We start from the raw sequence: 118060 nt of genomic DNA on the forward strand, positions 1-118060 counted from the left end.
TCCCTAGTTTTTTCACAATCGCAATATATTTTCTATGCCAGCAGAGGGCGTCAAACACAAGCTTCATGGCGCCCCGGGCGGCTTCCCAGTCGGCCGTGCCTAAAACTGCCAGTGTTTACATTTTATAAGACAGCCAGGCTTTCATAATCTCTGTGTATGCAGGGTTCTAAAGCAGAGGCCTTTTTTTATTTGTTTGCTAAGTACAAACACATTCAGAAATAAGTACTGATGAATCCCAGTGTGTTAAATGTTCATACACGTTTGAAACATAGATTTGTGCATATGCACTGTTTGTGAATTATACTGTTTGTGAATGACTGAGTTTCAGTCAAGTCATTTCAGTCAAGACACTTGGTTATTGATTTAACCCTTTATTGCAATGAAAATGTATTTGGTTTATCTTTGGCGGTATGGTTCTATCCAACATGCTTCCAACATACTGAATTCTAACGGCCATGACCACAGTCCAGTATACCATAGATCAGTGCAAGCGTGGAAATGGATGTCATCCTTGCCTCTTTATTTAAAAAAACTACGCAGTATGAAATAACCATCACTAAGAAACAATCCAACACTTTTACCAAATAGGCACTTCTAACTCTAGTAGGGTCTCGACTCTCGAGATATACCAGGGAGTGACAGGATGGAACATTCAGGATGGAACTAATTAACTAGCTATAAGAAGGAGATACATTTGTTTTTGTCCTTGAAAGTGCAGTGCTACTTTTGTATATTCTCAATAACAGCATTAGGATTTTGAGTTAAACTGTCTTGAGTTAATAACCAACTGTGTCACTCTGATAGGTGCCTGTAAGTTCTGCTAGCTTCTGCTAGGGAGTCACAAGCCAATAACAACTAATTAGTTATGGTGTTGAGAATCCAGGGATTATTAAATCTAAGATACCATTTTGGAAATATATAGATGCTTGAACTAAAGTATTTTTTGAATGACTGTGATAGATTTTTTTATATGACCTTAGTTACAGTTTTTCACAATTGCTAAAACACATTTCTTGAAACAGTCACCCATTTTCTCAAAACTGTAAACACAAAACCTCATCTTCAAGCACTATTTACAAATCCGCTGAATCCTCTTGGAAAATGAAACTTTCGCCTCAAAACAGATTTACCTGTGCTCAAAATCAAATACTGCTCTCAAATCATATACAAAGTGATCAAAATTATATACACTATCAAGCAGTCAGTAAACAATACACCAAAAGATTTAAAACACATTGTTCAAAACATATAGTTCTCAGGGAGAACTATATGTTTTACATTTTTACGTAATATCAAAACAAATTTCATATGTATCGTCATTGTCTTTTGATGAACAAAAACATGTTATATCATAGTAGTTCAAAATTGATCATAAATTACTACTCTGCTTTGCCTTTTGCAATTGTTTAGTTTTTTGTCCTCCTTGTACCCCTATACAGTACTGTACCCTGCATCTCACTACTCACAACTCACTCTTGTTCTTTGTTGATATGAACCTGCAACCAGTCAAAATCTATTGAGCAGTCAGTACTGTTACTGTAACAAATGGAAAGCACAATATTCAGGGCCATACAATTTGTTCATTGTACAGTATACAGCCTACAATGCACTGTACTACAGTATACAATACTGAAAGGGACAAAAATCAAAGGAGTAAATACGTGATCAATGTGCTTCTTCTTGTCTTTGGGCTGGGTTAGGCCAGAGCACTTTGTCAACATCACAAGCAATATTTTCCCACCTTCAACAACCTGTTTGCTCTCTGAACTGGCTTATATTGGTTGTGTCACATAATTTGAAACAAGTGAAATCAATTTTGAGTGGTTGTGTTTACTCAATGACATGTTTTCTCTATTTGTATTTGATTGTTGCCATTTGTGTTTACCAGTATGGATGACATGTGCATTAGAGTGCAGAATGTGTTTTAAAAATCAGAATGTGTTTAGAGTTTTTCTGAACAGTCTAAGTGAGATCTGTAAATTGTGTTTTACCATGTGAAATGGTTTAAGGTATTGACAACAGACAGGCACAATTAGCTACATGAGTTCAGGCAACTGAGAACTTTGTTCAGCCAATGGGTGATAGTGTTTTAGCAATTGAGAAAAACTGTAACTGCACCACGCTTTGGCAATGGCCTTATAGGGCATTTTGAAGCATCTATTGACGATGGCACACAACAGTAGTATAGCTTAATTGGAAAGGTTATTACGAATTTGAAAGGCTAAACCAACAGCAACATGTCATATGTTTAAAGGTTTTGTACTGAATTAAGATGATCATGCGTTAGAGTAACTAAGTTAAATTGGTTCAACTCACTCCTTAATATAAATACCTTCCACCCACACCATTTTAAAGGTGGTCAGTCGTTTGCGCAAGTCAGAGGACCCGAGATTGAACCGCGGAGTGGGGCAATTGAGGGAGGAATCACTACTGACTAGCGCCATGATGAAGGGATAGGATACTCTCCTATGTATCAGATTGATTAGTTACATGACCAAACTGCACCTTTATACTAAAAGCTGTAGGTTTTATTTAAGCTGAGTCTAGTCATATCGACAGTATAACCTTCATGCACCTTTGCCATTTTTCAAATTCAAGATGGGAAAATGAGCCCACCAAATCGACCAAGATGAGTAAGGCAAGTGACTGATGATGGCTTGGTTTGAGCCTGTTAGATAGTCAGGGCAAGGAGAGGGCCTTGGCCAGTCGAACCCAGAACCAGGCCTGAGTGCAGGGCCGGGTGTAGTCACACACAGTCAAGAATCGCAAAATGCTGGGAAACGGTTTCTTCATAGACTTGTATACCACAGGGATAAGTCGTTTGCTCCGAGCACCTATGAAGACATTTATTGGAAGGGTATAAACTACAATTAGAGATGCATAAGATGCATGTGTTTTTGTACTCAAGTGTGCATTCTGTAATCTGGGGTGCAAGTGACAGTGTGATAAAGTCCTTACCAGGACAGAGGCTGAGGGCAAACTTGGTCTGGAAGTCACAGGCATCACTGTCCAGGTAGTTATCTGAGATCACAACCACCATCCTCTTACACCTACATTTCTCCAAAGTGACAAAACAGAAATGTAACCAACCAAGCTCAACCTAATTAGAGACTCCTCCCACCATGGCCTTATCTCACATCCCACCTCTTCTCAATCAGTTCACTGGTGATGGTCCATACACAGCTTCCAGGGAGGACATCTCGGTCGAACACACACAGTTTCAGTTTGTGCTCAGTCTGCTCAAGCTGCTGAATCATCTCATTTACAAATGTGAAGTCGCTTTGACAGTAGCAGATGAAGGCATCAAATAACTCGGGCATTCCTCCTGCAGCAGGGAACAGTGAGCCAGTCAGAAAACTCAAAAAATATTGGGGGAAAACCACACTAACTGGACGATTCTTCAGTTTAATAAACATTTTGTAGTTCATTTTACCTACACATGACATTACAAATACTCAAGTTTATTATTGGTCCTGTTGTAGGAGGACAACAATATCGTCACTGTTTCTCATGATCTCTACCCTTTTGTCTATTGAATTAATTAAATGGCACACACTGACCGTCGGGGTCATCTTCCAGGGTGATTCTTGATCGCTCTGGGGTCCGTGGGACACTAGGGCTATCCACCTCAGGCACTTGAAGTGGGGGCTCCTTCTGCCAGTTATGGTATTTTCTGCAGTCTTCCTCTGCACACAACAGTAGCAGACACATTTAGTCATTTTATCTATACTGATGCATACGTGGGGAGAACATTTGATTTGCGTTTTCAAAGTAAAAAATAAATAATTAAATCAATAAATTTCACACTGCTTTCTGCCGTGGATATGGTTGGGGCAATGCTGGGGGAAAAGGCAAAAAAAAAAAAAAAAAAAAAAAAAAAAAAAACATAAACTGTACAGACAATGCCTTCTTCAAACAACACTGTTTCACAGCGTATCAGTGACACGGCAGAGGACGTTTCAAAACAGCTACTGTGGTGATTATTTTTGGCTGAACTCCGCTACGGCCATGCCCCCCTTTTCAAATTCAACGCACACACTTCTGCACACTGTTTAGTTTAGTCCTGATAGTTAAACATAGTATTTTTCCGGCGTTTGACGCTGAGTATCTAGCTGACTTCTTCATCTGTTTTGCCTTGTTTGTGTTAAATAGTTATTCCCGTTAAACCCCTGAGTGAGTTAGTTCGACCTTCTTATTTGTTTCTCATGTCCCTTTACCTGGTTGTATTGCTAATAAAACTCAGTTTGATCTAAACTTCCATCCGAGTCCTGAAATCCCTGACAATTTCACAGCTTCAAGTGTTATAGTCCGCAAGGGGGTTACAAACATTAAAAAAACGGGGGGGGGGGGGGGTACTTAGATGGAGATTAAATGTCTGAAGGGGTACGGGACTGCACAAAGTTTGGGAACCACTGCTATAGTGCAAGGAATCTGTGTGTGTGTGCATGTTTTATAATGGCTTTTTAGAGGAATGATTAGCTCGAGAACCAACCACTGTGCAAAGTTGTCATTTTGCAATTATCCATCTCAGGGCCCAAGGACATGCAGTGCCGTGGTTGACATTGTTTGGATGAGCGCTTCAAGATGGCTAAAGAATTATTCGCTGCCATGTGTTGCGATGGATCCCTTTCAGCGATGTTATGGATCTCACAAGAAATAACTAGAGAAGGTGTGCTTGCATCGGTTGCAGCTTGGGCAGTTTTTTTTCTTTTTTTCACTATATCAGCTCCAAACTTATTGTTTAAACTAATATCAAACATACAAACATTTTGAGAATTTAATGGGTGTAGCAATTTTTTTTAACTTTTTTTAACTTTAAATAAGTATACATACTATTTATGAAGATTGCATATATTTAAAAGCATACAACATACATTTGTTGCTGCACATTTACTCTTCAAAGTACTAAGAGTGAAAGTGTAGAATGAAACTATATCTTCCCATTTCCATATGCGCAAGCGCAAGAGGTATGCCTAATGATTATATGTGGCAGACACCGACACCTTGTTACGAACGCGCGTGTGACATCATAACGTTTCAGACTGTGGCTAGCTAGTTAGCTACAGTTATCTGCACTTTTCGCCACAAAAACTTAGACTCTGACTAAACAGTGCAACAGAACCTTTGCAGAGATACAAGCAACGCAATCGGGATCAAGACTAATATTTTGACACCGACACCGTCTATGTAGTGCAAAAATTGAGGGAAAATAATCAACAATATTTCAATTATTGCTTTTAATTTTCCAATGCGGTACAGCGCCTTCAACAATGAGTAAGAGCTATTCCATATGTCCAGTATGCCATCAAACATTTGTGGCCAGGGGTCTGTAACTTGATGATTTAGGCCTGCTCCTCTGTCTGACGGGTATAGGTCAAGAAAACTATTCCTACCACTTTAGCCTCTTTGGTCGGTTTCTTGAGGCATGGATATAGAGCCGCAAACCTTGTCGTTTGTCAGTTTCTAATGTATAGAAATGTGGGTAACACTTTAGAATAATGGTCCGTTGTTAACGAGTAGTTATGCAGGAAGTAATAGGTAGTACTACATTAACACCGAATTTAATACTATTAACTAATATGGAACCAAGGTTAACTAAGCAGTAAGTAATAGCTAATTTACTACAAAGGTAGTTCCTTGGTAGGTATTTGGTTATTACTAAATACATATATCCTCATTGAGAACTACGTGTGAACTATGACCAATTAAGAAAGAATAACCAATAAATTACTAATCACAAAAGTAACTTGTCTAAAAAGTGAACAATTCTGTTTTTTTTACTCTGAACATGGTCATAACTTTTCAGAAGCTTGTGCCTCAAATGGGTTCTTTGTGGAAACCAGTTTATGAATATGATATCCCCCCAAACACGTTAGCTACAGGTTGAGATTGTGACTACTCTTACCACAGGATGGACGTATATTCTCTGTTTATTTCAAACTTAAACATGGTATAATACAAATAATGATAATTTGTTTAACATTCTTTATAATTATGAAGTGATGCTGACACGCTCATGATTGGATTAGTTCACTATTATGAGCTCTTGAGTGTCAGTTCAATATGTCTCAGACTCCAAAGACCTACCTTTATGTTACAGTAACCGCCTGAGGAGGACTTATCTTTAGGATATGAATATAAACATTTTTGTTCTCTTGTCAAAATCAATTTGCATCCTGTATTTATGTTGCGATAAGCGCAAAACCACATCTTCCAGATTACAATGCTTGTTAGAATATCACTAGTGCCTCACAGAAATGTATGCCTGTACCGTATGTGTATAAATATAAAATTAGACTTATATTACTTATGAAAACAAGTATTACTCCTCACTAATTACTCAAGTATTACCTTGTCATCCTGCAGGAACTACTTGTGATGTGGACCATTATTTTAAAGTGAAAAACATGTTAACTCCTCACTAATTACTCAAGCGTTACCTTGTCATCCCGCAGTAACTGTAATCTGGACCATTATTTAAAAGTGAAAAACATGTTACCTCGCAAGATCTACAACATAAAACAACTGCAGATTGGGTAACTAATTATATGCACTGGAAGATTTCCATGAAATCGTAAAAGAAAATCCTACATAATGCAAAAATGCACATGGGCATGCAAGAATAAAGCACTTTGTAAAATATGTCTGAAAGAAACATTCTTTGTTTGGCACAATGATGAAACCTAGAATTTAAACAAAAATTCTGTATTTTGGAATGAAACATTCAACACATTCAACAAACTGATGAAAAACTGAGTCAAACATAATGCCTAAATAAGTATTAAGTAAGTAACGCTACATGGCTAACCCTAACCCAAACCAACGTATAGGCCACTACTCACTCTATGAGTCTAGCATTGGCCACTACTACGAAATACAACAGCAACGCAATTCCAAAGGGATGAAAATGATGAAGGAAGAAATAACAAATGGCCCAATTCAGAGAACAGGAACATGGCCCAAAAAGCTAGCTACAGTTGTTGCTAGCTGTAAAGCCAGGCTAGCTGTCGACTAGCTTGTAAAAAGTCCCATTCATACAAACTGTATATTATTGCAATCGAAATTTGCACTAATTCCACAATTACTGGATATTTACCATCCATAAAAATGTGCCAAATGATTTCACGCTCCAAACTCACTAATTGATGTTGCACCAGAGTATAGGTATAGGGAAAACATGACATGGATTTCAGGACAAACAGGTTTCGGTAAACCAAGTCGACTGGTTTTGGAAAATGGACCGGTCGGGATTTGATATTAGAAAGACGTAATAGCAGTCACATCGAAATTGCACGCATAATCATACAGTATGATCAAATATTGGGGAGGACGTGTCCCATAATCATACAGTATGATCAAATATTGGGGGGGACATGTTATAACGTTAATATTCATAAACTGGTTTCCACAAAGAACTCATTTGAGGCACAAGCTTCTGAAATGTTATGACCATGTTGTTAAGAGTAAAAAAAACACAATTGTTCACTTTTTAGACATTACTTTTGTGATTAGTAATTCCTTGGTTATTCTTTGTTAATTGGTCATAGTTCACAAGTAGTTCTCAATGAGGATATATTTAATAACCAAATACCTACCAAGGAACTACCTTTGTAGTAAATTAGCTATTACTTACTGCTTAGTTAATCTTGGTTCCATAATAGTTAATAGTATTAAATTCGGTGTTAATGTAGTACTACCTATTACTTCCTGCATAACTACTCGTTAGCAACGGACCATTATTCTAAAGTGTTACCGAAATGTGATACAGAGAATAAAATACAATTTTACAACTCTGCATGTACCAGAGCATTGGCAATTTGGTCAAAATAATGAGAAATTGCTTTTATGATGTGCATCAGTGACTAGATAATGTGGAGGTTGAACAAATACTTTTAACAATGTCAATTGTGATCTGACAAATGTAGGTAGGTACCAAAGCCACTGAAAAGGACTGTCGTCACCAGCTGCATTACGGGCACTGTGCCCTATCATAAAATTCCAAGAATCTGCATGTGTGTGTCACTGACTTCATCACAGGCACTGTGCACAATCTATAGTTCTGGGAGTCCTGGGGATCCACACCAAGACCCATTCAACATTGTACACAATACCCAAACTCAGATATTATAACTTATGTAATTTTTCAATCTGAATCTCAATGAATCTACAATAGCCTACAGAGAGGAGGTTGATACCCCGACATCATGGTGTCAGGACAATAATCTCTCTCTCAACGTCAGCAAGACCAAGGAGATGATTGTGGACTATAGAAGGCGGCAGGAGGAGGACCATGCACCCCTTCACATCAACGGATCCGAAGTGGAAAAGGTCAGCTGCTTCAGGTTCCTCGGGGTGAACATCAGCAAGGACCTCACCTGGTCTGCTCACACGGACAAGGTGGTCAAAGCGGCCCGGAAACGCCTGGACTCAGTCATCCTCACTAACTTTTACAGATGCACTATAGAGAGCATACTGACTGGTTGCATCACAGTGTGGTATGGGAGCTGCACAGACAGGGACCGCAAGGCCCTATGTAGTGTGGTCCGGTCTGCTGAGTTCATCAATGGCAGGAAGCTCCCAGCCCTACAGGACACCTACCAAACACGATGCCTCAGGAAAGCAGGCAGGATCCTAAGAGACTGTTACCACCCATCCTTCAGTCTCTTTATCCCGTTGCCTTCTGGCAGGCACTACCGTAGCATTCGGTCTCACACTAGCAGACTGGACAATAGTTTCTATCCAAGGGTCATCAGGCTTCTAAATGGACACTGATATGGACATTGATATATTTCTCACTGATCACTTAACATTGATACATTTCTCACTAGCCGCTTTACACACTGTCACTTTCAGTTCATTATTGCACTAACTTACCCCACTTGTCTTAGGTTAGTATAGGTCTTGTCTTAGATTAGTTAGGTCTATAAATTTAGTATAGGTCATTATGTGTATTAGAGGTCTAGTACATTGTATTGTATGTTGCATACTATTTTGTATATTGAGGATGTTTATTATTATTTTATTTCTATTCAACTTTAGCTTATCATAGACAGAGTTGGGTAACGTTACTTTTTAAAGTAACTAATTACAGTTACTAGTTACATTTCTTGTAAAGTAACTAGTTACGTTACTTAGTTACTTGCTGTAGAGAGTAAGGCGTTAAGTTACTTTTGCGTTACATTAAGAAAAGTATTTTATTTCTAACACAATTTCACCTTGGTCACTCTTATGCCCAGAAGGCACATTTAATGGGTTGACCTCAGCAATAGGACATATTGTACTGAATATTCAGTGTCACTCGCATATAACATGATCAATCCTCATTATACAGCAAGACGGATCAAGGTCCACCATAATGAAAAACTACATTTGCATGAAGTTCTTGAATCAAGAAACTCTTTAATCAATAAATAATTTTGTAAAATGCCAGGCAGAAGTCTAGTAGCTAGTTAGCTAGCTCTACAATTTACTGGGTCTAGGTCTGAATCTAGGAGCAAAAGAAAGCTAATTATAGCTAGGTATAAGGTAGCAAAATAGTGTTCACTTCATTTATGTAGCTACTGAACCAGACTATTTCACTTACTGTAATATAATCCTAAACCTAAACTGCTGCAACGATACAGCGACGCATCACACAAGCTTGAGTTCAAATACATTATTTAATGTGACCTTACATAGGCCTACTGTACATGCAAGTCTTAAATAACTATTTACCTGGTCGGCTCCATGACGCCGGGTAAAGGCCGAAATATGCTTCTGCGTCTCCGTTTACGGATGGGCGGGCGCACGGATACACACGGATACGGACGGATAGACTTAGTTTATGGTTCTCCGTAGGCTGTGGGTGCTGAAAACAATTCACCGCCAGAAGAGTAGGTGGCGCATCGTTTTTTTGTAAGTCGTCGTAGAGTGTTTATTTACCTAGGTTATCGAGAAGTCGGAGCAAATTTACAAATTAGCCGTTTCATCAATAAAATACGCACATTTTCAGCAACTACACTGCCCATTTCTCGTCACATTTTAATTCAGATGCTGATTTACATGTACTGTTTAGCTGAAATATGAATTCTAAAAACTTACAGCAATGGCGGTCAAAGGATTCTGTTCGTCCTGTTTATCAGGGCAACCCTGCCCCTGCCCCTGACACAAGCGGTTCTTAATACTGACCAATCACAGCCGAGGGGGTCTCCGTAGCTCTCCGTCGCTCTCAGAAATTACGACGGATAGTTAGAAAATTCAGGAGGTGCACGTCGAGCTCTCCGGGGCTCTCCGAGGGCTGATGGAGAGCTCGTAAAGGGCGTTCCACGGAGACGAGGGCGTTCCCATGTGTCCGTTTTTTGAAAAACGCAGAAGCATATATCGGCCTTAAGTCGGGCTCGTGAGACTGCTCACCAAAAGAACGAAGGGGAACCCGTCTAGCAGATTAACACATTTTCGTAGGTACCTAGCAAAAATTAGCCTCAACTTTCCAAGACTTTTAGCTAACGTTACATGATGAGGGCTCGCGACCAAAAGACTAACTTGAGTAACGCGTTACTTTTTGGAACAGGAACTAGTAACGGATTCATTCTTAAAATATAGTTGAAAGGCTTGGTCAGCCCCAAGCCCCCACCCCTCGGCTTGAAGCAACGGCCCCGGTGGATGTAGGTGGTATTGCATTTCTTGTTAGACTTCCGGCTCTTCCGGTCGTTTTTATTCTATTAACTCCAGTCAACATTTACAAAACTATCTCCCCCAATAATTTTTGTTCGATTCTCGAACCTGGCTCATACTACTAGCTTTTTCATAAAATAATTTTTCCTGATTTGTGCTAAATTTGAAACTAATCCGAAATGGGTAAACTAGCACCCGATTTATTTGCTTACGTCAATAAAAGTTGCCTGCAAATGTGCTCGTGGATACCAACAGGGCACTTTATTTACCTGGAGCTGAATGAGCCATATTGAATGAGCACAGGGAGAAATGGCTTGAGTTGCCTGCCCTGTTGTATCAAGTTTAGCAAATGGTTGTCACACATACATGAAATGTTGTTAATATTGTTTATTCCCGTTATTTTAAAATAGATTTTTCGTTTTCGTAAAAACGTTCATGACATGATGGCAAATATTATATTATGTTAAGCGTGAGCATAGATTGTTGACATGTCTATCTGGAGCAAAGACGAAGATTAATAGTACTTTAACTGATAACCACAATAGGAAATGATATATATATTTAAATAATATTAGTCTTGCCTTCAGAAGATTTTGTTAAACACACTCATTATTCTTTTTTTGATCGTGTCAAAGCCAGACTGCTTTTGTGGGACAATGAAGGTCCTCAGTGACTGTTTCACCCCCACTTATATCTGATGGAAACGTCTTGTATATAGTTCTGTTAATATGCCCCTTTCAAAGGCACCTTCAATAAACACTTCTCAAAACCAATTGGTTTTGTAGGTTGAACATATAAAACACAAGCCACATTTCTACACTGATGTTAAATTGAAGGCAGTGTGATTTTCGTGGCATTTCGTTTGAATATAAAGTTGACAGTAAGCTATGGTAAGTCTGCATTATGGAAGATTTCTGTTACAAAAATAACTATTAAGCTTTCCTTGCCTGGCGAGAACAACGACGGATGTAAGTGTTCATGTTAACAGTTTATTTAATCCGATACAATGCGTTGGAAATCATACTCAAATCACGAAGAAAAAAAACAACATATGTGATGAGTTCCATCTAGAATAGCCCTATAGCCTATTTCTAAAAAACAAGTGAAAGGAATACTATACAGTGACAGCATACATTTCCGTAAAGTTTGCATCATGTCTCTGATTCTTATCGGACTTGTACCCCATTCTGCCACTGCAATGGCTTAGGTCACACGCTCGCAACCATATAAATCTATTCTCGCGACTGGTTGTCGCAAAGTATGACGTGTACAGCTAGTTGCAAGCGTGCACGAGCTCTCGGAGCTAGGGGAAAAAAGAGCCACTGTTTAAAGCTAGACCGGAAGAGTCGGAAGTGGAAGGATGGCGCGGTCCAGTTTCGTACTCTCGCTTGCCTCACTGTGCCACTGAGCACTTTTCATAGAAATGAATGGGGACGCCATCTTGGAAGACAAAAGTTGCTTCCTCTAGTTATATTAACTCTATGGTCAGCCCACACGGTCCGTGTACTTTGCGGCCAATGGATTTTCGTTTTGAAATTAGAAAACCAAAATCGGGAAAAGAGCTGTTTCCCGACTACCATTTAGAAATAGGAAAACAAAAAACGGAAAACTACCCATTTTCCGTTTTTGTTTCGATAATAGAAAACGGAAAACGAAAAAACGACCCGTTATCTGATTTTCTTTGATGTGCTTAAACATGGAAATCGGGAATTAAAATAGTGTGTGGAAATCTCCTTTCTCAATTTTGCATAGATTTTAGTGTTGTGACCCAGAAGTTGCTCCCACGAGCTTGACAGTCACATATTCAGGATGTCAGCAGAGGGCGCGCTGCCATTTGTATGGAAGCAAATCAGTGACATAATGTTTTGAATTTTAAAAGTCAGTTGGCTGAGCGGTGAGGGAATCGGGCTAGTAATCCGAAGGTTGCCAGTTCGATTCCCGGTCATGCCAACTGACGTTGTGTCCTTGGGCAAGGCACTTCACCCTACTTGCCTCGGGGGAATGTCCCTGTACTTACTGTAAGTCGCTCTGGATAAGAGCGTCTGCTAAATGACTAAATGTAAATGTAAATGTAAAAGGCATTGAATACTTTGAATAATTTAAACAACACCGAATTCACATATTTCAATGAAAAAAAAAATCTGACCCAAAAATTCAAGACTCGGCAATTCAGGTTGCTCAAATTTGAGCCCCCCCAAAAATTCGAGGTTAAAAATTTCGAGCCTATCAACTTCGAGCCTAAAAATTTCTATCTTTACAAATTTGAGCCTTATGGAACAATAGGGTCATTGTAATCAATAGGAAATCATTGTTTAAATATGATTGGTATGAAAAGGGCATTGTGTTTGTGAATGATATTATAGATGTGTGGTAACCTTTTGTAATATAGCTTTCTTCGACAAATATAATTTAAACTGTACTTATAGAGAATACGGGGGAGTCAGATGGCTGAGCGGTGAGTGAGTCGGGCTAGTAATCTGAAGGTTGCCAGTTCGATTCCCGGCCGTGCCAAATGATGTTGTGTCCTTGGGCAAGGCACTTCACCCTACTTGCTTCGGGGGGAATGTCCCTGTACTTACTGTAAATCGCTCTGGATAAGAGCGTCTGCTAAATGACTAAATATAAATGTAAATACAACAAGATCTGTAAAGCAATACCGATACCATTATTACAGTTAGTTCAAAGCACATTGTTACATGTAAGAATAAGACCCTTACCAACTTTACCAAATGTTTTTATTAATGATTGTACTTTATTTGACAGTAAATGGGAGTCAGGTGGCTGAGCGGTTAGGGAATCAAGCTAGTAATCTGAAGTTTGCCAGTTCGATTCCCGGCCGTGCCAAATGACGTTGTGTCCTTGGGCAAGGCACTTCACCCTACTTGCTTCCCTGTACTTACTGTAAGTCGCTCTGGATAAGAGCGTCTGCTAAATGACTACATGTAAATGTAATAATACATATATTAGTGATGCTTTGAAATCTAAATATTTTTTTGATAACAGAGGATTGTGTGTACAGGTTCCGAATATGGTTGCATTGTCCATTAAAAAAACTAACATTTTAAATTCATTAAATGGCCCATTTCCCCAAAAGTCAAAGAGACTCACTTTAAAATAATTTATAAAATATATCCGGTCGCTGACTTTCTTAGAAAAATATTCAAATTTGGTGTAGAACCTTCTTTATTTTGTGAGGTGGCTGATGAGACTCTGGAACCATGCTTCAGTCCGATGTAATCCAATTTTGCATTGAGGCTCGATTGCTCTGCGAGCAATTTTATCGTTCATCTGCTCTGCTATGCGCCCTCTGCTGACATCCTGAATGTGACTGTCAAGCTCGTGGGAGCAACTTCGGGGTCACAATACAAAAATCTACGCAAAATTTAGAAAGAAGATTTCCACACACTATTTTAATTCCCAATTTCCATGTTTAAGCACATCAAAGAAAATCAGATAACGGGTCGTTTTTTTGTTTTCCGTTTTCTATTATCAAAACAGAAAATGGAAAATGGGTCGTTTTCCGTTTTCCTATTTCTAAATGGTAATCGGGAAACAGCTCGTTTCCCGATTTTGGTTTTCTTATTTCAAAACGAAAATCCATTGGCCGCAAAGTACACGGACCCCACACTCTCCTGAAATGTTGTGTTTGCGTCTCGCCAAGCTTGCGCGTGTGTCACGGGAAAGGCTGACTGTGTGAGGATGTGGAGCGTGCTCGCTGAGGAGCAAAGGGAGACGTTTCATTGGAAATATCCCTAGCAATTAGCCAAGCATGCATGTTTCAAATATTCACAATAAATCTATTTTTCATCTTACAGTCAACTTTTCTGAGATTTGTGTACTAAACATTCTCAAGAGTCTTCATGAACTTGTGATTGTATCAGAGTATCAGTTTTGCACCGGTGAATGTGTAAAGCATTATTTTAGCGTTAGAAATAAATTAGATTTCCTTTATTTCAATCATTTTTGAAGATATTAATTTGCCTTCTCACATGGGAACATGATGTAGTGTCTTCCACATGACACACCAAGTTTGGTGTTGATATTTCAAAGATTTGCTGAGATTTGATGCAACTTCCTGTTTGGTTGCTTTGTTGACGATTTTGATTGTCTGTACCGGACAAACGGTTTTGAAATTCAAAAATCTGTTGAAGAATTCAGTGAGGGTTGCTCTGATGATGATACCTGCTAATTCTGGGGAAGATTGGACAAAAATTGTAGGACAAGTAGCAAAAAAAACATGTTTCGTAAATATTTATTGTACAAAAACTCCAATATGGCGGCTGTTATAGGTTTTTGAGGCTTTTTTGTTCCTCATGAGAAATAAGGCATATCTAATTAATTTTAGAATTTTGGGACAAATGGGATGCATATGGCATCACTTTGTAAATGGACAATTGGGGCGTGGCCGTAGCGCCACCTATGGATAATGGTGCCTCATTTGTGGTGTGGTAGTTACTCCTGGGGGGTATTCGTCATAGCTTGCTAAGAGGTTTAGCGAGCTAATTTTCAGGCTAAGATAAAAAACGCCCCTCTTTTTGGTTCGTGGAAGCAACTTTCGATAAATCACCATAGTAACATATCAATTAGCACTAACCTGCTCCAGAGCAGGCTAACGTAAGTGTAGTTGGATAAGCTTGCTACACCCCCGGAAAATAACATGGCAGCTCCTTTTTTGAAAGACCCAGTTGACCAAGGAGCTATATTTTAGTTCGATTAGCTTTCCATACCAATAGAGTTTTTCGCGATTGCCAAGATCCTTTATTTCACACGGATGAGTTCTTGTTTGAGCGATATCGATTCAGCCGACAAGGACTCATTTATTTGCAAGACCTTCTCGGGCCGTACATTGCAAATATCACACACCGCAGCAAGCTTTATGCTTTATTATGAGCTTATGCTGCTGTATGTGAATATGTAACGCTATGTTTTACGAAATGTCTTGTCTTATCTGTTGTGCCTGTGCTTTTTATATGTTTCACTGTGGGAGAGTGGGAAACGTCATATCGATTCCTTTTTATGTCTTGACATGTGAAGAAATTGACAATAAAGCTACTTGAAACTTCAACTGTGCTTCAGACTGCATAGCCTTGAGTTTTTTTGCGTCAGGTGGGCTATAGGCTACATTTTTATACATTATAGGCGATGCAGAAAACATTGGCAAAGCCGCAGCATGCGTTGCTGTAAGAAAAGTGTACTTGGCGCTTAACCAGCTGATGAATCAATTCATTATATTCCCTGGCCATGTCCCAGTCAATGAAATCAAAGAGGGATTTACACATAGGCCTACATGCATATACACATATATAGTACATGATATAAGCGCAGTAGCCTACATATATCCTCATAATTGTCTATGAATTCGTATCAATTAGATACTCTTTGGCCTTGTTTTTATCTAGCCTACTTATTCTGAAAGAGTTGAGATCATTATTTTCGCTAGCAAGATCTCATTCGATTATTAATTTCCATTAAGCCTATACCAGCAGGCACATTTAAAGAAATGTGATCTGATTGATTGGGGTAATGAGGCACTTAAGATGAGCCTATACATTTCCCCAAAACTTTCGCATTTAGCTTATCAGCAATTTTTTGCCAAGCTGCTTGTCTTGCTCTGGCAGCGGTGGCGGTGTTTGACTTAGCCATGATAATATGCTTATTGTCTTCTTAGAGACTCATTATAATAGTTTGCTCGGATGGCGAGAATAGCCTATCACCGCTCTCTCTTTCGTATTTTCCGCCATAATACCGTTAGAAAATCACGGTTTTGGTGATCGACCTTTCCTGCCTTTTGAAGTAGGACGTGCACGTGCAATTTCCCTGATAAGTTTAGCCTGATTGAAATTAACCACATGATTTGGATGCGGATCAGCCGTTGACGAACCGATATTTGCTGTTCTCACTCATCTCGCTAATGTTAACGGGCTAAAGGGACAATTGATTAACTTAGCTTAAACCCTTACGACGAACGGGGCCCTGGCCTATACTATCAATGTTTCAGGATTTTGATAACTTTTACTAAAATGTATTACCATCAAGATCCACAAGGGCCTTCACTTCAAGCCAAGGAATGAGTGGGGTCTTGGTCAGCCCACAATTGCCTGAAATGTTTTGTATGCGTCTCGCCAAGCTTGCACGTGTCAAGGGAAAGGCTTAGTGTGTGAGAATGTGGAGCGCGCGCGCTGAGGAGCAGAGGGAGACATTACATTGGAAATTTCCTTAGCATATAGCCAAGCATGCATGTTTCAAATAGTCATCAAAAATCTACTTTTCATCTCACAGTCAACTTTTTCTCAGATTTGTGTACTAAACATTCTCAAGAGTCTTCATATGAACTTGAATCAGAGTATCCGTTTTTGACTGGCGGATGTGTAAAGCATTATTTTAGCGTCAGCGATAAATTTGATTTGCTTTATATCAATCATTTTTGGAGACATGAAGTTGCCTTTGCACATGGTAACATGTTGTAGAGTCTTCCACCGATATACCAAGTTTAGTGTTGATATCTCAAAGATTTGCTGAGATTTGACCCAAATTCCTGTTGGGTTGCTTTTTGCCAATTTTGATTGGCTGTACCGGACAAACGGTTTTGAAAATCAAAAACCTTTTGATAACTTCTGTGAGGGTTGCTCTGACGATGATGGTTGCCAATTCTAAAAGATTGGGGGGGATGATTTGGAAAAGATTGTCGGCGGAGTAGGCTTTCCGTCATAGGGTGCGTTGAACTTGTCTTGATCCAGGGAATCCAATGGTACCTCATTTTTGAAAATCAATCATACGGTTCAAAAGTTGCATGTGTAAACACAAGTCCAACTTTGACCCATTGGTGGCGCTAGAGTGGTCTAATGGGATACATGAAACTTGGTGTAGGTATAGAAGGAACTGTCCTTAATGAGTGTGCCAAATTTCACAAAAGGTTATCGAAGGGTTCTAGGGGCTGCCATTGACTCCCATGGAACTAGAATAATAATAATAATAATAATAATAATAATAAAACTAACAATAACAATAGGTTTCCTCCTTACGGAGGAATCCTAATAAGTAACACGTTAAGTTACTTTTTATGTAACAAAAGTAGTCTGACTACTGTAACGCGTTTGTTCACACTGATCATAGATGTAATCTATGTTCTTGGTACTTATATTTTATGTTATGCCAGGTTGCTTGCATTGTCTTGTCCCAAGAATTTCAGTTCCCAGTCTGACCTTGTATTGTTCTGTGCACCTGACAATAAAAACCTTGAACTTGAATCTTGCCGAATGTGCTCGTATGTTTATCTAGTATTTTGTGGAGGGGGGTGGGAAACATGGTCCATATTTGACAGAATTTTTGCCTGAATTCTGTCTGTAACCACCTCTTCCACAGAGGCAAGCTTAGCACCGACAGACTCAGCATTTTTTATACGTTTGTTTAGTCTCTTATCGTCCTTTGCTTTGATGCCAGTGTTGTGTCCCTACTGGTTCCCGAACTAACTGGTTTCCCAGCTGTGCGTGCACCTATCAGTCTGCCTCTATCACCAGTGCTCACTACATTTGTTCAGAATATAAAATTATGAAATTAATTGATTTCAAAAGATATAGCGCAGAAAAACTCAGCCATAGGCTACACAAAATCGCATAGGAAACGAATGTTCCCATGTTGTGTTACGCGTATTTTGATCGTACTGTCTGGGTTAGCAACGACGTTCTTAGTATGAATTTTTTATATGTGGTGTCAGAAGGAGCTGTGATGTCGTGGAAAATACGGCTATTGCCTCGAAACAACCCCAAATACGTGATTAGTAGACTCAATTCGGGTAGTGTCTATGGGAACCAGTTGATTCAGAAGAAGCCAAATCAAGATGTTACCTGAAGGCCAACGTAGTTAATAAATACGTAGGAAACTTTTCAGAGCTGGTATAGCTCGCAGTGTAAATCAATGGGCAAATGTTTTATTTTGTCTCCATTTATTTTGTCGTGAATGGTAATGTAGCACAGACGTAGCTTGTACTTTCATATTCGCCGCAGCAAATATGACATCCGACTTGAAAATAGCCAGTAATATGTTTGTGAATTTGTGACGAATCTGGTGATAGAGGCAGACTGATAGGTGCACGCACAGCTGGGAAACCAGTTAATTCTGGAACCAGTAGGGACACAACACTGGCACCCAGTGTGCGAATTATACAATGACAATCGGGGGGGGTCAACTCAGTGCACCTCCCCCAACCCCCCCGGGACGAAGTTCACCCTTGCTGCCGCCCCAACCAAGTAAACGGCACGACAACACACTACTAAAACTACAAACACTATTGTTTGTAGTCATTTCTTTCTGAAATAATCTTGATCTTTACTAAATTTGCAGAGTAACATATCTGACTGTTCATCACAAAAAAGGTTGTTGGAAATCTCTCCAGATTCTGACAAGCAATGAGACAGACAAATGAAGCTATCTTGCTTGATATAGAGATAGCGATAGCTATCTTTTAAGTTGGTGTTTAACCATGTTTTATCATTAACATTCTTGTGAATATTCTACAGCTAATTGCCATTACAAATACATTCGTGACAGATTGTTGTGGTATTAGATAGCAAACTTGCCTTTCTTTCACTTTATCACGACGTAGAACGCACCGCTACACTGGTACACAGGTGATTCAACAAGCTTCTGTATTGCACACTGCCTGGTCACTTGCGCGCGGTGTTTCTTGAGTTTTATTGGGCACTGGTCACTCGTGTTTATTGAGTGACTTTTGACTATGGCAGTCAGTGTAATAGTGTGTGATATTCCCTGCCATAAAGTCAACATTTCTGTGTATCGCCAACCTGTTATTGAATGAATATGGTAACTATATTGTGATATTTACGATTACAGGTAAGAACAATATATAAATGTATCGACCCCCTCGACCTGTGGTCTTTACCTCTTTTGGGGGGGTCCAAGCCTTAATCGGGGGGGTCAGACCCCCCAAACCCCCCCGTAATTCGCACACTGCCGGCACCCCAACACCATCCATCCATCATCTTCCGCTTATCCGGGGGTCGGGTCGTGGGGGCAGCAACCTAAGCAGGGAGGCCCAGAATTCCCTCTCCCCGGCCACTTCCACCAGCTCTTCCTGGGGGACCCCGAGGCTTTCCGAGGCCAGCCGAGAGACATAGTCCCTCCAGCGTGTCCTGGGTCTTCCCCGGGGCCTCTTCCCAGTGGGACATGCCCAGAACACCTCACCAGGGAGGCGTCCAGGAGGCATCCTTATCAGATGCCCGAGCCACCTCAACTGGCCCCTCTCGACGCGGAGGAGCAGCGGTTCTACTCTGAGCCCCTCCCGGATGGCCGAGCTTCTCACCCTATCTCTAAGGGAGAGCCCGGACACCCTGCGGAGAAAACTCATTTTGGCCGCTTGTATTCGTGATCTCGTTCTTTTGGTCACTACCCACAGTTCGTGACCATAGGTGAGGGTAGGAACGTAGATCGACTGGTAAATAGAGAGCTTCACCTTTCGACTCAGCTCCTTCTTCACCACGACAGAACGATGCAGAGCCCACATCACTGCGGACGCCGCACCGATCCGCCTGTCGATCTCACGCTGCATCCTTCCCTCACTCGTGAACAAGAACCCGAGATACTTGAACTCCTCCGCTTGGGACAAGATCTCCTCCCCGACCCGGAGATTGCACTCCACCCTTTTCCGGTCGATAACCATGGCCTCAGATTTGGAGGTGCTGATTCCAATCCCAGCCGCTTCGCATTCGGTTTGCGCTCCAGTGAGAGCTGAAGGTCACGGCCCGATGAAGCCAACAGGACCACATCATCCGCAGCGACCCGATCCTGAGGTCACCAAACCGGACTCTGTCAACGCCCTGGCTGTGCCTAGAAATTCTGTCCATATAAGTTATGAACAGAATCGGTGACAAAGGGCAGCCCTGGCGGAGTCCAACCCTCACCGGGAATAAGTTTGACTTACTACCGGCAATGCGGACCAAACTCTGGCACCGGTCATACAGGGACCGAACAGCCCCGATCAGGGAGTCCGGTACCCCGTACTCCCGGAGCACCCCCCACATGAGCCCCTGAGGGACACGGTCGAACGCCTTTTCCAAATCCACGAAACATGTGTAGACTGGTTGGGCGAACTCCCATGCACCCTCCAGATCCCTGCCGAGGGTATAGAGCTGGTCCACAGTTCCACGGACAGGAAGAAAACCACCTCCTGAATCCGAGGTTCGACAATCCGACGGACCCTCCTCTCCAGAACCCCTGAATAGACTTTCCCAGGGAGGCTGAGGAGTGTGATCCCCCTAAAGTTGGAGCACACCCTCCGGTCCCCCTTTTTAAAAAGGGGAACCACCACCCCGGTCTTCCAGTCCAGAAGTACTGTCCCCGATGTCCATGCGGTGTTGCAGAGTCGTGTCAACCAAGACAGCCCTACAACATCCAGAGCCTTAAGGAACTCCGGGCGGAACTCATCCACCCCAGGGGCCCTGCCACCGCGGAGCTTTTCAACCACCTCGGCGACCTCAGCCCCAGAGATAGAAGGGCCCCCCCCAATGTCCCCAGACTCTGCCTCCACGTCGGAACGCGTGTTGGTGGGATTAAGGAGGTCTTCAAAGTATTCCTTCCACCGATCCAGGACGTCCCCCATCGAGGTCAGCAGCGCACCATCCCCACCATATACAGCGTTGACAGTGCACTGCTTCCCCCTCCTGAGTCGCCGGATGGTGGTCCGCTTGGCCTGCCGGTACACATCAGCTGCCTCTGGAGTCCTACCAGCCAACAAAGTCCGATAGGCCTCCTTCTTCAGCTTGACGGCTTCCCTCACCTCCGGCGTCCACACCCTCGACCCTCGGACCCGGCCTCACCCCGGCCTCCCCCGAGACATGATCGTAGCTCTCCCGGAGGTGGGAGTTGAAGCTCCTTCTGACAGGGGATTCTGTCAGCCGTTCCAAGCAAACCCTTACATTACGTTTGGGCCTGCCAGGCCTGACCGGCGTCTTCCCCCACCATCGTAGCCAACTCACCACCAGGTGGTGATCAGTTGACAGCTCCGCCCCTCTCCTCAACCGAGTGTCCAAGACATTCGGCCTCAGATCCGATGACACGACTGCACCCCAACACACCACAGCAAAAAAGACGGTGCTCACAGACTAATAAAACATCTGGAGCATCTTGTTGCAAACATTGAGGGTCTCCTCAAGAAGTAAAGCCGGCTCAGGCCCTTCTTGTAGACAGCAATGTTTGTGGACCACACTTTTTGTGTAGTTGTATGCTAAAATACTATGGTGATCGGTTTAGCGTTTACTTTTGTAAACCCAACCTGCATACTAAAATAGGGACACTGGCTATATGAAAGAAAGATTGCCTGACACATACAAATTCAAATTGACCATCAACGGTAGGCTACTCGGTGGCTGCAGTCGGCCAAATGTGAGGCCTTTGCAAGACCAGAATATTTTGGGCCTCTGCACGAACAAACTCTAGGCTATAAAACCTGTAAATAAACATTTGACAACACTGAAAATATAACTAGAATGTGATACATAAAATAAGAAATAAATACATATCAAACGGCATGATAAGTTGCTTAGAACTATAGAACTATAAACACAGTTTTTAATGGTAATCAAGGCCGTAATCATAATATCCCCTCCATATTCAAATCTGGTCAAAATGTCCCGCCCAATATATTGATATAAAAATATAAATGTGCTACGCTACGACAGGCAACCACGCACGCTGTCCGAAATTTTCATAACAAATTTAATTTGGCCCCCCCAATGTTGACTCCATGGCTACGGCCTTGATGGTAATTATTGAGTCTTCTTCACCTTCTGGTGTCACTGTCATTTACATTACAGTCCTTTTGGTGCAAATGAACGACTGTCTCAGACTACTGTCTGGGTGAAAATTCAGTGACAGAACGTTCAGGTCTCTGCCAATACAGCCCAACACTACCTAGCTGAAATAGCCAATCTGATGATGTCCTTTCATTATTTCCCCCATTGATAACTAGCCAGCCACTTGCAGTTTCCGACTTGAGACCGGTTATAGCTAACATACCACAAGAAGACGTAGCGACGTAGCGGTGGCAGTGATTGTCTGCTTTGCAGCCATAGCGACATACCGGTGGCATTGATTGTCTGCTTTGCAGGGTAGCAACGTAGCAGTGGCAGTGATTGTTTGCTTTACAGGCATAGCGACGTAGCGGTTGCAGTGATTGTCTACTTCGCAGACGGTTCACACGTCACACGAGCTAATGCAATGTTTACCAAGGTAACGTCGCTGCTACCTCGCCGCTATCAAAGTGACCACACGTGCAAAGTCGCCGTCGTCACCCCCATTGCGAACCAATGATAACAAGGCAGCGAAGACACGGACATTGTGTGCAAAGCTTGTCTACATTGTGTGCTTTTTGGACGTGCAAGGGCACCCCCCATGGGCATAGGCTAATACTTCTCAATCAAGTATTGCCAGGCAATACAACTTTTTCTCACACCGAATGGCATTTATTTCATTTCGAAGACCAAAGTAAACTGTAATGAAAACCAAATTTTATGTCGCCGATAAATTAAACTCTCGACATTTGAATGCACTAGATGGCCGCGGCACATATAAGTCCAGGTGTCGGCAAGCAAGTCAGAATTGAGGTAGGCTAAGAAAACATTACGAAACTAAAGAAAGTTTCAAAGTAATAGGCTTACCGAAAATATTTAGACTCAAACATAATAACAACATGAGTCCAAAATATTATATCAGGCCTACAAAACATGAAGCTCAAAAAACTGTATTTGGCTGAATCATTGCAAAAACATTTGTCTCGCATGCTGCCGCGCACTCGCATTAACTATGGATGTACATGCCAAGGTAGCCAAATTTGGGTCCATTAACTGCACGTATAGTGGATTAAGCAAGGGTACTTTTGTATAGGGCATTGTGTTGTACACTTCTTCTCTGCAAGCAAGCTTGGCAGAAAAAAAAGTGATGAGTAATGAGTGGCCAGCTGTGCCCCATTAGAGCTTTATGTTTAGCAACGCCCCTGTTACATTGCATGAATATGATCCAGAATTACAGACAGCATACAATAAACAGTAGTAGTAGTATCCACCACATTGTCTGACGATAAAGTTTGGCAATACTTTTAGAGTGGTGATGGCACCTCTGTGTGTGTGTGTGTGTGTGTGTGTGTGTGTTTGAAATGGATCACGTCCCAATTTAGCCTGTTACTTATTACTTCCTGATTTCCTTATAACACAATTTCTTTCTAAACCGTGATTTTCTAAATTATGACAAATAACAAATGACAATAAGTAGGCCAAATTTAACCTACCGATTAAATCTCGAAGATCTTCAACCACATCTTTTCTGTCGGCTTCCTCAAGAATCGAAAGTAATTTTCCGACTTTTGCATCTGGACACCTTGCTTGCCAATCTTCCAATATTTTTCTTGTCGGGTTCTGGGAGTCCTCATAATTTTTTATCTCTAAATAAGAAAAACCCATGATCTCCGCGATCGACATCCAATCCGCTGCGACAGTGTTTCTCGGATTTAAAAACAACCCTAATTTCTTTCTCACGTTGACATTCAGTGCTATCAACGGAATATTCGACAGGTCCAAACTTAACTCCGTAACAGATGACATATTTGGAGAATTATGTTTGTAATAAAACAAAAAGTAACCACCAAGTGTTCTATCTTCCGTCAAATCAATTAAAAGTAGGCTATAGGCCTATCACGTATTAAGAAGAATGCAACTGGCTGATTGCACTCATAAAATAAGGTCTACGCAGTCAAACCTTGGCAATCAGGAAGTAAGAGTTTTCCGCCAAATTGCGTCACATTGGCTACGTCTCATTTGATGAAATACCTCTCCTTTTCTCGACAACTACAACTCGATGCCTGCATAAAAATGTAGGCTATATGCATGAAGGCCTTTCTGCATTTAATAGTGATTGCGGTCAGAATACCGCAAAACGTGAGTGAAAGAACCTTCAAACCGTTAACAAATATCACAACAAAGAGAGCGAATAGAACGCGAAAGAGAGGAAGTATTTTATTTTCAAAAGCCGCACCTCAAGCATAACTCAAGATCCAGTTAAAAATAATAATGCAAAGATATTTCTCAAGGGAGTAATTAAATGTAGTCTATTGATGCACCCATGTGTATCCTTATAAATATCTTTAAAATATATATAATTCCAAATTAGTCAAATTAAATTAGGCCAGCCTATATTTCTTTTTTGAACATACATCTCAGTCTTTGGTGTCAAGTGTTGCTTCTCTTCTACCAGGGACGTTGTTAGACATAAAGCTCTACTGGGGCACAGTCCTTGCTTAACCCACTATACAACAGTTGAGGGACGCAAGTTTCAGCTTTGGCAGGGACATCAATAGTTAATGCAAGCGCACACATTTTCTTCGCATTCATTTGAGCGCAAATACAGTTTTTTTGATCTTCATGTAATATTGTTTTATGTTTTAGTCAAAATAAGATGATCGGTAGGCCTATCATTTAGAAACTTTCTTTAGTTCTGTAAGGTTTTCTTAGCCTACCTCAATTCTGACTTGTGTGCCGAGTCCAACACCTGGACTTCTGTGTGCGTGCTGCAGTGGCTATTTGGCAAGCTCAGAAAAGCGCGCGTGCATCGGTTTTTGTTTTCGGTTAAACTGCTTAGATTTTACAAGCGTTGATTGGGATACTGCGTTTATTTTTTCCGTGATTATCAATCTAAATGAATACGCTTACTAATAAAGTAAATTGTTAAAACTCAAACTTTAGATATTACTGGGGCACAGCAGATTTTTACTGGGGCACGTGCCCCAGTAAAAAGGGTCTAACGACGCCCCTGTCTTGTACCATGCCAAAGTAGAGAACATCCTGCTGTGTGGAATTTCACCTGGTTTGGTAATCCTCAGACAGGCCCAAAAATTGTTTTGGACCCCAGCCATGCCCTTCCTTGAGGACCAGCTTCTTACCTCATGCTTTTGAGTCCCCGTCCACCAAAGCCCTAAATGGCAAGTCAGCCAGATGCTAATCCCAGTAACGTGGTTGTGTTTACCCCATAACTGTACACATTTTTGATGATTTTATGTTGATGCTGAATTACTCCTGCCGCACATATTATGTACACCAATATGATGAATACAGGTGTGTCATGGGCAGTGTGCAATTGATTGGTTGATGGCAGTCTGTGCATATATTGTAGGTATTTACTTCTCACAGGCAGGTAATGGGTGGGAATATCTAGTTAACTGCAGCAAGGAGAGCCACTCTACTGCGCAAGACCGGACAAACTGGTAGTTTAATGGCGCTGACCATAACTCGGTTTTGCTAGCTGACCATAACTCGGTTTTGTGAGCATGTTGCCTCTGAGCGCTTACAATAAAAATGGGAAGCCATCTTTAACAATCTTTAATGCTTGGTCTAGGCTACTTAATAATAGGTCTATGATACAAACTAACATGTCATAACAAGTCTACTTTACAAATTATGAGTATTAAGTCATCCTAAAAATGTTGTTTATTATATTGAGTAACTTCTTCAACACCGGGTCATCAGGTCACCAGATCCAGCAATGCAGTCACACTGCTCATCTGGCCGTATCAGCAATGTAATAGCGATATGAAAATTAGTTTCAAAGTGACAGAAATTTTTTTTGATTGCAAATTGAAATTTTGTCCAGCAAGTAAGTCCTCAATTGATGTCTTGTAAAGCAATGGGAATCAAATCCCTGTGGTATAGGACTAAACTGAAGGCTACTAAACAAAGGGAGCATGAGTGGTTGTCCCCCTTCATAATATGTCCCCCTTCATAATACTGTGAAGTGATTTGCCAAATGAAAAACTAATTGACAACAGGTTCAGGTGTCATATTGGTAAAAAAAAAGAAGGGCTTTCGGAGGATAATCGAGCCACAGACTCATACAGATGCCTCAAATTCTAGATAGATTGAACAAATTTTGTTCTTGCCAGAAAAGTAAAATACTTGATGCATGGATATGTTGCGATTATCATCAAATTTGGAGACACACATATTATATTCCTAAAGTTAATACATTATTATTAAGGATCTGGATATAATGAAAAAATTACATTCAACAAATTTAGGCACTGAGTAGTCACCAAGCCCCAAAAATACACCATATGCGATCCTCTTGTTTCAAACATAGGCATAGTAAATACCACTAAGCTACCAGTCTGCAGTGGCAAACTGTGAACTATTGGATGTGTCTAATAAAAAAATAAAATAGGCTAATAATAACTAGAATTTGCCCACCCAGATGATACCCTGGTTGAATTTCGGGGTCTTGGCTCATGGACTAATTGTGGTATGGGGGTGACAGCCTGTATACACTGTTTGTATGCTCTGTTATTTGATACTATAGATACTATATGTTCCAAATTTCCTTCAGGATAGAAAAGTCTGGTCTCTTACAACTGGTAGTTCCAACCTCAAAATGTGATTGGCTGACATCCATAGTAAACTGAATGTATCGTAAGTAAAACCTCTTCACACTTCTATTAGGTGTAGGGGGTTAAATATTGGCCAAACAACCAAAACGAATTCCCCCATGGTTTAAAGGAAAATGGGAAACTGAACAGTGTATTAGCATGAACCAAATAATGGCAATACAAATAGAATTAAGCTTATTTGACTATGGGTTAAATCAGAGCAAGAATGGTCAGTACGGTTAAATGAAATACGCATTTAATGACATTGCAAATTAATGAAATCAATTACAAGGCAAACATGTTACAATATGAAAGCTTTAAATCTTACCTACTCTACCATGGTCATTGTAAATCAGAGAGAAAGCAAGAGGTGAGCAAGGAGTAGGACAGTAGGACAAGGGAGAACTGAGGAGAAAGTCTCAGGAGATGAAGAATCCACAGAACAATGCATTACAATTCCCTTTATACACAAGACCAACCAATCAGACAAAATCTTGAATGGGGTGTGAGGGCCATCAAGTTGAGACCGTCCAGAAACTCCAGACTTTAGCATATGAGAGGTGGGGGCAGGTTTGACACCCAGCCTTACATAGGTTATCCCTCTGAAAGGTTGGCAGTTAAAGGCAGGGTATCTAATGTGTTTGAGAAGCACTTTTTGTCATATTTGCTAAATAAACTAGTAGTTTTGTATTGAGTGGCTTTGAAGGGAGGGGGTGGGATATTTTGTTTTGAATCGTGTCAAACAAAAGCTAAATTAGCTAGCTTCGCAAAATTTGCCTAACCCAGCTTTAATCATGAGTGCACTAGATCCGCCTCCCTTACCTGTGGGACGGCCCCGTAGCTTCCGTCTTTTTTGTTACACCTCCCCATGTGTTTTATGTAGGAGTGAATGTTAGCGGCCACTGTCTGAGCTTCACTCAGGTGGTTTTAAATACCAAAGGTATTAAATAAAAGTGATTGTTATTGTATGATAACATATATTTTGTTCACTTTGTGTTGCAGTATAATGGCAAAGACAAGCTTCTGATCAGTATAAGACTTGTTTATTTACTTTTCAACCAACATAGTCAGAAGTGTCACTCATGAACCTAAAGGTCTTCTATAACTGTACGTGCCTCAAACAAAACAAAAGTAAGAATCAGAATCAGAAAGGGATTTATTTGCCATGAAGGTTTGCACAGACAAGGAATTTGCTTTGGCAGGAAGGTGCATACAAGCTGTATTGTTTCAGTGGAACCTTAACTTATTTTCAACCAGTACTATTTGCATTGAGCTCTGTCACAAGGGCTTATTCTTGGGGAAATAGAAATCCATGCCCCTGTTCCGATGTTGTTTAGGAGCTTGAGATGGCCCTCTTTTGCCTCTGGACGAAGGTCCTGCTTCAGTCTAAAAAATACAATATTAAGAAATCAAACAAAAAACAGCCTGAAACCAAAATAAAACCTACATGAAGATAAAAATTTGATTAGGCTGAAAATCAATTAATATTAATTAATTAATTATATTAACTTAATTAACTGGTACCATTACACAGTATAAACGGCATGCTTATCACTTTCTCTTTCTAGAAAACCTTTTAACACCTAGCATTTAATCTCTAAGAAACGTTTAACACCTACCATTTTTTTGCTGATATGCCTGCACCACTCTGGTGCAATGACAATGGGGTGTGGGTAAGTCTCGTTGAGGGACACATGTGCAGCTAACAGGGTGTCACTGCTGAGGACCCAGAGTGTGTGGACGTCTCCATTCTTGATACCTTGAAGCTCTGGAACCCACAGTCTTACATAATCTCCCTAAGGATACAGACACATTATTTTAGCTATTATTTGATGAAAGTATAATTATAAGAAATATATAATAATTTAGTGCTGTACTGTCAATGTGATCTCTATTTAGGATGGAAAAAGGCCAGAATTAAACATAAATTTGTAATATGTTGGTCTGGAGCTATGATGACATTTACAGTTTTTTTTCTCCACTTAAGCTGTGTATCAGATGATTGGGAGGAAGGACTGTTTTCCTCAAGAAAGCCTGCTCTACATTTCCCTTTTATCCTATACCCAGTCCGAGCTGATAAGAAACATCCCCTTGTCATCCCACCACCATACTCTGGAATAGGAATGGTGTTCTTCTTGTCAGTTATACCTTACTGATACTTGCAGTATGACATGCTTAATTTATGTGTCGTATAATATGTGTATTGTATTGGTAGATACATTGCAGAGTAATGTCTGGACACCACCAAACGTACATAAGGGTCATAATCAAGCCCTTGTTTAATCATGTTGAATTTCCTGTTCTCTCGTGGATCATTTCCTATCCCAGCACTGTACAGCCAGTTGCCATAGTTGCTACACACGTCATGGTCCACCTGAAAAACACAATTCAAAAAGTATGTCAGAGAACCTCATCTTGACCACTACATTGTCTCTCCACTGTGGTGGTTGTACAATACACCATACACAGACAAATAATATTTACTACATCTGGATAAAATACACCCCAAGATTCCTTTTAACTGAGGTATTTGACCCTAGTCTGACACTTACCAAGAGGTATTCAAACCACTCAGCTCCCATCCTCCAGTCCAGACCCAGGTCTTTAGTGAGGAAGCTGGCTACATTCTGGCGTCCTCTATTGGACATAAACCCCGTCATGGCAAGCTCCCTCATGTTGGCATCCACAAAAGGCACACCCGTGCAGCCCTCTGTGGTGTCAAAGAACACAATTTCTCATTCATACAGAAACACTAGAGTGGTAACACTACTTTACCATCTATCCACAATAAATGTAAAATGTTTTAACATACTTGGTCATAAAAACATTATTTTCAGTTATTTGTCGAGTCTAAATTTTGACATCATAATGAGCAAATATTTGCGTGAAAGCTACAACCTTTCCATGCATTGAACAACTTCATGTCCTTCTTCCAAGGAACAGACTTCTCTTGAAGGCCTGGACATATAAATTATGATGTTATAAATTACACATTCATATTCATTTGAAGAAAAGAAAGAAAGATTTCTTGCCTTTAACATCAAACAGTCTGCATCCATATTTGGCTCCAACAAACTTGAAATAGTCTCTCCAGAGCAGTTCAAAGATCACCCTGTGTTAAAAAACTGGTAATTTAGATAACATTCCATATAACCATGTGAAAGGTGGCTTGAATGATTTAATTCATTATTGAAAAACACCATTCATTCGTTCATCATTCACAATTCAGAAACACCATTATGGAACCATGTCTGTCATTGATGTCTGTACTGTGCATGCTGTGTTATTTATTATTGAATGTATGGTGATGTATGTTTTAACCATCCTGTGAATTTCCACATTTATGGACAATAAGTTTAATTGAGAAGTGTTGAAATATACTTAATACAATTTAATCAAATTTGTTTGTCTTAAAAAGTTACAATATTATCAAAAGGAGGGTTGATTTTTAGAATGGGCAGCAGGTTTCCAACGATTATCTCGAGAACCAGGCAAAGTTTATATTTTGCAGGTGTCGTTTTTATAATCCAATGGGATGCAGTTCCGTAATTGACGTTGTTTGGATAAGCATTTCGACATTTACTAAAAATAATTCCCTGACAGTTTATCTTGCTTTGCTCTCAACTCTAGGCCATGTTGAGTTCACTGAGTTGACTGCACTAAGCTAGCTTTTGCAAGCCAAAACAATATGGATATAGCGAGCCAAAAACAGGCACAGGAATAATATTATTTGTCAGTGCGATACAGAAAATCCAAGACTATAATACAGATGAAATACTGGCTAGCTAACTAAGATAAACACAATATTTAAAGTGGATGGGTTATTTCAGTAGTTATAGCTGGAAAGTTATAAGCCACAATTAGTTGTGGCTGGCTAGCTAACAGAATGACAATATAAAGTGGACTATAAAGCCTCCTTGGTCAGTTTCTTAAGGCATGGATATAGCAATCCACAAACAAGCATACTACAAGAACAATGTTTGTACAAATTTAGTCTCCTTGGTAGGGCTGGGCGATATATTTTTTTATCGATTTATCGAAGTAATGACTTCCCTCAATAAATATATCGTAACATTAATTAATTTTCAATGATATCGATAATGTCGATAGAGAATAATTAGGAACAACAGTCCATTTAATTTCTGTGATGCAGCAGGAAGTTGCAGAGAAATGGTAGCCTACGCTCACTAAAATATACTGAGCACCTCAAGTGGAGTAGCTAATGTTAACCGCGGAAAATTAGTCTTATTGCCGAAAACCGTGACAGCCATGGCGAGGAAGCAACTCTCAATGAAGAAATTATTGATAAAAAGTGTTCGTCTTCTGCAGTTATTGGATGTGCTACCGTACAAAGGAACGTTAAATCAAATTCAACCAACGCAATCGCTACCAAGACGAACACAGCAGTAGTCTACTGTACTGAAGTAGTACAATTTACCGGGGCAGCTTCTCCACACAGGGCTATATCGCACGTTGCGTTGTTACTAACAATGATCGCTACCAGTGAGCTTTTTATGAAAGCGATTTTCCACTAAATAAATGTCAAGCTTATTACATTTTTGGGGGCATATTTTCAGTTGCAGATGGTACTGTTTGAATCGCGATTCCATCTTCTACTGCCGGTAACGTCGTAGAATAATCTTCAAAGGGGGTTCTTTATTAATAATATTATAATATTGCAATAAATGCAATATGAGTAGGCTAAATGCCTGAAAATATAATAATAATATAAGGGAAAAACTTAAAAGGACGTTTAAATCATAGAGATTAGATCAATTTTTACACCAGTCTGCCAAATGTATTCGTTTTGATTCAGCTATGAGGCTGCCTCTTGCAGGGGAAATGAGAAGACATCTATTTCATTCTACACTTCACTCGTATTTTGAGTTGTAAATGAGCAGCAAAAAAAATATGCTTTTAAATCTATGTAATCTTTATAGATAATAAGTATGCATTTTTATATAAAATATACAGAAATATCAATTGTAAACATTTTTTTTTTAAACTGACCCCCCTGTGCAACCGACGCAAGCAAGCACACCCTACAATTTCCCCAGAAATTGTACCCTCTCTAGTTGGGTGTGCTTTGCCTTCGGCAAGGGCACAACCTTTGTTCTCTCACATATATATTATTATTAGGATTCCTCCGTAAGGAGGAAACCTATTGTTATTGTTAGTTTTATTATTATTTAGGATTCCTCCGTAAGGAGGAAACCTATTGTTATTGTTAGTTTTATTAGGATTACTCCGTAAGGAGGAAACCTATTGTTATTGTTAGTTTTATTAGGGGCCAAGCAGCGAAGCTGCAAGGCACCTATTGTAATTGGTAGTATTATTATTATTATTAGGGGCCAAGCAGCGAAGCTGCAAGGCACCTATTGTAATTGGTAGTATTATTATTAGGATTCCTCCGTAAGGAGGAAACCTATTGTTATTGTTAGTTTTATTAGGGGCCAAGCAGCGAAGCTGCGAGGCACCTATTGTTATTGTTAGTATTATTATTATTATTATTAGGATTCCTCCGTAAGGAGGAAACCTATTGTTATTGTTAGTTTTATTATTATTATTAGGGTTCCTCCGGTAGGAGGAAACCTATTGTTATTGGTGGTATTATTATTATTATTATTTTTTACCCATGGGAGTCAATGGCAGACCCTAGACCAGTACCGTAAAAAGTTGTGAAATTTGGCATGTTGAAACTGCAGACCATTAGTAACTACCATACCAAACATGGGCCATGTGAGACAATAGGTGGCGCTACAGGCCACGCCCCAATATGTCAATTTTCAAATTGATGCCATTTGCAGGCCATAAGTCCCAAAATTCTGAAATTCATTACATATCCCTTATTTCTCATGAGGAACAAAAAAGCCTCTGGAAGCTATAACGGCCGCCATATTGGATCTTTCTGTACAATAAAGATTAAGGAAACACGTTTTTTCCCTAGTCCTCCTACATTTTTGGTCGAATTTTCTTCAAAATTGCCATAGATGATCTCCAGACTGAGCCTCACAAAAGTTATCGTAGGGATTTCTGATTTTCAAAACCGTTTGTCCGGTAGAGCCAATCAAAATCTGCAACAAAGCAACCAAACAGGACGTTTGGTCAAATCTAAGCAAATCTTTGAGATATCAACACCAAACTTGGTATGTCACGTGGAAGACACTACAACATGTTACCATGTGCAAAGGCAACTTCATACCTCTAAAAATGATTGATATAAAGCAAATCGAATTTATCACTAACGCTAAAATAATGCATTACACATCCGCCGGCCAAAAACTTATACTCTGATCCAATCACAAGGTCATATGAAGACTCTTGAGAATGTTTAGTATACAAATCTGAGAAAAAGTTGACTGTAAGATGAAAAGTCGATTTTTAGTGAATATTTGAAACATGCATGCTTGGCTAATTGCTCCCCTCGCCTGCTCCAAATTCTCACACACTCAGCCTTCCCTTGACACACACGCTTTCTTGAAATTGTGTGCTGACCAAGCCCCCACCCTCGTTTTTTAGCCCCTGTTTCATTTCGCTTCCAATCGCAGCTCGCCGTTAAGAATATAAATTCTTTTTCGGCGGCCATTGTTGTTTTCAACTGGAGTCCCGGGATAGCCGTGTTTGAGGCAGCCACTTTCGGTAAGTCCTGTTTTTACACATTTTAAGCTAGAATTAATGATTGGGTTTGTGAAAGTACACTACTCTTGAATTATGGTGAAGGTTTAGCACTTTTATACCTTTTAGATCATGATTCTGAAGTGACGGAAAACCGAACTCGAAAAGTAGCTACTGTAGCTCTAGCTTTTTTCCTCTCTGTTTTTAATTAGTGAGTCATTTTGCATCTCGGCGAATTGTTCATCAAAAAGGTCGAGGAGAGCAGCCTTTAGGAGAAAAAGCAATTCCCCACAGACCTGTCGGCTCATAATTGTGATTTGGGGCGTGAAAGTCTTTGTAATAAGCCTATGCGGCAGGGAGACCGCATAGGCGCTTACATTGTTTTGACGTTAGCCTCAGAGTCAGGCTCGGCTCGCCCACTGGCAGTGTGTAAACAATTTTGTATTTCACTCAATTCTACTCCAAAAACGTCAGGGAGGACTGCTTTTTGTAGACAAGGGCCTGCTAAAGATAGTCAGTATATCTGATTTTTCAAGGCGAGCCTGTTTCATTCGTCATATGCCCTGAGAAAGCGACCTATGTTAGCCAGGCTAGTTTAGCCAATTTCGGTAAGTCCGGCTATTTAAAGGTCTCTGACAGTCAGAATCACTGTTTACAAGCAAAGGTCGAGCTGGTCTTTTGTCAGATGTGTATATATTGACCAGTTTAGAGGTAAATACTCTTGCCAGAGCCTGGAATCGAACCCGTGTGTTGAGTGACTGCATGGGTCTCCATGAGGTCAACCCATTTGGATTCAAGTTCAAGTAATGACACTGCATTTCACAGTCAAAACTGAAGTCTGTATCAAGTGTAGATGGGAAAAGAAATTTTTCACAACTGACATGGACCCTTTCTTCACTTTGACAGGTCTGGAGGGTCATGCAGAGGCCTGCTCAACAGAGTTCAACAGAGGATGCAACAGACTCGAGGATGGTGAGATCCACACAGACCCCTTGCTGGACTACCCCTCTCTAGCTGGACAGCTTCTCTTCAGACCTGACCCCAGGACAGCTTCATCCAGCAGGCCTGCCTGCCTGCAGGCCCTGCTTGCCCCTGCCTGCCAGCACTCCAGAGACAGTCACCCCACAGACACAGTAGCTCTGCAGCCTGCTTTTTTGAGGACATGGATGAAAAAGGACAAGCCAGCATTACTTTGATGAAAGTCTAAATGTTTAATCCTTTCCATGTGCCAGTATGCCAAGCTGCTGACTTTGTGTCTTAAGTGATGAAACTAGTTCAAGTGATAGACTTTTGACCTGAATCCAATGATTATTCATCTGAATAAAAACCACTCAAGAGAAGTACTGCTTCTTGGATCATTTGTGCTCCACATCAGTACATCTCACACATTTGCCTTTGTTTCCATGGGATTCATGGAATTGTTAGTTTCTGCTCCACCATTTCCACCCTAGTGTAATAATAAGTATAATTTAGGAATTTAGGAATTTAGCAATTACATTTTTGTGTTATCCTTTCGCATTACACACATTTAGTCAATGTTCTTAAACTCAACCGATTATTGTCATTTTACCATACTGTTCATATTGAACAGACATCAGTGTTTACTTGGAAAGATGACTGTATATTTCCACTTTTGATTTGTATTTCCATCGTAAGTTTGGTCTTTAATTTCATTTGGAAGTGGTATTAAAAGGTCTTACATTTAACTTGTTATACCTGTAGACACCCTTTGAAGCCCCCACCCCCCACTCCAGAGACAGTTGGTGACAGAGAGGTGCAGACATTAAGTTAAACATGCCTTAAGAGTAGAGTAACAAATAGAGACTAAATGTGTAAATGGCTGTTGAAACTCAGTTCTCTGAGTTGGTGCATGTCAGTTTAGGCAAAGGTAGCCTTTTAAACCTCTAGGTTTAAAACAAATTCAGATTTGATTGGAACTCTCTCTTTTATACATTTATAGTTGGATTTGACATTTAACAGACATTTAATTCATTTAGCGAGTTGTTTAACTCAAACAACCATAACACGGTACATATGGTATACAAAGCTGCAGTCAGATTTGGCGAAATTGTTAGCTTGGATGTTATCTTTACATATAGACAAGTTTATGAGCCGTTTCCGCTCTACTTCCTAAACTCCTCCCTTCGATGCAATTCACTTCCGTTCTGGCGAGCTGGGTTTGTTTTGCTAGCTAGCTCCGTTGTGCCGACAAAGCACTGATATCGCAGTGACAAAGAGGATATACAATTTACAACATGAAGAAAAGTGGTTCGGGAACGACGTGTGCGGTAGTTGGTTGCAAACACTCGAGAAAGCACCTGAACGAGTGGTTAGATAGAGTGCTACGACCACCAGTTTTAAAACCTAGAATCGCCTCTAGCCTGTTACAGTTATACTACAGTAGTATGGTTATTGTTTGTAGGCTATTCACATTTTGTTGGTGTTCCTTTGTAGTGGATTTAATAATTATACATTGATATGTGGATATAATAATTCAAACCTTTCAAAGTGCCAATACACACATCTGTAAAAGCCCGGCATGAGGTGTGTAGCCAACCGGTGCTTGTTTAAAGCAGTCATAACCGGGTTCATAGGAAGAATAGATAGATAAGTAGGCACTTCAGGCAGTGACAAGCCACTTAAATAAGGATAACAGTGTACTGCCTGTCTTGTCCTTCTGAAGTTGTTAATAGGCTGAACATCAACATGTAACATCAATAGCCTAGAAATTCCAAACGAATTAGCTTTCAATGTTATGTATACCTAGGCTACTTGGACCGTGTCCTGGCAATAAATAAAGAACATTATGCTACATGTTTTGCCAGGATAACTGGCAAGACCATTAAATGTTCATGATGTTCCTGTGTGTTTATTCCTTTGACTGGGTACAACAACGTGATCAGTCAACCGACTATAAATGTTTTTAATGCCGGGCTACGAATTTATAGAACAACTTCTGTCTGATACGTGTGGCATCCTTTAGCCAAATAATTAGCCTACATTTTGCTGAGAGATTGAAGAGCTACACAACAAATGTTCTAATGAATCACCGACTAAAGTCATCTTCTGACATTGCCTTTTCTCCACGTTAAAAGCTACAAAATGATGGACTGGCAAAAGCTTTATAACTATAAATCTACTCTAAAATGTACTTAAAAGTATGGCGACGACGTTGGCAACTTATCCCGTAGTAAATGTCAAAGTAGTAGAACCGTGATCCCAAGCTAGCATCAACATCGCTGTGTTTACACCGGCAGACGCTTTGCAAACCACTTCCGGCGGAAATGAAATGCATTTGTGTAGAGTTATGGCGGCCCCCTGGGATTTGGCGCGTAAACTTGTCTATAGATGGGGTCTTGTTGATGCGCACGCAGCTTCAAGGCAGAAAGACGCGTTCCATTTCACTTTTACTGTACCTACACCTTTAATGTTCCCGCCATCCCCCCATTTCTGAATAAAGTTCGACTAATCTGATTTGTTGATTTCTGTTGCTATGAAAACCAGTTTAGCCAAGCTATCTAACATTGTTTTTAGCTAGCTTGCATTACCATTCAATTGCTAACAAAACATTAGTAAAAATAGCTTGCTAATCGGGCAGAACTTGAACTCGGGCAGGAGACTCTGAGACCTCAGCGCGCCACTAGCATCTCGTCATATCACGCAGTTGGAGCACAGCTAGATAATCAGCGTCAGCGCTCTTGGGTACCCAGCATGCAGTGCGGCATTTAAAAAAACAACAGCTACGCAAGGGATTTCAGTTGTTGTGTTCGTTCAGTTAGATGTTTGTAATGTTATTGTTTGTTAGTTAATATAATCTTGTTGGTCACCTTGAGTGTGCATGCTGTGTAGTTTAATGGGAACAGAGAGTCGGCCATTTTACTATCACAGGCTATACTTGCAAGGAGCTGAACGTGGGCTGTGCCCTAGACCAGACCAATTGCCTATGAGGCTAATCTTGATTCTGGATTGACTGAGATTCTGGAAAGAGATCTACTCAAGAAGAGAGTCAATATCTGTGGTTTTCAAGCCATCTTTGAGAAAATTTGAAAACAATGTTGCGGTTAATATGTTTTGATTGTGGGAGGCAACTTTTGGACTACACCTAAACCTCATGCGGCCACCGCACCACCTGCACTGGGAAAGAGGGAAACGGCATGGATGGGGAAAGTGTGTGGGCAGAGCAAGCAGTAGTAGTACATAAACTACACACGTCCTTTACTAAAGTGTATTCTGACTTTCATAAAGTTATTGTTGTAATCAAAGCTTTTAAAGAATGGATCTCTGCATGATGGGCCTGACCAGAGCACAGGTGGCCTGACAGAACACGCTTCAAAGTTGTCACTTTCAATTTCATTTTAACCCTGTCAGTCCAAAATGTCTAAAAGTTGGTAAGCATGCCATATTTACATTTACATTTAGTCATTTAGCAGACGCTCTTATCCAGAGCGACTTACAGTAAGTACAGGGACATTCTCCCCGAGGCAAGTAGGGTGAAGTGCCTTGCCCAAGGACATAACGTCATCTGGCACGGCCGGGAATCGAACTGGCAACCTTCTGATTACAAGCCCGCTTCCCTAACCGCTCAGCCACCTGACTCCCATATTGCCAATGGGGAACAAAGAAGTCTCAAGAAACCATAATGTCGGCAGCATGGATATTTCTCTACAGTGACAATTTGTGAAGAATTTCAAAAAATTACTTCAAATCAGCCATTGATCCAATTGTCTTGAAATGTTGTGTACATGTATGAAATACATGTCTGTGTCATGTCAATTTTGTAATGGTTTGCAATGCTGAGGAGGAACCCGCCATTGCTGCCTGCAGCTATATTTAGGATTCCTCCGTAAGGAGGAAACCTATTGTTATTGTTAGTTTTATTAGGATTCCTCCGTAAGGAGGAAACCTATTGTTATTGTTAGTTTTATTATTATTATTAGGATTCCTCCGTAAGGAGGAAACCTATTGTTATTGTTAGTTTTATTATTAGGATTCCTCCGTAAGGAGGAAACCTATTGTTATTGTTAGTTTTATTATTATTATTATTCTAGTTCCATGGGAGTCAATGGCAGCCCCTAGAACCCTTGGATAACTTTTTGTTAAATTTGGCACACTCATTAAGGACAGTTCCTTCTATACCTACACCAAGTTTCATGTATCCCATCAGACCACTCTAGCGCCACCAATGGGTCAAAGTTGGACTTGTGTTTACACACGCAACTTTTGAACCGTATGACTGATTTTCAAAAATGAGGTACCATTGGATTCCCTGGATAAAGACGAGTTCAACGCACCCTATGACGTCAATTTCTGGTTATATAGATTTTCCGCTATTTCCGGTTGTATCAAAAACCTTTGAAAGCCTACTCCTCCTACAATTTTTGTCATATCTTCTTCAAAATGACCAGAGATGATCTTCAGACCAAGCCTCACAAAAGTTATCCCATGGCGTTTTGATTTTCTAAACCGTTTGTCCGGCACAGCCAATCAAAATCAGCAAAAAAGTAACCAAACAGGAACTTGGGTCAAATCTCAGCAAATCTTTGAGATATCAACACTAAACTTGGTATATCGGTGGACGACACTACATCATGTTACCATGTGCAAAGGCAACTTCATATCTCAAAAAATGATTGATATAAAGCAAATCGAATTTATCGCTAACGCTAAAATAATGCTTTACACATCCGCCGGTCAAAAAACTAATACTTTGATTCAATCACAAGTTCATATGAAGACTCTTGAGAATGTTTAGTACACAAATCTGAGGAAAAGTTGACTGTAACATGAAAAGTCGATTTTATGTGAATATTTGAAACATGCATGCTTGGCTAATTGCTAACGAAATTTTCAATGAAATGTCTCCCCTGCTCTTCAGCGCGCGCGTGCTCCACATTCTCACACACTCAGCCTTTCCCTTGACACACGCGCGGGCTTGGCGAGACGCATACACAACATTTCAGGCAATTGTGGGCTGACCAAGCCCCCACTCATTCCTTGGCTTGAAGTGAAGGCCCTTGTGGATCTTGATGGTAATGCATTTTAGAAAAAGTTCTCAAAATCCTGAAACATTGATAGTATAGGTCAGGAGTAACTACCACACCACAAATGACGCACCATTATCCATAGGTGGCGCTACGGCCAAGCCCCAATTTTCCATTTACAAAGTGATGCCATTCGCATCCCATTAGTCCCAAAATTCTGAAATTCATTAGATATGCCTTATTTCTCATGAGGAACAAAAAAGCCTCAATAACCTATAACGGCCGCCATATTGGATCTTTTTGTACAATAAAGATTTAGGAAACACGTTTTTTTGCTACTTCTCCTACAATTTTTTTTCCAATCTTCCCCAGAATTGGCAGGTATCATCGTCAGAGCAACCCTCACTGAATTCTTCAACAGATTTTTGAATTTCAAAACCGTTTGTCCGGTACAGCCAATCAAAATCGTCAACAAAGCAACCAAACAGGAAGTTGGATCAAATCTCAGCAAATCTTTGAAATATCACCACCAAACTTGGTGTGTCACGTGAAAGACACTACATCATGTTCGCATGTGAGAAGGCAAATTAATATCTTAAAAAATGATTGAAATAAAGGAAATCTAATTTATTTCTATCTAACGCTAAAATAATGCTTTACACATCCGCCAGTCAAAAAACTCTGATTCAATCACATGTTCATAAAGACTCTTGAGAATGTTTAGTACACAAATCTGAGGAAAAGTTGACTGTAACATGAAAAGTCGATTTGTGGTGAATATTTGAAACATGCATGCTTGGCTAATTGATGACGAAATTTCCAATGAAATGTCTCCCATGCTCCTCAGCGCGCGCGCTACACATTCTCACACACTCAGCCTTTCCCTTGACACACGCGCTGGCTTGGCGAGACGCATAAACAACATTTCAGGCAATTGTGGGCTGACCAAGCCCCCACTCATTGCTTGGTCTTTAGCAAAGGCCCATGTGGATCTTGGTGGTATTGCATTTCCGATTTTGTATGCAATGGTAAAAAGTTCTCAAAATCCTGAAACATTGATAGTATAGACCAAGAAATAACTACCACACCACAAATGGCCCAATATCACCCATAAGTGACGCTACAGGCCACGCCCTGATACACAAATATACAAGGCTTTCTGGAATGGGTAGGCTCACCAAGCCCCCTCCCTTCACTCCTTGGCTTGAAATAAAAGCCCTTGTGGATCTTGATGGTATTGCATTTCAGATTTGGTATCCCATTGGTAAGTCTGCAGCATGGAATTTTACAATGACAATTTGTAAAGAATATACATTTTTCAGTGGTTTGCAATGTTTGGAGGAATCCGCCATTGCTGCTTGCAGTTATATTTATTATTATTTTTTACCCATGGGAGTCAATGGCAGCCCCTAGACCAGTACCGTAAAAAGTTGTGAAATTTGGCATGTTGAAACTGCAGACCATTAGTAACTACCATACCAAACATGGGCCATGTGAGACAATAGGTGGCGCTACAGGCCACGCCCCAATATGTCAATTTTCAAATTGATGCCATTTGCAGGCCATAAGTCCCAAAATTCTGAAATTCATTACATATGCCTTATTTCTCATGAGGAACAAAAAAGCCTCTAGAAGCTATAACGGCCGCCATATTGGATTTTTCTGCACAATAAAGATTAAGGAAACGCGTTTTTTCGCTACTTCTCCTACATTTTTGGTCGAATTTTCTTCAAAATTGCCATAGATGATCTCCGGACTGAGCCTCACAAAAATTATCGTAGGGATTTCTGATTTTCAAAACCGTTTGTCCGGTAGAGCCAATCAAAATCTGCAACAAAGCAACCAAACAGGACGTTTGGTCAAATCTCAGCAAATCTTTGAGATATCAACACCAAACTTGTTATGTCACGTGGAAGACACTACAACATGTTACCATGTGCAAAGGCAACTTCATACCTCTAAAAATGATTGATATAAAGCAAATCGAATTTATCGCTAACGCTAAAATAATGCTTTACACATCCGCCGGTCAAAAAACTAATACTTTGATTCAATCACAAGTTCATATGAAGACTCTTGAGAATGTTTAGTACACAAATCTGAGGAAAAGTTGACTGTAACATGAAAAGTCGATTTTATGTGAATATTTGAAACATGCATGCTTGGCTAATTGCTAACGAAATTTTCAATGAAATGTCTCCCCTGCTCTTCAGCGCGCGCGTGCTCCACATTCTCACACACTCAGCCTTTCCCTTGACACACGCGCGGGCTTGGCGAGACGCATACACAACATTTCAGGCAATTGTGGGCTGACCAAGCCCCCACTCATTCCTTGGCTTGAAGTGAAGGCCCTTGTGGATCTTGATGGTAATGCATTTTAGAAAAAGTTCTCAAAATCCTGAAACATTGATAGTATAGGTCAGGAGTAACTACCACACCACAAATGACGCACCATTATCCATAGGTGGCGCTACGGCCAAGCCCCAATTTTCCATTTACAAAGTGATGCCATTCGCATCCCATTAGTCCCAAAATTCTGAAATTCATTAGATATGCCTTATTTCTCATGAGGAACAAAAAAGCCTCAATAACCTATAACGGCCGCCATATTGGATCTTTTTGTACAATAAAGATTTAGGAAACACGTTTTTTTGCTACTTCTCCTACAATTTTTTTTCCAATCTTCCCCAGAATTGGCAGGTATCATCGTCAGAGCAACCCTCACTGAATTCTTCAACAGATTTTTGAATTTCAAAACCGTTTGTCCGGTACAGCCAATCAAAATCGTCAACAAAGCAACCAAACAGGAAGTTGGATCAAATCTCAGCAAATCTTTGAAATATCACCACCAAACTTGGTGTGTCACGTGAAAGACACTACATCATGTTCGCATGTGAGAAGGCAAATTAATATCTTAAAAAATGATTGAAATAAAGGAAATCTAATTTATTTCTATCTAACGCTAAAATAATGCTTTACACATCCGCCAGTCAAAAAACTCTGATTCAATCACATGTTCATAAAGACTCTTGAGAATGTTTAGTACACAAATCTGAGGAAAAGTTGACTGTAACATGAAAAGTCGATTTGTGGTGAATATTTGAAACATGCATGCTTGGCTAATTGATGACGAAATTTCCAATGAAATGTCTCCCATGCTCCTCAGCGCGCGCGCTACACATTCTCACACACTCAGCCTTTCCCTTGACACACGCGCTGGCTTGGCGAGACGCATAAACAACATTTCAGGCAATTGTGGGCTGACCAAGCCCCCACTCATTGCTTGGTCTTTAGCAAAGGCCCATGTGGATCTTGGTGGTATTGCATTTCCGATTTTGTATGCAATGGTAAAAAGTTCTCAAAATCCTGAAACATTGATAGTATAGACCAAGAAATAACTACCACACCACAAATGGCCCAATATCACCCATAAGTGACGCTACAGGCCACGCCCTGATACACAAATATACAAGGCTTTCTGGAATGGGTAGGCTCACCAAGCCCCCTCCCTTCACTCCTTGGCTTGAAATAAAAGCCCTTGTGGATCTTGATGGTATTGCATTTCAGATTTGGTATCCCATTGGTAAGTCTGCAGCATGGAATTTTACAATGACAATTTGTAAAGAATATACATTTTTCAGTGGTTTGCAATGTTTGGAGGAATCCGCCATTGCTGCTTGCAGTTATATTTATTATTATTTTTTACCCATGGGAGTCAATGGCAGCCCCTAGACCAGTACCGTAAAAAGTTGTGAAATTTGGCATGTTGAAACTGCAGACCATTAGTAACTACCATACCAAACATGGGCCATGTGAGACAATAGGTGGCGCTACAGGCCACGCCCCAATATGTCAATTTTCAAATTGATGCCATTTGCAGGCCATAAGTCCCAAAATTCTGAAATTCATTACATATGCCTTATTTCTCATGAGGAACAAAAAAGCCTCTAGAAGCTATAACGGCCGCCATATTGGATTTTTCTGCACAATAAAGATTAAGGAAACGCGTTTTTTCGCTACTTCTCCTACATTTTTGGTCGAATTTTCTTCAAAATTGCCATAGATGATCTCCGGACTGAGCCTCACAAAAATTATCGTAGGGATTTCTGATTTTCAAAACCGTTTGTCCGGTAGAGCCAATCAAAATCTGCAACAAAGCAACCAAACAGGACGTTTGGTCAAATCTCAGCAAATCTTTGAGATATCAACACCAAACTTGTTATGTCACGTGGAAGACACTACAACATGTTACCATGTGCAAAGGCAACTTCATACCTCTAAAAATGATTGATATAAAGCAAATCGAATTTATCGCTAACGCTAAAATAATGCTTTACACATCCGCCGGCAAAAAACTGATAATCTGATCCAATCACAAGTTCATATGAAGACAAATCTGAGAAAAAGTTGACTGTAAGATGAAAAGTCGATTTTTAGTGAATATTTGAAACATGCATGCTTGGCTAATTGCTCCCTGCGTGCTCCAAATTCTCACACACTCAGGCTCAGCCTTCCCTTGACACACACATGCTTTCTTGAAATTGTGTGCTGACCAAGCCCCCACCCTCGTTTTTTAGCCCCCGTTTCATTTCGCTTCTAATCGCAGCTCGCCGTTACGAATATAAATTCTTTTTCGGCGGCCATTGTTGTTTTCAACTGGAATCGGGTGATAGCCGTGTTGGAGTCAGCCACTTTCGGTAAGTCATATTTTTACACATTTTAAGCTAGAATTAATGATTGGGTTTGTGAAAGTACACTACTCATGAATTATGGTGAACGTTTTAGCACTTTTATACCTTTTAGATCGTGATTCTGAAGTGACGGAAAACCGAACTCGAAAAGTAGCTACTGTAGCTCTAGCTTTTTTCCTCTGTTTTTAATTAGTGAGTCATTTTGCATCTCGGCGAATTGTTCATCAAAAAGGTCGAGGAGAGCAGCCTTTAGGAGAAAAAGCAATTCCCCACAGACCTGTCTTCTCATAATTTTTATTTGGGGCGTGAAAGTCTTTGTAATAAGCCTATGCGGCAGGGAGACCGCATAGGCGCTTAGGCGGCAGCCATTCCTTGGGCGCGTCATGTTCATAAGTTCAACCTTTTTACAGTTACGTCTACACGAAAAAGGTCGAGGAGGGAAGCCTTTAGGAGATGTGGGAATTGTGCTTTTAGCCACATGCTCCGATTATTTTTGTGATTTGTGGACTTGCAATTGGAGTTATACTGCGTCCCGGGGGTACATCGTTTTGACGTTAGCCTCAGAGTCAGGATCGGCTTGCCCACTGACAGTGTGTAAACAATTTTGTATTTCACTCAATTCTACTCCAAAAACGTCAGGGAGGACTGCTTTTTGTAGACAAGGGCCTGCTAAAGATAGCCAGTATATCTGATTTTTCAAGGCGAGCCTGTTTCATTCGTCATATGCCCTGAGAAAGCGACCTACGTTAGCCAGGCTAGTTTTGCCAATTTCAGTAAGTCAGGCTATTTAAAGGTCTCTGACAGTCAGAATCACTGTTTACAGGCAAAGGTCGAGCTGGTCTTTTGTCAGATGTGTATATATTGACCAGTTTAGAGGTAAATACTCTTGCCAGAGCCTGGAATCGAACCCGTGTTTTGAGTGACTTTGCATGGGACATTTGACAACCTCAAGAAAAGGCTCTTGTCTTCATTTGCAATGCACCTAGACCATAAGGGGCAATGCTGGGGCCACTTGTAATGTTAGAAAGGCCAGTTACATTAAACATTATTGCTGTCATATACCATGTTCCTTTGATTAAACGCTGCAGCGTTTATTACACAATGATCATTTGTGGTGCAGCGTTTTTTCGAGGGTGGCGTTTATTCAAGGGCAACGTTTAATTAGTAAGAGAGATTCAGTGAATTGTAGCTGCAGTGCGGCCATAGACAAACACAGAATAGACAAGGAGGTCAAACAAAAGCCCAGTGTAAAATGTATGCCGCGCGTGTGTCTACTTTGTGTACACATCTGACGCAGCATGCCGAAACATTCTTACACTAGCTTTTAAACAGAAAGCTGTGCAGAAAGCACTCACCACCAGCAACATATCTGTAGCACGCAAACTTGGTGTTGATGAAATGCACATTCAGGAATGGTTAAGTCAGCTACCTCGCTATATTGTACACAATATGTTTAACTATATCTATAGGCCTGAATGCAATTGTCGCAATTGCATTACAATAATGTATAATTTTTTTTCAAGTAATGTCTTAATTTTTTATTATATAATTGTATTCAGTATTATTACGTGACTTTATTTTGAAGGCCTTTTGGGACGCTCATGAGAGAGAGAGTCGACAACCTAACAGCAAGCGAAGCACAGACAATTTAATGCTCTGATAAAAGTTTCAAGTTCAAGTTTATTATCATATACTCATGAACATCATTTATAAGTAATGAAATTCTTTGTGCTCAATGTCCGTTCAACTTAGAGAATAAAACAAATTAAATACTGGAATGGAGAAAAAGAGTAGAAAAAATAAGAAAATTTGTAGTGCAAAAAGATATTTCAAGGACAGTTCAGCATCCAGATGGCATGTGGGTAAAAACGATCCCTGTATCTGCTGGTACAAGTCCTTATGCTTTTCTATCGCCTTCCAGAAGGCAGGAGGGAGAAAAGACTGTGGCAGGGATGACTAGGGTCAAAAAATGATTCACTTGGCCTTTCTCCTGCAGTGCTGGCTGTTAAGGTCCTGAATATAGTCCTTGTAATACGCTGTGCAGATTTGACCACTCTTGTAGTGTCTTCCTGTCCTGGGCAGTGCTGTTGCCAAACCATGTTGTAATGCCACCAGTCAGTATGCTCTCAATGGTCCAGTGGTAAAAATTGGTCAGTATAGTGCAGTCCGTGCCAAATTTCCGCTGTCACCGCAGAAAAAAGAGCCTCTGTTTCGCTGTCCTTGTAACCACACCAATATGGTGGTCCAGCTCAGATCAGTTGATACCAAAAAATCTGAAACTTTTGACTCTCTCCACAGCTGTGCCCTCGATGTGAATGGGTGAATGTTCTCCCTGCAGCCGCCTGTAGTCCACTATCAACTCCTTGGTTTTTGCTACATTAAGCAACAGGCTGTTATGCTGACACCAGGATGTCATTGTTGCCACCTCTGCTCTGTACGCAGACTCATCACCATTCTTGATGCAGCCGATAATGGTGGTGTCATCAGCAAACTTAATGATGGTGTTGGAGCTGTTAGTGGCTGCACAATCATAGGTGAACAGAGAGTACAACAGTGGGCTTAACACACAACCCTGTGGGGCACCAGTGCTGAGTGTTAGACTTGTTGAGGTGATGTTACCTAGCCGTACTGCCTGTGGCCTGTCTGTCAGGAAGTTCAATATCCAGCTGCACATGGAAGGACTGATGTTCAGGTCCTGTAGTTTCATGATGAGCCTGGATGGTACTATGGTGTTGAAGGCGGAGCTGAAGTCGATGAAGAGCATCCGCACGTATATGTTGTTCTGATCCAGGTGAAAGAGAGCAGTGTTCAAGGCCAAAGCTACAGCATCATCTGTAGATCTGTTCGGCCTATATGCAAACTGGAGTAGGTCTAATGCAGGTGACAGGCAGGATGTAATGTGGTCTTTGACTAACCTCTCAAAGCATTGACAACAGAAGTGACTACAACAGGGCGGTAATCATTGAGACAGCTCACTGATGGTTTCTTAGGGACTGGGATGATGGTGGCCCCCTTGAAGCTATTGGGGACGACATACTGCGACAGGGAGAGGTTAAAGATGTCAGTGAACACCCCTGCCAGATCAGGAGCACAGGCCTTGAGAACACAGCCAGGGATGTTGTCAGGTCCTGGAGCTTTATGCACATTCACTCTAAGTGATAAGTTTAAGGTTGTTATAGAGGTTGTTAGCAATCTAAGGAAACTTCTATTCCCTTGTGTACACTACAGCATCCAGCAAACAAAGTATGTTGTTTTGTGTCTGTATTTTACTTTGGTGAACGTTATTTACATGCTGCACATGTCATTGTATGTTCATATTAAGCTAATGTGGTCTTTATTTTCTCATTACAGCGTGAGTTTAGTTTTAACTTGGATTTGGAGAAGAAGCTTCAAATAAACCTGTAGCAAGTAAGACACTTGTGCCTGCCAGTGCTTCATGGGAATTATAGTACACTACACTTGTGAATTACTTGTGTAATACATTTACATTTAGCAGACGCTCTTATCCAGAGTAATAAATAATGTGTTTTAATTTAAATAAATTAAATAACCGTTTTCTGATTTTTGGGGGGAGGCGTTTAATCGAGGGTGCCATTTATTAGACAATGTTCATTTTTGGTGCAGCGTTTATTCCAGGGCAACGTATAATCAAATAAAAACTGTAGTTTTCTTCCCAGCATTGCAAACACTAACAGGCAAAAGCAGTGGTGCCCAGATATGTTTCATAGGACTGGTGAAAAAGAGAAGCACAAAGGTACAACATCCTCCCACTACCATTATCTCAAATTCACTCTCCTGAGTTTCCTCTATGTACAGTTAGGTCCATAAGTATTTGGACATTGACACAATTTTCATCATTTTGGCTCTGTATACCACAACAATGGATTTGAAATTAAACAATCAAGATGTGCTTTAAGTGCAGACTTTCAGCTTTAATTTCAGGGTATTTACATCCAAATCAGGTGAACGGTGTAGGAATTACAACACATTTTATATGTGGCCCCCCCTTTTTAAGGGACCAAAAATAATTGGACAAACTAACATAATCATAAATCTAATTGTCACTTTTAATACTTGGTTGCAAATTCTTTGCTGTCAATGACAGCCTGAAGTCTGGAACCCATAGACATCACCAGACGCTGGGTTTCGTCCCTGGTGATGCTCTGCCAGGCCTCTACTGCAACTGTCTTCAGTTCCTGCTTGTTCTTGGGGCATTTTCCCTTCAGTTTTGTCTTTAGCAAGTGAAATGCATGCTCAATTGGATTTAGGTCAGGTGATTGACTTGGCCATTGCAGAACATTCCACTTCTTTGCCTTAAAAAACTCTTTGGTTGCTTTCGCAGTATGCTTCGGGTCATTGTCCATCTGCACTGTGAAGCGCCGTCCTATGAGTTCTGAAGCATTTGGCTGAATCTGAGCAGATAATATTGCCCGAAACACTTCAGAATTCATCCTACTGCTTTTGTCAGCAGTCACATCATCGATAAATACAAGGGAACCAGTTCCATTGGCAGCCATACATGCCCACGCCATAACACTACCTCCACCATGCTTCACTGATGAGGTGGTATGCTTTGGATCATGAGCAGTTCCTTCCCTTCTCCATACTCTTCTCTTCCCATCATTCTGGTACAAGTTGATCTTGGTCTCATCTGTCCATAGGATGTTGTTCCAGAACTGTACAGGCTCTTTTAGATGTTTTTTGGCAAACTCTAATCTGGTCTTCCTGTTTTTGAGACTCACCAATGGTTTACATCTTGTGGTGAACCCTCTGTATTTACTCTGGTGAAGTCTTCTCTTAATTGTTGACTTTGACACAGATACGCCTACCTCCTGGAGAGTGTTCTTGATCTGGCCAACTGTTGTGAAGGGGTTTTTCTTCACCAGGGAAAGAATTCTTCTGTCATCCACCACAGTTGTTTTCCGTGGTCTTCCGGGTCTTTTGGTGTTGCTGAGCTCACCAGTGCGTTCTTTCTTTTTAAGAATGTACCAAACAGTTGATTTGGCCACACCTAATGTTTTTGCTATCTCTCTGATAGGTTTGTTTTGATTTTTCAGCCTAACGATGGCTTGCTTCACTGATGGTGACAGCTCTTTGGACTTCATATTGAGAGTTGACAGCAACAGATTCCAAACACAAATACCATACTTGAAATGAACTCTAGACCTTTTATCTGCTCCTTGTCAATGAAATAACGAACTCCCTTTATGAGGGAATAACATACACCTGGCCATGGAACAGCTGAGCAGCCAACACGCACCAGGGTAAGCTACAACAATGACAAACCCTGGTTTACAGCTAAACTCAGAAGGTTGAGGTCAGAGAAAGAGGCCGCGTTTAGGAGTGGGGACAAAGACAGTTTCAAGGAGTCGAAGAACAGGTTTAGCAAGGCGGTGAGGGAGGCTAAACGACTGTACTCAGAGAGGCTAAAACACCAATTCTCTGCAAACGACTCTGCTTCTGTCTGGAGAGGGCTCAGGCAAATTACCAACTACAAGCCCAGAGCCCCCCACTCCACTAACGACTCCCGCCTGGCCAACGACCTGAATGAGTTCTACTGCAGATTTGAAAGACAATTGGACAGTCTTGAACTACCCCTTCCCACCCAGGAGGCCTCCCACCTCCCCCCCTCTACAGTGACGACTCTCTCCATTCAGGAGGGTGAAGTTAACAGTCTTTTCAAGAGGCAGAATCCCCGCAAAGCAGCTGGGCCGGACTCTGTCTCTCCAGCCACCCTCAAGCACTGCGCTGACCAGCTGTCTCCGGTGTTTACCTACATCTTTAACACCTCCCTTGAGACATGCCATGTGCCAGCCTGTCTCAAGTCCTCCACCATCATCCCTGTGCCCAAAAAGCCAAGGCCAACAGGACATAATGACTACAGACCCGTCGCCCTGACCTCTGTGGTAATGAAGTCTTTCGAGCGCCTGGTGCTGGCACACCTTAAATCCATCACTGACCCTCTACTGGACCCCCTGCAGTTTGCCTACAGAGCCAACAGGTCTGTGGACGATGCAGTTAACATGGCCCTCCACTTCACCCTACAGCACCTGGACTCCCCAGCATCCTATGCCAGGATCCTGTTTGTGGACTTCAGCTCTGCCTTCAATACCATCATCCCCGCCCTGCTTCAGAACAAGCTCTCCCAGCTGAACGTGCCTGATTCCACCTGCAGGTGGATCACAGACTTCCTGTCTGACAGGAAGCAGTGCGTTAAGCTGGGAACACAAGTCTCTGACTCCCGGTCCATCAGCACCGGATCACCTCAGGGCTGCGTCCTTTCTCCTCTGCTCTTCTCCCTGTACACCAACAGTTGCACCTCCAGTCATCCGTCCGTCAAACTCCTGAAGTTTGCGGACGACACCACCCTTATTGGGCTCATCTCTGGTGGAGACGAGTCTGATTATAGGTGGGAAGCGGCCAACCTGGTGACCTGGTGCAGCCAGAACAACTTAGAGCTCAATGCTCTTAAGACAGTGGAGATGGTTGTGGACTTCAGGAGGAACACAGCCCTACTCACCCCCATCACCCTGTGTGACTCCCCAGTCAACACTGTGGAGTCCTTCCGCTTCCTGGGCACTATCCTCTCCCAGGACCTCAAGTGGGAACTGAACATCAGCTCCCACATCAAGAAAGCACAACAGAGGATGTACTTCCTTCAGCAGCTGAAGAAGTTCAACCTGCCAAAGACAATGATGGTGCACTTCTACTCAGCCATCATTGAGTCCATCCTCACCTCCATCACCGTCTGGTACGCTGCTGCCACTGCCAAGGACAAGAGCAGACTGCAGCGTATCATCCGTACTGCTGAGAAGGTGATTGGCTGCAATCTGCCTACCCTCGAGGACCTGCACACCTCGAGGACCCTGAGGCGAGCGAGGAAGATTGTGGCCGACTCCTCCCACCCTGGACACTCCCTGTTTCAGTCACTCCCCTCCGGCAGAAGGCTGCGGTCTATCAGGACCAATACCTCACGCCACAAAAACAGTTTCTTCCCTTCCGCTGTTGGCCTCTTCAACAAGGCCAAGGGACCACACTGACTCAAATGACTTCTTGCTTAAAACACTCTGCTTTTTGCACTGCATTACAACATGGTATCTTGTACATTTGTATTTTTTGTAATATTTGTAATATTTGTATTTTTATATTGTAATTTACGGCAACTTATATTTTATTGTATATTTAATTCTATTCTAATCCCACTTAGTACTGCTAGTTTATGTACCCTTATTATAGTTAGTCCACATATTTAAATTTTAGGTATATGTTTATTGTATGCACCTTCCTGCCAAAGCAAATTCCTTGTCTGTGCAAACTTTCATGGCGAATAAATCCCTTTCTGATTCTGATTGTCCAATTACTTTTGGTCCCTTAAAAAGGGGGGGGCCACATATAAAATGTATTGTAATTCCTACACCGTTCACCTGATTTGGATGTAAATACCCTGAAATTAAAGCTGAAAGTCTGCACTTAAAGCACATCTTGATTGTTTCATTTCAAATCCATTGTGGTGGTATACAGAGCCAAAATGATGAAAATTGTGTCAATGTCCAAATACTTATGGACCTAACTGTATATCCGTAACTGCTATAGTATGGGCCTACATGAAAGTTTCAAAGAAAAAGTGTAATAATGCAGAATACAGGAAATGGGAAAAGTGTGCTGGTGTGGAAAGTCCCCACAAACTGCAGAATGGCCAGAAAATATTAGATTTTACATTAGATTTTATCAAGGCCCAATTGCAAAAGAGGTCCAAAGGATATTTACAATTGTAGTAGGCCATTAATATGTTCAGGGGTGTAATTTGTTGGATAAGAAGCCCCCAACTCCAGAGTTGATGTTATCTTTACATATAGATAGACATTAGCTCTACCGTGGTCCAGTTGCCCGCATGACTCTTGTCAGTTGTGTTTAACTGAGATTCTAGAGAGAGGTCAATTCAGGATGAGTTCCAATATCCATGGTTTTCAAACCAGTCCCGGGGAACATTGAAAACAGTATTGCCGCGTGTGGTGTGTTTTTTGTAAAGTGTATCCTCACTTTCATTAAGTTATTGTTGTAGTCAAAGCTTTTAAAGGATGGATCTCTGCATGGTGTGCCTGACCAGAGCACAGAACACACATGGTGGCATTTTGACCCTGTCAGGCCAACATGTCTGAAAGTTGGTACCAGGGATGGAAATTAACACCCGCCACCAGCCAAATGCGGGTGATTTTGTGTTGTGGCGGGTAAACTCGCTTCACCTACCGGCCACCGTGGCGGGTAAATAAAAATAGCATACTGTTTCACCCGGACACTTTAGAGGCGGCGCACCTTCAAAAATGCGTTACATCACAGGCGTTAAGAGGTCCGCTGAGAAAACATCTCAGGAGGAGCCAGTGGACAAAGAGGCGAAAGTAAAAAAAAACGATTTTTTAAAGAACGATGGAGAAAAGCAGACAATGGGGAGTCCCGCGATTCATAGTTTTCACGTGACGTCACGTTCCAAGGGACACGCCCCCCTGGAGGGCAAAAAAGACTTTCCGCTGCCCGCCACCCATTATAAAGTCATACATTTACGTTGAGTCTGCTGTTTTTGTTTAGGCATAATGCCGGATGGTTGTTGTGCTATCGGATGCACTAATTGCAGAGGAGACAAGTCTGGGCTGGGTTTCTACAGAATTCCATCCGATAAAGAAAATATAGAGAGGAGAAGATTGTGGATTTGTGGCATTAAACAACACTACCTCTGTCTCCGGTGAGGGCATACAATGGCAGCCGTCCAAATATACACGTATTTGCAGCGAACACTTCATCAAAGCTAAGCATAAGTAAAGTTAAACGCAAGTATATTACTGATCGTATTTTTAGACATAAAACACATCTTTATGTAATCGGTTTGAGATAGTTTGTTGTGTTTCGAGGCGACCAACTGCATTGGTCGTAGTGAGATAAAGTTAGCTAGTTAGCTAAACGGTTGGGTTGTTGTGTTAGATGCCAACACTTGCAGTTTGTGTCCATATCTTTGCTTTTCTTTAGCTGAGAGGTGATACAAAGACCATGTGCAAAGGCAACTTCATACCTCCAAAAATGATTGATATAAAGCAAATTGAATATATCGCTAACGCTAAAATAATGCTTTACACATCCGCCAGCCAAAAACTGATACTCTGATTCAATTACAAGTTCATATGAAGACTCTTGAGAATGTTGAGTACACAAATCTGAGAAAACGTTGACTGTAACATGAAAAGTAGATTTTTTGTGAATATTTGAAACATGCATGCTTGGCTAATTGCTAACGAAATTTCCAATGAAATGTCTCCCTCTGCTCCTCAGCGCGCGTGCTCCACATTCTCACACACTCAGCCTTTCCCTTGACACACGCGCAAGCTTGGCAAGATGCATACACAACATTTCAGGCAATTGTGGGCTGACCAAGCCCCCACTCATTGCTTGGTCTTTAGCAAAGGCCCATGTGGATCTTGATGGTATTGCATTTCCGATTTTGTATGCAATGGTAAAAAGTTTTCCAAATCCTGAAACATTGATAGTATAGGTTAAGAGTAACTACCACACCACAAATGACGCACCATTATCCATAGGTCGCGCTATGGCCACGCCCCAATTGTCCATTTACAAAGTGATGCCATTTGCATCCAATTTGTCCCAAAATTCTGAAGTTCAATAGATATGTCTTATTTCTCATGAGGAACAAAAAAGCCTCAAGAACCTATAAAGGCCGCCATATTGGATTTTTCTGTACAATAAAACTTCAGGAAACACGTTTTTTCGCTACTCCTCCAATTTTTGTCCAATCTTCCCCAGAATTGGCACACATCATTGTCAGAGCAACCCTCACTCAATTCTTCAACACATTTTTGATTTTCACAGCCGTTTGTCTGGTACAGCCAATCAAATTTGGCATAAAAGCAACCAAACAGGAAGTTGGGTCAAATCTCAGCAAATGTTTGAGATATCAACACCAAACTTGGTGTGTTTCGTCTTGGTAGCGATTGAGTTGCTTGTATTTTTATTTACGTTCCGTTGCATGGTTTAGGCTCAAGTTAAGTTTTAGTGGCGAAAAGTGAAGCTAACGGTGGCTAATTTGCTAGCCACAGTCACTGACGTTACTAACGTCACTGTGTCACGAAAACACGCGTGACTACCTTTGGCAGAACATTCGTTTCGCATCTGTTAACTTGGAGGATAGCTAGGCTAACTATAGCTTTACTGCAAGGCAGCTGCAGAAACGCCACAAGCAAAGAGGCCAGGGTGATAACTATTTACTCATTTTACTTTGTGATCTGAAACACTATTGTGAAATGTAATGTACAATATTAGCTGATATTATTAAGGAAGTAAGCCCACATCTATCGGAAACGGTAGTAGCCTCTGTTGCCCGGGCAACACATACTACAGTGGTCTATGATGCATCTGTTTTCAATCGTTAAAATAAACATTCCTCACAAATACATTTTCGTTGTAGGATTTATTATGACATTACATTACAAGTAAACGATTTATGGGTGAAATTATCATTGCCTGTGGTTTCAAACCAGTGTTGCTCACGGCAACGCTGTAGCCTAGACACTACAAAAACATCTACACAGCTGTAGGAAGTCAAACGGCGACAGAACATGTTCGGCACTCCCCTTACTTAAATAAAAAGTCTATCTAACTACTAACCTGAACTTCATTGCCACAGTCTAAACTTTGTCATTTGTCACTATCTGTTCATGAAAATAATTAATTTCAGGCTAAACCGTACAACGGAACGTTAAATCCAATTCAACCAACGCAATCGCTATCAAGACGAACACAGCAGTAGTCTACTGTACTGTAGTAGTACAATTTACCGGGGCAGCTTCTCCACACAGGGATAGCGCGCTTTGCGTTGTTACTGACAATGATCGCTACCAGTGAGCTTTTTATGAAAGCGATTTTCCACTAAATAAATGTCAAGCTTATTTACAGTTTTTGGGGGCATATTTTCAGTTAGCAGATGGTACTGTTTGAATCGCGATTCCATCTTCTACTGTCGGTAACGTCGTAGAATAATCTTCAAAGGGGGTTCTTTATTAATGAATGAATGCAATATGAGTAGGCTAAATGCCTGAAAATATCACGAGAAGGGAAAAACTTAAAAGGACGTTTAAGTCATAGAGATTAGGTCAATTTTTACACCGGTCTGACAAATTTATTTGTTTTGATTCAACTATGAGGCTGCCTCTTGCAGGGGAAATGAGAAGACATCTATTTCATTCTACACTTCACTCGTATTTTGAGTTGTAAATGAGCAGCAAAAAAAAAAAGAAGCTTTTAAATCTATGTAATCTTTATAAATAATAAGTATGCATTTTTATATAAAATATCAGGGAGTCAGGTGGCTGAGCGGTGAGGGAGTCGGGCTAGTAATCCGAAGGTTGCCAGTTCGATTCCCGGTCATGCCAACTGACGTTGTGTCCTTGGGCAAGGCACTTCACCCTACTTGCCTAGGGGGAATGTCCCTGTACTTACTGTAAGTCGCTCTGGATAAGAGCGTCTACTAAATGACTAAATGTAAATATACAGAAATATCAGTTGTAAAAATGTCATTAAAAAACGGACCCCCCTGTGCAACCGACGCAAGCAAGCACACCCTACAATTTCCCCAGAAATTGTACCCTCTAGTTTGGAAGTGGTTTGGCTTTTTGAAATCCGACAAAGAGTAGAGCAATGTTCGGTGCCATGTCATAAACAAACAGGTAGCTACCAAGTCTGGTAATACGACAAACCTTTTTTACCACCTGAAGCAAAATCACTCGTTGGAACATGCATAAAGTGTGAGTTTGCACCAAGGTATTGATAAAAGCAAGGTTTTAAAAATCTTAAGTCACTTGACCCCAGGTACGTGCTCCCTGGCAGCAAACATTTCTCTCACACCACACTGCCTAAACTTTATGCCGAGTGTAGGGAAAAAGTTGAGGAAGAGACTTATTTTGCTACTACTACAGATCTGTGGTCTATCGTCTTAATTATCGTTATCGAATGGAAATATCTATATCTATATATTTTTTACCCATATCGCCCAGCCCTACTCCTCGGTCAGTTGTCGTGTCCTATTTATGAGAATGTGATACAGAAAATACAAAATACAGGACTAATTTACAGCATTGCATAGCAGAAAGGATAAAATACAGATGTTAATTTAAACACAGCAAATACCCCTTAGGCTACATAATCATTTGCATGAATGTACCAGAGCATTGGTAATTTGTTTAAAATAATGAGAAATTGCTTTTATGATGTGCATAAAATAGATGTGGAGGTTGAACAACTACTTCAGAGATGACAGAGAATTTCAATTGTGATCTGAGAAATATAGGTACCAAAGCCACTGAGAAGAACTGTAATCACCAGCTCCATCACAGCCACTGCACTATCTATAATTAAAGAAATTATTTTTACCTCCAGGCGAGCCCATGGGTCTCCCAAAGTACACCCACCAGTGTACTGAAATCCTCAAATTCTACTCTGCTAGTTTGGAATTTGGGTGAACTCACCAGTAAGTACTCTGATTGTTGGTCCGCTCAATCTCATATTTTTTTATTTGTTCGTAAATGTATCTGGAGGAAATGCAGCCAAGAGCCAGCCTGTAGAAAGAAGCAACACTGTTAGAAACCAATCTGTTCATAGGTAATTCACACAGTTACCAAATTGACTCTTGTCAAATGGTTACTCTGCCTTGTTTTGCAAATGAGTTCTAAATTTACATTTCAATAAATGAAGGTTAAGTATGAATGGAATGCTTAGGTTAATTAATGCTTTCTGTGTCCTATGGCTTTTCTGATAGTATAGGCCCATTTAGGCAGGTAAGGTATATAAGGGCTCTTGGTAATCCAATATTTTCCAATAACCTTTCATGTGTTTTGTAATGTATATCTGTCTAATAATTACAGGAATATCTGTGTGCAGTAGGCTACTGTGATTGAACTAATGCGATGAATAAAGGCATTTGCAATGAAATGAAAGCGTAGTAAATAAAATAAAATTAGTTATTTAGAAGTGAATTTGCTTTTACAACCGATAATAATCCGCTTTCAATGGGGCTGGCAATGAACAGAACGACAATATAAAGTGGATATAATTTTTGTATAGATCAGTGGATTTTGTTACATAAATTAATGTGTTTACTGATGTAAAAACTGCCAGTACATTGCAAATGTACAAGAGCTGTATGGTGAATTATGCATACAATTATGACAACTGGCTCAACCATTGTGCATGTAATGACTTCTGTTATGAACTAAATGTTTAGATATGTGTGGTGGTAAGACAATTTAACAGAAAACCATATAGTACATTTTATCAACATAACATAAGCAATTTATAACGTAGGAAACAGCAGACAAATGAAGGCTACATAATCATTTGCTTGAAGGTAGGCTACCACTGCATTGGCAATTTGACAAAAATAGATGTGGAGGTTGGACAAGTACTTCAGAGATGACAGAGAATTTCAATTGTGATCTGAGAAATATAGGTACCAAAACCAATGAGATTATCAACAGCTGCATCACGGGCACTGCACTATCTATAATTCCAGAAATCTGTGTGTGTCATTGACATCACGGGCACTGTGCCCTATCTATAATTCTAGGAATCTGGGCAGGGGCGGAGCTAGACTCTCAGTACAGTGGGGGCGGAGCTTCATCACGGGGCCCTCTGCTACCAAGTCATTTTAAAATTAAAACCGTAAAAAAAAAACGGTTAAATATCTGATGAATGCACATGTTATAACGTGTCACTTGTTGAGCCAAGTAAGCCTATATGTCAAATAAAACACAAAGAAAAGCCACATTTTGACAAATTTGTATTTACGAACACAGAAAACAGTTTGCCAGTCAAGGAAAAATGTTTCGACACCACAGACAATGACAGCTGATTGACAGCAATGGTGCTGAACAGGCCAAGTGCGCTCAATCAGATCTAACTATTCTCTTAAGTGCTACATCTATGGCGCTGCCACTGTCTAACTGTACTCCCTGGATAAATATTGTCTAATTTCTGGAAAAAATGGTCGTACCTTTGCTATATTCCTCAGGTGAAAGAAAGCTGTTTTGGTCACTTTATTAATGTGAGAGTTGAAATTCAAATCTGAGTCCAGGATTACGCCGAGACTCGTCACCTCTGGTTTAAGACAGGGGGTTAAGCCTCCAAGATTCTTAATAAGCATCTCTCTTTTGTATTTGGGGCCACATAGTAGGACATCGGTTTTGTCTTCATTTAATTTAAGAAAGTTATCATTCATCCATTTGTTTATTGCCAACAGGCAGTTTGTAATGGAATTGATGGCCGTTGCATCGTTGGGTTCAGTGGATATATATTGTTGTGTGTCATCCGCATAGCTATGGAAATCTATGTTATGTTCTCTGATTATGTCGCCGAGTGGTAACATATAAAGAGAAAAAAGTAATGGACCTAAGCAGCTTCCTTGAGCAACCCCGTAGCAGTTCTCATGTTTCTTGGACCTATGGTCACCTAAACTAACATAAAACTTCCTTCCTGTGATATATGATTTCAGCCAGTTCAATACACTATCCGTGAACCCAATAAGCTTTTCCAGTCTATTGATTAGGATGTTGTGATCAATTGTATCAAATGCTGCACTGAGATCTAACAGGATAAGGATAGAGACTTTATTTGCATCAGAGTTTAGTCTGAGGTCGCTAATTATTTTGGTGAGAGCAGTTTCAGTACTGTGATATTTCCTGAAACCTGACTGCGAGACTTCCAGGATGTTATTTTCTTCAAGAAAAGAATTTAATTGGACTAAAACTATCTTTTCCAGTACTTTACTAATAAATGGTCTGTAATTTGCAAGTAGACTGTTATCCAATTTGGGTTTCTTTAATAGGGGCTTTACAACAGCTGTTTTGAAGGCATCTGGGAAGACGCCAGTTCTAAGGGATGTGTTTATAATCTCTAGCACCGGACCTGAGACACTATCAAACACTCGCTTAAAGAATGTTGTGGGTATAGGATCAATATCTGAGGTTGTGGAGTTAGATTCGCTGACAATTTTGGAAAGTTCACTAAGTGTGATACAGGTAAATGTGCTCATGGTTATGTTGCAGAATCTACTGATGTCAGTTTCGACCCCACTATTAATAATACTCGCTCTAATCAAAGTTATTTTGTTCTTGAAGAACAAAGCAAGCTCTTCACATTTAACTGCTGAGGATGGAGGTGGGGCAGGGACAGTGTTTAGCAGCTGGTCAATGGTGGAGAAAAGAACTCTGGAATTTCTGGCATTTTCTGTAATAATGTTGGAGAAATATTCTCTCCTTGCTAGACGGATGGTTTTGTTAAAGGTGGTTAGTGTATCTTTGTAGATATTGTAGTGGATAGTGGATAGTGTTCTTTGTTTTCCTCCATTTTCTCTCTGCTGCACGGCATGTAAGTAAGTGATGCAAGATCAGTGGTGTTTGAGGGGCCCCTTATTGGCACGGGGCCCTGGGGTGGCCGCACCCAAGCACCCACGCTATCTCCGCTACTGAATCTGGGTGTGTGTGCCACCAATTTTATCACGGGCACTATGCACTATCTATAGTTCAGGGAATCTGTGTTTTTCACTGACATCTTAATCACCGACTGCATCACGGGCACAGTGCACTAGTAATCTTAATGCACATAAATTCGCCTACCATTCAGGGTGAAATGTTTTATTTATTCATTTTTTGTGTAACTTATCATGTGGTATTCATTTAGTCATTTAGCAGACGCTCTTATCCAGAGAGACTTACAGTAAGTACAGGGACATTCCCCCGAGGCAAATAGGGTGAAGTGCCTTGCCCAAGGACACAACGTCAGTTGGCATGACCGGGAATCGAACTGGCGACCTTTGGATTACTAGCCCGACTCCCTCACCGCTCAGCCACCTGACTCCTATTCAGTTGTGCTTTGTAATATGTTGGCACTTCACATTCTGCAGGAGAGTGTTCAATTGTCTCATTTCAGAGAGGTCAGTAAATCATTTTTAAAGTTCTCCTATATTGGCCTAAATGAGTAAAGTGTTATTTTGCTTCACGCTGGAAGATTAGTGTCAAACGTGTTTGTATCCCCCCCTTCTTCCCATCTGTGTAGTTTTGCCTCCTGGTATGAAATGCGCTGTATAAATAAAGATGGATTGATTAGTTGGTTACACTCACCAAGGACTAAACTTAGTGGAATAGTCCACACCAATCAATCCATTTCGAGTCTCCTTGTAGGTGGCTACAGCATCCTAAAACAAGAGATCAACATTTATTACCAAAAACTATGCAGACCACCGTGAAGCCAACTACATTTCTCCAAGGAGTATTATGGAATAATCTGGAACTGCTTCTTTGCAGAGAGCATATTACCGTATCCCAGAAATAATGCTTTAGTCTGGCTAAGGCCTTTGTCTCCCCCCCCATGCAGGGAAAGGCAGAACGGGGGTCAGCTACAGGCTCTGAAAACAATAGAAATAGGAAATGTGCAAGCTTCATATACACAGATAAAAATATTTTAATAAACTTTCCTTGAGACATAAATAATACCAAATGATCACTGTTTCATTGTGTGGGGGAGTGTATTTAAAATGATCTGTATAAACAAGTAACATCCTGATACACAATGTGTTAAGCTCTCACCTGTTTGCTCCAGATCCTCAGGACTAGGGATAGGTCCTTCCTCTAGGCCAGATGGGACAGGGTGCAGCTGGTCTGGGGTTGAAATCACTGGTCTCACCCTGACCTGGGTCTCTACTGCCTTCCTGAACTGTGTGTACACATCGGGCAGCCTAAAAGAAAGAGAAGGAAAGATAGCATACAGAATCAAAATTGTAGGGCTGAATTGGAAGAGACCTAGGGCCTCATTTATAAAGCGTGCGTAAGCACAAAAACCATGCATACGCCGATATTTTACATACAAGCAGGGTTCTAAATTAACACCAAATGCGGGTTAAAATTCATTTTGGCGGGTGTTAATAAAAATTCACTAGCCAGTTTGGCTGGTGATACATGAGGCATTAGGTGAATGATACATAAGGCTCTGTTCTCTGCATGGTTCTCGGTCATTTATCCCCCTGGCAGTACTTCCTAAGTTTCCCATGAACACTGTGCCGTAATGCTACGTGATTACGTTTTATACGCCCATTGGCTGCGCGCAGTTGAAGTGAAACCGGCGCGAGAAACCGTGGAAACGAACGGAGCGTCCACCAGAAAACACAAGGAAGAAGTAAAACGAAGCATAGCGGATCATAGGAGGTAATAAGAGGTAGCTAGAGTAGTAAAGTAAAGTAAAAAGTTAACTTAATGCGGCGGTGGTTAGGACAAACTTCTGGGGGCGAGAAGAGGAACGTGGCAGGGGATGAGGATATTGATAGCACTAGAGAAACGAAGAAAATACAATGTAATGCCAAATGGCTGACGGGTCGGGAATGGCTTGTGTTTGACAATGAAAATGTTGTCATGTTTTGTAAGGATTGACGCATGTAGTCTACGCATAAAAAAATGATGTTGCTTACTGACACAGTCTAGTGTAATGTAAATACACTGTTCTTAATAGTGTATTAGGTCAGTTTAATTAATGCCTGCTTAGGATAAAACGTTACTGTAAATGCATGGGCAGGAGTCAATCTCATGACGCGAATGGACGTTTTAGCCATTTACAATAAATCGTGTCCTTACTTAGTCACGTGTTGGTGATTTCACATACCCTTGCATCATACTTCTGTGCTTCATTTTACTTCATTTTCTGTGTTTTTCATGCCAACAATGTTAATAAAATGATCAAATGCTTTCAGTGAAACTCATAATTGTTCTTATTTTCACCGGAAAAAATTTGGCTAGTGGAAATTAGAACCCTGCATACAAGTAATAATTTATGAAAACAGATCATGGTGAGACCAGGCACCGCTCTAGACCATGCCTATGCACATTCTGATTATGTTTGTGAATTAATGGCATTAATTAATGACATCTGGCCAGATAAAAAAAAAAACTAATATTTCTTCAGAGCACACATGCACTTTGTATTACTGCATACATTTTTCTTCAAATTCTGACCACACAATTTAATTAATTTGAAGTTCTCTAAACACTATTATATAGGATGGCCAACTTTGCAGCGGTGACCAAAAACTTGGAGGCAGTGATTCAAGGATTTAGTCATTCCCCGCAGGTTTTATTAATAAAAAGAAGAAAAAAAAGAAAACTCTGGAACCCTAATTTCCCCTACCTACACAACTTCCCAAATAACCAGACACTTTCAAAACATTTCCGCTAACTCAGGTCATTTCGGCATTTTACATACTTGTTCGCCAGAGGTGTGGTCGGCTTTTCCCCTTAGTCCCCACTGCCTCCACCTGCTCTGCTCTGCACTTTTATCCGCGCAGCCTCAACCATTCTGACCATTATCCCCCTTCTAAATCAATTAATCTTACTATACTACCTACTCCACCTAACTAAAAATAAATACATTCCCTAAAATACTACCGACAGGTAAATACACATACCATCCTATGTCTAGCCCGCTAGATAGCTCCCCAGCGCTCACCTTATACAAACACCCCTGTCCTTCCACCAACAAAGTCTTACGTTCCGTGCGCTCACGTCTTAAAAAGACCCTTCCGACTTTCCGTCGGGTCTTTCCTCTGTCCGGACACAGGATATCCCCGTGCCACTGCCCAGCCCCGCACAACGTTCGCCATGCGGTGCATGAACGGCTTCCCCGTGACGGTACGTTGTTTGCTAGCGGTAACGGGCAGCCGCACCGTTACAGCATTGCTTTAGTGTATTTGCACCACACGTATCAATACCTGTTGTGAAGTAGGTACCGTATTTCTTAAAATAAACGCTGCACCAAAAATGAACTTTGTGTAATAAACGCAGCACTCGAATAAACGCTGCACTCGAATAAACGCAGCACCAAAGAAATCTGAAAACGTTTATTTAATTGATTAAATTCAACCCCAGTATTTATCACACAGGCCTATATAACTTTCTGCACAGCTTTCTGTTTGAAAGTTAACGCGTATTAACGCGATTTCTACACAATGTAGAATACTTGTATTTGAGACAGTTGTACTACCAACGCACACCTAATTGATATCCAATGAGAAAGGGTTGCCGCACTCATAGACAAACGAAGAATAAACAAGGAGGTCAGCGGTAGTAAATGAAACCTGCGTTTTTAGCTGCATGATTCATTTGTTACAATGCCAGCAACGAAGCAGGGTTTTTCCTGCATAGAGAAAATGTAGGCGGGCGCCCAAGTCGTTTTCCCGAGCGCCTATGACAAATCCCGAGCGCCTAAAGGCCGATTTATACTTCTGCATTTTTACGGAGACAGGGAACGCCCTCTCCGTCAAGGAACGCCCTCTCCGTGCCCTCTCCGAGCCCCTCGGAGAGCTCTACGTGCACCTCCTGATTTTCCTGACTATCCGTCCGTCCGTCATTTTACGGATACCCCTTGGCTGTGATTGGTCCGTATTAAGAACCGCTTGCGTCAGGGGCGGGTGCCGGGTTGCAGTGACCAACAAGAGAACAAAATCCTTTGACCGCCATTGTTGTAAGTTTTCACAATTCATATTTCAGCTAAACAGTACATGTAAATCAGCATCTGAATTAAAATGTGACGAGAAATGGGCAGTGTAGTTGCTGAAAATGTGCATTTTTTATTGATGAAACGGCTAATTTGTAAATTTGCTCCGACTTCTCGATAACCTAGGTAAATAAACACTCCACGACGATTTACAAAAAAACGTTGCGCCACCTACTCTTCTGGCGGTGAATTGTTTTCAGCACCCACAGCCTACAGAGAATCATAAACGCAGTCTATCCGTCAGTATCCGTGCGTATCCATGCGCCCGCCCATCCGTAAACGGAGACACAAAAGGATATTGCGGCCTTAAGGCAAAAAAACTAAACAAGTCAGAGATAAAAAAAAGAAGAAGCTGTGAAGCTGTGTTCATCACGCGTGCAATGCATGTCAGCGAATATGTTCTCAATAGTAGGCCTATGTTTCAAGTAGGTTACAGCCGAACCCTCGTTCTGTTTTGATGAATCGAGTTGATAAGCCTGTCTTGTCTGATCAATACGCAACTGTGAGGTGCGCGAATGGACAGAGCGGCCAGTAAACTGTCGTTCCGCTGAGAGGGCCAGCCCGACGTGCACGAATACAACTGTACAAATGCTAATGAAACTAGAGAGGGTACAATTTCTGGGGAAATTGTAGGGTGTGCTTGCTTGCAGATGGGTCCGTTTATTAACTGCTATTTTTACAACTGATATTTCTGTATATTTTATATAAAAATGGCTACTTATTATTTATGAAGATCGCATAGATTTAAAAGAATAGCCTATATTTGTTGCTGCTCATGTACAATTCAAAATACAAAAAGTGAAGTGAAGCATGTCCCTGTACTTACTGTAAGTCACACTGGATACGGGCGTCTGCTAAAATGACTAAATGTACTGTAACAGTGCGTTCACAATGCAGCGACGCGATGCGAGCGACAACATGTTTTCCATTTATTTTCAATGGAGCCAGGCGAATCACCTGCGTGGTGCATTGTGGGTAGCGACGCGACCGAGTTGAGATTTTCTCAACTTTATGCAAATGAGTGATTTTCGCTAGCGATGGCCAATCAGAGTGTTTTCTTGTTTGTCGTAACGTAGCAACCATGGTGAACATTTCTAGCTTTCTAGGTTTCAAGGTGGAGGAGAAACTAATCGTTTGTGTGGCTGCTTACCCAGTCCTGTACGATACATAGCTGTATTCGTACAGAGATGTTAATTTAAAAAAACGATGCATGGCGCAAGGTTGCCGAAGTTGTTGGTGCTTTAACTTTCAAATTCAGTCTAGTCACATTAGCGTCACTGTGTCCAATCCCGACCGGTTTTTAGCTAACATTCTGAGAAAATGCCACTTCAAATATCGATAAAAATAATCGTATCACGTTTTCAGCTGATTTACTGATTTCACGTTAAGCTTTAACTTTTTACCTTTCGAGCTAAATATTGTTTAAAAATTTTGAGTTAGCTTAGCCTTTACTAGAGCCGGTCAAAAGACGCTGGCGCCGGTAAATTAGCCGTGCGCTACCCTTGTCCAAACCCGACCGCACTTCTAAACACTGGCCGCTGCTGTTTTTCTGGGGATATTAACTTGATCCAGGGTCACCAAACTGACCATCAATGCTGTCAACATATCCGGGGACGTAGTTATGTCCTCCACAATAAGATATCACGCTTCAACATCTCCAAACCATGCGATAAAATCTCAATTTGACTGTATACCACCACCTGCTGGATGTTTTGTTGAACTCTTCTCAAAGTTTGCTAGCCCCCATCCCTTCCTCCCCTCGACTACAGATCACGTCACACATGATCGTGTATTTTCATTGGCAAGACAAAGTAGTGTTAAGCTAGCATTGAAATACACTCATATGCTAACCCATAGTAGCAGTACGATGACAACAAAGACACACTTGTCAGAGTAAAGATCGTCGCCCAAGCGTCGCCCGAGTGTCGCCGAGTGGTCTTTCGGCAAAAGTAACTGTCCTATATTATTTAGACATGTAAACGTCCATATATGTTCATGAAATTTTACACGTAGATTGTTTGGTATGCCTAAAATAATACTACTTACACTTTGCTGGCGATAGCAAAAGAAAATGCTGACAAAAAGACCGGAAACTGAGTGTCCAAACCCCGTTCGGGTTTGGACAATAGTAGTTTACAGCGGTCGGGATTGGACACAGTGACGTTACGTAACTTCGTTCTGTGGTAACTAGCTAGCTAGCCCGGCTGGAACTCCCTATCGTATCGACAGATTAGCAGAGACTTTGAGTAATATAATAAAACGTTTTTTACACATGTCAACGTGTATGTCTATTAAACAGTTTTGTATACAAGTTGTATTTTGATCAATGTTGCGAGTACGTAAACCCAAGTCTGCACACTTGGCCATGACAACTACAACAGTGACTTTAGAGAACTACATTCTACATTAATCTGTTTGAAACGCCCCCGAGCTTGGTGAACTGTGGGAAGGCGAGCGATGGCAAGCGATTCGCGTCGCTGCAGTGTGAACGCACTGTAAATGTAGAATGTAGTTAACCTATATGACTAAAACGTCACCTTAAGTTTTTCCCTTCTACAGTAGTGATATTTCAAGCATTTAGCCCACTCATATTGCATTCATTCATGAAGAACCACCTTTGAAAGCTGAACCCCCTTGAAACAAGCTTTTCTAAGTAACGTTATCACCGGCAGTATTATTAGCTAAATGGAATAGCAATTGAAACAGTACCATCTGCTAACTGAAAATATGCCTCCAAAAAACGTAAATAAGCTTGACATTTATTTCGGCGCAAATGGATAATTCAAAAGAAGTTTGCTGGAAGCGATCATTGTCAGTAACAATGCCAAATACGACCATTTGATCTTAGACTAGTGCCCTGCACGGTGGAGAAGCTGACCTCAGTAAATTGTGTTACGAGCAAGCTAGCCTAGCTGCTGTTACTAGCCAAACTTAAAGGGGTGATTGACTGTTTTTTGGGGGTATTTCACACTGTTCCTAAGGTCTCCGAATAGGGTATGTAACATTGGTTGGGCTGAAAATGGCCCGGGTGCTGCTCTATGCCCCATGATACGTCCTCTGAAATTTTCCCGGGAAAAAACGCTAGGTTTTCTCCTTTTATGGTATGCTCATGAATATATAGATCAGCTGCGTGCTGATTGGTTGGTTTACAACGAGTGAAGCTGTGGAGCAAAGACGCCACACGGCCAACACACTCACTGAAACAACGAAGGTAGAGACTTGAAATAAAAACGTACAAATAAATCTATTGTGTCTACACAACACTGTTTTCAACAGATTGACTAGATATAATTTGAAATGATTACGTTAGTTGTTTCCACTGTTGTCGAAGCAAACTGGATCGACTTAGGTAGGTAGAACGTTACAGCTTAGCAACTAAAGTATATCGTGATTCAACTCAGCTTCAGTTAGCTAGATAAAAAATAACCTGCCAAAGATCTGGACAAACATGCATCGTGAATTGTAGATTTACATGTACAGGTTATTTATTCGAATGAAACACAGGAACATGAAATAACGCGTTAGCCCCATTGCCAATTAACTAAATCATCACACGTTAACTATGTTCTTGCGTTAGCAAGCTAAACTAGTTTACATGCCTACTCTAGGTGCTTTCGCTATCTAGCTGTTCTTGTATTCCTTTCAAATCAGCGTTTATAAAAAGCAGATGAGCTAGAGTAGCTAACATTGACTCGACGGGCATGGCTGATGTTTGTCTATACCGTAGCTCTAGCGTAGAAGATCCCTGTGCAAGCAAACAAGATCGACTTAGGTGGATAACGTTAGCACTAGCTACAGCTTAGCAAACAAACTATCGTGATTCAACTCAGCTTTAGATGACTCAACTCAGATCTGGACAAACATGCATCTTGAATTGTAGATTTACATGACAACATGGGTTATTTATTTGAATGAAACACAGTCAGGAACAAGAAATAACGTTAGCCCCATTGCCAATAAACTAAATCATCACACATTCTACCGATGCTATATACAGGCAGGATACGTTAGCATTGCTAATAACTGTTAGCGACAACATCATACAGCTTGCGGTTGTGATGAACATAAGGTCGGAACAGCACCTCTTTTCAGCAACAGCTTCATAGCAAATCCTGCTTTACATTGTCCCAGGTTTTCAAAACTCTCCTGGGTGAAATGGTTCGAGCAAATTAATACTTTAGCGTCGTAGCCTACTTAATAGGGATATTCCCATAGATAAACATCAGCCATGCCTGTCTAGTGTCTTGTTCTTGGGGAAGATAGTGAAAAGTGTCAGGATTCCCGGTACAGCCTGGAACACTACATTTACGGCGCTCCATTTTCAATATCTTGAAAACTTATGAACTTTCTTATTTGTAATTCCTGTGGAAGTACCGAGCAGCGCGCAGTTAGCTAAAAAAGTGTTGGAGATCTACGCGACCTCCGGTTATGTTCCTGCACCAGAAAACCAGAGGGCATGTACATTTTGGGCCGGGACAAAGTTGATGCTGCAAGTTGTGACGTCACAACTTGCACTGTTTCAAAAGCTAGCGTTTGCAAGTTGCAGTTTCAAAAAGTGAAATTTTGATAGGAAAGAGGTTTCAATGGACTTTGAGGTTCACTGTATGTCTATTTTACACACCAAACTGTCATTTTTAAACTATGACAAGGTAAAATCGGTTTTGCGATCAATCGCCCCTTTAACGGGATTGTTTGACTGCGCCGGAAATGAAAAACGTTTCTTTTGACATCAAGTTTAGGCTGTGGAATTGAAGACAGCGACGCACCACACAAGCTTGAGTTTAAATGCATTATTTAATGTGACATTACTTACTGTACATGCATGTCTTGATTTGCTTAAATGTAACCAGAGAATGTCTAATATAAACCAACATACCAAAATAAACACAAGTTTAACAATAGAAACTTAAACAATGCTTCCGTCAACAAAATTAACCCCCCAACTGAGTCCCCTTCTGTCCTACCACAAGCCATGCTGAAAACCAAGAGCGCAGTTGTGACCCTACATGAACATCGATGCGAATACAACATAAAAACTCAATTTCGCATTAATGAGTAGTTTGAACCCATCCTCCACAGAGGACCTCATTCGGATCAGTACAGAGGCACCCTCCCTGGAAATATTTGATGCCTCTAAATGTGCTGAAAACTGTCTGTCAGCTGGAAAAAGATCAAGACTCCCATGATACAAAGCTTGGCCAAGCCAGTCAGTTTGAAACAATGTTACAATGAATACAAAAAAGTAATGAATTAATATATAATGAATAAATAAGTAACCAATCCTGTTTCTGGTCAATTTTGTGTAATTCATTCAATAGTCTAATAATGATGCAATGTTTAAAGTTTTTTAAACATTCCACCCAGCTGCTAGTCCAAGCACTTGTCCTCTCAAAGTTGGACTACTGCAACTCGCTGCTCGCCGGTCTCCCAGCATGCGCAACCCGCCCTCTCCAGAGGATTCAGAACGCAGCGGCCCGTCTGGTCTTCAATCTACCCAGACGCTCCCATGTTACCCTGCTCCTCATCTCCCTCCACTGGCTTCCTATCACGGCCCGTATCAGATTCAAGACTCTGGTACTGACCTTGCGGTGAACGGGACTGCACCCGACTACATCAAGTCTCTCCTCCAGCCTGACACCCCCCCCGCCACCTACGGTCTTCTTCTGACAACCGTCTGGTGGTCCCACTGCTCAAGAGCGCCCGGTCCCAACACAAGCTCTTCTCCTGTCTGGCCCCCCAATGGTGGAATCAACTCCCCACCTCCATCAGGGACACTGAATGTCTCCCCACCTTCAAGGCAAGGCTCAAGACGCACTTGTTCCGGGAGTACAACGGCACTTAGGAATGCTTGGCTGGACCTGATGTTAGTTTCCTCCAGGATCACAATGACTTGTATTGAGAGACTTGTTGCTCTTGTTGGTTAGTTGTAACAGTTTAAAATTCTTGTACTCGATGTGAAATATTTTACTGTTGATTGTTTTTTCTACAGGTACACTCTTGCACTCTTGTGGGGAGTTTCATGTTGTTCAATTGTAACTTGTTTAACTGCATGCTCTTATGGTTCTTCCCTTTGGTACTTATTTGGTTTTCCACAATGTATGCTTCATGTTTTGGCTGCTCGCAATGTTTGGGGTTATCTCGTTGTTATGATCAGTGACCTATGCTCTTTTGTAAAGTTCTCTCTTGGATGTCGCTTTGGATAAAAGCGTCTGCTAAATGCATAAATGTAAATGTAAAACAGAAACTGACTGTGCCCCTACATTTTGTCTGTGCCCCTAAAGTTTTTCACTTGGGGGCACGTGCTCCAGCAAAAAAAAGTTAGCGTAGAGCCCTGTCCAGTATTTTTGATAACCTTCAGGGTTTAAACTTTAAATATTCAACGTGCACTTAAACACTTTTTTGTTTATAAAGTTGCTGCATATATTTGATGGGAATTACTATTCTGTAGTTCCCAGTGTTAATTGGTTTAATTCAGTGTTTTACATGATGATAACGAGCTCTGGGAAAATGCGATTAATCACAGCATATTGTGCGATTAATGAGTAATTTTTTTGGAATCGATTCCCAACCCTATAATAATTCAGTACTCGACTAGTAGTTTGATCTCCATATTACCTATTTTAAGGGTTTGCAATAACGTCATTTGATCAGTGCGGCGTTGTAACGCTAGACTGTAACGCTATCCTCCCGTGTGCAATCCATTAGAAGACGAAACAACATGGTACTTAGAGAGAATGTCGGGGCGCAAACACAGTCAAACTAGCAGAGCTTTGCTATGCATACATGCAGGGCGGAACATGTCTTTCATGAGAGCACAACGTGCATGTTGGAGCATTTAAAGGGGCAACATCCCGGCACGAGAGGACACATACAACTAGCACAAGTACTTGTTCAACCTCGTAAATAGTTACTTTCACATCATAAAAGCAATTTCTCATTATTTTAAACAAATTGCCAGTGCTCTGGTACATTATTATTATAGTATTATTATAATAGCATACAATATTAAATTGTACGCTATTTCCTACATTATCAGTTGTTTATGTCACGTTGATCAAAAAGCATTATATTGGTTCTCTGTTTAATTGTCTTCCCACCACAAACATCTGAACAATTAATTCATAACAGAAGTCATTATATGCGCAATGGTTGAGCCAATTTTCATAATTGTAGGCATAAGTCACCATACAGCGCTGCCTGTACAGTTAAAGGGTGTTTGCTGTGTTTACATTAACATTTGTATTTTTATCTTTTGTGCTATGCAGTGCTGTAAAATAGTCTTGTATTATCCAGTGTTTCCCCTACCATTTATATTAGTTACTAACTAGCGCGTTTAACTAGCTATTAACTAGCGCGTTTTTATCAACTGGTGTCGCTATGTGTCCTCTTGTATTTCACGCATAATATGTCACATATAGGCCTACTAACACCGTAGCAACATGTCCACAGACAGCGGTTAGACAAGAGTGCACAACCATTTTAATTACACTCGGAAATTCCGACTTCCGAGTAGGCGTACAACTTGAACGCATCTCGTGTTGAATCTTATTTGTGAATGCAAATACGAAAAAATAAGAAAATACATTCATGCAGTGAAGTGATAGTTTGGTTTGCATTCACTAAAATGATCTGTTTCTTGGCAATTAGTCAATTAATCGTTTGAATAATCGTTATATTAGTCGACTATCAAAATAATCGTTTGTTGCTGCCCTACTCTAGAAGATGTATAAATCTAAACCACATGAACAAGTAGTAACCTGTGGCACTTTAATATACAGTATACTATGTACTATGAAAATATACCTTATGGATATAAAGAAGGGTACTGATAGACAATGTCCAGCTAGAGGCAGCCTGACAATTTCTAGGGAAGCGTCACCTCTCTCACATTGATATGTGGTGGAAGGGAAGGTCCTCTCTGTGGTATAGTGTGGAGCCCCAGCATGTGTACACTTTGACATTCCTTTGGGCACAGACATCTCTCACTCCCTTCTCCACTGTCTGGTCTTCAGGTGCTACCTGTAGTACAACACAGATCATAAGAGTATGAGGCTGAGATGAGTGAGGTTTGGAATAACGTAATAAGAATGGTTAAAAACTAAGAAAGATGCAACTTGACCAACCTCCTCATGAAACACCACAGCGCTGACGGAACCCAATTGTCTGATTAGGTCTCCAACCACTTCTTCTGGCTTTCCACATCTCACAAAGAGGGTACTGTCAGGGACACACAGTTGTAAAGAAAAAACCTTTGCTCAACTACACTAAATGGTTGGAATACTGTATGTGGCTCCTTTTCATGCGTCAGTCTTTTCAACATAGCTCACCTGCCTTTCTTGATCAAGGAGGCTCTAAGGTCCTTAACACTATCTAATATGAATCGCAGGCGGAAGGGCCCTGTTTTAGGAAGGTTGTAATGGACAGTTTCTCCATAATGTCGAGGGTCAAAGCAATAGAGTGGGACAATATATTCAGCATTCTTCTGGGCCCAGTGGAAGACCTGGATGTATTGGAGAAAGAACATTAAGATAATACAATATTAAATTAATTTACATTTGATTACTGCTGCTATAGACCCTTTTAGTCCCAACGTCACAATTACGTCACAGCATTAGCTAGAGGCAAAACTGGAGGCGGCCAATACAAACCAGCACAGAGTCAGCTACATAAGGAGCTTAAAATGCCATCTTGATGTGTTGTTGGGTGCCAGAATTGGCGGAGAACAGGCTCCAATTAAAAAATGTTGCACCCTAACTCTAACCCATCAAGATGTAGTTGTTTGTTCTGTTTACAATGACCCAAGCCTGGTACATTGTTGTCTTCTGGCCTTGGCGCTAGATAGGCAGACTCATATGTTAAATGTTTTTATTTTAAGTCCTGTACGACACCTTTAAGCACATAAGTATAGGCATTTAAAGGTTTATATGCCTTCAGTTTCTCTTTACTATACACACTCGGTTTCTCTATCAGGTAAGTGTACTAGGCAGGCCACTCAACCGGAGGTAGGCTAATCAGATCTTCCATCAAAATTGAGTGAGCGTGTACGGGTCGACCAATCTTGTTTTGTCCGTTAACTTGTTAACTTTTTCAAATAAAAATTGCAGTCTTGGAAAGTGAGTGACCTAGATATCAGCTTGAGACAAGCGTTAGTGAAGTGGTCAGGAGAATCCGTTTGCTTCCACCTAAGCTCCACCCCCCAAAAAACGTCACAATGTTTACCAACTGAAAAGGTGTCTATACTCAGTTGCAACTTCTGTCATGCACACATTTACATTAAGTCATTTAGCAGACACTCTTATCCAGACCGACTTACAGTACGTACAGGGACATTCCCCCAACATGCACACAACAATGACAACGCACACTTGTTGCATAATTTCAATTTAATGACTATAAGCTAAGAAGGAAGGATACTTGAGCTTTTCTCAACCCGTATTTAAGGATGGAATTTTAAAAATCGAGCTCAAGACTAAAGCTGGTGGCACCAGTGGCGGAACTAGAGTTTTATACATGGGGTGGCCAAGGGGTAGCCAAGGCTGCTTCAGGGGGTCCATAGTCCAGAGTCTTGGGTCACTGTTTTCATTAATATATACAGTATAATCTGGGTCTATAAGTGCTGGAACATCTAAAATATTTTTTGGAAAAAAACCTCAATCACCAGGGACTTACAATAGCATTTCTGTGTTACAGAAATAACACAGTGCAAAGTTTATTTACAAAACAAAGTGGATTTACACACCCCAAAAAACACTGCAATTTGACTTGACAGGTAGCAGAAATCAAGCAGAAATTGACTTGAAAAATATAAATAACTTGGTGCCCAACAACATGACAAATTTAAAGTATAATATTTATGTTCATATATATTATGTTAACTAATAGCAAAGAAAAGTTTTGGAATTGGCCTAAACAATACCAAATTAAATCTGTGTGTAGATTACAGCTAGTACACAGTGCAGGTATTATTTATTATACCTACTAGCTAACACAGATGTAAACACAATGTTAGTCTAAATTGGGAACCGATCTCTATCTGATTACCCTATTTTTCGGAAAATAAGCCGCATCGTGTATAAGGCACCCCCCCAGACCATAGCATTACACATTTCAAAACAGAACGAACACAACTATAGAACTCCAAACAATGCTTATTTAACTAAGCTAATGCCCTTAACTTAGTAGCTTTTCAGCTTGTCGCAGGGCATTCTGGGTACCAAGAGCAATGCACGAGTATAGGCGATCTACACAGCATTGTGTAACACACTTCGGTTGTGGATAGTATGTCCAGAGCCTGTTTATATTAGACATTCTCTGGTATGTCCTTTGCTAATCCTGAGGATAGCCTACTGTAGCAGACCTTTCTATGTGACAACGGACAAGGGTGTTTTGTCCCTCGGGAGTTGCCGTAGGCTTGATGCTGAAAGCATTTGTGAAATCAGTGAGGGCTGTTCGAATAGCGATGTCAAGAAGAGCAGTGGCTCTTCAGAATGTTCCAAAAAGTTCAGTTGATCGCATCGGGGTCCTGTTCGTCCCGTCGGTATTTGTATTACATTATCCGTTACATATATGGTGGGGGGGGGGGGCCTCTCAGGCTTATTCTGCGGGGGGGCCTCATGTGTTTCCGTTACGGGCCTGCAGGACGGCAATAATTCCGTTCAACCATAAGGATCCTTAAAGATCCTGTAAAGTAAATTCCATGTTTTGATTCTAAGTACATTATATTCGTGTGAAATGAGTTCCTGAAAGCATGTGCAAAGCGCTAAAACTGTCACTGAAATGTGGAGTTAGACCGAAGAACAGTTCTCTTCCGTTTTCAGATCAGGTTTTAATGGGCGGAGCCAAAAAAATGCCCTATCTACGTCATTTTGCCCCATCTACGTCAGATCACTGAATGGCTGCTCCTGCTGTACTGTTATTGTAGCTTACATCGGCTAGCTAGCTAGCTTCAGGATGTCTCCCACCACCCGCAACTGCATCTTCCCTGGATGCAAGAACTCCAGCTGCGCTGCAACGCCATAAGTTCCCTGTTGATAATGAAAGGAAAAATAGGTGGATAGATTTTGTGAAGAGCCACGCTCATGGAAAGCTTCGGTTAAACTCCAACAGCCGCCTCTGCGCCACTGACCATTTCACGGCGGTTTTAATATGGACCAGAGACAGACGGGGTTCACCAACTCACAGCTTCTCTTGCAGCGCGGAGCCGTACCGAGCATCAACCTCCCGGCCGTTCATCCTCCGGTCGCACGTGGACCATCCACCGCCGCCAGCAGTTCATCACTCAGTTCTGTGTGCTTGTTATAATTATACTAGATAACTTTTCCAGAGGTATCTCTGCTATGAGTTAGTGCAAACCGCTAAATTGATATTAGGCTACTCGGTGTAGAATGATGGTATTTTGGTGAAATGGTAGCTAATGTGTGAGAAGTAGCCTAGTTGGAGAGCTCACTGTCTGCTGTCTCTGGTGTCCATTTTTACTGTTACAGCTCAGGGGAACATTTCATTTATATGCATCTGTATGTTTCACTCATTGAACAAATAAATTCTAATTCTATACGGTTTTGTTCGGCTTGACATAGCGTCCATTATCTGGGTCGGAGGTAGGCACTAGGCAGCAAGGGGCGGAGCTTCAGCTCCTTCAGGCGACACGCCCCCCCAGTCTCAAGAAGAGAAGACTGCTGATTTTTTCACGATTTCAAAGCCTAATTTAACATACTTGTCTGTGTTATTTTTTCATTCGAATTTGGATGGGTAGTTAATACCACATTATTCTGCGGTGTAAAACTCGTTTCCAGGTCCACTTTACAGGATCTTTAAGATTTCAATGTGGAATAAGACTGTTAGTTTTGGTATACTCGTAGCTGCCAGCAGATGTCGCTGGTTTCGAGCGTTTCAAAGGCCCGACTCTAATGTTTCAATTGTATCGGTGTTTCGAAAAGCCTCGATTTGCCCATCACTACTAATCAACATTAGTGAAAGTAACTATTTACGAGGTTGAACAAGTACTTGTGACCTTTTCATTTCTGTTTTGAGAAATGTAGGTAGGCTACCAAAGCCATGGAGAACCGACTGCATCACAGGCACTGTGCTACAATTCCAGGAATCTGTGTACAAAGACAAGAGCGTTTGCATATTTCTTGACTCTTGCTCAAACAGGGATGATTTGATAAAACATGTTTTTGTTCATCAAATGACAATGACGGATAAATATGAAATTTGTTTTGAGATTACGTAAATATGTACCTCTCCCTGAGAACTATGTTTTTAACAATGTGTTTTCTATTTTTTGGTGTATTGTTTACTGACTGATAGTGTATATAATTTTGATCACTTTGTTTATGATTTGAGAGCAGTGTTTGATGTTGAGCACAGGTAAATCTGTTTTGAGGCGAAAGTTTCATTTTGCAAGAGGATTCAGAGGTTTTCACTTGTTACCGGGGTAGATCACCATGGTAACACATGCTGAACGCCTAACCTGGTCGGGAGCAGGTTAAATTGAGATCAACCGGTATAAAAGCCCCGCCCACTAACTCATTCTTGAGGATAATGCCGTCACCGTTCATAGAAGATCCTGTGGAGCTTGGTGTGCGGATAGTGAGAGGTGCGCTCAGAAGAGCCAGAACATTTAGAGACCGACAAAACCCTTTCGCAATCCCTCATGAGTATCTTTATGAAAGATATCGATTCTCAACAGAGGGAATTACGTATCTTTGCCAGATTCTTGAGCCGTATGTTGCCAATGCGACACATCGAAGCCGTGCGCTCACAGTCCAACAGACTATATACCGTTTCGTTATTTCGCTACCTACTTTTATAGTGTGGGTAATGCAGAGAACCTGAGCAAGAACACGGTCTGCCGACAAAGTACCGACAAACAGGGCCGGGGTGGGGAATCTGAAGAGTTCCCGGTGGGCCGCTTCACTTTTGGGCCGGTCGAGGATTTAGTTGTTGTTGACATTTGTCACGTTAGTCTATCTTCTCTTAAAGTAGGCTACACACGTTCCGCATTCTGACACCTCAGCCTCAGCATGGGTTGTACCATATGAGGGAGTTCTCCCCTCCCAAATAGAGTTGGTTGGGTCCATAGCCCGTCTTTTCCAAAAAGTTTTCCCAGATCGGCTACCGATAGCTAGGACGGGCGGCCCTACCGTAACGCGCGCGAGCATTAACTGTAGAAGTCCCTATCTTGCATCACATCAAACCCATACGCCCTAGGTTGGGGCAAAGCTCCTAATGTTTACAACGTCTGGCTCCGTGCCTGATTAAAACTCGGATCGTTAAGCAGTCTCAAAAATGTTATCAATATAAAAAATAATACGATCCCTTTCTGTAATCATAATACCCTCCAGAAATGTTCACTGCACCCCCAGTCAAAGCAGGCTGCATCCGGTACTCTTTGGTATACAAAAAAAGGGCCGGTTTTGGGCCTGAAACTCCCGGGCTGAAAAGTGGCCCCACTCCGGCCCTGCCGACAAAGTACCCTTTGTAAAAACTTTGGACTCTAATATGTTGACAAAATGAAACAAGGATTTTCATTCTGTCTTCATGCAATGTTCTGATTTCCGTTCTGGAAATGTATGCACATTATATCATATTTTACAACTTAATGCATCATTTGCTCATTTAGACATACATTTACAGGAAACTAGTAATGAAAACAATATTTGACCTAATATTAGTTATCAACTGGGGAGGTTTCATGTCATCCCTATTCACTGGGGTGTCTCCCCTTAACCCATTCTGTTGTCCTTGGGTTGCTTTCCGCCTTTTTCTAATCATTTCCATATGAGAAATGTGTGTTTCTTTCAACCAAAATAATTAAAACCAAAAAGAACAATGTGTATGGTACCATACAATGCTCTTCACAAGTTAAATGAATGATAATTTCACTACTTTCATAGAATTTGGATGTTTCATTCACTTTTAAAGCATTTTTTCAAAAAGAATAAATAGGACATTGAAAGAAAAATGGTGAAAACCCCCACAAAAGAATCAAAATGCACAACAAAAAAGGTATAAAAAGACCAAAACGTAGAAAAAAGTAGGGTGAAGTGCCTTGCCCAAGGACACAACGTCATTTTGCACAGCCGGGAATCAAACCGGTAACCTTCAGATTACTAGCCTGACTCCCTCACCGCTCAGCCATCTGACTCCCCTACAGACACTTCAATCACAGCCACACTTTCACACACTCACCATCTGTGTTGCAAGTGGTAAATAAAACTCAAAAGTGTACCCCCAAAATGCTCTCTGAGCAGGCAGACAGTTTCCTGATCATCTAGGACCTCCACTTGAGAAAGTAAATGGAATATTTGATCAATATTCAGCAACCACATATGGCATATGTAGGAGCCAATTGGGTCCTTTTGCGTATTTGAGTTGACATTCCAGTTTGTGTGACTGTTACTAGTAATGATTTAATTTGTATCGAATTAGCCTGAATTAGGACGTTGTAATTGTTTCTGAGTGTGTGCCCCCTATGAGTGTGTGCCCCCTATAGGTCAGACATTTACTGGCATCAGGATAAAGGTGTGACAGGCCAAGGAGAGGGGAGGGTTCCGGCCTGCGCATACCATCATTGACCGTGATCGGGAAGCGTAACCGGGAAACGTGCGGAGCAGTGAACAGATTATAACGAAACAAGACGATACTTTACTTTACTTTTGATGGAGCTTGCGAAATAAATGGAATCAAGTTCACTAAATCCACGTCTCCTGGACTTTATTCATATCACGCGTCAAGATACAATCACCGGGACTCCAAGAAGTGGTCAAACAGATTAGAAAAGTTTTAGCCATTACAAAGTCAATGATGCCGCAACTTTGAACTTTTGGATGGATTGATGCTGGATATTTGTAGGTTACCCTTGGACCAGGCACCCTTGGATTACTATGAAGTGTTCATTGAGGAACAAGCCAACGCGGCAGCGCCCCAGCGCAACAAACAAACAAATCAATTAAACTTTATCGGAGGTATGTACGCTTTCCATTGCATGAAATACCATTTGGATGGACTATACTTTTGAAGACCTTTTTTGTGCACATTTTGAACCCAAGAAAGACAAAGTATTTTTTGTTAGAAACCCGATGTTGAGTTTTTGAGGTATAACGTCGGTGAATTGAAGCCGTACGGGCACATATGGACTAACGCAATTAACACAAATGAGACCAGGATAGAGAAGGCTTTTGTTGCAATTCTATGGTTGAAGTTGGATAAATATTTTTGCTTAATTTACAAATCGAAATAAGATGACTGAATCCGTGAAAGAGGCAAGTTTGGGCCTACCTGAAGAAAACCTCAATGAGACAACCAAACTGCGCTCATCGAGGTCGGGCAAATTGTCTCATCTTACAAGAAGAATGAACATTGTAAACACTCTGATGGATGATGATACAAGTCTTTATGAAGTGAAAAGTAATATGGTTAATGTTTCGTACCATGTTGGAGGACTACAAATCTCTTCATGATTCGTACCAAGAAACATTAAAAGAGGAAGATAGAAATGAGGATACAAAATCCTGGTTTGCACTGAGGCTTGAACAGATAAACACCTTTTTGTCCAATGTCACAAGGTGGATAAATTCAATTGAAAATCCCTTGCATGATATTACCGTTTCTTATACTGGATTGGGAGTCAGGTGGCTGAGCGGTGAGGGAATCGGGTTAGTAATCCGAAGGTTGCCAGTTCGATTCCCGGTCATGCCAACTGACGCTGTGTCCTTGGGCAAGGCACTTCACCCTACTTGCCTCGGGGGAATGTCCCTGTACTTACTGTAAGTCGCTCTGGATAAGAGCGTCTGCTAAATGACTAAATGTAATGTAATGTAAATGTAATTGGAAAGTAGCGCTGATAACAGTGTCGGGCCTACTGATGACGATAGGCTGTCTTTAAGCAGCAACAGATCAGTTTCATCCACGGCATCTGTGCGCATCTGTGCAGAAGCAGAAAGAGAAGCACTACTCGCTAAGGCTGCAGCTTTGCAGAAAAAGCATGCTTTAGAGGATGAGCAAGATCAACTCAGAAGGAGAATGGAGACTCTGGACCTACAAACAGAACTGTCTGCAACCACAGCCAAAATTAACTCAATCTCAGAAATGCTGAAGCACAAGCTGTTGATAACAGTACAGAACTGAATGCAATGAACTTGTACTTTGAAGAAAATATTGAACAGAGTTCTGAGCCAATTGCTGAACATGTTAGAGATACAAGGCCTAAAGATGGAGTTCATGTGCAATTCCCTGGTTTGTTCACAACAACCAGAACACCTAGAACGCCACCTCTCACACGGTCTTTCATTGCTGCTAGACCAGTATATGAGAAGTCCACTCGCACTCTCCAGAGTCCGTCTTCACAGGGCTTTTCAGTTCCACAGGGAGGACAAGAACCGGACAAGAAGGTGGATCTTTCCAATCTTTCCAAGATCCTTGAGAAGCAAAACCAGTTGACAACTCTTCTAGTGAAGCAGCAACTGTTGCATACTGTGCCGAGAGGAGATCTTGCAGTTTTTGATGGAAATATTGTGCAGTATAATTCCTTTATTCATTCATTTGAGCACATAATTGAAAGCAGAACAGACAATAACCAAGACAGACTACAATTCCTCATCCAGTACACAAAAGGACAAGCTCAGCAGCTAGTCAAAAGTTGCCAATGCATGGAAGCCAGTAGAGGCTATAGAAAAGCAAGGCAATTGCTTAAAGAGCGTTTTGGAAACGCCTACAGGATCTCATGTGCCTACGTTGAAAAGGCCCTCTCATGGCCAGTGATAAAATCAGAAGAACCAAGAGCATTACAGGACGTTGCATTGTTTTTGAGAGGTTGCTGCAATGCCATGGAACAGCTTCAGTACATGGAGGAGTTAGACACAATTTCTAACATGAGAACTATCCTTTTCATATTGCCATATAAATTGGCGTTCAAAGGCTTGTGAAATACAACAACGCAATACCAGAGTGAGAATGGCTGACCTGGTATCTTTCATCGAAAAACAAGCAACCATTGTCTCAGATCCGGTTTTTGGTGACATTCAGGATTCCAGCAAGGTCAAATCCAGACCCCCAATGAAGCCACGTCCTAAAGATAGTTTCGCTAAACAAGTTCTCGGTTTAATTCAAAGCAACATAGAGGGAAAATAGAATTCCTGATGCAGAATGGAGTCTGCTTTGGATGCTTGGCAAAGGCTGGACACATCAGCAAGGACTGTGTGAAACGTCTCCAGTGCACCATCTGTAACAAGCAGCATCCAAGTGCCTTGCACATCAAAGCAAGAGAAACAAAGGAAGCCAAAGAGACAACACTGAACAGCATGCAGGTGTCTGTCAAAACTGATGGACATACTGGGGCCGGTACTGTACAGAGATGCACTTTGCCCGTTGTACCTGTTCAAGTGAAAAGCACGAAGGGTAGTAAGATCATTAACACCTATGCCTTTCTAGATCCTGGCAGCTCTGCTACTTTTTGCACAGAAAACCTCCTGAACAAGCTTAACATCAGAGGGAAAAGGACCAATATTCTGTTAAGGACAATGAATCAAGAACAATCTGTGACTGCCTACACGGCGAATGGAATAGAGGTTAGTGCATTGAATGAAAACAACTTTATTGCACTCCCTGAGGTGTACACGCAAAAGAGTATGCCTGTGGACACCGACAGCATTCCAAAGACAGAAGAGCTATCCGGGTGGCCTTACTTGAGTGAGATCCAGATCCCGAAAATCAAAGCTGAAGTGGAGTTGTTGATTGGAAACAATGCTCCTAAAGCAATAGAGCCATGGGAAATTATAAACAGTCGTGAAAATGGGCCATATGCAGTGAAGACCCTATTGGGGTGGGTTATTAATGGTTCTCTAGATGACAGTGTCATGCCAGACAGCAGTGGGCGTCGAAATGTTACCGTCAACAGAATATCAGTCGCGAAGCTGGAAGATTTGCTTGTACAACAGTACAATCATGATTTTAATGAGACATTAGATGACAAAGAAATGTCAATAGAAGACAAAAGATTTATCAAAACTGCAGAGCAGTCAATCACGCCCAAAGACGGACATTACAGCTTAGACCTACCTTTCCGGAGAGAAAGGCCAGTCATGCCCAACAACTATCAGGTTGCAGAGCAGCGCCTAATAGGACTGAAAAGGAAGTTCAAAGGGAATGAAACATTCAGAAGTGAGTACACTAAGTTCATGGAGGATGTGATAAGCAATGGGCATGCTGAAGTGGTGCCACAAGCCGAACTTGAAGGGGAAGATGGCAAGGTATGGTACATCCCAAACCATGGCGTTTTTCACCGTAGGAAAGGGACTCTTAGAGTGGTTTTCAACTGTGGCGCAACATTTCATGGAACGTCACTGAATGCTGAACTCCTACAGGGTCCAGACCTAACCAGCACACTACTTGGTGTTCTCACAAGATTTAGACAACATCCTATGGCTCTCATGGCGGACATAAAATCAATGTTTCACCAAGTCGGAGTCTCAAAATCTGACGTTGACTCTTTACGATTCCTGTGGTGGCCTAAAGGCGACGTGTCTCTACCCCCTGTTGAGCATCGCATGACAGTGCATCTGTTTGGAGCAGTGTCTTCTCCGGGCTGCGCAAACTTTGTGCTCAGACAAACTGCCAAAGACAATAGCGGCTGTTTCGATCAGGTAGTGACAAGCACTATTGAAAACAATTTTTATGTTGACGATTGTTTGAAGTCTCTTGAAACAGAAAATGAAGCAGTGGACCTGGTGAGAGACCTCACCTGTGTTTGCCACAAGGGGGGATTCCACCTAACCACATGGGCGAGTAACAGTCGCACTGTACTATCTCATATCCCCAAAGAGGACAGAGCCACTGAGATGAAAGAACTGGATTTGGACAGGGACAAACTCCCTACAGAAAGAGCCCTAGGATTGCTATGGTGTGTAGAAAGTGACACATTCAAGTGTAACATCTCGGACAAGGATAAGACACACACCAGAAGAAACATCCTGTCAACGGTCAGTTCTATCTATGACCCGCTGGGTTTCCTGTCTCCTCTTACTCTGCCTGCTAAGTTGCTTCTTCAGGATCTTTGCAGAAACAAGTGCAGCTGGGACCATGAAGTACCACAGGCTGCATCAGAGAAGATGCACAGCAGTGTACAGTGCTGTGATCAAGACACAGAACAATCCAACATGGAAGTTGCTTGAATACTTTTCAAGTTGGAACAAGTTAAAAAGAGCTGTCGTGTGGTACTTGAAATTGAGAAACCTTCTTCTTGTTCTCAGTGTGAACAGAAAGGTACAGTGTAAAGTGTCTCTACAACCACAGACAAGAAGCCAGAGCAAAATACTAGCCGGCAAGAACAAACCTGGCAGCCAACGTATTTCACTGGATGACCTGATGAGAGCGGAGAAAGCAATCATAATATTCTGTCAACATCAAAGCTACCCAGAGGAAATGGCAAATCTGGAAAAGACGACATTCGTTGGAAAAGGACTAAGGCGGAACAGCACCATCTACAAGCTGGATCCTGTACTAGAGGATGGAGTCTTGAGAGTAGGAGGAAGACTCAGCAAGGCCGCAATGCCTGAGGAGGCTAAGCGTCCCATGATCCTGCCCAAACACATTCATGTCTCCACACTAATACTTCGACACATACATGAGCAGCTTGGACATGGTGGGAGAAACCATGTTCTCTCACAACTCAGAAAAAGATTTTGGATCATTAATGCCAACTCCGCAGCTCGCAAAGTCATATCCAAGTGTGTTGTGTGCAGATGTGTCAAGTAGAGCAGTACACTTGGAGATGGCCCACTCCTTAGACACAGACTCTTGCATTCACGCTCTGAGGAGGTTCGTAAGCAGAAGAGGTCAGGTGACACGCATCCGCTCTGACAACGGAACCAACCTCGTAGGAGCTAAAAGAGAACTACAAGACGCCATCTCAAACTGGAACAAAGAAAAGATTCAGAACACAATGCTTCAGAAAGATATTCAGTGGACCTTCAATCCACCAGCAGCCTCACATCATGGCGGGGTATGGGAGAGGCTAATCCGTATGGTCAGGCGGACTCTCAACTCCATTGCTCATGAACAAACACTTGTCTGTGAGATGGAAAGCATTCTGAACAGTCGCCCTATCAGCACAGTCCATGAAGATGATTCTGATCTTGAGGCACTAACACCTAATCATGTTCTTCTTCTGAAGTGCCATCCTGCTTTTCCCCCTGGATTGTTTCAGAAGTCAGACACATACAGCAGACGGCGCTGGAAACAAGTTCAGTTTCTTGCCGATCTCTTTTGGAAGAGATGGACGAAGGAATACCTACCCCTGTTACAGGAAAGACAAAAATGGACTACGGTCAAGAAAGGTTTTCAAGTAGGAGACATTGTAATGGTGGTGGACAGTTCAGCACCTCGTGGGTCCTGGAACCTTGGAAGAATAATAGAAGTCCAACCAGATTCCAGAGGTTTGGTGAGGACGGTGAAGATCATCACAAAGACTGGTGTATTTGTGAGGCCAGTAACCAAGCTCTGTCTGCTTCTCGAAGGAGCAGAAAAGATGACACTGGCCAGAGATGAGTAATACCCACTCATGATATGATCAATTGATTTAGGAGTAACGGTAAACTACAATGAATTTAGGCTCCTTTTATGATTTTGAATGTTGTGATAGTTTCCCATGCACACTATCAGGGGCCGGTGTGTAGGAGCCAATTGGGTCCTTTTGCGTATTTGAGTTGACATTCCAGTTTGTGTGACTGTTACTAGTAATGATTTAATTTGTATCGAATTAGCCTGAATTAGGACGTTGTAATTGTTTCTGAGTGTGTGCCCCCTATGAGTGTGTGCCCCCTATAGGTCAGACATTTACTGGCATCAGGATAAAGGTGTGACAGGCCAAGGAGAGGGGAGGGTTTCCGGCCTGCGCATACCATCATTGACCGTGATCGGGAAGCGTAACCGGGAAACGTGCGGAGCAGGGAACAGATTATAACGAAACAAGACAATACTTTACTTTACTTTTGATGGAGCTTGCGAAATAAATGGAATCAAGTTCACTAAATCCACGTCTCCTGGACTTTATTCATATCACGCATCAAGATACAATCACCGGGACTCCAAGAAGTGGTCAAACAGATTAGAAAAGTTTTAGCCATTGCAGCATACATACTGGCGTATGACTATTAGTTTCACTGTTACCTCTGTTTGGCACAGTGGGACAACAGTGGGTGGTGGCAGCAACACCACTGTATTTCCTGTCACTGCAGAGAACAGTAATACATTTCACTCCTACAATATTCATAAATAATTGTTGAATGAACATGGTCACATAGATTACTTGAAACATACATATGCTTGGGTTTCCGAGCTGCTGCCACCAGGGTCTGAAGAAATGCCCCCTTCCACTCCTTCCATCATGGGGCAACCCTGATAGCTGGAGAGGGCCAGCTCCTCAGCAGGGGTGAAGTCCTGTGGAGGAGGGCCCCCCAGTTTTCTTTGCCTAATTTTTCTTCCTGTTGGCTGCAAGCAATTTCATTGTTCTACAGGCCCTTTGTAGCTATACCAATATCCTACACAAGGGACTGACTCAGGCAATTCAGCCTTGTACTTGTTGGCCTTAAAATATGTGCAAGTATTGCCTACTGCTACTTACCGTTTTGAATTATGGTTTTATATTTATTTTTTATTTGCTCCCACGATCGTTTGCCACTGCCAGGGTAATAATAATACAGCAACAAAATTTTAACGTTATGGAATGCACACGTGTAATTATGGTCACATCTTGTGCCTGGGGCATAAGATATCAATAAGTCATGTAGCTTACGCATTTACAGCGTCTGCTATTTTCTGCCAGCTTGGCAGCAGCGACTTTGTTGATTTTTGTCTGTATTATATGTCTGTATTCCTGATATGTTTGTATTACAATATTTCATGCAGGAGGAGTAGACAAAGTTTGTAAGATTATTGTCTGCTCCTCCTGCGTGAAATATGCGGCTCTTGTTTTGTCCATGTTTGCGATTGGACATACGGTGCAAACACCACCCCTTTATGTGAACGCGCACGTCTCTAGATTGGAAAGATCTGGGTTGAGTTAGAGAGTTGGTAACCGCCGTCGTAGTACAGCTTATCGTGATTGCGATTGTTAGGCTTTGTGTAGCTGGGTAACTGAAAGTAATCCAGAGCATGTTGATCTTGATTCGTAGTACAGGCCCCAGATTTACTGAAGTAATGCTGCCAGCATGTACAGTTAGGTCCATAAGCCATCGTTATGCTGAAAAATCAAAACAAACCTATCAGAGATAGCAAAAACATTAGGTGTGACCAAATCAACTGTTTGGTACATTCTTAAAAAGAAAGAACGCACTGGTGAGCTCAGCAACACCAAAAGACCCGGAAGACCACGGAAAACAACTGTGGTGGATGACAGAAGAATTCTTTCCCTGGTGAAGAAAAACCCCTTCACAACAGTTGGCCAGATCAAGAACACTCTCCAGGGGGGTATTCGTCGTAGCTCGCTAAGCGGTTTAGCGAGCTAATTTTCAGGCTAAGATAAAAAACGCCCCTCTTTTTGGTTCGTGGAAGCGACTTTCGATAAATCACCATAGTAACATATCAATTAGCACTAACCTGCTCCAGAGCAGGCTAACGTAAGTGTAGCTGGATAAGCTTGCCACACCCCCGGAAAATAACATGGCAGCTCCCTTTTTGAGAGACCCAGTTGACCAAGGAGCTATATTTTAGTTTGATTAGCTTTCCATACCAATAGAGTTCTTCGCGATTGCCAAGATCCTTTATTTCACACGGATGAGTTCTTGTTTGAGCGATATCGATTCAGCCGACAAGGACTCATTTATTTGCAAGACCTTCTCGGGCCGTACATTGCAAATATATCACACGCCGCAGCAAGCTTTATGCTTTATTATGAGCTTATGCTGCTGTATGTGAATATGTAACGCTATGTTTTACGAAATGTCTTGTCTTATCTGTTGTGCCTGTGCTTTTTATATGTTTCACTGTGGGAGAGTGGGAAACGTCATATCGATTCCTTTTTATGTCTTGACATGTGAAGAAATTGACAATAAAGCTACTTGACACTTTAACTGTGCTTCAGACTGCATAGCCTTGAGGTTTTTTGCATCAGGTAGGCTATAGGCTACATTTTTATACAGTATAGGCGATGCAGAAAACATTGGCAAAGCCGCAGCATGCGTTGCTGTAAGAAAAGTGTACTTGGCGCTTAACCAGCTGATGAATCAATTCATCATATTCCCTGGCCATGTCCCAGTCAATGAAATCAAAGAGGGATTTACACATAGGCCTACATGCATATACACATATATAGTACATGATATAAGCGCAGTAGCCTACATATATCCTCATAATTGTCTATGAATTCGTATCACTTAGATACTCGTTGGCCTTGTTTTTATCTAGCCTACTTATTCTGAAAGAGTTGAGATCATTATTTTCGCTAGCAAGATCTCATTCGATTATTAATTTCCATTAAGTCTATACCAGCAGGCACATTTAAAGAAAGGTGATCTGATTGATTGGGGTAATGAGGCACTTAAGATGAGCCTATACATTTCCCCAAAACTTTCGCATTTAGCTTATCGGCAATTTTTTGCCAAGCTGCTTGTCTTGCTCTGGCAGCGGTGGCGGTGTTTGACTTAGCCATGATAATATGCTTATTGTCTTCTTAGAGACTCATTATAATAGTTTGCTCGGATGGCGACAATAGCCTATCACCGCTCTCTCTTTCGTCTTTTCCGCCATCATACCGTTAAAAAATCACGGTTTTGGTGATCGACCTTTCCTGCCTTTTGAAGTTGGACGTGCACGTGCAATTTCCCTGATAAGTTTTGCCTGATTGAAATTAACCACATGATTTGGATGCGGATCAGCCGTTGACGAACCGATATTTGCTGTTCTCACTCATCTCGCTAATGTTAACGGGCTAAAGGGACAATTGATTAACTTAGCTTCAACCCTTACGACGAACGGGGCCCAGGAGGTAGGCGTATCTGTGTCAAAGTCAACAATTAAGAGAAGGCTTCACCAGAGTAAATACAGAGGGTTCACCACAAGATGTAAACCATTGGTGAGTCTCAAAAACAGGAAGACCAGATTAGAGTTTGCCAAAAAACATCTAAAAGAGCCTGTACAGTTCTGGAACAACATCCTATGGACAGATGAGACCAAGATCAACTTGTACCAGAATGATGGGAAGAGAAGAGTATGGAGAAGGGAAGGAACTGCTCATGATCCAAAGCATACCACCTCATCAGTGAAGCATGGTGGAGGTAGTGTTATGGCGTGGGCATGTATGGCTGCCAATGGAACTGGTTCCCTTGTATTTATCAATGATGTGACTGCTGACAAAAGCAGTAGGATGAATTCTGAAGTGTTTCGGGCAATATTATCTGCTCAGATTCAGCCAAATGCTTCAGAACTCATAGGACGGCGCTTCACAGTGCAGATGGACAATGACCCGAAGCATACTGCGAAAGCAACCAAAGAGTTTTTTAAGGCAAAGAAGTGGAATGTTCTGCAATGGCCAAGTCAATTACCTGACCTAAATCCAATTGTGCATGCATTTCATTTGCTAAAGACAAAACTGAAGGGAAAATGCCCCAAGAACAAGCAGGAACTGAAGACAGTTGCAGTAGAGGCCTGCAAAAGGGACTGACTCAGGCAATTCAGCCTTGTACTTGTTGGCCTTAAAATATGTGTAATATAAGTATTGCCTACTGCTACTTACCGTTTTGAATTATGGTCCTTTGGACAAGTAGCCTACTTTTCCTGGCTAATTTTCTGGTCGATATGCTCTTGGTCGACTTAGATTTTTGTAGTCGAGCTGCCATATGGCAGTGTGAGATCTGATTCCCACTTGTGTCATCATTGTTGAATTAACAAAATGTTCTACAGAAATTTTAGATTATATTATTTAAGACAAATAAAGCAACTCTAAAAATATATAATTTAAAAGAAAAGGTGTTACTGTTTTCCCTTTCGTTAATCTGCGCTTTGTTCTGTTTTGGTATTTTGCACACGGCACGAGCACAATTGGCTGCCAAACTACAAACTCTGCCATAGCCTACTTTGTCGGTGTTATTAGTCAAAATGGCAAAGAAATCTGTGGTATGGCAGCATTTCATTAAAGTACATTTACATTTACAAAGTACCGGGTGACTCGAAAAACATTGAATGCAAACTCTGCCAACAACGGTTTATTTTTCATAGTTCGACGTCGAATATGATGTAGCCTACCACCTGAAAAACGTAAGCCTAGCCCTACTTCGCTCATGCTAACGCGCTGGGTTGAAAAATGAATATGCCTATTATAAGAATCACATCCAAATCGAATGACATTATCTTCTCCGGCCAAGACAACAAAATCTTTCTCTGTTGCACCGTTCCCCTGCAGCTTCTACGTAAGTTCGCATGCTGCAAGTTTTCAGGCAGTGATAAGCACGCTCTGATGATTTGCATGTTAAACAAACAATATTTTTAATTTGTAGTACATTGTAAGAAATACTAAATACCATCGGCATTCGGTTACAACAGGACTGGTGATACGAGTCTTATTATTAGTAGGCTATTAGCGGCTGAATCTTCAATGTCCAGCAGCCATTGAGTCAGATCGGGAAAATGTTTGTACTTTTTTTGTGAAAAAAAAAAGTGTTTCAAATTTCGATTAGTCGATTTTCAGACGTTTTAGTCGAGTCTTGGTCAATCAAAGAAAATCTTAGTCGGGGACAGCCGACTAAGATTTTAAAGACTTAAAAGCCCTAATTTTTTAAAGACTTTTTGAAGTGCAGACATGAATGATTTACATGTTTACTTCATCTCCAAAAAATAAGTTAAGAAATAATGTCACTAACTGTTTTCAAAAGCCATTGGTTAATTGACATAAAATAAGGCCTTAGAAACTAAGCAGAGCGTCTAGACAAGTTACAATCAATTATGGCCTATCCGTTCTTTGACAACCCTGTGGTGGATGAAGGTGCTCAGATTATACAAAGAGCGTTTATCCCACCAGCCCCAAGGGTCTTCAGAGACAGAAGTAATGCTTCCCTGACCAGTATCTGTGGAAGAAGTATAGGTTCAGCAGGCCCAGCATAGTTTATCTAGATAGATTTGATTGTCATTCTTAAAAAATATATACACTACCGTTCAAAAGTTTGGGGTTACCCAGACAATTGTGTTTTCCATGAAAACTCACACTTTTATTTATCAAATAACTTTCAAAATTAATAGAAAATATAGTCAACACATTTACAAGGTTAATTATTATTATTAGAAATAATTATTTTTATTTGAAATATAAATGTTGTTCTTCAAACTTTGCTTTCGTCAAATAATGCTCCATTTGCAGCAATTACAACATTGCAGACCTTTGGCATTCTAATTCTAATCCTTCTAATCATCCATTAGTCTTCTAAGGCAATTAGCAAACACAATGTACCATTCGAACACATACAGTAATAAAAAATAAAAACATATATATATATATATATATATATATATTTATGAAATAACACTTTAGCAACTCTTAAGGATGGCAATGAACACATAAGAGCAGCCTACCATCCTTTGTAGAAAGTAATAGAAAGGAGAGTAGTAGACTATAATAGTAGAAAGGAGGGTAGTAGACTGCAGTCTATGTAGGTAGGCCTAGACTATATAGTCTGCTGGAATCACACACAAGGAAGCAAACTCACTGTAGCCAAGCCTTGACACTGTTCAGTCTGTTTGCATCTCTGTGTGTCTTTGCATGTGGGACATTCTTGAACGGGCAACTATGCCCAGTGCTTCATTTGTAAAGTGGGAGGTCCCGGAGCGCAGAGGGGGGGTGGATCCGGAGACTCAAAATGGGGGTTGGAGGTAACGGAAACCCCCAAAAATTGCACTGCCTACGTACAGGCATGCAAACAGGTCAGGGGTAAGGTGAGAACGATGCGGTGAATCCCCGACCCTCTAGGATGGTCCGGGGGCATGCTCCTCCGGAAGACCATTTCTAACATTTTTAAGTTAAACGCATCAATCTAGTGCACTTTGAGAACAAAATTAAGAGGCTAGATCAATGTATAAAACCTCTCCCCACTCTGCCCCTGATTGGCTGTGAGGTTTAGGCATTAGGAGTGACGATTGGTTCCAGAGCCAGTTGTAAAGTAGCGACGCATGGGTAAAATGCTGTGTTGGCCAAGGCCACGACCCCCAATGTTTACAGTAAACAGGGCAATGTTTATTTTAATTTCAGAACATGCACTGCATGGGTGAGAAATGTTTGTTTTTAAATACACTGCAACAATCGTTTTTACAAGCAGCAATTATCCAAACGAAACAAGGCTAACAGCTAGCCTACTCAACCAGAACAAGCGCAAGTGTCACTTGAAGTGCCTCCCCTCTGTCTTAAGCTGAAAATTCACCTCAAAACGCATCAAAAATGCAAACACAAGATTTTTGTGGAACTTCAATGGGGAATAAAGACTAACAAGACAGATAACAACATTGAACACTACACAAACAGTAATTATTTTTTTCATTTCGGCGAATAATTTATCTTAGTGACAGGAGGTGCCGGCTCAAATTAAGCCCTGACTATGCCAGGAAATATGAAGGGTATACCTTGCTCCAAAGCAGTACCTGAATATTATCATCAGTTTTTCAGGTAATCTTGAAACACAAAGAATCAAGGAGACTTTTTATTCAATTGTATAAAGTATTTTAATTGTTTAAAGTAGCCTATATGTTGACAAGCCTCTATATTACCTCTCCTTCTGGCTTCCCCAATATTATAAGTGCAATATACTGTCCCCATGGGTGTATCCAGGCCCACTGGAAGACTCAGAGGGTGACTGCCTGGTGCCCCCATGGTTGAAACAGTGTTTCTAAAATGCCCTCTAGAGTGGCAAAAATTAGACCAAGTGCCCTACTGTCTTAGCCTGGCTCTGCCCTCCTACGTACTTCTGCTCAATTTTGATTTTGCTTCTGTACTACGTCTGGGATTTCGGAGTATTAGTCGGTTTTCAGAAGAAAAAAAAATTGTAGGTCCAATCAGCAAACAGAGGGAGTGGCTGAGAACGATGATGTTGATGTTGTGTATTAGTTTGAGTTGTAGTTCAGTAATGGCGGCAGAGAAAGATGCGAGCAAAGCTATTCGGTCTGTTGTGGCAACGTTGCCGAATATCCATAAGTTAAAGCCGGAGCAAGAACAATCCTTGCTGAGTTTTGTTGGTGGCCATGATGTTGTGGCCCTCCTCCCCACGGGGTTCTGGAACAGTTAGATTTTCCAGCTACGGCAGCTAGCTCCGTTACAGTAGTGGTGAAGGAGTTGGCTAAGGCGAATGCTAGCGATTGGTTATGGCAGATCAGAGTGGCTCTGAGCAGATCCAGTAGTTTTAAACTTCAACAGAGTACCCGCCTTCAAGGAAGTTAACGCTTGTCAATGGAGCAATCCCAGACCCTCTGTACAAATGAAATGTATGAGGGTCTGGTTAGGACCAGGCTACTACTGTCTGCCATTCACATTGTGAAATATGCTTGAGTGCACAGGATGCCCCATGCAATAAATGACAGTGTGCCCTCTATAAATGTAAAAACATGTCTTCATGAGTTCCTTTATAGTAAAGAAAATGTGATGCAGTACCCTATAAGGTGCCCTTACAGTGGTCTAAATTGGACTGTTCCCATGCCCTTACTTACATTACATTTACATTTAGTCATTTAGCAGACGCTCTTATCCAGAGCGACTTACAGTAAGTACAGGGACATTCTCCCCGAGGCAAGTAGGGTGAAGTGCCTTGCCCAAGGACACAACGTCCTTTTTTTGGCACGGCCAGGGAATCGAACTGGCAACATTCAGATTACTAGCCCGCTTCCCTCACCGCTCAGCCACCTGACTCCCTACTTCCAATGGAAAAGGGTGCTGTTATGAAGTGCCCTTTATGCTGCCCCTACATGACAGTGTCCCAAATGTTGTCCTTTCCAAAGAAGACTATTAGATGCTGTGCCCAACAGTCTCCCCTAATGTTCCCACTAGGGCATGCTTTCAAAAAGTGAGGCTGTCACAACCCTTGGCACAGCCACAGTCTGTCACTGTCCAAGCCCCCTCTGGATCTGTGGAGGCAGACTATGTTAATTGGAAATCTGGAAATATGGGGCAGCTGTCCATACGCTGTCAGCCAGAATAGTAATAATTGGATTTGGATTTAATATGCACGCGTAATATAATAATGATATATTCTTAGTCATGCTGAGCAATTTTAAATGACTGTTCTGCCAAGCAAAGTGTGCTACAGTTTTGGTCACCTTCTGATCTGAAGTCGGTGCTGGATCTGTGAAATACTAGTTATTTCATTGAATCCCCATTTTAGTCATGGTTATCGTTCCCTTTTATCTTAAAGCTCAGCATTTAGCCTATCGGTTAATAAATGCGTGTGGCAAAGTTATTTTGAAGTAATTTATTAATTTTGTTCAAGATGTGAAGACAAAAACATTATTAGCCCACATCAAGTGCAATTAATCATGGCCTTCTTCAGTGTTTTGAATTTTATCCTACAATTTTCAATTGCTGCCACGTTCTTTTTTGGGCTATTATTCTCAATCTCCTGTTGAGAATATTGGCCATAGGCTAGCCCAGTGTTTCCCAACCGGGGTGCCGTCTGATGAGAGCAGGGGTGCTGTGTAAAAGTCCTTCAACCAGAAGCGGACTGGCCATCGGGAGGGCCGAGACACGTCTGGGCCGGAGGGCCGCTTGCCTTATAATTTTTTAAACTACTAAGAAAATGTTGGCAGAAGATTGAGCGACACAGTCCCCCCTTTCCCCAAGGCCGGTTGGTCTATTCCAAATGAACGTCTGTGCAGCCATTACCCCGCCCCCTTTGTCTAGCTTACACTCGACAGTGACACTGAGATTGAAAGCTAGCTAGTAGAGACTATATAACGATCGAAAACCAGGCTAATAAATGTAAGGGCCTGAAAAATAAGAGACAAAAATACATCATCTTTACGAGACGTTTTACCAATTCAAAAACGGCTATGTTTATTTTGTTTACATAAACCTCAAAAGCTATTTTGCGCTCAAATAAAGGCCAAAAAATTTCGCTCGTGCGAAATGCGCGCTCGCATGAACTGTGAAACTCCCTAACTTGCATTACATCTAACACAGAATGTGGATGTATTGGCAGGGCAGCTGTGGTGGCGTATACGGGGGCTTGTTCTGGTGGGCCAGTCTGGATAAAAGTCCAGGGACTTTTAACCCTTTACTCCCAGTCCGTCCCTGCCTTCAAGGAATTTTCCTTGTAGCTGGATGAGTCGACTGACATTAGTGGGCACGCACGCTCAGCTCCTGGCAAATGTTCGATTCGTAGATGGCGACAGCATTCGAGAAACCTTTTTATTTTGTAAATCAATGGAATTGGAAGGACTGTCACAGTTTATGTACTGATGGGGCCGCTGCCATGACAGGGAGTACGAAGGGCTTCATTAGCAGAGTCAGAGCGCAAAACCCACATGTGAAAGCCACTCACTGCTTTTTACATAGGGAGGCACTGGTAGCAAAGACGCTCCCGAAGGAACTCTGATGTACTGGACAGAGCAGTAGATATAGGCCTAGTTAATTTCATCAAGGCACGCCCACTGAAGAGCCGTCTATTTTCGATTTTATGCAAGGAAATGGGAGCGGAACATCAGAGCTTGTTATTACATACGGCCGTTCGGTGGCTATCACGCAGCAAGGTTTTGGCACGACTCTATGAACTGAGGGAAGAGTTAAAAACGTTCCTCAATCAGGAGAATTCGGATACAGGGCCGGAGTGGGGCCACTTTTCAGCCCGGGAGTTTCAGGCCCAAGACTGGCCCTTTTTTTGTATACCAAACAGTGCCGGATGCAGCCTGCTTTGACTGGGGGTTCAGTGAACATTTCTGGGGGGTATCATGATTACAGAAAGGGATCGTATAATTTTTTATATTGATACCATTTTTGAGACTGCTTAACGATCCAAGTGTTAATCAGGCACGGAGCCAGACGTTGTAAACATAAGGAGCTTTACCCCAACCTAGGGCGTATGGGTTTGATGTGATGCAAGATAGGGACTTCTACAGTTAATGCGAGCGATGCCATCACTCCGGCCCTGCTCCCATCCATCCTCCCTGACAACGTATCGTTACGGTAGGGCCGCCCGTCCTAGCTATCGGTAGCCGATCTGGGAAAACTTTTTGGAAAAGACGGGCTATGGACCCAACCAACTCTATTTGGGAGGGGAGAACTCCCTCATATGGTACAACCCATGCTGAGGCTGAGGTGTCAGAATGCGGAACGTGTGTAGCCTACTTTAAGAGAAGATAGACTAACGTGACAAATGTCAACAACAACAAAATCCTCGACCAGCCCAAAAGTGAAGCGGCCCACCGGGAACTCTCCCGATTACCCACCCCCCTGTTTGGATATGTAGAGTGAAGTCCTTTTCATTCTTTTTTTTTGGGGGGGGGGGGTGCCACAACATTTTGAAACTTTTCTAAGGGTGCCATGACTGAAAAAAGGTTGGGAAACACTGGGGCTCGCCTACTGTCACAACGGTTACAGACAGCTCATCAAATTACGCTAATTATCAGTAGGCTTAAATGCAAATATATATATATGTTAAGTAGATTTGGTAGGTCTACAATTTACGCATTTCAAAAAATCAATTTACGCTGCTGAAACAACACCACTGCTGGTTTACGCTTTGCTTTTGGCGACATAACTCCTCTTTTCTACGATCGCCTGATCTGGGCTGCACAGTCTAAGTTTATTAGCCTGGCTCTGCCCACCTACGTACTTCCGCTCAATTTAGATTTTGCTTCTGTACTAGGTCTGGCCGTGAGGTAAGTAAGTCAGATGTCTCCGGTTCATTTTCTACGGGCCAATCAGCGAACAGAAGGAGTGGCTGAGAACGATGACGTTGATGTTGTGCGCTAGTTTGTGTTGTAGTTCCGTAATGGCGGCGGACAAAGATGCGAGCGAAGCCATTCGGCCCGTTGTAGCAACACTGCCGAATATCCATAAGCTAAAGCCGGAGCAAGAACAAGTTTTGCTGAGTTTTGTTGGTGGCCATGATGTTGTGGCCCTCCTCCCCACAGGGTTCTGGAACAGTTTGATTTTCCAGCTATGGCAGCTAGCTTTGTTACAGTAGTGGTGAAGGAATTGGATAAGGCGAACGCTAGCAATTGGTTATGGCAGATCAGAGTGGCTCTGGGCAGATCCAATAGTTTTAAACTTCAACAGAGTACCCGTCTAAAAGGAAGTCAACGCTTGTCAATGGAGCGAGGCCAGACTCTGTACAAATGAAATGTACGAGAGTCTGGTTAGGACCAGGCTGTAAGGTTATTGAGGTCTAGCTTGAATTAGCGTTGCCTGTTAGTGGAACGGCTTGAGGCTTAAGTCTGAGGAAGAACGTATGCTAGTAACTTTAGATGCGACTGGCGCAGCATCACTGGCAGGGTATCCTAGCGCGAAGGAGGACTCAAGATTAGCCCCACCGGTTTCACCTTTGCAGCATGGTGGGAGTGGGACTCCTCAGACGTTAGTGATCGGTGACTCCATCACTCGTAACATTAGATTGGAGCAATCAGGGACAGTTTACTGTGTACCTGGGGCCAGAGCTACCGACATAGAAGCTAATCTTAGGGTGCTGTCTAGCACTAGGGCTAAGGCAAAGGCCCAAGCTAAGGCACATGGCGCACGCACTGATGATAGGTATGAAAATATTGTCATTCATGTCGGCACCAATGATGTTAGGCTGAGGCAGTCAGAGGTCACTAAGGTTACTCTTGCTTGACTCTTGCTCTTGACGAAGGCGGTCGCATTTTTCTATCCTCCCCTCCCTGACCTTCCCTGCTTGGCTGTGTCTGTGTCTTGTCTTGTCTCAAGATACTCTCTCATCATCACTCTCCGAAACTATAAGCATGGAATTAATTAGCTGGTCTCTTAATGCTATTGACACCATCTTCTCGAAGAGAAGCTCGGGTGTGGGGGAACCCAACTGTCCGGACGGGACGTTCGCAGCTGGCTACACGATGGACGCGTGGGAGAATTGGCGTGTCGTGTGTCTAACGGCGCTTTCCGTGGAGGACGTTGAAGACATCTTCATATTCGGAACCATGATTACAGGCTTTCTGCTGTTTGGAATAGGCGCTGGCTTTGTATATCGTAAAATCAAGGAAACGGCTGCAGCCGTCAAAAGCCCCGTTAGGCTGCCCGATATGATCGAAGCGGTGGGCAGAGTTGCTGGAGCTCAGTCTGTGAACTTACAACGCAGCATTGATTACAACAGGGATAAGTTTGCGGCTCTGCAGAGGAAGATGGAGGACTTGGAGACCTTCCTGAAGGGTGGACGCGAAAATTGAGTTGCGGCTACTCGTCAAAACAACTACCCCAATCTTATCCTCTTTCGGCCCCGTAACCAGCACAAGGCCTGGCCAAGGTCGTTGCTGGAAAACAACTCCCCTGGAGAGCGCTGAAGCGAGACTATCTTGCTCCTCCCTTCCCCCCCCCCCACCGACATCTGTGGTTTGGTCTCTTCCCGGGTCATGACCAAGGATGTCTCCTGGCCAACACAATCTGCATAGGGAGAATCGGACTGATTGTGGCCTAGGTCGAGGGCGCCAACCCAGACTTACTCACACATTAACTTTCACCTACTACAGATATCACCACCCCCCCACCCCCATCCAACGCCTTCGCCTGCTTGTTTCCCCAGGGTGGCTGGCGGTTCTGTGTCCAGTGCCTACATGGCTGCAGGTCCAGATGCTGCTTGTCTACCCCCCCCCCCCCCCCCCCACTCGTTGCAAGTATCGTGTTTTTGTAAATGTTGTTGTGCTTATGTGCTGAGGTTTTTGTCTGTTCCCACACTGTACTCCTCTAGGAGCATTGTCTGGGTGTTGCCTTTTTCTCTCCTCCTCTCTCCTCATGTTATGCTGTAACTTTCTAGTGGCGCCGAAATTGGCTGCCTAGGTAGGCTCTCCTACCGAAGTAAATTCCTTGTCTGTGCAAACTTTCATGGCGAATAAAAACCCATTCTGATTCTGATTCTGATTCTAATATAGCTCGGGCATGTGACCTTGCTCAAAAGATGTGTCGGCATCGAGTAATAGTCTCTGGCCCACTACCTGTTAGGGGGACTGACGAGATCTACAGCAGACTTGTCTCTCTTAACCGTTGGTTGGCTCGCTTCTGCTCAGAACAAGGTTTAGGATTTGTAGATAATTGGTCTCGTTTCTGGGCCAAACCTGGCTTGTTGAAAAGTGACGGGCTCCATCCGAGCTGGAGGTGCTTTTCTATTGTCTAGGAATATTGAAGCTATTTTAGAGCACTGGATAAGAGCGTCTGCTAAATGACTAAATGTCAAAGAGCAGGCCTGACACTCACTAGAACAAGCCGGGCCACAGTCTCTTAGAGAGTCTGATAGGTTTGTTGATGGGTATGTTGTGAGCTGTTGGGGGCCCGATAGCCTAGCTTGTAGTGTAGCCAGTGTGATTGCTGATGTCGTTTTTCCCATTGAGACGGTGTCGGTCCCCCGCCCTTTTTCTAAATTTCGGCCTTCAATTATTAGGAATTATACCAATTTAATTTGTATTCAGCCTTGCTCCCCCGTTGCTCTTCCTACTAAGTTTTCTGATGACAGTGCCGCCTTTTCAGAAGAATTATCTACGTCTAAAGCTGGCAAAAACCCATACTGGAATGTTGGGCTCCTAAACATCAGATCTCTATCCACAAAGGCCGTTTTGATTAATGATCTGATGTCCGAATGCAGCCTGGACTTGATTAGACTCACCAAAACCTGGTTAAAACCTGACGAATATTCCCCCCTGAATGAAGCATTGCCTCCGGATTTTGCGTACTCACACATCCCTCGTGTTTCAAAGAAAGGTGGTGGTGTTGCTATGATATATGAAGCTAGCTTCAACCTCAGCCTAAAATCTGTAAACACCTTTAAATCATTTGAAATAATTTGCATGAAACCACCAACTACTTTAAAAATAATAATGCTACTACTCCTGCCCCCCCTCCCTCATTTTGTATAGTTACTCTATACCGGCCCCCCGGCCCGTATTCCCTCTTCCTGGAGGAATTTGCAGATTTTAGTGCTGATCTTGTGACATATACTGATAACATCTTAATCATGGGTGATTTTACCATTCATGTGGATGACCCAAAGGATCCTTTAAGTAAGGCCTTTACTGCTCTAATGTATTCCACAGGTCTCACTCAGGTGGTTTCCAAACCTACCCATCTTCACTCGCATACATTGGATCTAGTTCTCACGCGCGGAATCAAGATTAGTGACGTGATTGTCCACCCCCACAATCCTATATTATCAGACCACTGCCTGGTTACCTTCAAAATGGACCTCTGCCAGAGCCTTGGAGGCACTCAGAATATTTATACTAGACGCTGCATAACCCCAAACACAGCTCTGGAACTGGCTAATATTCTACCCGCTGCACTAGAAGCACTTGACGTCCCAAATAAATCATTAAATGCTAAAATGAGGGATCTGAATTTGGTTCTTCAGCTATCCCTAGACTCTGTTGCCCCACTCAAACCAAGAAAAAGAAAAGACAAGAAATTGGCTCCATGGTATTCAGAGGAAACCCACACTCTCAAGAGGTCCACTAGAAAACTAGAACATAAGTGGCATACCTCTAAATTGGAGGTTTTCCGCCTGGCCTGGAAGGACAGCCAAATGGAGTACAAGCAAGTCCTCATCAGGTCCAGATCAGAATATTTCTCTAAGTTGATTAGTAAGAACAAGCACAACACTAAGTTCCTATTTGATACTGTTGCAAAACTCACTAAGAAAACTACACTCTGTGTTAGTTCAGATCTCTCTCCCAATGATTTCTTAGACTTCTTTGACCAAAAAATATATGCATTAAGGAACAAACTACAGACTAATCCTGGAGGAGTGGCCATCAACACTGAACTTTCCTCTATACCAAGCATGCTGCATGTTGAGGCTCTCACTCACTTTAAACCTATTTCTATGGAAGCGTTCATCGAGCTGATAGACTCCTCAAAACCCACTAGCTGCCTTCTCGATCCCCTCCCTGCCAAACTCCGTAGGGAACTTCTCCCTATTATTGGACCACCCATGCTTAGTATTATTAATGAATCTATTGTAACTGGCCAAGTCCCCAATGATTTCAAACAAGCTATTATTAAGCCCCTTCTTAAAAAAACAGGTTGTCTTAGCAATTACAGGCCAATTTCAAATTTGCCATTTCTCTCCAAAATCTTTGAAAAGGCTGTGGCACAACAGCTCACTGAGCACCTCTCCTCAAATCAGCTTTATGAACCTCTCCAGTCTGGATTTCGTCTCCACCACAGCACTGAAACTGCATTAGCCAAGGTAGTCAATGATCTATTATTAGCCTCTGATGCAGGCTCTATCTCTGTCCTGGTTCTTCTAGACCTAAGTGCAGCTTTTGACACTGAGGATCATGAGATTCTCCTGGAACGTATGGAGAACTATGTTGGGATTTCTGGTATGTCACTTAAGTGGTTTAGATCGTATCTATCTGATAGATCACAATATGTCCACTATGATGGCTGCTCATCCAGGAGCTCCACTGTAAAATACGGAGTACCGCAGGGTTCAGTTCTAGGCCCTCTGTTATTTTCACTCTATATGTTGCCTTTAGGAAAAATAATTAGAAGCTCTGGGGTACATTTTCACTGTTATGCAGATGATACTCTATATATGTCTATAAAGTCTGGAGAATTTCCACATGCTATGGAAAAATGTGTTTCTGGGTTAAGAACTTGGATGACTGCAAATTTACTTCTTCTTAATTCGGATAAAACCGAGGTTCAAATTTTCGGTCCTAAAAAATACAGAAATAATTTATCCAATCTGACCTTAGACCTAGACGGCGTCAAAGTCTCTCAAAGCCAGATGGTAAAAAATTTAAGAGTCACAATGGACCCAGACCTTTCGTTTTGAGTACCATATTAAGCAAATTACCAGAACTGCATTTTTCCATCTACGTAATATTGCCAAAATACGAAAATTCCTCTCAAAGGATCAGACCCTCCAGGATAAACTAACTGAACATAGGCTATTGTATTACTGCCTGATGAACGATACTGTGAACGCGTTCATTCTGGTGTCTGAACTCTTTCACTCTTTAATTTCCTTCAATAAGGTGCCAGATTCCTCCCTTCAATGCGAATGTAAATCCTGGTTGGATAAGGATAAAAAATTGGATATGATGAAAATTGGCATTTTGGTAAGGTTATTTAGGGGACAATTTTGTCAATGGTTTTATTCTTTGATGAATGTTTGTTAATTACTTAATTTTCAACCAATAACTCAATTAAAATTACAAAGAGGGAAATTCGCATCTTTTTATCGCAACTTTCACTTGTTCCCGCAATTTCATCGCAACAAACACCTAAAAAACACAGCAACTTTCATCGCAACTTTTTGGAAAAGCTCCCACGAAATCAGGAATTTTAGCCCGCAACTATCACAAAAAAGGCCCGCGAAATCCTGGGGGGACTGAAGGATGATGCGGAAAAACTAATACATGCATTTGTTACGTCCCGATTGGACTACTGCAATGTGTTGTTCTCTGGCCTCCCAATTACCTACCTAAATAATTTACAGCGGGTGCAAAATGCTGCTGCTAGACTATTGACTAGAACTGTAAAGAGACAAGAGTCTCTTTACACTGGCTCCCTATTCAAAGTTCTACTACTAACCTACAAATCTCTGCATGGATTGGCTCCACTGTACCTCTCCGGTCTCCTTGCACCCGCAATTGTGTATATTTATGTGTGTATTTACTTTTATGTAAATCTGGGGTGTGTGTTTGCCTATGTGTGTATCACGTAACTTTTAAATTGTAATAATAGCTTATATGTTCACATTGCCCCATCTGAAAGTTACATCTAGATGTTACAAATAAAATAAATCTGTTACTGTATATTGTCACTGTTATAGTTTCCGTTGCTGTATATTGTTACTGTTATTGTTTCTGTTACTAGTTGGAGGCAACGGGGGACAGGTTGTTTTCATCCTTATTCTATAAGTATAACTTATTTTAGAGTTCTTTCCCCTGGAACAGATTTCATGTTCCAACCGAGGGGGGCTGTCGCTGTCTTGGTGTGTGGGGCTGCATCAAATACCCCTTTTTTGCTCTGTTAAATTTCTGCACCAGTCCACACTTGACCGGTGGGGATCTCATTCTATTATGACTGTAACTGTTAGCTTCTCCTGGCATTCTCTAATCCCTGCTCTCCTCTCTCTGTCCCCCTTCCCCACACACATCCCTTGTGGTGTGGGAGGTTTGAGCTGTCAGCACCTGCCTGGTCGTCGGTCGGCCAACGCTGGACCTGGTCGCGAGTCTCCCGGTCCTGTCCTACATCTTTGAAGTTGAACAATGGATTTTGGCGTTTCTAGAGATGCTCCGATCAGGGTTTTTGGTGCCGATCACTGAAATCAGTATCTGCCGATCCGATAATACCGATCACGGTGTCGATTAAAGCATTCTATTTATTGTGCATTATTTATTAAATTAATTATTCTTAACAACATTGGTATTGTATTTTAAGTATTTATATTACAAGACGAGAGAGTATCATGACTTGACAACCATCCGTTCTATTGCAGGGAACGTGCAACATTCCAGTGTAGAAGCTCTCTCGCTTACTATAAAATGTGTAAATAATATTAAATATTAAAATAATAATCAAAATATAAATCTTTAAATAAAAATCACAACAATAGAATCACATGTGCAACATTCCTCTCTCTAGAGGCTCTCAAGAGAACGTGGAGCTTATACAGTAGCTTTCCTGTGGAAAAATAATACAAACTTAACTGCAACATAAACAGGCTATAGCCAAATATTCAATATGTTTCAAGTCAATTTGTCTGCATTTAGGAGGAGTTAACAGACAGAATAAAGATAAAAGGTGCACAGGAAGTCAGCAATTAAACAAAAAAAACTAAACATGTAGATCTATCTGTATAATGTCTCACTCACTCACTCTCACATCCTTTACTCACTCTCTCACTTCACGCACGCACTCACTCGGAGAGGGAGCATACTAGAGTATTCAAACCTTACTGATTAAGCAGCATCACTGGAAGATTTGCCTTGATAAATATAAGCATATCAGCATTTTTATGAGTCAACCTGTTCCTTTTCTAAGTTGTTTTCTCTCTTGAACAGAGATCTTATTGGGATTTTTATTTTTGTTTGAATTGTTTATCACTTGTATTATTGTTTTTATTGATTTTATGTAAAGCACCTTGAGCTACAATTCTTGTATGAAATGTGCTATATAAATAAAGTCTTACTTACTTACTTACTTACTTTTCTCATCTAAAATATGTCCTGCTGTGCTGAAAAGTCGCTCGCTATCTACACTTGTACAAGGTGCGGAAAGGAAGACTTGTGCTGCTTGTGCGAGAGCAGGAAAGAGGTCTTTATTGGCCTTCCAAAAAGCAGTGGCTGTCCGTGACTGTTTTCGTTCGAATGCGGGTCTTACAGAGTAACGTCGCACATGTGCGATTCTGAAAATTCCAACCGACTATTTTCCGATAGGCAAAAACGATGACAAACGCTATAGTATGGCTTCAAAATGTACAATTAGAGGCTAACAAGTAACACTAGCAGGTAGTAGCATTGCTACGAGTATTATCCTAGGTTGCTAGGTAACGGAAGCTAACTAAAGCTAGCTAGCTTCCCCTTTTGGAAAACAAACTCTGGTGGAAGCGTCGGAAATATTTAGAACTCACGCATCTAAAGGTTAAAGAATCATTTCTTACCATTGGCGGCCTGAAATGCCTATCTAACGATTTATTGAAACGTCTCTGATAGTAGTTCTCGCAGATTTTATGTCATCTGATCGGCCATGTTTGATCGGCCGTTTTGAGAACGCCGATCAAAATCGATAATGGGAATATCGGGCGATATGGATCGGCGCCGATCAGATCGGAGCATCCCTAGGTGTTTCAAAACCCATTGACACTGTATGACTATGTTTAGCCTGTGTTCTGCTCCTCTCTCTCACCAACCGTCTCTGGAGGAGGGGATCCCTCTCTGAATTTCTCCTCCCAAGGTTTCTTCCATTTTTTCTCCTGTTGGGAGTTTTTCTGGGAGTTTTTCCTTGTCTTCCTTGAGGGTTTAGGTTGGTTGAGGGGCAGTTCTGTGGGCATATGTGAAGCCCTCTGTGACATGCTTGCGTGTAAAAAGGGCTATACAAATACATTTGATTTGAAGTCTAAGTTGACGTTTACCCAAGTGAATCTTATTCGTGTTAGCGCGACTTGCGTTAGCGACGTTGATGGAACACCCCATTGATAAACAGCCTTTAGAAGGGCTCTGCTTTGTGTTTGGCGCTGCCGCGCTAGCGTTGCTGGGAAAGATGAGACGTATACAGTAACGTAGTGACGTGGCTCTGTGGTGGCTCTCTAGCCCGTGGAAAAGCAAACCGGTTCATAGAAGGCTCCGTTCTTGAACCAGCTCCGAACTGGCTCTAGCACCAGCACCAGCTCCGCTTTTTTTTTTTATCACGGGCTTTGTGCACTAGTTGTGAATAATTTCCACTTGTTTTGCATTAGCCTACACTACGACTCACAACACCAAGTATGTATCTTATGATGTCAATACATTTGGACGTATTATTGTACAATCTGTGGGCTAAAATAAAACAATACAATGCTTTAGTGGAAAATACGTTCCATCGCAACGTTTTGCGATGGAAACGTTCGGCGTTGACGGAAAGTAGTTTTTTACCTGCTTCAACTGCTTGATCAAAGCAAATGCGTCAAGTAGCACTTACCTCGTTGTCGTGAAGACGCAAATCATTTCTTATTAAACATATCGCTATACGTGCCATACTGTCTAGGTTACCAGTAAATTCTGACAAAAGTTATTGAGAATTCCCACGGCTCGAACGAATTGTGTATGGGCTGGTTTTCTTGTAGCATAGCTCAGGGCTTACGTATGTGCTATGGAACGCCGAAAGGGTCATAATGCAAACTTTTTAAAGGGGTCATTCACTGCAAAACCGAGTTTACCTTGTCAATAGGGCATTCCGGCTCTTTTTCGTGAGCCGGCTCGTTTGGCTCAGCTCACTGAAAAGAGACGGCTCTTTTGGCTCCAGAACGGCTCTTTAAAAAATAAATGTTTTAGCTATGAATTTCACTATGATAGTTCTGAAAATAATTTGAACTAGAGAGGGTACAATTTCTGGGGAGATTGTAGGGGGTGCTTGCTTGCGTCGGTTGCAGAGGGGTCCGTTTTTTAATGAAATTTTTACAACTGATATGTCTGTATATTTTATATAAAAATGCATACTTATTATTTATAAAGATTACATAGATTTAAAAGCGTAATTTTAGTGCTGCTCATTTACAACTCAAAATACTAAGAGGGAAGTGTAAAGAATATATTGTGCTTATTAAAGTTCTGTCTTATGATCTGAGAAGTGTGCTCAGGCTTAAACATGGTGTCTCACACAGGGTGTGGGAAGCAGGCTGTTCTTTGTGTCTCTATCTCTTCATTTTCAGAAACAACCTTGAAACCGGGTGGAGACGGCACCCGAGCAGGTGGGACGCGTAGGCAAGAACAACTCCCTGATGCACGAGAGAACAAGCTCAACCCACTCAACTTTCTGTTTTAATTGCACTGTATAAATATATGCTGGGGAGGGACAGATAGCCAGTTGGACTTCGTGAACCATCCAAACTCTGTTGCGGGTAGGGAAACATAGACAACCCCAGAGCTCTGTACTTGTTGATTTACAACTGCTGCATTATAGCTGATATTATGGGACCTCTGCGACTCCAGACCACTCTTTCTATAACACAGATTTGTGTCATTGAATACCATCATTACATATTGGAATAGACACAAAATATTTCAGTCCTTCAAATGGTGTCCCCGACGCTGAAAAGAGGGAGTCCAGAGGGTTCCGGCCCGACCGACAGATCGGGAGAGAGACCCATACACCGGTACGAGGAGGCAGACGTATTCGTCGGGCGCGCCTCAATGTAAAAAAGGTACGCAGACACCTGTTAAAAAAGTACTGCTATTCGGAACTGAGAACCAAATTTAGACGATTACTATGTTTTATCGTACCTAGTCAGACCGAGGTGGTGGGAAATCAACTGTTTTATGTGACTAAGGGTTTTGAGTCCTTGAGGTGAAAGTCCTCAAAAAGGGTTAGAGTCCCACTGTTTTGTCTTTGTCAAGGGGAGGTTAGAGTCCTCTCCAAGGGTTACAGTCTCCACAATGTGCAGCTAAATTGCAGCCGGTAAGCATCATACTAAGCGTTCACAACTTTACATGTTTTTTAATGTTGGTGTATTCGCCATGCTAAACTAAACATGAGCTGGACACACTGGATATATCTCAAATGTTGGCTGGGAAAGTTAAGCGCATAAATTAAAAAGATATGGATCTTTCACTCTAGAGTGTATTATTTACTGCCAGCTTTCATTTCGAATGAAAACCACTAACTATTGAGTGATTTTGCGGCAGTTCCCTGCCATTTAGCTGCACATTGTCCAACTAATGCTAGGTTTAATGACTGGTCGTCTAATTAAATATCCGAATACATATTTACATTAAAAAACTATTCAACTTACTACGACTCTTATCCATTAATTTATACTGTTAAGAGTGTGCTAACCGAATAATCTTTAAATGTTGCATGAAAGATACATGCCCATGGATATTTTGAACTACTTACCAAATGACTCGCCATTGAAATCATCAGCATTCTAGTTTTGTTCTTATTCGCTGACGTTCTTTGTGTGATAGACAGACGAAAATGTCCAATGATACTAAACACAGAAATTGCTATATTTGATTGGCTTAGATGGTTTTGGGAGCATTGTTCCCACCTTCTTCTACGGAGACACAATTTTTTTTTTTACAAGTACACAAATCTTTTTCTTCTACGGAGACACAAAACTTTTTTTACAAGTACACAAATCTTTTTCTTCTACGGAGACACAAAAGTCACCTAAGTCAACCCACCTAAGTCAAAGCAACCCATCTGTTGCTTTGACAACAGAATTTGAAACAGCTAATGTTATCATTGGGTGTGCTCAAGCCTTCGGCGAGAGCACAACCTTTGTTCTCTCACATATATATTATTATTCTTTTTGCCCCCCTAAAACTCAGTCAATATTTGGCCTACATAGACAACCTAGGTGTCAAAAGTTTCGTCTTGGTAGCGATTGAGTTGCTTCTATTGGGATTTACGTTCCGTTGCATGGTTTAGGCTCAAGTTACGTTTTTGTGGCGAAAAGTGAAGCTAACGGTGGCTAATTTGCTAGCCACAGTCACTGACGTTACTAACGTCACGAAAACACGCGTGACTACCTGTAGCAGAACATTCGTTTCGCATCTGTTAACTTGGGGGATAGCTAGGCTAACTATAGCTTTACTGCAAGGCAGCTGCAGAAACGCCACAAGCAAAGAGGCCAGGGTGATAACTATTTACTTATTTTAATTTGTGATGTGAAACACAATTGTAAAATGTAATGTACAATATTAGCTGATATTATTAAGGAAGTAGGCCCACGTCTACTTTCGGAAATGGTAGTCTACTATTTCACTGAGGCATTAGCATGACATTAGCCTCTGTTACCCGGGCAACACATACTACAGTGGTCTATGATGCATCTGTTAAATACATTTTCGTTGTATGATTTATTATGACATTACATTACAAGTAAACGATTTGTTGGTGAAATTATCATTACCTGTGGTTTCAAACCAGTGTTGCTCACTGCAACGCTGTAGCTTACGCGAGACACACTACAAAAACATCTACACAACTGTTTAGGAAGTCAAACGGCGACAGAACATGTTTGGCACTCCCCTTACTTAAATCAAAAGTCTTTCAATAGGTGAAACTATCTGACTACTAACCTGAACTTCATTGCCACAGCCTAAACTTTGTCAATCTGTTCATGAAAATAATTAATTTCAGCCTAAATCGTACAACGGAACGTTAAATAGAATTCAACCAACGCAACCGCTACCAAGACGAACACAGCAGTAGTCTAGTACTGTACTGTAGTAGTAGAATTTACCGGGGCAGCTTCTCCACACAGGGCTATATCGCATTTTGCGTTGTTACTGACAATGATCGCTACCAGTGAGCTTTTTATGAATGAGCGATTTTCCACTAAATAAATGTCAAGCTTATTTACGTTTTTGGGGGCATATTTTCAGTTAGCAGATGGTACTGTTTGAATCGCGATTCTATCTTCTGCCGGTAACGTCGTACAATAATCTTCAAAGGGGGTTCTTTATTAATGAATGAATGCAATATGAGTAGGCTAAATGCCTGAAAATATCACGAGAAGGGAAAACTTAAAAGGACGTTTAAGTCATAGAGATTAGGTCAATTTTTACACCGGTCTGCCAAATTTATTCGTTTTGATTCAGCTATGAGGCTGCCTCTTGCAGGGGAAATGAGAAGACATAATTTTTCATTCACTTCACTCGTATTTTGAGTTGTAAATGAGCAGAAAAAAAAAGATTTTTTTAAATCTTTTAAATCTATGTAATATTTATACATAATAAGTAGGCCCTATGCATTTTTATATAAAATATACAGGAATATCAGTTGTAAAAATGGCATTAAAATCCCTGTACAACCGACGCAAGCAAGCACACCCTACAATTTCCCCAGAAATTGTACCCTCTCTTCTTCTAGTGATCGCATTTCTGTATCCATTGCATCCTTCCATTTTCGTGATTTGGTTGATGTTATAGCATCCTGGTAGGTGTGCGGTATATCACATACTGCTTTACAACAAAAGTCCACTTTCGATTGCAGTTTGTCCTCCATATTTCCAAATCCTGAAGATGAACTGGCTTCCTCTTGGTTCTTCATGGGTTTCTTCTGTTTGCATTCTCAGTAGCTTTTTCTGACTCAGTGGATCCAGTTTCTTCAGGCAAAGTATCGGAAACACCACTTTAGTACCATGGTGTTGTACATCTTTCACATTGTCATTAACATTTCTTTCCCTGCTAATGATCTCAGGATTTGTATCCCCGTATTCTGTGTGTGTCTCAGATGTTTGTGTTTCTCTTTCTTTGGTTGTCCTAGTTGTAAACTTCACTAACCTATGCTTTTGGACCTTTTCTGTTTCAGGATAGTACACTAGATAAGCTGGACTACTTTTGTCATAACCAATGAAAACACCCTGTTCGCATCTAGAGTCCAATTTGCCTTTCTCTTGTTTGTAAGCAAAACATATGGATCCAAATGTCTGCATTTTGGAAACATCTGGCTTTCTGCTAACTCGTATGGCATTTTCTTTGTACGTCTACTGTAGCACCTGTTTCTCACGTACGCTGATGTCTGCATAGCGTAGTTCCACAACTCATCTGGTAACTTACTTTCTATCAGTAAGCATCTGCTCATGTCATAGTGTTCTCGAACTTCTCTCTTCTGTGCCGTTTTGGTGAGGTGAATAAGGTGCAGATGTTTCATGTCTAAGCTTATTCTTTGTTAACAGTGCCTGAAAGATTTTACTCGTAAATTCAGTGCCGTTATATGAACTTGACTTCCCCATAAGATGCTATGTCTGCTCTTCCTCATAAGATGCTATGTCTGCTAAGAACTTTTCTGTGTCTTGTACTGTGTCGCCCTTTGTCTTTAGCAAATACACTAACATAGTACCCGAGTAGTCATCCGTAAAAGACTGTGCATACTTGTATCCTTCTTTGCTTTGTGTTGACATGGGACCTGCCAAATCAGTGTATTAGTTCTAAGGGTTTCTTTGCCTTTCTGTCTGGCTCCCTGTTTCTTGTCTCAGTGAACTTTCCCTGTGTACACTCTTCACATAACTGATGTTGTCTAACTGAGCTTCCTTTTATCTGCATGCCTCTAACTACATCTTGTAACTTCTGTACATCTTCAAAGTTACAATGTCCCGAAATCTCGTGCCAAGTTTGTAGATCATGGCACACTTTGCACTGGTCAACATTCTCTCCAATAGTTGGCAAATAATACAAATTCCACTTTCATGGATGTCAAACCTGCTACCGTCTTTGGTAACCATGTGACTGTTTCCTCTCTTGAAGGTGGTTGTTGCCCCTCCAATTGTTGCCCTTGCTACTGAGAAAATGTCATGTGGGTACGAAGGCATGTATAGTGCGTCCCGTAACTGTGCTCTGTGCTGTCTTCAGTGCCATCTAAGAAATACATCACTGCTGTTCCTCTTTGTTGTGCCATTCCGCTGCACTTTGTCCCATCAGCTGATTCCACTGAATGAGTCTCAGGTTGAAAAGAGCTGTCAAAACTTTGGAACTTCTTGATGTCACTCACAATGTGTGATGTCGCTCCAGCGTCGACCATTATGCCTTTGATCTTTACATTGTTTGGCGTTCTTTTACCTTCTGAATGTTCTGTTTTGAAGAGATGGTCTTGGTCACTGTCTTGTTCATCTGCAACCTTTCTAGCGCCATCTTGTTCTCCCTTCTTCTTGCACAGGAATTCCGCATGTGTATTATTTTTACAAATACTGCACCATACCTTTTTGTCCTTTTATTCCACATTTGTAACATGTCACTTCTTCATCTTTTCTGTCTTTAGTGTGTGATTTGGAAGGGCCACGTCCTTGTCTTGTGTGTGCTTTCATTACATTATCTGCGGTTTCTGTTCCTTTCATTTTCTCCGCCTCCTCGTAAATCCGTAGTTGCCTTTTAAAGTCTGTGAATGTGACGTTGTCTTCATTTTGCGTTATGTGGACTGCTAGCAGTTTGAAAAAGTTTGGTAGTCTGCGGAGAATCATTGCTATTGTCAGCCCATCACTCATGGTTTCTCCTGCATCTCTCAGGGCTGTAATGATCCGACTACCCTTATCAGGTAGTCGGTAACACTCTCGTTGTCCGCCATGTGTGGCTGGGTTAACGACGTGTACATATTTATTATCTGTGGCTTGCTTTTTCCTGAATAATACTCTTTCAGTATTCTCAGGGCTTTCCTGTCATCATCAGCAGCAGCTTCATGTCTAATCTGTGATAAGCTTTTATCATCTACCATTCTCCCTATTTCAGCATTGCAGTCAGCATTCTTCCGTCTGTCTTCGGCTAGCTGTTCTGTGGAAGCACCCGTGGGTTCATGCAAAATAGTCTAATAGGTCATAGAGGTTCAATCCACAATAATAACTTTCGGAATCTTACATTTATGCATTTTTTTGCAGATGCTTTTATCCAAAGCGACTTCCAAGAGAGAGCTTTACAAAAGAGCATAGGTCACTGATCATAACAACGAGATAGCCCCAAACATTGCGAGCAGCCAAAATGAAGCATACATTGTGGAAAAACAAATAAGTGCCAAAGGGAAGAACCATAAGAGCATGCAGGTAAACAAGTTACAATTGAACAACATGAAACTCCCCACAAGAGTCTACCTGTAGAAAAAACAATCAACAGTAAAAATATTTCACAGCGAGTACAAGAATTTGAAACCGTTACAACTAACCAACAAGAGCAACAAGTCTCTCAATACGAGTCATTGTGATCCTTGAGGAAACTAACATCTTGTTTCCCATAGATCATACTTATCTTCGGATCCGTCAAACAAAATCTGCGGTGCCAGGGTTCCTGTCGATCTGTTCGCCATGCTTCCAAGATGGACGACTTCTGTTTTTCTTGTTTAGCTATATCATTAGCTTTTCGGGATATCGTGTAATACGTCGCGTATAACTTACAAACAATTCTTGCTTGTTTCCGTCTCTGGGCCCATAACCTGTTGAAGTCAGTTGGAGTCAGTTGGCTGAGCGGTGAGGGAGTCGGGCTAGTAATCCAAAGGTTGCCAGTTCGATTCCCGGTCATGCCAACTGACGTTGTGTCAGTTGTGCAAGGCACTTCACCCTACTTGCCTCGGGGGAATGTCCCTGTACTTACTGTAAGTCGCTCTGGATAAGAGCGTCTGCTAAATGACTAAATGTAAATGTAAGTCAGGTATGCAGTTCACCGTCACTCACGTAGTTGGAAACAAGCAGAAACGTTGCTCAGAGTTTATTCTTTTCTCTTTTATATATTTATTCAACTGAATGATTTCCAACAAGCACCTACATGAACTTACTACCATGTGGAGAGACAGTTACATCACAGCGTAAAGTCATTACCCCAGAACAGTATGCACCAGACCGCCCGTCTCACACTGTCTCACACTGCACTGCAGAGCTGGTGCGCGAGGTAGAGAGGTTCCGGCTAGATATAGTCGGCCTCGCCTCAACGCACAGCATCGGCTCCTTGAGAGGGGCTGGACTCTCTTCCACTCTGGAGTTGCCCTCGGTGAGAGGCGTCGAGCTGGGGTGGGAATACTTGTTTCCCCTCGGTTCGGCGCCTGTACATTGGGGTTCACCCCGGTGGACGAGAGGGTAGCCTCCCTCCGCCTTCGGGTGAGGGGACGGGTCCTCACTGTTGTTTGTGCTTACGCACCAAATGGCACCGCAGAGTACCCATCCTTTTTGGAGTCTCTGGTGGGGGTGCTGGAAAGTGCTCCTCCCGGAGATGCCCTCGTCCTCCTGGGGGACTTCAATGCTCATGTGGGCAATGACAGTGAGACCTGGAGGGTCGTGATTGGGAGGAACGGCCCCCCCGATCTGAACCAGAGCTGTGTTTTGTTGTTGGACTTCTATGCTAGACACGGCTTGTCCATAACGAACACCATGTTCAAGCATAAGGGTGTCCATATGTGCACTTGGCACCAGGACACCCGAGGTCTCAGTTCGATGATAGACTTTGTAGTCGTGTCGTCGGATCTGAGGCAGAATGTCTTGGACACTCAGGTGAGGAGAGGGGCGGAGCTGTCAACTGATCACCACCTGGTGGTGAGTTGGCTTCGATGGTGGGGGAAGACGCCGGTCATGCCTGGCAGGCCCAAACGTAATGTGAGGGTCTGCTGGGAGCGGCTGGCAGAATCCCCTGTCAGAAAGAGCTTCAACTCCCACCTCCGGGAGAACTTTGATCATGTCTCGGGGGGTACAAGCTGTTCCACTTAGCGCTCCCCCTAGAGGCCTGGATCACTTCCGTTGTGTAATCTGGATGCAGCGTTTTTCTGTTTGCATTTTTTTTCGGGGTTTGCATGCTTTCCTTGCTTGTGTTTTGTTAATTTGCATGTGTTTTCTTAAAGGAGACATGACATGCTGTTTTTGGATGCTTTTATATAGAGCTTCAGGGGAGTCAGGTGGCTGAGCGGTGAGGGAGTCGGGCTAGTAATCCGAAGGTTGCCAGTTTGATTCCCGGTCATGCCAACGTTGTGTCCTTGGGAAAGGCACTTCACCCTACTTGCCTCGGGGGAATGTCCCTGTACTTACTGTAAGTCGCTCTGGATAAGAGCGTCTGCTAAATGTAAATGTAATATAGGCCTTAGTGGTCCCCTAATAATGTATCAGAAGTCTCTTTCCCGAAATTCAGCCTTGGTACAGAATTACAGCCACCACTAGCAGTCCCACAAGGAGCTTTCCTCAGAACGCGCTGTTTTGGTGTCTGTAGCTTTAAATGCTAATGAGGAGCGGAGGGGCGGCACCATGCGCTAATGTTTACAATGGATGTATCGCAATGGCTGTAGCCCCGTTGCTGTAAGATGCCTCGAATTTGCCCATTCTCATCTGATAACCCTGGTTTGCAGAGGTACACACTCTATCGCGCGTGCCATAACACCAACAGCAGAACGGTTATCCAAATAACAAAGAAGTGTACAACACTCACGTTACAGCATGTGTATTCACACACATACTTGATGCTATCTACCTTTCCATTAGCGACAGTAACTCAGCTGCAGGGCTGATGTTACAGCCACATTGTAAGGGTAGCAAGCTAGGTAACCATATGCAGTAAACCTACAAAATGATATAGCGTTAGTTAACTACTTGTCCGAGGTTAGTAGCTGGACGAAGGAGAGTTAGTACTGATCCAGAATTTTATTTCAGCAAGGCCAGTTCTGTATTAGCTCAAGTTGAGGAAACAGTTGTGGCTGAAGTGTTTGGCGCAGACATACAAAACAAATGCGTCTACAACCGAAGTTGTGTAGGCGCATTTCCAGAGAAAATACAATTAAGATACTGGGTCTTCAGAGGCTCGGATGAAGGAACTATAATAAGATTTTTGTTTTCCTTTGTACATCCAAACTGAGCAAATGTAATGCTTCGTTCGTTTGCAAGCCATGATGTCTCTCGAGGATAAAAACACTTGCACGGTCGTAGCTCAGTTTCTTATGGGCGGGCCAGATTCTCTGGGCGGGCAAAGCAGAGAGAGGGGAGGTAACCTTCCTCCTTGTGACGTAACAAAGAGGAGATTTTCAAACAGAGCAATTGAGCTTTCAATTTCTGAAAGGCGGAGAAGAACACCCAGGGCTTGGTTTACACCGATCGAAAATTCTAGCCACTGGGGGACCAAAGGCAGGCTAGGGGAACTCATATTAATGTTAAATAACCTCCTAAAGTGAAGTTTTCATGTCATGTCACCTTTAAGTTGCAGGGCGTTTGCACATGTCGGCCACCGTATATTTGGTATTGTGACGTACTCTGTGTTTGTTTTAGGCAAAGCAGACAGGAAACATTGTAAGTTCCAGCCAGACCCCGGTATCCCAGAATCCTTCACTGCTCATAATGATGACTACTTGGGCAGCGGATGGTCCAGAGGTCACATGGCTCCAGCTGGAGACAACAAGGCCTCCGTGGTAGGAGCAACCACACACAGAACCACACACACACACACACAGAATCACGCACACACAGAACCACACATACAGAACCCCACACACAGAGCAATGCACACAGCCCCACGTAGTATCCAATTAACATGATTGCAGGGCTGGGACAAAAAATCGGCCCTGGCATTTTTGGCCCAGGCGGCCCACACCCACCGTGACTGGTCAGACACATTCCCTGCAGACAGTCCTTAAAATATGGGTGCATTCTATAATATGAGTTGCCTAGTGTTCTGCGTTCATGTGCGTTTTTGAACCTTCAAGGAGGGTCTCAAGACTTATCTGTCGATCTTACACTTAAATAATTAATTCTTAGAGTTATGATTTGTATATGGTATAAAAATATACATATTGATATTTGATATTGTATTGTGATTATTACTATTTTGCTTAATATTGGCTTAGCAACTTTTAAAACTGTTTACTAAGTAAACACAAAATATGTAAGATTCATATTTTGTGGCTTTGGACAAAAGTGCCTGCTAAATACAATAAAGAAACACACACACATCCTCCCTCCCTTCATGAGTCCCTGTTAATTTGCCTACTCCTTACCACGTTGTCAACTACTCTTTCTTCCATCTTTTCCTCACTCGCTCCCATGGCCCTGTCATGGTCACTCTCCTCCACCTGGGCTTCTTCCCTGACTGTCAATCGCCTATGTTTCGGCCTCTCTGAGACAGCCACCTCTCCTCCTTCCTCTACAGGTAATGCTGATGTTGAAGCAGCTAAAGCAAGGGCGTAGGTTTGGTCTCAGCTTTGGTAGGGACACTGCCTGCCCCCCCCCCCCCCCCCCCCCCGCCACCATATAAAAACAAAAACTACCTGAAGCCCTGATGGTCCAGCTGCTGCTTCCTCAGCCTGCACTATACTGGATTTCTGAGTTTCCTGAATGCATTTTTAAATAATTCATTTTTTTATGTAGGTAATTGGTTCAGGTTTTATGGAGCTGTACTAGGCCTACATTATCTGTACTGGACTTCTGAGCAATGAAATAATAACCTACAAGTATATGTGTGAATGATAACATTCATGGATAACATTGTCTAAACATCCCTTAAAAAACAGCAATTTAATGCAATCTTTACCAAAAATGGACAATTCATCTTCTCACCTGAACCCCCAGATGTTGATTCATCACCAACATGCTCTACATCTTTTGCTTCAGGGTGCTGTTTTTCCTGCACAGTAATTCATCAATTTAATACAGACACTAACCATGCTTAGTTGACTGCTGACATTGGTCGAGATTACAGGGATAGCCATATTACTATCCAAGGGATCATATATGCCTACTTATTACCAGTTAATATCACTTCTGAGTTGCTAGCCTGCTGGTACTAGGCTAAACTAGCACAGTCCCATTATGTGGGTAGGTTAGCAGCTTTATCCTTCTGGCTTCAACAAGGCCAGCTGCTGCTAACACACTGGTCGAAAGATTGCAGACGCTAGGGAAAGATTTAATACAAGCAAAAGTTACATGCTCTACTACACAAACAACTTTCAAAACATGTTTCTATTGTAGAATGGGTGGCGATGTAAGGCTAGCAGTTAACAACGACCTTCTTGATAGTTAGATAACTTACTTACTCTCTGGGTGGGGAAAAAACTTCTTATATCCATCTTTTTTTTGGGTGGCATTTTGATTTTCCTTTCTACAAAGCACAAAAGGGTCAAACATATCAATGCTGAGACCAAACGAAATACTAATATGATGCTTTATTATTTCCTGGTGTATTTAATAGCTTACCGTGTCAGACTACTGCCCTCTTTCTGCAAGTCACGATTCACAAAGTTTCAGCCAATTAAATGACATAATCTTGTCTTGCAGGCTCGAGGCGCATTGGTTAACTTGGAAATGTATTTTTCACTTTTCTGGGCGACGAACAGTATAAATAATAATACGAATGAGTTTTGCAAATATATTGTGCTAAATATTTTTGTCGAAAATTAACAAAATATTGGTGGGGACAATTGTGTCTTTCCCAAACTTGATCGTGACTTATTAGTATTGGTGACTTAGAGTATTGGGACACCACTATCTCTCACGTGAACGCGCAAAGTAAGGGCTAAGGGGAAGGGGAAGGGGTAAGGGGGAGTGTTGGGATTGGCCCTAAGTCCATGGCTCATTCAGCTCCAGGTAAATCGGCAATCGGCCAATGTGAACTTTTGTGCTCGTGCACTGTTCGTATCCGCGAGCACATTTGCAGGCAACTTTTATTGACGTAAGCAAATAAATGGGGTGCTAGTTTACCCATTTCGGATTGGTTTCAAACTAATCTATGCTCGCCAGTGGCGAGCATAGATTTATATGGTTGCGAGCGTGTGAGCAAAGGCATTGCAGTGGCAGAATGGGGTACAAGTCCGATAAGAATCAGAGACATGATGCAAACTTAAATGTATGCTGTCATTGTATAGTATTCCTTTCACTTGGTTGTTAGAAATAGGCTATAGGGCTAAATATAGGGCTATTCCAGACGGAACTCATCACATATGTTGCTTTTTTTCTTGTGATTTGAGTATGATTTCCAACGCATTGTATCGGATTACATAAACTGTTAACATGAACACCTATCTCCGTCGTTATTCTCGCCAGGCAAAGGAAGCTCAATAGTTATTTTGGTAACAGAAATCTTCCATAATGCAGATTTACCATAGCTTACTGTCAACTGTATTTTCTAACGAAATGCCACGAAATTCACACTGCCTTCAATTTACATATCAGTGTAGAAATATGGCCTGTGTTTTATATGTTCTACAAAACCAAACGCCTATTAATGGATATAACGTGATCTAACAAGACTTGGAAATAATGTAATAAATAAAAACTTGAGAAGTGTGTCTAAAATATACTTTATTTAACATTTGCCCTTGAAAGGGGCATATTAACAGAACTAGGCCTATATACAAGACATTTCCATCAGATATAGTCCAAGCACTCGTCCTCTCCAAGTTGGACTATTGCAACTCTCTGCTCGCTGGTCTCCCAGCATGTGCAACCCGCCCTCTTCAGAGGATTCAGAACGCGGCGGCCCGCCTGGTCTACAATCTACCCAGACGCTCCCATGTTACCCCGCTCCTCATCTCTCTCCACTGGCTACCTATCATGGCCCGTATCAGATTCAAGACCCTGGTATTGACCTTCCGAGCAGTGAACGGGACTGCACCCGTCTACATCAAGTCTCTCCTGCAGCCTTACACCCCCACCCGCCACCTACGGTCTTCTTCAGACAACCGCCTGGTGGTCCCACCGCTCAAGACCGCCCGGTCCCAACACAAGCTCTTCTCCTGTCTGGCCCCCCAGTGGTGGAATCAACTCCCCACCTCCATCAGAGACACTGACTGTCTCTCCACCTTCAAGAAAAGGCTCAAGACGCACTTGTTCCGG

At 41.7% G+C, this 118060-nt stretch overlaps 2 protein-coding genes across 3 annotated transcripts; both read right to left on the minus strand.

Annotated features, from left to right (window-relative positions):
• Window positions 1-355: 355 nt before the first annotated feature.
• Window positions 356-24412, minus strand: myd88 (MYD88 innate immune signal transduction adaptor). 2 transcript variants are annotated; one of them, XM_067251652.1, is made up of 5 exons: window positions 23951-24412; window positions 3561-3686; window positions 3145-3325; window positions 2959-3050; window positions 356-2834 (listed from the first exon to the last, which is right to left on the minus strand). In XM_067251652.1, exons 1-5 carry the CDS (start codon window positions 24261-24263, stop codon window positions 2680-2682), a joined length of 867 nt encoding a protein of 288 aa, XP_067107753.1. In that variant the 5' UTR covers window positions 24264-24412; the 3' UTR covers window positions 356-2679. The 2 variants fall into 2 exon arrangements, with proteins under 2 accessions (XP_067107753.1, XP_067107752.1); XM_067251651.1 differs by having other exon boundaries at window positions 356-2864.
• Window positions 24413-28100: 3688 nt separating this feature from the next.
• Window positions 28101-104900, minus strand: cry-dash (cryptochrome DASH). The gene is made up of 14 exons (XM_067251526.1): window positions 104761-104900; window positions 72278-72450; window positions 72074-72167; window positions 71839-71969; window positions 60998-61146; window positions 60728-60816; window positions 60533-60606; window positions 56885-56974; window positions 30106-30185; window positions 29972-30031; window positions 29626-29783; window positions 29328-29447; window positions 28693-28869; window positions 28101-28459 (listed from the first exon to the last, which is right to left on the minus strand). The coding sequence occupies exons 1-14, from the start codon at window positions 104815-104817 to the stop codon at window positions 28352-28354; spliced, it is 1560 nt and encodes a 519-aa protein (XP_067107627.1). The 5' UTR covers window positions 104818-104900; the 3' UTR covers window positions 28101-28351.
• Window positions 104901-118060: the final 13160 nt, after the last annotated feature.

The sequence above is a fragment of the Osmerus mordax genome, chromosome 15 (genome assembly GCF_038355195.1).
Source record: "Osmerus mordax isolate fOsmMor3 chromosome 15, fOsmMor3.pri, whole genome shotgun sequence".
NCBI lineage: Eukaryota > Metazoa > Chordata > Actinopteri > Osmeriformes > Osmeridae > Osmerus > Osmerus mordax.

Bases quoted from the DNA above. Each gene is read 5' to 3' on its own strand.
- myd88 (XM_067251651.1), bottom strand. From the start codon at position 24,263: ATGTCATCTGTTACGGAGTTAAGTTTGGACCTGTCGAATATTCCGTTG. The intron at 3,687-23,950 runs GTAGGTTAAATT...TGTTGTGTGCAG, and splicing joins AGATCTTCGAGATTTAATCG to AGGAAGACTGCAGAAAATAC. The intron at 3,051-3,144 runs GTGGGATGTGAG...GGAGAAATGTAG, and splicing joins AGTGAACTGATTGAGAAGAG to GTGTAAGAGGATGGTGGTTG.
- cry-dash (XM_067251526.1), bottom strand. From the start codon at position 104,817: ATGGCACGTATAGCGATATGTTTAATAAGAAATGATTTGCGTCTTCAC. The intron at 56,975-60,532 runs GTGAGTGTAACC...TTCTTTCTACAG, and splicing joins TCCACTAAGTTTAGTCCTTG to GCTGGCTCTTGGCTGCATTT. The intron at 30,186-56,884 runs GTGAGTTCACCC...TTTTTAACACAG, and splicing joins AACAATCAGAGTACTTACTG to GGTGATCTTTGAACTGCTCT.